The 135,044-nt window shown below is 39.3% G+C and overlaps 1 protein-coding gene across 6 annotated transcripts; it reads left to right on the forward strand.

Annotated features, from left to right (window-relative positions):
- Positions 1-42,140: 42,140 nt before the first annotated feature.
- Positions 42,141-100,523, forward strand: LOC139478805 (uncharacterized). 6 transcript variants are annotated; one of them, XM_071261440.1, is made up of 4 exons: positions 42,141-42,495; positions 64,843-65,009; positions 96,492-96,912; positions 99,448-100,523. In XM_071261440.1, the coding sequence occupies exons 3-4, from the start codon at positions 96,799-96,801 to the stop codon at positions 100,396-100,398; spliced, it is 1,065 nt and encodes a 354-aa protein (XP_071117541.1). In that variant the 5' UTR covers positions 42,141-42,495; positions 64,843-65,009; positions 96,492-96,798; the 3' UTR covers positions 100,399-100,523. The 6 variants fall into 6 exon arrangements, with proteins under 6 accessions (XP_071117541.1, XP_071117542.1, XP_071117544.1 ...); XM_071261441.1 differs by lacking the exon at positions 42,141-42,495 and having other exon boundaries at positions 64,790-65,009; XM_071261443.1 differs by lacking the exons at positions 42,141-42,495; positions 64,843-65,009 and adding an exon at positions 75,076-75,095.
- The last annotated feature ends 34,521 nt before the right edge of the window (positions 100,524-135,044 follow it).

Genomic DNA, 135,044 nt, shown 5'->3' on the forward strand with positions numbered 1-135,044 from the left:
CACAAAATCAATGGTGTATAATTTCCTGGACAATTAATATATCGTCTTCTATGACAACTTCTCTGTCAAGGGCATTGCCCTGAATTGCGGCTGAGGTTCCGGTGTGCATGTTGACAAATATGACAACATTCAGCCAGCGTTGTAAACAGCATACAATTGTCATTTTAATGAATAAAACTTGTCTGTAATGCATGTTGTTATTAAATTTTTTGTTTAACGTGTTTTGTCCCGTGGGAATTGAGGGACAGAATCGCGTTGGGTAGTCAAGCTTGTCGTAAACGCTACTTTGGCGATGGTTCTTAATTGTCACACCTACTGTTGAATGCGTTTTGGGTATCGCGTAGAAAACTGACGTCGTTCATGCGACAGCTTTAGTGTAAAATCGGACCCCGATGTTCTCACTGTCAGTTTTTCCAGATGTGGATACAGAAAGATTATGTAAGTTTTCTAATATCTATTGAGGACGAATACCATGTTTACCTGCTTGTCCATTCTGCCCCATAATAAGGAAGAAATACATACGTATGTATTTCAAAAATGAGCCAAATATGATTAAATTACAATGTTTGTAAAAGAGTAAAGATAACTATCAAGTAGTGATGATACAAGGTGTTCGCGAAAAGGTAAGCGTTTGCTGCCCTACCGATGGACAAATTATGGACTTATTCATATACCACGCAATGTTGTACAGAAAAAATCTGTAAATAATGGTTAAAAATGTATGTAACACCTCTGTATCATGTGTAGTAGGGGACTCCGGCCTTAAAGTGAGTGAGTGTGTGAGTGGGCATCCCTTTAGCAATATTCCATCAATATAACGGCGGGGAACACCAGGAATGGGCTTCACACATTGTGGGGAATCGAGCCCAGGTCTTCGGCGTGACAAGCGAACACTTTAACCACTAGGCTACCCCATCGCCCCGAGGCCTTTGAGTGCTTGAATAAGATTGATTGAATACTTACTACAGGTCGTGCACTGTGGTACGGTATATGGCTATATGTCTTTATACATTAGCCTTAAACCCCCACTAATGGTGATAAATGCTGTAATATGTATAGGTGAGGTAAACATTGGATGACTTGACTTAGAAATTAAGTACATATATGTCTGTTCCTCTACGCGTTCCCAATCCGTTGTTGAACCGAGTAACATTTCCTATAAGAACTGCGTCTGTAATAGTTCAGAAGAGCAGTGTTTATACGAAAAGCACTGCTGGTGTCTAGCACTTATCTGACAACTATCCTGAGTAACAGGATGAGTTTGGGTGCATCGTAAGATTCATGCAAGAAAGAAGACCTCTAAACGCTTGCGAGTTACTCTGGAAATTATCACGAAATAGGAGTTTCTTTTATCATAATTTTAAGAATGTGTGCATTTTGTGGTGATTTTCGAAAAGTTTTTTTTTTAAATTTGACGCATCACTGACACAAATCCTGACCCTTGTTGTTTTAGGTAAACATTTGATATGCCTTTACATGTGTTTGTAACGGGTACCACGTGTGAGGCAGCATATGCTCACCTCCTCTCAAATACCTGGCATCATCACTAATGATGATTCAAAAACACATTCTCATGACATAGTCATGAACATGTACGGACCATACATACATGTACTTAATTTCTACTTCAACTCATCTTTTTTTACCTCTCATATATATTACAGCATTTACCATCAGTAGGGGGTATTTCTAAACAAATGTTTAAAGACTTACATCTACCCTGATTCAGTGCACGGCTAGTGTTAAGTATTCAATCAATCAATCTTATTCAAACACTTAAAGGCCAGGGTCCATATTCGTTCAGTCATATTCCTAACCATACATTTTAACGATTTTTCACAGAGTTGTTTAACAACATTACGTGGTATGTGAATTGTCCATCGGTGGGGCAGCACGCGTTCACCTTTTCGCGAACACCTGTTAACATCACTATTTGATAGTGATTCATAAAAGAAAACCGTGCTCATGATATATTCTGAATCGTACAATAGACTCTCCACATGTCTACCATAAAACTGTTTGGGAGCTTTACTGAGGCGTTGAATGCTGTAAGCCTGATCAACAACATTTGAGCAAGAGTCGAAGCTCTTGAAAATCTTCGTGGAGAGAGCAATCTCGATACAGATGACAACTGAAGTTTTAAAGTCACCCCTCTTGTCATACACTTACAGTCTGGTTGATGCTGTTTGGTTTCACTGGTCGCTTTCATTTCTAGTTCAGGTGTGTTAATCAGTAGGAACTTGATGTCTGATGTCTGGTGTCTGATGTCTGATGTCTGGTGTCTGATGTCTGATGTCTGGTGTCTGATGTCTGATATCTGATGTCTGATGTCTGGTGTCTGATGTGTGATATTGGTGTATGTGGCAGGAGTTGACTTTGTTGTTTCCGATCTTTCTGACATTCACAAATATACTGTTTATGTAAAATGAAACTTTGTAATTCACAGTATTTGGATGGCAAATCTTATTCTCTTTGTATCATGCACATATATTTCAATTCCTGAAGGGAAAACTTAATGTAGCTATCATAAACAATTAACGTTAATGTGTGCATGTTTGAAGTCACTCAGTATACTTGCCAAAGAAAATCAGTGATTACATATAAATGTGTTTTGCTACTGTTGATAATTTAAGCTTATTTTCTTTGTGTTGTGATAATAATAGGCTAACAGTGAAATCCCGACAGACAGGACCCCGAGAATCAGGAAACCTCTTCATACAGATCAGGAGTGAGTTGGTGGGTTGGGCTTTGCGACGCATTGATCACACATACTAGGAAGTAACTCAATATTCGTTTGCCTGGGAAAGCGCTCATGCTGACAACTCTTTCAATTCGGATTAAAGAGGTTTCAATGTATATGCCATTTGAACTTGCGACAGACATAGGGTATCTAATTTTATTATAATTATCTCGTTAATAAAGCCTGGAGGTAATATTATATTGGTTTAGACATATAATATAATTTTGGTGTTTTGTGACTGGTGGTGTCAGCATCAGGGTTAGTGGTGATACTGATGATGCTGATGTGATAGAGGTCGGTCGTCGTATGTGGTCAATTATCCGAGTGCTATCCACCCGTATGGGCCACCTGATCCTCATTTCGGGTGTCTTTTACGACAACAGTGGAGCTCTAGGGGCCAAATCTACCCCGGAATCCCCACGGGGTGGGACATTAGAGCAAAGATTTATGACAGAGATTAGCATCAATAGAAAGAACTCCACGCCTAGCATATTTCGTCCTTCTAGTGCACCATCAATCACCCTATATTCAGTGTGGGGTCGTATTCAAAAGCCACAAAAGGAAACTGTTTTCAAACAACTCCTGATGTTTAACTATAATAATTACAGATGTATTCATTTATGGTTACGGAATGCCAAATATGTTGTGTAACGAAAACGACATAAAAAAAATTTAGATTCGGAAAGCGAAATAAAAAATATACTATTAGACTAATCACATCCAATCAACATGAATGTCAGTTCACCGAACTCATTGCGCATATATTCCTACTCAGCAGTAACTCATATCAATTACAGCAAAGCACCTAAACACAATATCAACACACTGTGTGTAAGGGAATATGACGTGTTAAAATCAAACATTCATAAAAAAACCTCATTACCCCCAGTGCATGTGGTTTACACACAGCTGATAAAACATTTCAGGTTATAGCCTGATGAAATTAATATTGTTTACATAACTTTCCACCTGAAAAGCATGATGAATATTTCAAGTATTTTTTTTTATAAAAGGTTTCTGTTAGATAGATGAAGACGTTTCCCATGCTCAACAGGGAAGGCATAATGTCTAAAGAGGTAATTCCTATTTTCATTATAATACCATGAAATCACAAGAGGAATAATTCGAGTTATTCCTTTATAAAAAGTCGGATTAACAGCAAAGTGTTCTCCAGTGGAGCATGGATATTGTTAGCTTTATGATAATAGCAACATGATACAAGAGTCAACCACTATAATTTATGGGTTTGTGAGGATAATGACTTAATAATGCGGTGGAAGGGAATAAAACTACCTATCAGTTGATCTACAGGGGAATGTGACTGCATGGATGTTCCCATCGATGTCTTGTGAACCCCGTCAACAGGAGAAAGAAAAGCTCTTTTCAATGACATAACATTAATGGTTAGGGATGTATCTAAACATAACAAACGTTGAAGAGACATGGGCGTGTATTATTCCGGGTGGTAGCTTCGTGAATATTTTGTATGCCTGCTCACCATGCATGTAAGGAATTTCCAAAGTGTATTATACAGAATCCTCTGCGATCCGCTCAATTGCCTCATGTGTGTGGCTGTGGAGTATTTTAGAGCTGTGAACCAAATGGCTTGTGTGTATGTGTTCAGATACACATTAAGATATTCGAAAACCTTTATTATCTACAATGCTATGACTTCTTTTGTAGCCCGTCTGCAGTTATAGGTACAGACAATGGATGGCTGACTTTCTATAAATAGTTCAGTGTGCTTGTGAACAAAAAGCTTGCGGTGTGCCTCATGTCTAGCTTAGGCGTAAACATAATATAGTGTACAAGTGACTTTTCTCTCCTGCGATTCGATACCATAACGAAATCTCACGGTCTCTCTGAAAGGATTCATAGGTTTGTGAAAAATGATAGCCCATACAGACACACAATGAATAGAAAAGAAAGTAAGATTTTTTAAATGTTGTTAAGGATGTAATTCCAGTGCGTGTTTACTTACAGGTCCTACATTGTATATTCACATTCATACATGTACCTTGTCTAGGTCTCAGTCTGGGAATGGGTTGCTCAATCGCCTAAGGTACTGCAACACGAGGTGAAGAGTTGCGTCCCCTAGTCGTGCCAGAATATGATGAAAAATGGTTCGAATCTCAGATTCACCCAGATTGTGATTTTTTATTTGTAAATATCATGCCCGTGATCGTGGGTTTTACAAAAGTGTTACATGTCTAGAACAGGCCATGGTCATAGTCTCAGTTAAATTTCGTTTTCAGCAACCCATACCTGTCGTAAGCATCTTCCCGAGGCAAGGGAGTTAACTGACTATAAAAGTCCAGTTTCCACCCTTGCCGAACTAGGCTGGTATTATGGAGTTACAATTTGGCTGGACTAACGAGTCTATGCATAGTCCAATCAAAATCGCCCACTGAAATCGAAATCCGGTTCGTAAACTGTCATGCAGATTTCTATCGATTGCAGGATTTGCACAGCATATGCTCCGCCAATGCGTTGTCAACAAATATTTTCCAAATCCTTTCAAGTTTTTAATCAAGGTGCTTAAGTGATTTGATGCACTTCGCGATGTAAGACCTGTTTTCTCACAAAATAAATCCTGATTGTCGATCAGATCGCCTTGACTGGGCGCCGCCATTTTGTTTGAATCAAATGCATGTGATACGAGAGGTGGAATCTTATGGGTCCATAGGAACGGCATAGAAGGGACTTAACTCAAAACAGCCACTGGTGGTGCTATGATCGAGCCCAGGAATTCCAGCCTAGTTCGGCAAGGGTGGAAACTGGACTTTTAAAGTCAGTTAACTCCCTTGCCTCGGGAAGATGGCCGTAAGGGGCAACAAACGGGTATCGGGTAGCTGGTATCGATGGTCATGAGGTGAGTTAATAGATTTATTAATATTATTAGTATTATGTACAGATTAAAATGAAACAAGGCAGCAAAGAGGGTTTGGGTGATCCTGGCACAGTCAGCCGGGTTAGGCTTGGGACGCTAGCGTGACATTTCGAAAGCGAGGTCCGCATATTTGCCATATTATTCATGAATCTTGGATTTACCAAAAAGGACAAGGTCAGATGTGTTGGCCTGGTTCAGTCTGAGGCTGTATACGGGCCTATTCCAAAGAATATTGTATTTATCAGTTTTCATGACACCCTCTACATATCCTGGATCGTACCATAGATGTACCTCTGTGTCAAAACCACAAGCATGGCGAAGACGGTAATATAAGGATCGAACCACGGCATCGTGTCACTTAGAGACTGTTTGTGCAAAAGCTGGGCATCCACTTACAATGTGTTGCATTGTCTGCATAAACTACATTAATTTTGACATATTGATTCTCAACACACCATACATGAACTTGATTATAAACTCGCTTGGTTGACACTCATTTCTTCTTCTTCTTACACTGTCAGTGGATAGGTAAAAGTATATGTGATAGTAGTAGTTTGTTTGTTGTTTAACGCAGCACTCAGCAATAATCCAGCTATGTGACGGCAGTCTGTAAGTAATCGAGTCTTGACCAGACAATTGAGTCATTGTCATTATGAGCATAAGTCTGTGCAATTGGGATACGGTAACATGCATCAACCAATTCAGCGAGCCTGACCACACGATCCCGTTAGGACTTTTAGGACAAACATGGATTGCTGAAGACCAATTCAAATCCGGAGAGCATGAATATCAACAGCGTTTATATATGTGTATTTACTGGCGCATTGACAAGAATAAGCTCAATATTTATGCTATAAATATTTCATTATTCGAAATCAAGGAAAATCAATTAAAAGAATTTAATGTTTCATTTTATAGTAGCATCACAATCGGTGCATAAACATAATTTATATATATCGTTTGTTTTAAAAAAAGTTGATACACATGTACACCTGGAGGACATTTGCATATATGACGTATCAGTGACCAAAAGTATGTCCGATGCAATTCCATATTTTGACTTGAACCTGCCTTAAATTAGGTGAAAAATAAAATTTCCTTTTTTATATGTTTGAGATTCATAAACATATGCTTTGTACACTGGGAATCGTACGAAGGACTCTGCTTTTATTTACAAGTCTAGGATACACTCCCTTTATTTTTTTATCAAACCGAACTTGAGGACAATGCAGCTTTAATTCACCAAGCACAGTATCACATTTATGTTAAGCCATTTGAAAGCCATAACAAATAAATTTATGATTTGGTCTGTAATTCCTGTTTCGATAGTACAATGGTATCTTCTAACAGCAAATCCGGTCTCTTACACAAATAAAGGCTGTTGAATATCGTCAGATGGACCTACAGTCATTTCACGAGGGCAATGACAATAAATGCCAATCAAACAGATCCCACTGAAAACTTTAGACACCCATCTTATCAAACCGCTTTATGTAAGATTGTAATGAGATTTTATCTGAAATAACCAACTCCTCTTAAAGCACCTTCAAGTTTCTTAGGTAGTTTTCCCAAAAGCCATAAGCCATAAGGGATTTAGAAAATGACAACCAGAGACGAAAAGTAACAATCATGAAAGTCAACACCAGTCTGAATCACACCCAGGGAATAACACTCAGAGAAGAATATCTAATTTCCTAAATCTGGTCAAAATCCGTGGCTGTAAGGAGGTGAATGCGTTCAAACTCCGTGTTGAGGAGAATGACATGTTTTGGACCCGTCTAGCGGTAATGATAGGGTTCCTTTATACCTGCGCTCAGGAAATAACACCTTACAGTGGCCTTGCTCTTTGGCGAAAAGAGGATCAAAACACTGATTTAAAACAACGGCCATAAACGTCCATCTTTAATCGGTTTGAAGCAACTGTAACCGGAAATTAATCTCCTCCCTGACAGTCATGTGACCTCGGTCTCACGTGGTACCCCGTTAGCGTAATATTGCAGTAATTTGATGAAACTTCTAATCTCGGGCGTGATGCATTTTGGATGATACACTCTGTTTTGTATGATTCAACATTGTGTAAGATATTCAGTTAAATAATGGGCTTTTTGAAATGCACTTTCATGATTTCTAAAGGACCAAGACAAGGAGGAGACTTGTTAAGAATGACTGTAATTGTACTCCACGTCAGTCAGTATGCAATGGTGACATATATCATTTTTAAAAGTAATTTTATCTGAATGAGTTAAGTTTAACGCCGCCTTGGTTTTAAGTTACAGTATTTTAGTTTTATGTGTATCACAGTGTGTCAGCTTGATGTGGGAGGAAAGCCGGACGTGATGCAGGTCTTAGGCATTTACCACTTCGGTGAAACCCACGAGCAATGGTGAAAGCAATGGACATGCGTATGGTGCTGCCAAACATTGCAACAAATCAGGGCAAACATGGATTCGAACCTACGATGAAATATAACTTGTTGGCACGCCAAAGGAACTCAACCCTGCATAGCGAATTTCCACTGTATCCCCGTCAACACTTAAACACAGATATATAGGAATGTAATGCTTGCCACATCGTGTGGTGCTGCAAAACCTTGAAACCTTATCAGTGCGAACTGTCACAGCTGATGGACGCAACTCTTTATACCGAATTGTGGCGCGTTAGACTCGGCTACATTTCCTATGCATTTAACACAATGTACAAACACTCTTTTTTTCTCCTTTTAACTCCCCTAACCCCGTGGGGACCCGGGTTAGAATACATGTTGGCCCACAGCATCTCTTTATTGCAATTACAATGGAGAAGGAGGGAACTAAATTGGATGTTGTGGTCAGGCTCGAGGAGTTGTTGATCGCTTCATCGAACCTCGACAAGCAAGCAAGCAAGCAAGCAAACAAACAAACAAACAAACAAACAAACAAACAAACAAACAAAAAAGCAAGCAGGCAAGCAAGCAAGCAAGCAAACCAACAAACAAATAAACAAACTTGCCAGAATGTTTTAACACTGCAGAGAGCATCCCGAAAAATAAAGTAAATAGTTATTACATTATATAATTAGTTATTAATGTTAAATATGTTATAATTTTGTTTATGTAATGATGCTTACATGTATGATCTATGTAAAACTATTCACCGTGTTAACACATTCCAATTCAGATCATTATAACATGCAGAAGAAAAATTCAAACAATTAAAAAATATTTTAAAAGGTTTTAAAATGTGGGTGCGTACGTTGCAATTACTTGCCAAATCGTATCGTAAACTGTATACCTTTCATGGCTAGTTGATGTATGTAAAATATCCGTATCGCTTAAACTACGTCACACAAACATATCCTTGTCATTTATACCGAAGCATGCTTGGCATTTTGTTTCACGTGAAAGACCCATTCATTGTACCACACACATACATCTCATGTGAGATTTAACTTGTGTTTACGGGACCTAACCCACGTCGGGTGTAGAGTCTATATCATATGCACTTTGTTGGATCTCAACCTGATGTTGCACCTTTGAGGTCTGACCCAATCCCTTAATATAAAGGTCCTGTCATTGCCGCAGACACTGGGGGTACGATTAGACCGAGGACGTCGATGTGCTGTTATCCATCACTTCAGTCTGGGGAATGTACATCGTGTGAAATGTACAAGCCTCGGTAGCTTGTACATTACACATGGGAGTTGGTATTCTTTGGTGGTGGTGGTCACATGTGTTATATAACGTCCCATCTGTTGTTATTGATGAAAACAGCCCGGAAAGGGGTGAACAACTTCTCCCAAGGGCCAAGTACTTGAAGACGTACTCTTACGTCCATGATATGAGAATGCAAGCATCGGTAGATGGTTTCAAAGGAAAGAATACATTTATTTTCAAAATGCCTGCCAGTGTATATCTTGCACGTGTGAATAACAGATGCAGCGCAGTCACACACCTTGTTTCTTTTGCTGAACTCGTTTCTTCTTGTGTTTTGCATACTCACTGAAGTTGGATCACCGACACATATCATGAATGAATTTAAGTACAGATGCAGGTAACATATGATGCAAGTATGTGTTTTATATTCAAATAGGCTCGGGGTGGGGTGGCAGGGGGAAGGGTGTGTGTTTATTGGACACATGGGGTGGGGGTGTGGGGGGTGTGTGTGTGTTGGGGTCGGAGGGGGGAGGGGGGGGGGGGGGGGGGCAGAGGTCTTAGCCACCGCAAGTCGCGTTTTGCGTACTTTAGGGGTGCCAGATACCTATGATCATGGGTTCGAATCCCGGTTCTTTGGTTGTATACTCCCCAGGGAGCTGAGAATGCTGTTGGAGTGCACACTGCCATGTTGACCGGAGTAATAATACAATTTGCGTTGAGCATATGTACAAGGCAATGGTTATCTCACACTGAAAAGTGACATATCGATAAAAATATGATTAATGATTTTAAGAAGAGAATATCTATTGCATTACGAAATCTAATGTTACTGTGATCTCACGTGACAAGTACGTTATTCTATTCGCATATGACAATTTAATATGACAGAAGATATCGTCTGTCTGTCTGTCTGTATGACTGTCGTTATTGATAAAAATCATACATTGAGATTGATTTGGATCGTTAACCCACATACGGGATTTTACTGGCTGTGTATTACATTTGGAATAGTTTTGACTGCAGAATATAACGCGATTCACACATTTTTATATTAAACATGATGGTGTTCTTCAAAAGATACTCATAAGTTAAGAATATGTTCCTCATCGATATACACTTGGACGCTAACATCATCTCTACTTCAGGGATTCCGGGGTAGAATTGGTTCCCTGTAACGTCGACTAAAATAGATCGCGTGGTAAATATATAACGCCAACGCCAGATAATAACCAATCTCGATTATCAGACCAAACAGGTTCCATTGGGCGTGAAAGCTGAAATAGCAGTGAAAATTATATGAATGGATCACTGAAATATATGATATGAGTGAGTATGGTTTTACGCCGCTGGTATCAATATTCTAGCAATATCACTACTGGGGACACCGGTTAATGGGTTTCACACATTGTACCCATGTGGGGAATCGAACCCGGGCTTTCGACATGACGAGTCAACGCTTTAACCACTAGGCTACACCACCGCCCCGAAATAAATAAGAAACGTAATAAACCGGAATGTTGCTGAGTGCGCTATTAACCCCAATTACTCACTCACTAAAATATTTACTGGTGAAGTAAAGATTCCCCTCATATACTAATATACAAACATGTAATCTCACTTCATTGCGGACTCTTTGCCACCATGCACACAATGTTCTATATGCCCCGCAAGAGCTTTACATTCCCATTCATTCATTGATGACATTAAGCCCCTCAGTGAACAACAACGCGCCGTGTCTGGTAAACAAATAACGGTGAAATGAACATGCCTCCTACATCCTACTCATGCACTGCGTACAAGACCAGTACAAGCGGAAGCCTTTGTTCTCTTATGCCATGCTACAACGTCCCCACTGTCAAACTCCGCACTCAAGCTCTATAATAGGAAAAGAGCCCTCTTCCGTATTGTCAGAGGTCATGGATGAGGTGTCACACAATGGACAATATCGCCCACGGCTGAATCAGCGTACCGCTGTTGTCTGTCCTTAATCCACGCTGACAGGACATGCTGACCAGGTTATGGCAATGTCAAGGACCAAAAGGTCATTTATTACCCATAGGCTAAGGAATAACCGAGTTAATAAAAATCGTGTGTGTACAAGTGCAACTATCACTCCATGCGCAACATTGTATTCTTTACGTTAACCGGACGGCATTGTCGACGTCATTTGTGACGTAAGGACGAAATAACGTCACACTAGACAAGGCGTTATAGCTGAAGAAATTGTGGTTATCTAAAGGGAAACTCAAAGGGCCTAAGAAATAAATGGGTTACCGTAGAAAAGAAAGTTTAACACTTTTATGTGTGTCATACTGAATTTAGGATTGCATCCATGACCCTCGCTCTCGCTCTCGTTTCGTAAAATCAGAATGACATACATTCTCGTATAATAATATCTATTTCTTCACCCTTCTTCATGATTAGAGTAAGTGAGTAAGTTAGTTAGTTGGGCTAACATCTGCTTTGAAAAGTAGTTCAGTTATATCGCAGCGTGCCCGATCGAAGTGATGCAGGTCTAAGACGTTTACCACTTCAGTGAAACCCACGTGCATGGATATGGTGCTGACAAATCTAGAAACATTGGTGCGAACCAGGATTAATAACCACCAGTCATAGGTTTCTAGCGTGCCCAAGAGACGCAACTCTGCACAGCAAATGTCGGCGCCTTAGACGTGCCACTCGTGCCCCCATGACCAGAAACTGTGCTATTAATTTCGAAATTATCATGGACACAATCATTATGAAATATAGGCGATGAAAACATTTCGATAATCATAAAATCATTGTACGACCCTGTCGACACAGTATATCATAGCATGTGTGAATGAATTGCTTTCAAATAGTGCTGATACCAGGTGTTGGCTGGCGTATCCTACTAAAAGACGACATTCACACTGGTCAGCTTCGTTACCTTTGATGCACATACGTGTATTGTGTTAATGTGGCTAAAATTAAATTGAGTACAACGCCGTTTTCAAGATTGATGCACTTATACGAGTATATCCACGATCGACGTGAATGTACGTGTATGTGCGTGCGTGCGTGCGTGCGTGCGTGTTTGCGCTCGCGGGCGTGTGTATGTGACTGCTTGTATTTGTCCTGACTAAGATCGGTTTTGTAGTGCTAGCCCACTGAAATAAATACCATGCCGTAGTTAACAGCGCCTGGCAGTGTAACAAGTACAATCTTTTAACTGTTTTGTTATTACGCGATCAGGGATCGATCCACCGAACTTCGTCTCTCCAGTAGACCTCGGAGACGGTCTACCTACCACATGTTAAGTACATCGCGTCTTTATGTATGCAAAGTATCAATAAATTGCGTGATATTCATAAGAAAATAGACAGTTCAAAACGTATGAATTTTCATAATTAATTTTACATTTGGCCTCAATAATGTTTACAGCCAATGTTTACAGTTTACTACACGTTCTTTCTTCCAATACATATTTATGAAGTTGGTGTATTATTATTCATTATGAAATTGTAGTATATAGCTGTTTTACCATGTTGATGATTGATATACTTAGTATATATAATATTATACTGTCTGAAATGCTTTAAAACAGATGAATGCATGTTCACATGGCTCTTCACGTGAAATGTTTTTTTAATCAGCTTGGCTTTTACATTTGTGAAGAACATATACCCACTACCTGTATACATCATGTTACTGTGGCTGGATAGTATTGCCCGTACATAGGGAACACCACCATACAACTAGGCATTTGGTTGTAATTGAAATACTCACATTGACTAATGTAATCGTGTGAGGCTAAATGACTAATGTCACTGAAGACGGTATGCTGCCGGGCGCACTGTGGCCAGCAATTCATCAAAGGAAACTGTACAGTTGCAAGAGAACATGATACGCAATATGACTCACAGACGATTTAGTATTTATATCATGTTTCAACAACCACAAGACATTGCTTGAATGGTGACTTTACTTGAGACCCAGTGACTTTTTGTGCATTTATTTGAATTTCAAATTGGAGAGTTTCTGTTGGCTTTCAACCTTTTGTAGGTTTGTATAGTTTTGGACTTTTGGTAAATTTACCTACCTGTTTACGATGAGACATAACGGTTTATCAAAACAAGTATACGGATTGAGCGGCGTCTGACAATAACATATGAATGTCGGACAATCAACCAAACATGTCTGTAGATGCAGCGTGAATGTCCATACCTACACACATGTAACCCAAACTTTATATCATGACAAAGAAAGTAAAAAGTAGCGGGTGTGTATCATTATTGTCACTTCGAATTTTCTCTCGCCACAATCGTTACATAGCTTAAATACTATACAAGACGTCATTAAACCCCACTCACGAACTCATGACCATCGACTAAATGCTATTTGTGTGAGTTCTTGCTGGCTCCGTCTCGCTGGAAAAAATGTGCTGGCCATTAGGCCAAATGCTTTAATAACACTGGCAATTCGTTGAATGATGTTAAAATGTATGCCATCATACTCCTGCAAATCCAAGAAATGAGTTTGCTGACCCATGAGTTTCCTAAAAAAGTGTTTCGTGATTCCTTGCTTTATAATATCCATTACAAACAGCCTGTTGTACTTTGTAAATAGTCTTGACAGAGACGGGATACAGCGAGAGAGTTTCTCGACAAACGGGTTGGCAGAATTAAAAATGAAAGTGTTGATTATAATTGACGAGGAAAGTAGTTTCTATAATTTGACACAACTGTAGATCAAGTGGTGACATTCAAATATGTTGCAGTGGCAAACACAGGCTGTCATATCACCCACGTCATATCCTGTAATCCCCTGTCCCTAAGCCTTTAGACAACAGGTCACCGACCCCCTTTACATGGATTTATCCTTAAATAAATGGTCTCGGATACAGAGGGATCAGAAACCCATTTCAAACCATGTTAACTCGCCACGTAGTTGTTTTAACAAGCACACTTATTTTAAAAGTCTCCTTTCCCAGTTGACCTTGTAGCAGTATTTCATGTCCCTCTGCACTCGGTGTCATGATTATAGAAAACATTATATTACTTTTAACATGCCATGCTGGTTTGCATTTATGAAATATTAACACTCCAGATTTCTGACATTTATCAAATTGCATAGGGCACGGGCCAATGAACTTGCATTGTATCATTTTAAAAAGATATGCATATCTTGATGATTCTCTTCCTGTATAAGGGGGTGACCAAGTCGTCTAAGGCGCCGCAATTCGTTGTGCAGAGTTGTGTCCCTAGGGGCAGGCCAGAAACCGTTCATCGTGGGTTCGAATCCCGGGTCTTCCCGATCATGTTTCTCTGTTTGTCAGCACTATAGTCGTGCTCATGGGTTTAGCCAAGGTGGTAAACGTCTAAGACCTGCATCATGATCACGTCGGTTCTTCCTCCCACATTTAGCAGACATGCCGTGATATAGGTGGAATACTGTTTAAAGTGTCCCCCTTCATGTTTTTTGTATAACGTTTGAAAACTCTTCAATTAAATATTACTGATTGTCGAGGTTAATCTATACCTTTATTGTATAGGACTACTAGACCGTTTTGAACGTTGTATTGATTGTGTGATTAATTGTAGAGGAGCTGTTTTTGTGTGGTTTAAAACGATATTTAACGTTATGGCTGTTCAAGGCAATTTTGCGTTTGCATTATTGTCATAATTGGGCGTCATGTTGTTATTGACGAAGGTACTTATTTGACGTGTATGTGCATTGTTTTTCAATACAATATCATGTTATTAAATGTGCAGATCACCTGTCGTGGTCTCAGTCGTCAACTTCATATACATTGTAAGTCCCTGTGAGCCTTTCTGCCAAGAGAAATTTTGTTGTGAGCTTTTGAAAACTACTTTGATAAGAACCACTGATAAGTTCAATTTGGAAAGAAATATTGTTACATGTTAATGATTTGTTATGACGAATCTTTTTTTTTGGCCTAAAACACCCAAATGATAATCAGTCAAATTCTTGGCTCATTTTTTAGTTTTGGCATTATAGCGAGGGAGTATAATATATGAGTCATGGCTTATACAAGACGGCCTTTCCAGTTGGGGTGACAATGATAACATTGCATTATAGCGTGGGGAGTTAATGTATCAGCTCAGTGGCTTATTATGGGGCAATCAGAGCATGATAGTGTTTCCATGAACGTGTACGTGACAAAGTTGGAACAGAGTGTCGGCTGAGCTCTTGTATCAGACAAAATCAAATTAGTTTTTGCCTCTTTAGCTTTGAAATTAAAGGCTGCGATGGTGTCATGTAAATCATGAAATATTCTTTTCCCTATTTTGACTACACCATATGTTTCCGTGTTTTATTCAGGGGAACATTTGGCCTGCCTTTGCATGTGTTTGTGATTTGCCATCGGTGGGTCAAGTTACGCTTACCTTTTCGAGAACACCTCGTATCACCATTATTTGATAATGATATAGTGATTTATAAACAAATTCTTATTGTATAGTCGGAATCGTACAATGAACTTTCCAGTGGAACTACCTTATGATTATGAAACGGCTTTTGTCGCTTTTATAATTTTTACTTGCAGTTGACGTCCTCTGGGCCGTCCATAAAGGCGTTCACAATTTTCCCCCTTCCATTCACGTCATCAGATGGCCTGTCAGCCCGTGGGCACTGGGTCTTTCTAGAAATAATAAATGACTTCATTCACAGTCCTACATATTTTCACCGACACGCACATATTACGGCCCATGGACATCCGAATGCCGACCTTGACCCTTACTGGTGAGGTTCACACGCACTTTTGGTAAGGAAAGACATTCACCCGTGTAGCGAAACAAGTTTGGTTGTTGTTTAACTCCGCACTCGGCAATATTCTAGCTACATGGCGGCGGTCTGAAAATATTCGAATCTGGACCATACAATCCAGTAATTGACATCATGAGCATGGATCTATCTACTCAATTGGGATACGATATGCATCAACTAAGTCTACGAGCCTGACCACCCGATCCCGTTAGTCGCCTCTTACGACAAGTATGGGTTGCTGAAGACCAATTCTTACTCGGATCTTCACGGATAGCGACACAGATGCAGACACCGTTCATACAGAATGCATTTTAGGATTGTGTTACGTCCATGCTCTCCCCTTTGGCGGGGGTTCCAATTGGAATAACTGTGACATCGGAGATTTCAGACGTTCGTGCATATATATGTTTGGAGAATAAATGACACGTACTTCCTGATGACTTCCTATAGCCTGGTAGCTTTCTTTTTCATGGATTTCACGGATGTGTTCCATGACAGAGCCGTTAAGTATCCGAAAGCGAAAACGCCTTAGTGAATGAGTGATGAAGATGGTTTTACACCACTTTTAGCAATATTCCATCCATGCTGTACCCCTGCTGCGACCCGTATATTCTGCTTGACGACGTGCGTGCGAACACCTTAATCACTAAACAACCACACTACGTCTGAGATCCTCAGTAATAATCAAATAGATATGATAATTTAATATACATCAGAGTGTTTCTGAAATATAAACTAAATTTGTAATAAATTTAGTTACATTTTATATTATCATTCAAAGGAAACATTACCAACTTGTGGTTTACTTAATTTGGTGTAGATGTTTTAAATGGACAGGGTCTATTGTTGGTAGCATTGCATGAACATGTTCTGATGTGACTAATAGCAACCATCATGCAAGCTACATCCACGTGTATCTTCCCATCTGTTACGTGTGAGTCACGCAAACAAGTGTTAATAAATCAAGCGTTTAACTGTTAGTAGGCTTAAACTTATGGAAATGTATATATGGCATTTGCAGCCTGCTCCAGTATTATATTGCCCCTTTTGGTTGTAAAAGTCGAGCTCGTTATCAATGAGAAATACTTTGAACATAAAACACGTATTGTGTCCAAATTCCCGTTAATTCTAAATCCTTGTTTCACGTATGAGTGAATGTGCAGTTAGGTTTAAAAATATGAAAGCCTTACCCGGGGAATATGCACTCCTTGCAATAAGGAATATAAATCGGGTAAGCCGTTTTGTGGTCCACGCTATTGGACACGATGACACACCGAAGCAGCCAGTTCCCTGTAGTGTGATAGGAGGGTAGTGTGTGTCGGGGGTTGGTGTGTGTCGTGTGTGAGTGAGTGAGTGAGTGAGTGAGTGTGTGTGTGTGTGTGTGTGTGTGTGTGTGTGTGAGTGAGTGAGTGTGTGTGTGTGTGTGTGTGTGTGAGTGAGTGAGTGAGTGAATGTGTGTGTGTGTGTGTGTGTGTGTGACATCTAAGAGGAGGTCCTGAAAAGTGTTACATATAAGTGTCAGTCAGCAAAATATGATACAACCCTAAGACCAATTCAGTCACACACCCATCATCCGCCATTTATGCAACTTTACAAACATATTGTAGTTGGTCGGTTACAGTAACTATATATTTAAGACAGACATGCACAGTGCAATGCAATTGTGAAGGTGATCGTCGTGCACGTTAACATAGGATGTCACGCACATGAATACAATCTGGATTGGGAATATCTCCTTACGGAACATTATCTGGATTCATTCAGTGACTCAACATGACTCTCACGACAATCATGACACGCCGTGGCAGATACATTAACGTGTACCACGTGAGGACGCCAAACAATGACCATCAGTCCTATGAGGTCTTATGGTACAACACGAAAAGAACATGAAATGTTCACGACATTGAAATCCTAGTATTTACTTTCATCACCTGTTATGTCGAATGACCCCTCAAACAAGCTTATTGCAGCCATGTGCAGTTATGTGCAACCATGTGGTCCGTACGTGCTGCTTCCAAACAAGAACTTTCAGTAGAATGGCTCTGAGAAAACTTTTTTTTAAGGTGAGGTGAGGTGAAATTGGGTTTAACGTCGCGATTTCATGGCGATGTGCAATGTGCAACCTCCCTAAGAAGGGGGTAAACCCGTGGGTTATCAAGTGGTAATACATAATGTCAGAGTACGAGGACACGAGGAATTCCCACTTTTCTTCATCATCCAGTTTGAAGAAACCTTGGTTCTGGATAATATTGTCAAGGCTTCTCTAGTATACCCGACATGGAGAATTAAAATAAGATAAACATATCACTATATCATTTCACTATTTCAATTAATTATTTGGTAGTCTCAATCATAACGTATGGTCAAACATGATTAAGCTTAAATGAGCTATTATTGCCCTAAACAGAATGTCATGAAGGTGATAACATGGGGGGATTTTTCTGGAATCAGAAAAAGAGGCCCTTGCTTTGAAATTGACTAGAAAACAGATGGGGCTGGGAATGGCTCACAACTTAATATCCAGGTATGGTCACGGGTGGCCCAGTCGTGTAAGGCACCGCAATTCGATGTGCTGAGTTGCGTCCCTTGGGAACGCTAGAAACCAATGATCGTGGGTTCGAATCCCCGATCATGTGTCTCGGTTTGTCAGCACCATACCCGTCTTCGTGGGTTTCATCAAAGTGGTAAACGTCTGAGGCCTGCATCACTTCGGGCTTTCCTCCCATATTAAGCTCACACGGCGTGACATATACCAGATAGTATTCACAGAGGCGTTAGACCCAACTCACTCACTCACTAATATACATGTGATTAACAGTTGTTTGCAGTCAGCCTGATCAACCCTTCTCGTCGTACTCCGTCTTCACGGTATGCATCTAGTCGTTCCTGTCGTTTGTAAATTTAAATGATTTTAGCCACACATAAACAAATGAATATAAAAAGTGGCAAATCAGATACAAGCAACATCAATGTGTCATGGTGATAATACTATCAACTGTAGTAATATTCCCTCACATTTGACACATTTGTTTGTTATAAACATGTACATGTGCGTTTGCATTTTCATAATCCACATTGCATGTGGCTAATATCTTACGAAATAACATAAACTAGCATGCGCACCAATACCGTCGCCCCTAACGCCTCTGGTATTCCCATCTTTGCATGCTTCGTGCGAACAGTTGTCATACTGGCGCTAATCGTACTATAACAAGCAAATATCACCAGCACTATCATCCACGCTGGGCATCGGCCGCCATAACATTTCTTCCTATGCTTCAAGCGTCATCCGACAATGATAAGGCCAACAGGATAGTACTTATGACATACCTGTGCGACATATACCTGAGTCTTTCCCTTAATCCGATAAATACTTCCAACTGACCCCGCCCATTTAGTTTCCCAAACTTGGAAAGAGGGGTCAACATTCTTCCCAATACAGTCTCCGTCGAGAAAAAAAACCCAACACAGTGCTCCTGCATGTATTTGTCGATGTTCTTTGCGGGGTGACGAAGACATCTAGGAAAAAAAGTACTCAAGCAGGATTAACAAGCATTTGGTTCAACTTAGACTACAAACCACAAGCTAGCGGAGTACAGACGAAGGTATGCAAACATACCTACACCTGTCTATTGAAATGTGTTTGGTTGTACACCCCGGAGGGGACTTTGCATTGCAGATTCACTTCAGACGATGCCCATACGAGTATTATTTTCACCTCGAGTCGGTACTGAATTCATTATTACGTTGATTGACGCACTGTTCTGAATATACATCCTCGCTATATCAAGTTAATATAGATAAAGTAAACGTACTAACATTATTTTTCGCATGCCCAGCAACAACGCCCTGGGAACATAAACGTCATTTCTGTGTGTGTGGAAGAGAAAGATCAGACCAATACTGTATCATGTACACATTCTTATGGGTTATAAGGACATGCTTACGCCTTTCTTGAACACCTGGTGTTATTGGTGATTTCGGTGATTCATTCATATTATTGTCACCGTTATGTTGCTTTTTACGCAAACGGAATTTGTTTCGTCGGGTAGTCGAGACTGGTTATTTTCTGACGTTTTACATTTATACACATGGGGAATTGCCTCAACCATGACACACATTTTGCAAGCAGACAAAGTGACATTTGGGAGATTTGCGACAAGTGCACCTAAGTCTTAATGTATTTATACCTGTTCGCATGTATCTGAATCTAAATACGGTGTACGTGAGTAGAAACAGTGGCATGTGACAAGGAGAATGACACCAGCATGCGAGTTGGTATAAAAACAATGCGTGCTTGAATTAAGACTGTGTGTAAACAGGAGTAAGGCGGTATTCCTGTTTGGATGCAAGACAGCGTGTGAACATGAATTATATTATAAAATGCGTGGATTGGCATACAAGATAATATGTAAAAAGAAAAAATATCACCATGTTTATTCAGTAATGCAAGACCGTTAATGTGTGAATATGATATAACACCACGCTTAAAGGAATACACGAAGGCACGTGAACACGTTATTCGTGTATAGGAATTCGAGACAATATGTGAATAAAAAAATGACACTATGCTTTACACTGTTTGCGAAGAAGCATATAACAAGAATGTGTAAATAAAAACTATACAAGTCGGTGTGAGTGAGTGAGTGAGTTGGTTTTAACGCTGCTTTTAACAGTATTCCAGTTATATCGCGGCGTGTCAGCTTAATGTGCGAGGAAAGCCCAAAGTGATGCAGGTCTCAGACGTTTACCACTTCGGTGAAACCCACGAGCAGGGGTATGGTGCTGACAAACCTAGAAACATAATCGGGGCGAACCGGGATTCGAACCCAAAATCATAGGTTTCTGGCGTGCCCAAGGGACGCAACTCTGAATCGCGGCGCCTAAGACGCCTGGGCCACCCGTGCCCCCACAAGTCGGTGTGAATACTTCTAATGCGTGGAGAGACATGTAACACTAATACCAGGATAGGAATATAACACTAATGCCAGGATAAGCAGTGGGTGAATAGACGCACACTAATGCGTGGATAGAATACATACAACACTAATTCGTGGATAGGCATATAACACTAATGCCAGGATAAGCATACAACACTAATACGAGGATAGGCATATAACACTGATGCGTGGATAGGCATACAACACTAATGCGTGGATAGGCATATAACACTAATGCCTCTATAGGCATGTAACCCAAATGCCAGGATAGGCATATAACACTAATGCCAGGATAAGCATACAACACTAATACGAGGATAGGCATATAACACTTATGCGTGGATAGGCATATAACACTAATGCGTGGATGTGCATATAACACTAATGCGTGGATAGGCATATAACACTACTGCGAGGATAGGCATATAACACTAATTTGTGGATAGGCATATAACACTAATGTGTGGATAGGCATATAACCCAAAGGCGAGACTAGGCACATAACACTAATGCGTAGATAGGAATACAAGACAGTATGTGAACAGGCATATATCGCACCAAAGTGTGAATAGGAATACAAGTTGGCGTGTGAACAGGCACACAATTCCAATAAATTGTTGACAGGGATAAAATAACGTGTACGAATAGGTACATACAAGGCAACGCTATTGAAATGTTTGGAATACAAGAGAGTGGGTGAATAGACGCACACTAATGCGTTGATAGGCATATAACACTAATGCCTCTATAGGCATGTAACCCAAATGCCAGGATAGGCATATAACACTAATGCCAGGATAAGCATACAACACTAATACGAGGATAGGCATATAACACTTATGCGTGGATAGGCATATAACACTAATGCGTGGATAGGCATATAACACTCATGCGTGGATAGGCATATAACACTACTGCGAGGATATGCATATAACACTTATTTGTGGATAGGCATATAACACTAATGCGTGGATAGGCATATAACCCAAAGGCGAGACTAGGCATATAACACTAATGCGTAGATAGGAATACAAGACAGTATGTGAACAGGCATATATCGCACCAATGTGTGGATATAGGAATACAAGTTGGCGTGTGAATAGGCACACAGTTCCAATAAATTGTTGACAGGGATAAAATAACGCGTACGAATAGGTCCATACAAGGCAACGCTATTGAAATGTTTGGAATACAAGACAGAGGGTGAATAGACGCACACTAATGCGAGGATAGAATATAACACTAATTCGTGGATAGGCATGAAATACTAATGCATCTTTATGTATGTAACACCAATGCAAGGATAGACATATAACACTAATGCTTTTAATAGGCATATAACACTTATGCGTGGATAGACATATAACACTGATGCGTGGATAGGCATATAACACTAATTTGTGGATAGCCATATAACACTAATGCGTGGAAAGGCATATAACACTTATGTGTGGATAGGCATATAACACCAATGCGTAGATAGGAATACAAGACATTGTGTGAACAGGCATATATCGCACCAATGTGTGGATATAGGAATACAGATCGGCGTGTGAATAGGCACATAACATTGATGGGTGGAGTACAAGTAGTTAGGTGAATAGGCACACAATACCAATGCATTGTTGACAGGGATATAAGAGTGTGTATGAATAGGTACAAACAAGGTAACACTATTGAAATGTTTGGCATAAAAGTCAATGTGTGAATAGACGCACATCGCTTAGGCATGAATAGGAGAAGGTTCATGGAAGGCACATAGTGTAACACTTGTGCATTGTTGGGAATACAAGTCAATGTTTGTAAAGGCATATGGAACTAATGCGTCGATAGCAATACAAGACGTTGTGTGAACGGGCAATACAATATAATTATACTAATGCACTGACAGGAAAAACAAGTCGGGATGAGAATAGAGATGTAACATTAATGTGCAAACAATTAGTATCATAGATTGACATGTGCTAAAGGAATAATTGAGAGAACAATGTTTATGTCGCTATTAACAGGATTCCAGGTTTATCAAGACGAGCTTTACATAATGGAGACTTGAAAACAGGGACCCATTATTAACATACGGAGAACGGTCTTCGAATTCCAAATACATGTACGATGGAATGCAAACCTTCAGGCCTCAACAAGTTTGCCGTTGGCTAAACTGTATAGAGCAGTTACTTGATAAGTGTGGATTAACCGAAGTATGTATCGCGCCTCATTTTTTTCCATAACGAATGGATTGCCATAAATGTCGAAAACGGCTAAAGGACATATTTTATCAAACACGGAGAAGCGATATAAATCCGAAGGGTAATCACTATCAATTTGTTAAAGAACTTCCAACTCTCAGCAAATATTTACTGTGCCCAAGGGAGATTTATTACCCAAGATACATAACTACTAATCATAATTTACCTGGTGAAACATGTTGTTGGCATGGAATCCTAGAGAACAAAGGACGTGTTCATTATGTAAATCATCAGCTATTGCCGACGAATTCAGATATATATTTCGTTTTGGGGTACTTAAAGTAGAAAGAAATCTGTACAAATCTAAAAAAATACTAATTAAATACTACAAAACATGCTATCTTACCAACGCCATATTTTATAGATTCATTTAAAAGAAAGGAAAAATGAAAGTCTTTACCCAAATATGTTTCCAACATATGCCTGAAAATTAAGATTAAGAAGTAATAGTCTATGCTCGAAGATATTGCAAACAGGTTTTGGCTACAGAAAAGATCATGTCGTCATTTGATAAAAGTAGGGCAAGAGGTTGACTTGTCGGTGATACATTTAAACCGGGCCGTATTACACTTCCGTGAAATATTGTCACGTAAAACTGAATATAAAGGACATCTTGAGCCTCATCTTCTGCACATATAACTCAAAACAGGACAGTACGTTCATAGTGATTTCGTTTGGATTAACAAGTTTCCAGTCACGGGTTAGCAGTAACATTTTTTAGCAGACGTTTACCAAGGTAACCATCTCGAATCGGAGTTTCCGGGTTAACATTGTCCAGTCTAGCGCGGTTATGATTATACATTTTGATTTGTTCGCGGAGTAGAATAACTCTCACTGAGAAGGAAAGATCATTCTTAGAACATACTCAGGTATTGATCTAACACGATTCTTGTGCCTCGGCAATCGTACCAACTGTAACCGACTATAAGCCTCTCTACAGCTCACCGGGAAACTATTTCTGTGATGAGTAAACACCGAAAAAGTGAAATACATCTTTAAATCAATTCTTCCTACTGTTCTTCGGGCTACTGTCACTGTTGGACTCTTTGTGTAATGCTCCAAGCATTTCTGTCGCGATTCAATGTGCGCTTGTCGATAGAGCATAAATCAATCACACATAATGTCAATAACCTTGAATGTGCATTCAGAGTCTAGGAGTAGTTGTGTATAATGCTAAGCGTTGTTACCATTACACTCGCAGCAGGATACTTATTAGACTAAATACCCATCCAGACAGTTTGCAGGTGCCCGATGTATGATACACTCAGACCAGTGTTCACTGGAAGACACACCTCATCTGTTTAAAAAAGCCTAACCTTTTGACAATTGCTTCAGACTTTACAAACATACGCCCTAGACAGTTTGTCAGTGAAGTGAATTGCAGTTAGAGATGTCATATAGTCTTCTGGTAGAATGGTGTATTTGTCAAACTGAACTAAAACATGAACAAATGAAGTAAACATCTTCGTGAAGGTGGAAATAGCAAACTAAGCAGAAGAGTTTTCCAATCGAGTCTCACGATGCTAAGTAGGTCGGTCATGATGGAGAAACAGAGGAGGCCAGCTTCATCATTCATGGATACTGATTCACGCCCAGGGAGTACGATCCCTGATGGGCATGAAGGATTAACGCTCACTTGTCTCAGCAGCTTCCCTTTTCTTTTGTCCTGGGAGAGGCTAAAAAAACACTATAAACATCCTGTTATGGTTTGTCTTGTTTCGAATGACATCAGATGTAAATTTGGATTTTCGATTGGATTATATCAGATTTAATTCGAGATTTTTCGTCTGAATGACATCAGATTTAAACAGAGAACTTTCAAGGATATCGACCGATGCATATGTATATCGCTTTCAGTCTATGATGTAGTATTGCGTTGTTACATTATATAACTGTTTGGCACCGTCCCAATATTTTTTCAGCATGAGCCTCAGACCTGCGTTGTAGTTTATAATGATGAATTTGTTCAGCAAACGTAGCATATTATTACAACGCGGTAATGTTGGTGGTGACGACAATGCGTGGACGTACGCACAAGCAAGAATCTTGAGTGACTTATGGGGACGGATAATGAGACTTATTTGAAGCGACCAAGGTGTAGAGGATGATGATAAATTAGCACCGATAACACCATGTCATTACCACCACAGACGACTTGCTAAATAAAACATCACTGATGCACGCAAATTGCTACTTGGGTTGTGTGTGCGGGATCGCAACACAAAGCCGACTTTCTTGGCTATGGTTTACCGGCACCTGATATTCTTACAGTCGACTGAACGACAGGGGATAGAAAACTGTGACCTGAGAGGGGATATATTTCATCTTAGAAACAGTTTCAATGAAGAAGTTTGTTGCGTCGGCATACCATGCATACACCAGCCAAGCTCCACTGCACAGATATGTTACCCTTCTTACTGCATTGGGTAAGGACTCAACTTTCTAGGCGCCTTAAGAAGAACGTAAGCAACAAAGGGAGTGGGAAAAAAGCTGTAATCATCGTCCTATAACAACCATACTTGTAATCCTTCAATTTGAAAAAATCTATTTCCCATCCTTAGTACGTTGTAGAAATTACTATCGTCAAATCCTGCAACGTGACAGCACACTGTATGAGGATAATGAAGCACATCTTATGATTATGCATAAATAAAAAACATGCCCCTTTTCTGAAGCCATTTTCACAAGAATGTAACATTTCCAGGTGTCACGTAGTAGGGTCCCGCAAGGTTAACGTCGTCGCGTTGTAACTGTACGTGGACGTTAATGTCGTAAATAATTTCTGAATAAAGATAACACAAGGTTTATTCACATGTAACAGGATTAAGAACTGAGTAGCGGTTGAGTCTGAATACATTTTGTATTTATCAGGTAATAAACAAGGAACGCCCTCGGTGTTCGTTGAGGCACTGCACTGCGCTGATATACAGTCTAATGACGGGGATATTGCGTGGACATGAGTGTCAAAAGGTGTGATTTGAAACATCATTATTACACTCTTTTACCTGACATTGTGTTATTTTCAACACCTACTTCGGTGTTCTATTCAAACGTATTCATCCTTTCCTTTCCATAAAGATGTTAGGGTTATTACTTAACGTGTATGTAGCATGTGAAATAAACATGGTAAACAGGTTATGCAAAAAGTGTAATAAGAAACTGCAAGATGAGCATAATTGTATATTGCTGTATATTATCCAATCCTGACCCTCGAAATAAGATGCACTGGAGGTGCAGTTATATTTAGGTTCATCCTATATGCAATTACCCTTGGTCTACTGCAAGGATCCCATTTCATCCCCTTTATATTATATTTCACAGGGGGTATTCTTTAACAGTCTCGTACAGGATACCTCTCGCTAACTTTCCGGTCGAATGGCGTCTGTTTTGCAGTCTCCTTCCTAATCTGTGTACAAATTAAAAGTTGAGACGATCGTTTTACGCTAACCATTCACACCTCGATGACACCTTTCATTGTCATTAGGAGAAGCATGCATCACTGCATTCCTCACGTGTCTGTTTTTCATTTTATTATTTCCTGTTTGTAGTCCTTTTGTTATTTAATATCTCGAAAAGGATTAGAGGAAATTGCATGAATTTTAACACGTAGGTAAGAGAATGGAGGCAGAATACATTTCTCCACGGTGACTCGGTACATAATTCGCTTGTTCCTTCGCAGAGGATGCGTGGTATTCCAATTGAAAACAAGAGTGTACGTCGGGCAAGCCTGTCTTTTCATCCCACATCCAACTTGATAACTAAGAGATCGGTAACTGAAAGTTAACGAAAACGTTATGGATAAACTTCGGTTGACTTTCGTGTAGCTTCGATGACAATTACAACAAAAAACGGAGGATCATAATGGTTAATAGTGTCGTGTTTGTAAAGACTTCTGTATCGTATTAGTGTCAGGACAACGTGCTATTCCGTTCTCAAATAAAAAAGAATAGACATGCATCAGATATCAATGGACGCGTTTCAATAACGTCGGCAAAGACAAATGGAATGTGGTAAAACTGTGAGGTCTCCGTTTCAGGACAGACGCAAATTAGTTGACATTTTGACCTTGGATTGAGAAATGTTAATGAACGTAGGACTCGCTTTTGTGATAAATCGGCCAAAGTAGCAAAGGTGAAGATCAAAGAATACCGCCATAGTTTTTACCTGGGCTTACCTGAGCTTTATAACGCCTCAAATATACCACATGATCAAGATATCATCTGACACGTCTGCGTGTTTCAAGGTGTGTGGTTTCTCTGCAAGGTAGCCCACACATACACCTATATGAAGGATACAGCTTATGGCCGGTATAGTTGTCAAGTGTTAACGAAGACAAATATAATTCATGATCTTCAGAATGTTTACTCTTGTAGGCCACGACCTAATTCAGTTTACAGAGACAAACACCCGCGCACCAGAGACCAGAGGACTTCTGTCCGTGATTAGAGGTCTCCACTTAACTTGAGAGGCTATGAATGCATGGTGTTTGCTCTTTCGGACAGCTATTGAGTGTCTGGTGGCGATCCGTGCTCCCAAACTCGTTGAGGCTATTTTCTGGAAATCGAGTGTCAATTACTTAGATTTTAAGATCACATGTCATTGCCGTGATGTTTTTTGCCTATTGTGAAAATCATGAGAACCATTGTACAGAGATATTTATACCAATTAGGCCTCGAATGGACATGCTCCTTCATGGATACCTTTCATTTTTTCCTAATTGCAGTCGTTCTTCAACCTACGAGCACGTGATGGTATCTCGAGAACAGTAGTGCTTGGTTTGGGGGCTATGCGTTTTACCTGTGTCATGGTCACTTGGAGTCACACTGAGCCCAAGACACTTTGTAAGTATTAGTTCTGAGAGCAGCTACGTACGAAGTCAGCGTTATTATCAAAGGGTCGTACACTAAAATGTGATGTCAGTACTTCATCTTGATATAAACTCAGAATTACCGGTACATCACATATTTAACAACATTTTCAATGATATATTCTCAAAAAATGAATATCATATTCATCGTGATGGCACATGTGTACTTAGTTGTTGACACATTTTAGAATATAACCTGTGCGGTATGTTATCCTATATTATGGACTTAAAATACACACAAAAATATACAAGTGATGAAAGTATGACTAAGGTGTCGTTATAACGACTGTGATGTCAAGGCCTTCTAGAAAATCATGTTTTTAAGGCCGTTACGAAATGGGTGATGTCCCGAATATCCTTATCAAACATATGATGAGTTGAAATCACTTGCTTGAAATGTTGTGTGAATGTACTAGACGTCATTACATTTGTCCAAAAGGAGTTGATCATCCGCAATATCAGATGAATAGTTTATAATATTTTGTTGTCTTCAAAGTTTCCCCGCTACAAGTCATATCTTCCAAAATGGATGGCATATGTGTTCCTTATAACAATAAATTTAATGTACCCTTTCATTTACTTTCAACTTCCGCTCTCTACCAGGCAAATACGTGTCGTGATGGCTTTTGGGAAAGCATGTTGGCTTTCTCCAAGAAAATAGAATTGACCTTCTTGGCCACCAGCAAACATTGCCCATCGATCATATAAGAAACATAAGCTTGAGCAATCCCATAGCGATGACCTATGCATACCTCTGCATGGGACCAACGGGTTGCTACTTGCTTCATAATTGCATAAATATTATTTCTATTTATTCCAAACCATTAACGTGTCAGATTGAATATTTAGAGCGTACTTGAAATTTGACCAACGGAGACTAGGACATAGAAAAGAACGCTATACAAATAAACCAAATTTTCACGGATTTAGTGACAAAAATGCTCGTTGAAGTACCTGCGGTATGGCTGACCAAGCGAACATTGTCCAGAGGGCAGTGGCCAAATGGGATATGTTTGAGGTTAATTATTTCGCCTTTTTGTTCAGGACATTCCTGAAGCCGTTAAGCGCTCAGGTCCACACCACATAAAGCAGTAGTGGGATATTCGTGTTGACGGGTATTTTGTTCATGTGATCATAATGAAGGCTTTAGTCAAATTGATTCGCTCTTGATGGTGATTATGACTATATGTTTGGTCTGGCATACCTTACCTGAGAACACATTGATATGTTTAATCTACTTAGGCCTTCGCAGGTTTTTAAAGCCTGAAGGTCACTTGTATCTACTGTGACCACAGTCAATGACATGGTTGGTCGAGTAGCTATTATACATGTCATAGATTTAAGACTCATTCGTGACGGCTTTAGGCATTTAGGTGTCATGATTGGCGAGTGTTTATTTACCTGGAGACTGAAGGGGCTGTTTGGGGGCGATACCGTCCATTATCTATACAACCATGGCTATTTTGGGGCAAACACATTTTTCGCATTTTTTCGCTATTGTGAGAGTTTATTATCCTTGTTACCCTCTAACATAAGCAACGGGGGCTGTCTGTTCTCGGGTCTTGATATACATAAGTATGTTCGGGCTAAAAAGGCATTTAAATTAGCGCACACAGACAAACCTTAATTAAACATTATAACATTGAAAAATAAAAACGTCAGCATCTAGGAATCTTATGTTCGTATGCTCGCCATGAAAACACGTTTACAATCGTCTTTCCCGACAAATTCCTAAATTAAAAATAATACCATATTCTAAAATTTTAAAAATAAATATCTAGGGACCTCATATTCGTAATAACAATAGGACAGTAAAATGTGAAAACTAAATAAAATAACGAATTGTTGAAGCAGTTAAGATACTAAATGTTCAACGCTCGTGTGGACACATATGCAAGGATTACTCAGAATTATTTTTTTGAAAATTATTGCTTCAAAAATAAGGGTCTGTGATGGAGGATAGCTTTAAAAACGTTCTGAAACGGATCGTGAAGCCTAGCCTTAAAAGTACATTTCACGCGTGGAAACACATGAAAAAAACAACTCAAGAGGAAAGGCTGAAAAAAGCGCTTTCAGAAAAAAATAACAAATTGTGTTTCTTAGAAAGCTTAGATTAATGTTTTGGGTGTAACATAACACACAACAAGTGCAGGAGAAATGGTGGTTTTAACAGCTGCACGTTCAGGTGTCTCTCCGGTGACCCACCTGTCTCACATAACACACAAAGTAGACAGGATGTTAGTCAAGGTGATGGCACTGTTGGCTGTAATACACCACATATATCAGCATCTGGTTTAAAAACAAGGAATGGGACTGTGTCCAGAACATCAAATAGGGCTGTAGTAAACCGACAGCTAATTTTGGCTGGGTCAGCTTAGCTTAGAACTACACCTATTCCTGATTATGCCACTTCGTGACACATGCGCTTGAGTGGACATTACTGTCTTTAATCATCAAAGCTTTAATAAATAAATCGGTACGTTATTATTCGCTAAGCGTTATGGGTCGATTTCCAAGTCAATATACCAGCAGGCCTTCGTATGTTAAAAACGGTTATACTTATTCTACTGTAAATAAAACCATGTTCATAATCAAAAGAGATTTATTATATCTGATGAAAGCATTGTACGATTCCGACTAGCAAATAGTGATGTTTCCAGATGTTGCTATAAAGGTTAGCGTTTCCTGCCCAAGGTATGTCAATTTGACACCTGAAAACATCCCACGTGAACATATAGTACACGTGCATCGGACATAATCTGTATCACTGATGCCACATTTCTTCATATTTGAGGTACGACTATTGTTATAAACGTGATATTTGATTAATCGACGAAAGGTGATTAAGGAATATCGTATCAAATGGAACGTATGAACATTTCTAGGACAGATTTAAACATTGCCAATTGTGGGGAAATAAGTGTTTGTCCATTATTGCCCTCGCTGACATGTGTTCCGTAATAACTCTCTGTTTGATTGTATGATTATATTGTACGAAATGATAATTATGATACTCATATGATACAGTGGAGTATGTCTAGATAACGCTGAGTGCATTCGTGTGTAATGTTTCTATGAAGACCCTGATCCTGTGTGAATGTAGACCTCAATGGATGTGTACTTGATACCGTGATCATCAATATAACTAGCGTGGCAGTGCGGTGTAACATTTACCATGAGCCATGACGACAGGCTACTCTCCCTTGACTAAATTTACCAGATGATGAACACGCCTTGTCGTGAGTTCTAATGTGCGTTCCTAACATATTGCTGATGTTGAAACTTGGGTGATAACACAGAAACGTCCACGAACTATCATGTCATTGTTCCTTGACAACACCCTTCAGAGAGCGAAGCAGAACGCAATAAACAGAATCAGTGGACATCAATGCCCTCGCGACGTGATAGAGATTTATATCAAGATGAACACTATTGCTATGTTAATTCCACTATTTTAGAGACTATGATAAGACCAATCTTGTATCTCTTGAACGCTGTCAATAAAAAGTCTTCTCGTGGGCCCATTTTCACCAAAAGAGTTGGCCATCTAATATCCATATTTGTTTGCCTTTGTTATTCGTTGACCCCCCGCATTCATGACACCTTATCATACCGCCTTTCCACAAGGTTATAAAACTTGTTTCGCCTCTTCTGTGTTGGGGATGTTTTAGTGATGGCTGACCTGTCAAAGATGAGGAGGACAATCTTCAAATGAAGTCAAGTGTGTAAGGCACACGAGTGTGTTTCAAAACCATTCAAGATATACAGGGATTTGCAAACACTTAACTCCATCACGAGTCATGCCATTCAAAAGTGCCAGGCCTGATGTATCTGCTATAGTTGTGTTTTGATGACAGTTTTGTTTAAACTACCATATCAAAGCAGACTCAGTCAATAGGACTTAAATTTTTCCTATTTGTTTTGCAACAATATTATTCGACAGGTGTCCCTATGATCATAATGACAAAGGAAATGCACTTTAACGATTATAAACCCAGGGCAAAAGAAAGTATAACACTGAGTTGATTTTATCACTTATTTGATTTTCAATTGAAAATATGTTAGCGATATTACATCCAAACATTAAACCGCACATGCGCATAGTGAGCACTCAAAGAATACTTCTACATGCTTCTGTTTAAAAAAAAAATGTTTTTCGCATAATACACAACTGTTGAGGGGCACAAATGTACAGCATTTCAAATATGGTAGGGGCCATGTGGTTACAAAGTCATCATTAAACCAATTTAGCTTTACACAACATTACCCAGACACACATTATCTTTTGCGAACTGTTGCAGGAATGAGTGATGGCTGAATAGACATGGTCCAATTTAACAACAGTTCGTTCAGTTTTCAATTACATGAACCCCCACCCCCACCCCCCAAAAAAAACAAAACAAAACAACAAAAATAAAACAAAAAAACGCGATATAAATTCTTTTGCCCCTCAGTTTATGTACTTATTGTGTTCTGTACAATTGTGTCCCTACATCATAACACTTTCGAGGCGATAATACTATTTAGTAGAATCATTAAACTTGTGATACCCATTAAATTTTGTTCATATCTGCTTATCACATAACCTTAAGGCGTTAGTATTAAAATGTGTGAGACTTCAAAAAACGCACAAAACGTGTCATGTTTTTGCACTAGTCATCATGTATACTACATCAACAAATCTTCATTGTGTGTTTCATTTGTATTTGGTTCATCTGTTGATTCAAAATATAAGAGACAATATAATTTAAGAAGTAAGCTACTTCAATATGTATTCTCTGTGACAGTGTTTAATTGGTAGGTCCTGTCATTTTCTGTCCCAAGATAAAATATTTCATACTAAGTATATGAGACAAACATATTCTTAAATCTGTTTCAGTTGGAGGTGGTATCTCTTTCTAATTTACATGATTTTTCTGTGTCTCGATGTCACAAGAACATCAAAGTTACGTCGGATTAACCATAGTTGGACACAAACAGAGAACTGATATAGATCTTGGTCACAAGAATTTCGGTTTTACATAGTCTTTGACAAAACATAACATAATGGAGTCCGGTTCAACGAGGTTTTACTGAATAGGGTTATAACGTACAGCAATGAGAAAGTAGAAACATTAGGATTAAATGGGTTGTTTATCACAACACACTCACGGTTCCCTTGTTTTTATTACGACCTTCGTTCGGAAGCCTATGCTTGATTACGTTCAATGGACCTAATAGTTCTGAAGGAGGTTCCTCTGACTGGGTTTAACAATTGCAGTACTTTCAGAACACTGATCATGGTCCTTGTGTCACGCAAGAGACTAATGCTAGCGTTGAACACAAACTCTCCAAATCGATTGATAAATGATCGTATTTGGAACCTAGTATCCGTGGAACCTTTCTAGAATCTCGCCTGTAGATTAGTTTGAAGTACAATGCATATACTCCACGTGAAGCATCAATTAAAACCTTCATGTTGGAATGGGAAGTTATTGCCATTAACAAAAGCTCGCATATTGAAACAAGAAAATATGTTGAAATTACAATGAATTTTGAAATATGTACATCAATGCTACAATTGACAATGGGCGAAATGAATACCAATGATTAAATATAAGACGGCAAACCCAGAGAATTACAAGGTTCGATTATCCGACGAAACATAATTAATTGGGCATAACAAGCCAAATAGCGATGACAATTATGATATTATGTTATGTTTTGAATGACTCACTGAAAATCAGTGATGACACCAGCTGTTCGCGCATGTCTCACCGTCGGTATTTACTGATTGTGATTCATTTATGACTGTATCAACAATACCGAAACTACATTGCTTTTCTTTGATGACAACGAGCTGTCGTCTTCCTATAATATTAACACGAAATCGCCTTCTTCCTTTATTCACAGACATGATCATTCGACGTAATTTACTTTAATAAAAACACAACAGCACGAGCATTATCCTACCCATTCCATGTTTGACTGTGCTCTAAAGACACGTGCTTATTGAGCACGCATCCATAACTCACACAATTGTGAACAGAAGGTGTCTCTCATTTCCTAGCACACTAAACCAGACATTCCTGTAGCTACAGATGCTTATCTCGCTTTTAAACACGTGAAGTCAAGTGACATGATGTGACGCAATATATTACAGTGTTCAATGTGCAACGTACCGGATGGTATATAGCCTGTCACACCGTATCACTCTACAGTCACAGTTGAAATCAGATATGGGTGGAGTTAGCCTCTCTGTGTTTGAATTGACGTTGAGAACATAACATTCTTATTTGTATATACACGTGTCTGGGTTAAAGTGGCTAATGTTCAGTTTTATTATATGGTCTGCTATCTTGCTGTGCAAGTTGTTGAAGTGTCTTTTACAATAATTGGATACGGTTGGATTACCGTATTGGTTCTGACTCACACGCCTGGATGGCTTTCTTGAAACTGACATTTTGCAAAATGGGGTATGTAATATGAATGTAGAACTTTAAGTCAAGTAGGATAACTGTGGCATACATTACCAAGGTGGGTGTTTAGTGGTTATTTCACTCTGAAAATGTATATTTATAAAACAGTAGATATGTTATATCCGTCATAATATTTCTCAGTGAAAGTGTTTCCGTCATGTCATACATGAACTTAGAATCTGTCGAATATATTTTGATTCTCATTTTGTAAGATAATATTATAATGATTGAATTATATCGAGGCAACCCTTTATCATAAATAGGAATGTTGTACTTTGGTGGTCATCGTAACAGTAAGTTCAATATAATCATTTGGTAATGTAATCTTGCGATTGCAGGTTGGATCTTTCCATTCATCCTAAAAAGTATGATTTTGACCGAAGTATAGTAGGATGCATTTAAACAGTGTGATATAATTGAATTTGGAATTTCAACGATACCTGTCTATGATATGAGTGAGTGGGTGGTTTTTGAGTAAGTTAGTGAGTGAGTGAGTGCCTTTAACACAGTTTTGAGCAATTATATCATGTCGTGTCATCTTAATGTTGGAAGAAAAATCCAACTGACAAACGATTAATCATAATTAGGCAAATCCGGGATTCAAATCCACAATCATTGGATTATCCGACGGCTAATGAATCTAATCAGTTTCTTTGACCAATTGACGTACATGAAGTACATTATTAACAATATGTCATTTTGCATACAGAGCGTTTGTTTTTTGTACTCATCGTATCCAGGATGGTATATCTGAGGATATCTGATTGTCTTTGGCAGCAAACGCTCATAAAATGTTGAGTGTCATGGTGCCCTACTCCCACGGCAGCGCGTAAATTAGATTGACCTCCCTCAGTTGTTTGCAGTCCAAGCTCCGTTCCAGCACTTTGTTGTGCTCCCGGTATAGAGAGCACCGCTGTCAGGAGCTTGTTCACAAACGTTGTTTCCTTCCGGGAAGTACCAAACTATACCTCCTCCCAGAAACTTCGGGAGGTAAGAGTTTCTGGAAAGACGGCTGTACCTATATAATAAGGGCGTGGCTAGGGCGATTCGAGGCTTAACTACTTGCCCAGTTCGGAATGGATACCTTTCTGAAAGCGCCGATGTTTTTGCCTGCTTAAAACACTGTTTCCTTTATTCAAGAACGGAGCACATGCCTCACACATGACATTCGACAGTGACAGATTCCATCCATTTGTGAGTGCACTGACTGATGTAATATAGGCTGTTATTTATTACTGCCCTCAGATATTTGACCGTTTGTGTTGACCTTTCGATTGTAAACCTAACCCTGTGCGTTTCAATATATTTTGTTAATTATTCTTCTGTGGTTATTACACAAGTTAGTTCTATACTGATTTTGGGGGATAGCCTTCACGTTTCAACATGGGAGTCAACTCGTAACAATTAATGTGTATATTGTCCATTTCTGCTAAACAGCTCAGCTCACAGATAGGGGTGGCCATGTAAGAAGCCGCTGATGTGATAAGAATTACTACACTACATTTGAAGGGATTAAGGGGATAGTAGAGATACAAACCCAAAGGAATGCAGACATGATAGGAACGTCAACAGTTGACAGGAATGCGTTCGATATGAAGCAATGACCTGACACATGATGACCCCGGTAATGAGACTGAATGCGTGGGGTCTACGACGCTACAGCTCTGTGTGCAGTAATGTGTCATTATACTTCTGGACTTGCTTGTTCTGGGTTCGAATCTCCAGTTCACTTCGATTATGATTCTCCTCGAGTCAGCACTCCTGCTTGACAACGGTTTCAGTATTTATACTAAAACGCTGTTTTAAAAATACATTAAACGAGTTGTTGTCCATTAATTGTGACTACTTTTGGACAATACGAATGGAAGTCATCTGCTGTGTCAACCATTTTTGTAACCATGGGCACCCCTCCAACTTTCACTATTTAGTGGAGTTTGACTGACTATAACACACAACGTTTAACGCTCAAATACGAGTATATTCTGACTAAATACGTTAATGTGCGTTTACGTCATTGCGAGTACGCGTTCATTCATGGGTGTACTTCATTCGACACATGTTAACCAATGACCTAAGCCGATCTTCGCCTTCAAGATATGAACTCGGAGACTCGGATTACGATCGATGTGGTCAGGTACCTACAGATTTGGGGATTTGTTCGATCTAAAAGTTCGTTTGTGCAGATTAGTACGTCTGCGTCAAAACAATCAAATATATACATGTACCTATGCTTGGCACCATTTACACAGGCAATTTAGTGGCTCAAAGTTGGATATCAGTTATCTCAGAAACCATAGGGTAATGGAACAATAAAAACGTTTATAAAAAAAACCCAAAACCATAGGGTAACAATTTCATTTTCCGAAGTAAGCAGGACTTCGATAGTTTCCATAGGTTGATACACATCGAGAAAGATGATGAGAGTACAGATCAGGTGAATGTAGTTCTGCTTTAAGAGGTTTCATGGTGTTTGACCAAACAATCAAACAAACGTACAAGAGCTCAACTTTTGAGTAATGTCGCCATGAAGGATAACTATAACAATGGATATACGTTTACACTAAACTGCCTTTCAAAAGAATATACACTTGAACATTACAAACGTTTTCAAAACGTTACTAGGCTGAAAACAGTCACCGAAACACTGAAAAACTAGAGTTCCAAAACATAACAATGACAGCATCAACTACATCACCAACGAATAACCATTTCTTGTTTATTTCAGTTTTCGACACCATCAAACATGGATGTATGCTTTCATTTGCCTGGCAGTTTATCATGGATGGGGCGTCAGTTTTAAATTAATGTAGCATGTCGGAAAAGAACTGGAACTCATCACGATTTGAATTCAGACTTTGGCTCAATAGATAAGAATCTGATATCATAATTCTTCGTTAAAAATGTCTCGAGCTATGCCCCATACAGGTTAGTTGACATATGGCTTACATAGACGTCACACGGCGAAACATTAAACATTACAATAAAGGTTATTGCGTATGTCACAACTAGAGCAAAGGTCCAATAAACTATGAATGTTTATCAGAAGAACCTTGTATCCTGTATTTAACTATATCAGTTATTATTATGGTGATAACAATCAGGATCGAAAATGCGGTCATGAGAATAGACAAAATATGCATCGATTCAATTCACAAATGGTGCTATTTTAGGGTATGTAAGAAACAGATTACTACACCCATGCCTGTCATATGCCATTTATCGTACAGCGTGTTGTTTCAAAACGTATCCAACTCGTTGCCGCTTGTAAGATACGTTTTGTAACAACTCGTTGCAAGATAAATGTACCTGGGAGACACAAGTGTAGTAATCTCTTTATCACTCAAGTGAAACTTCGTTACTTCAACTCCTTTTAAGTCGACATGATCGTGATACCAACACACTGCCTGTCTCGAACCACGACTTACTCTCTATATATTCCACTTTCTCGAGGACTTCAAGTTGACAAGGTTTCTCTGTATACGAATATACTCCTTTCGTTGAAGGTATTGTATACCTTTCATCGACAAAACTTGAAATGCTCCTGACTTTGTCTAAGAATAAGGTTATTGTTTTTACGATCCCGCAATACCCATTACTATTTAATCAATATCAGAGTAGAATTTGTTTTACGTCTTTGTATAACTAACGATCAATACCTGCCAATTAGATCTGGTAGCATAGTATTTAATTGAATATCCATTTGACTTTACGGTATAAGCTAGTACTGAAAATCCTACAAACACGAGAGCAGTATTTTTATCTAAAATATCAATAACGCTTTGTTTGTTATTAATATGAATGCACATTTTCATTGGTCGAGAAGGAAGTCATGATGCGTTTATGTACACATTTATCGTCGTTTGTCCTTTTTGCTTTGTCATGCTTTTGAAATATCTTCAAAGAACTATGAATTTGTGATATCTGAAACAATTTTATGATTTACCCATATCGAATTCTTGGTAGCAATATGCACTTTATTGATTGATATCATTTACTGATTTTGATATTTAGTTTTTAAGATATGAAATACATAACACAACTGTCACGAGTGACATCATCCGGCTTATCGCATGCTACTCCACAAAGCAGATTCCACAATATCTGTGCATTATCAAGAAGATGATTTATAATGAAAACTAGACAACATCAAAGAACATTAATGAAAAACTCTAAAACAGTAAAGTGTGGACACAGACGTAGGTGCATTCGACCGAAGCACGAGAAATTCATTTATGAATTACTCTAAAAAAATCGTCTGTCATAATATGAACTTAGGTCATCACCACGGAGTAGCCAATCACGGACCTGGAATTCGATCTCGCACATATGGTTGCTACCAATTATCTTAATTAGGTTTCTCACCGACAGGTTTGTAAAAAATCGTCTTCACCACCAGAGCAAGCGGGCTTTAACAAACCGAATTATAGTGATATCTGTTTCGCATTACCGTTTCGTTCAAAATCACAAATAGATTGTGAATGCCCGCCAAAGGTAAAAGCAAATCTCTACTAATCTCTTGAATACCTTATGGATCATTGATGACCTGCTTACCAGGCAATACCAAAACGTATCTCAATAATAGGGATCTATAAAGTTGATAAAATGCTCCCGCGATCTTCTGTTTCAAACCTCACTGGCTGCTCCATCCAATTAACGTCACATTTCCAGTGGGAAGAAGGCTCCTTTAAATCCTAATTAAACATTTCGTCGACACTAACATCATAACCAACAAAGAAGCAATCCCCTTGTCAAATTATTAGAGTGGGAGGGAATTCAGGTTATAATATATTACTGGCGTATCCAAGTCGCAAAAGAATGGCTGGATTTAGGCTTATATAGCCAAGTAAATGAGTCTTATAGTCATGTCAAGACCACAAGAAGAAGACTATGGGGAAATGTTATGTTAACATTTGTAATTAGAAACATACCTGTAGGGGGTAAACCTTGTGGGTTAACAGGATTTTAAAGGGTGGAGTAGGTTATAGTTGTGGGTGTGAATGGCTGATTGAAATGTAACTATGTTCTACATAAGGTATTTAGGCTATACAAAGGTCGGGATCATTCCTATCCCTCTACATACTTTCTCCCTGTGCACCCTCCTACCTGTAAGTATGAACCTACTAATCTACATATATATGTAGACCTCGTTTCATAAAGCTCTCTAACGCTATGACCTTGGTATCTTTTATACTTTCACACATGCTTAAGACATCCCTAGTCCTAAGAGCATTTTGATAACGGGCCTCCTTAGGCTAAAGTAAGCTTCTGTGCATGCATTTACAAACAGGTTCTACGTATTCAGTGACGTTGCACGGTCTTCGTTCGTATTTACGATGGTTCCATCCATGCGGTTGTTCGAGATGAAGGTATGCGCAAACCGCCTTCTAACGTCTTCTCGTACCTCCATGCATCGTATTACATATTGTTCAGATATGTACGTGCCTAAAGAAAATGTTTTGTGCGTACATACCACATACATGCTTTTATTTGCCTGTCATTTACACGTACATGAATGCATATACTGAATTAATAAATATAAACTAACAACAACCTACCGCAGGTTAGTGATCATATTGCGAGATTAACGCGAAAACACCGCAGTACTACCGCGATAATGATGTGATAGTATCATCGCCATATCGCGCTGCCTTCGCGGACATTCCGCAAACAAAGAACGAGTTAAGTTTAACGTTGTTTTACATCCCGAGCCTCGAGGCGATGCAGTTCTTACTTGTTTATAACTTTGTTGGAACCTACGAGCATGGATATAGTGCTCACAAACCAAGAAATATGATCAGGACGGATCTGAGATTCGAACCCACGATCATGTTTATGTTGCATGCTTAGACGTAGAGCGAATTGCGGCGCCTTAGACGACGGGCCACCTGTGCCCCACGCAAACAAAGTAGCCGTGAGCAATATGTACGTACGCATAACCCCATATAAACATCTACATACCTGCATTCGCTCTCCTATTCAATTAAGCATGTACACAAATGTGGCAACATATATAGATGAATTGTACATGTATTTCAAATATATTCCCAATTGTACATCCTAAATATGTCAGGGGAACATGTACTACTCATTTTATAGGGGAACATCAGTGAACTACATTTATTATTTTCATTGTAACTTGAATAATGTTTGTATGTAACACAGCAGTACTTATTTAGATCGCATTTAATTCCAGGATCTGTATAATAAATCAACCATTGTGGGTGAGTGTGATTAATGTAAACATGGAAAAATAATGGTGAATGCATAGCGAACAACATTTCAAAATATAACAAATAATGCGAAAGGCAGACATTTTGCACTCGCCGAGTTTCTGATTCCATCATTATAAATCTTGACCCAGATATCAGCAGTTCAGGTGGTGCACCCCATATATGAAATAAACATGAATATACTGAAGAATGTCAAAACATGACGATTATGATGTCAGCGGTAAAGAAATGTATTCCTCCTATTTGACATCTAACTTCACTGACGTCAGAACACCACGAAACAACCTACTGACACATCCAGGGTACAAGCACAGAAACATATCCGTTCTTCTTAAGGCAAGTAATGATTTCACTGAACAGTACCCTCACATGCACCGAGGAAAGGTTACCTCGAATTACAAAAAAAATAAGGATTCAAATCCACGTCAGTATGCAAAGACATCACGCCTAGGAATTTGTCTACTTTACTTATAAGTGAACGCCGCACTTAATTTTACCTTCATAAACATATCTATTTAAAGACTTTGTGACTGCACCCATAATTTTCCTACGCCCTTACGATGGTGTTCGTGTTCTGCATACTTAGAATTTTGGCACGTTCTATGAAGTTTTCACACAAGGGACTCCCCAAGCATTGAAATGGGTATTTCGTGATGTGTACGCGAGCTAAGATGGTGGCTTGGTGTTATTAGTAAAATGATAGTTCTGCAGAGCGCTTGCTCCTTTTGACCGGAGGATTGAGTTACGTTACATGCAACCTAATAAAGGACTGCAGTGGAGAGTAGGTGCACATACATTCGTTTGCCTAGCCTTCCTACTCCATATAACCTTCAAATCAAACGTCAGGTGCCAATCATTACCCTCTCCATTCAGTGTCTTTTCCAAGAGGCCCCTTTACCCGTTTTAATGAAGTGGCAACATGATGGGAAAGGACAACTACGTTGGTTTATACAAAGGAGTTAATCCAAGTATTTCACAACTGTTTAGTCTGTAAAGACGCTAGGAGGTACAGAGTATACGCTAGTGCTGAGTGTATGCCCTGTTTGAAAGACGCGACCGAGTGCTAGAGGAGGTCTGACATGAATATAACTAACTGTCCGAGTTTAATATTACAAGCTGTACACAGGTGAAAGGATCGATTGCACGGTAAAGTTATCCGTGTGTTCACATACAACATCTTACGCGTTGACATTCACAAACGGGACGGACTATTGCACCCGTACGCTTGTAAAGATCGTTCAATATTTGTACGTCACCGAGGCAGGATTTCCTTAGTCCAGCCTTCCCGATAAAGGTAACTGGCAGACCTTCAACCTGCCGCCCGACCCAGCCAGGCTGCGACGTACAGGTCGCCCGGGCCATGAAGGCACAGTACGTTGAGATCTAGCGCCTGCTACATCTTATAGGGACGCTCCGACGGTGAAGCGACTTCCATGCGGTGGGAATATTCAATCTCGGATGATCGGAAGCGATTTGGCGGCCACTGCATCTTCAAATCGAGTCACTTCCCCAGGCGAACAGGACAGAGAAATTGAAGTCGGTGAAATATTTTGCCGTGAACTTCAAAGAAAATCCACCCAAGTCAAAGGAGTAATCGTGTTATTCTTCTGCACCTGTGCTTAGCAGATCCCCGCTGGTAGCAGACCTGGCAAAAGAAATTTCATTAATTCCATGCCAACTGTCTAAGGATACCATTTGTTGACTAGTGTGTGAGGAGCTCCCATGGCGCAAGCTGTGTAGGTGAGTTTACAACTTGTGAATCTACTACTATGTTATTGTAAAATTCACGATGTCTCTTCCCGCGTTGTTGTTACGTTCAAGTACTCGTGTATTCAAGTAGAAAGAATGAAATTTAAATCTTTCATGTAATGATTGATTATAATTTTACTTAAACATATATAAATAAATATCATACAGCGTGTAATTTCGGGATAAGGATATAACCTACTTCCTGGTTTGATGCAATCGTTTTGTGTTTACGGAATTCGAAATCCCACTTCCATTACAAGAACAATATCTGAAGCTCAATATGATCAATCCCACAACGGTCGTGGTTAAGACAACAAAACCTTCATGCATATTTTATCCGATACACAGGGCTCAGACACGGGACATTGTTTGGAAAACTGATCGAAAATATTTGAACACCTATCGACCTGTCAGGACTGTGTTATTCAACTATAAATTAGAGCGAATTACCGCGAGGCGTACTTGATAGGCCGCGGACGATTACGCTGCACCATAAACGTTTATCATCTGACGGTGTTGGTAAAGTTTATTTCATACTTACTCTTGAGACTTATCTGTCACAGCTTAACGCAATCTGACTACGCGCTCTTTGTTTTATGTGCTAGGAGTACAACAGGTCAAAGTTCAAATGTCACATGTGTGTAAGTTTAAAACGATATTCAATAGCATAATGACCCACACGAGTTGCTGCTTTTAAATCAACATTCACACCATACGGGTGTCAATTGATAATATTGATATATAACTATTCTGATACGAGGACAACTTTACGACCAAAATGTACCCATTTTACAACGAATCCCAACGATAATGTCCTTTCCGTATCCTTAAAGTCAAACAAGGGAGTGAACGGTAAGGGGGACGTTTATGTCAAAATGTTTGTGCCATATGTTCGTCCGCAGAAAACGTATTCCTCAAGAGTCTCGTCATTTCACTTGGCGTTGTACTTGTAACCTTTTATGTATTTCTTTTTATATTTGCCAAAGGACATGTGGCACATTAGTAACTCTAGGTGTTCGAATAACGTACGTGTTACGCTGACATGTGACGGTTCTAAGAGCAGTTGACACAACAACCTACATAGAGCTGTTGAGATGTAAATCACTTCTTGAGAAAGCATTACAAAGCACTTGTCAACATTAGAGTGTAATACTACGAAGGCATGACTAGGAATTCAACTCAAACACACACGAGGGTTATATACCAAACACTCTTTGGCCATGTTTATACCAGTTGCACACCGACAAAAAACTAAAATCCAGTTGTTAACACCACATGCATTATATAAAAATATATCCTCATTTGTATATCACACATTGGTATAGAGTCGAATATCATGTGTAAATAATGCAATGTTATTGCAGCCTTAAAAAGTGAGTTTCGTCACGGGGCAAGGTATTTACTAGCTGTGCAGACAGGTTTATATTTCATGAGGATTATGTTCATGTTTTACTTTTCAAATTCATCCAATGTTCGCATAAAGTGTACGTGAAAAACGATGTGCAGCTCCATATGCCGTGTGTGTGTTTGGCTATCGTTGACATTTGACATTGTAAATGTCCCAGTGTTCCTGACATAGGAAACAATACAAGGAAGTATGTGACCTAACTATCGCTTCCTGTTGCAAGGTTTAACCCCATTTGTAATATTCTAACAATTATAAATTAGACGAGACAAAGTACCCAATGAGACATCCCCAGCTTGCTTCGTACTTGATGTGCTTCGTACATGTGCTTGTCTGACACATATACTGGCTGACATCGGATATTCTCCTATAAAAGCATGATACATGTCCCTTGCCTTCATTAATCGTGGTGGCCTCATGGCGTTTTCCTTGCTTGCATGAAAGGGACATTGTTCTGAGATATACATATGATATCACACTCCTATTTAGCATTAACAACATCAGTCCTTATATACGAATTCGTTCTGATGATCTCTGTATTGGATCATACAAGGGTATCTTCTCTGACCGTATGTTTTACTGTAATTGCTCAATATAGCAGACTATATACTTGAAACATATTTCAGTTCTTTTCTAGATTCGCCCTGAGTTTTTGTAAGGTTTTATCAGCACCATATCCGTTTTCGTGGGTTCATGAAAGTAGTAAACATCTAAGAATGACATCACTTAGGGCTTTCCTCACACATCAAGCTGTACTTCGGCATATGACCGAAATACTGTTCAAATCGGCGTTAAAAGTAACTCACTCACTCTAAGCTTTGAAATGTGCCGAACATGGGTTCATTGGTATTGGCGTTGGTCGAACAATGACAAGGCATATAAAAACACACAAGTTATCATCTGATTACATTTGTCCAAAAGGTGACGTTCAACGGATATGCATTTGTACAATACAAAAAATACCGACACACTTGGAAGGTACCAACAATAACTTTGACACCAAATTACAAACCAACACGTTATTCTCAACACTGTTATCTCGATTTTGGTGTTTAGACTGACGTTAACCCTGCGTTAATCATTTGTGCCGATATATCCATATATTCAACACCGTTTAGGGCGGTGGGATAGATGAGTGCTACAAGCGTTCGTTCGCCACTTAGAATGTGGGTTCGATTCCCATCGTGGGCGAAAGATAATTCTAGTTTCCCCGGTGCTTCTATATTTCTAAAAATGGCATGAAACCATATTCAAGCATTCACTACAACCAAGTCATATGCAGTAAACTACGTTTATAACGAACAAGCTTATAACAAACTGACGGATATCACGAACTTATTTTTTGGGCCCGGCCATTTGCTATATATATATGCTGTATATATACTTATAACGTACTACGGTTATAAGGAACTAAAATTAGCGGTCCCTTTGAGTTCGTTATAACCGTAGTTTACTATATAGGGAATTTCGACGAATAAAAAGCCTTAATGCAACCCCTGATTAGTGGTTACAAAGGTAACTGTTTATGTAAACAGCAAATTTAAACTATCCACGCTGTCGGGTAAGATGACAAGGAATCTTACCACCAAGGCTGACACCCCGAGTCACCTCTTATGATTTGCATAAGTTCTTAGGAACCTGTCTTGATCCGGAATCCAGAGATGGTTATCCACAGCATTGACTGTGGTAGTTAACTCCAAACACCGCCTATGTCGATCCACGGTACCTCGTTACCATAAACCCCATTCGGACAATTACACTCCATCATAATTTGATATGTTTGGTCCCGGTGTCCCCAGCCGTGATTTTGCTGAAATATTGCCCAGAGCGGCGTAAAACCAAGCTCACTCACTCACTCATTCACTGGTGTAGTAAATATGGTCAGATAATTGATTCTTAACAAAATAATATTGCCATGATTCAATGGGGATCATCTACATTTGCGCTTAATACACACGCAGTTATTAAAACAACTATATTCAAATCTCTGTGTGCTGTTTGCATGTGTGACACGATGAATGTATGACAGCACATCTACTGCCGTAAATACCCCAAGGCCTTGAAAGCGTTAAACATTCATTTTTAATTTCACGTTTGAATTCAGCCTTAAGGACACATATCTCAACCACAGTCAACAGGTGCAACGAATAACATAGTCAAACTCATGTTTCGTTGGCTATTTAAACTTAATAACGCAATTCTATTGTCCTGAATATGCTTGACTAGATTCCCAAAATTAACGAACCGCATTCATAAAATATTTACATTATTTTCTTCTTCTGTAATTATCTACAAACCAGCGGGCCGGAATATTTAAATCGAGGAGGGGGCATACGACGGAAACAACCTCCTCTCACCCACTTTTGAAATGTCTTTGTGTGTGCGCCCATGCTTCAAAAACATTAAATATGAAGGCGCGCATAAAGAATGAAAACAGATTTCTTGATGTACTGTATCAATGCACACGTAAATAAATAAATGAAACCTGCGACTTCAAGTAACTTAATTCTGGCGTGCTCACGTGGAAATATGAAAATGGTTTGTCAATCCAGATCACGTTTTGACGGGATATGTTATTTATAAGAACCCCCTTTTCAATTTCCGACATGCGTACTGGTGTTTTAATATTTCATTGGCCATGCACCCTTTGTTACGAGCAGTTTTAAAGCGATTATGTATGTTTTTTAACCACATGAAGACTTAGTGTAGTGCCGTGTGTCATCTTCATCTTCATGACCGCGATAGATGATAAAAAGCGTAATGCATAGATGACTTTACATTGTTATATACAGATAAGGAGGAGCCTGATTTTTTATTGCTGTGTCAACCACTCATCACATATAACAAGGCTTAGGTAGCTAGGCAGATGAATACCGTTGACCCACGGAGAGAAGACTCACACATCTTTCCTTATTACAGTCCACCTTTGCGTGGTTTGACGATGCAAACTTGGAGGTCGGTATTGTTTACTAACTAATCTGGTGGCTGTAGTATATCGCATAGAGGCGTCATATATACACATTGCGCATGTAGATTATACTATCAATATCTTTGCCATCACACCTGACTACTATTGAAGTTCTCGCGAGGTGTGCATGATAGCCCGCCGGCCGTGTTGTATTAACCAGATTTGGCAGATAAAGTACTGCTGATGCTTGCACTATTTGGACAGACTTAAGCGCTGGGCCTTGTGATAATGGGACATTGGCCTCTTACATACCAATATTCATCCAGACTGTATTTGCAGACTGTCAATATTTCAAACTGTCATATTCATTGGTTTGTAAATCTATGTACATTAAATATATTATAAAAATGAAACCATGTCAATGTACTCTTCAGTGGGTATTAAGATTGCTAAGAGGCATTGTGTAAACATTTTGTTTGTTTGTTGATTAACGCCGCACTCCAGCCATATCCAGCCATATGGAGCCGGTCTGTAAATAATCATGTGTGACCAGACAATTCAGTGATTGACATCATGAGCATCGGTCTACGCAATAGGGATACGATGACATGCATCAACCAAGACGACGAGTCTAACCACCTGATCCCGTTAGTCGCCTACTATGACAAGCATGGGTTTTTGAAAAGCAGTTTTAATCCCAGCGTTCACGGGGGATTTTTGTCTCTTGAGTAAAAAATGTTTTTTGTAGTTATAATACCAATACATGTACAGTCCATATACAACAAGTATCAAAGTCAGGCTATAGGAGTGAGTGAGTAAGTGAGTATGGTTTTACGCCGCTTAGCAATGTTCCAGCAATATCAAGTTAGGGGACACAGAAATGGCCTCACACAACGTATACATATGGAGAATCGAAGACGGGTCTTTGGTGTGACGAGCGAACGTGTTAACCACTTGGCTACCCCACCGCCCCCTTTTCCTTAGGTGGCATATACTAAATAAAGTTATGTAAAGTTAATGCGAAGAATAAAAAAGAAATACCCACCTTCAGATAACCTTAGCTTTCTCACAATGCACAGCAGCATCAAACACCAGACCTTATGCAATAAGGTGTTTGCTAACATGTCCCATATGTAATTTTAATTCTTGAGTGATGGGTGTATTGCTTGTATAGTTTTGCCATTAATGATATTCTTACACCACATGTTATTTCCGCTAAGTCACGGAAGTGAGATATGTGAGTGTCTCAAGAATGGTATGCAACCCTATTGTGCAGTGTTAACCACGAGGGACAAGATCAGAGAACAACAGCGTGCATTTTACGACCCTACCTGTTCGCTATCAAGACATCTGTAATAATTTTGTTAATGTTCTCGAATACCTGACATGCTCTTAAAGTATACCAGTGGTTTGTGGAAAGAAAAACATCAAATACCAGCCAACAGCTCATGTATAAACCTTTTAGGAACAAATTATGGACACTTTAATATGACATCATTGCTTTGGATCCATTGGGGCGTCGTTTTATACTACTGTTAAATGGCACGATTTCTTTCAGAAATTGTTGTTTAATAGACAGAATACACATAAACTGTGATAAAATATGACAAATTAAACCACACATTTTACCGATTGTTATCGTGTCGTCCATATGTAAGCCCCCCTAATCTCGGGCTTAAGGCGTGACTTTGACCATAAGGTAAGAAATCCAGGGTTAATTCATGGTTGTGTCATGGGGCTATTAAATTACAGATGTATGGTTTGAAATCAAGGTATATATCACTGCACAGACTATTTTTGCGTTGTCATGCTTCGTACATTGATGTACAACCATGCGTTATTTTGATCATGAAAAAGCAGACTTGATAATGATCCTCGTCAGTAATTACACTGTCAAGAAGGTTACCACCGATCACAAGAGCTGTTGACGACAGGATGGTAATGAGGCTATTTCACATATGTGTGTTGTATTCGTTTGAGATGATGTCATATGTGAGCTTATGTAAGTATGGGTGCTGAATAGTTTCATTGTTTATACGGCGGGTACAATACATCAGGCTAAATCGTGCTAAATGGGATCATTAGTCTGAGACCGTTAGTCTGATCTCGTTAGTTTTTTGTTTGTTGTTCATGTTAACGCCACACTCAGCAATATTCCAGCTATATGACGGTGGTAAGGTCCATGATAGTCTTCACCTGGTTCTTCTGGATCTCTTTTCTCCGGACCTTTGTAGCCTAGGTCTTCGTTAATCAGCATGTTCATATTCTGGCGACCTTTTGTCTTGATTCGTTAGTCTGGATCTCGTTAAACCAGACCTTTTTAGTTTGAAGACCTTCAGTCTGGAACTCCTTAGCTGGTGTCTCGCTATACCAGAGACAATTAATATGGACCGTGGGATTCCGGACCTCACAAAACTAGAGACAGTAGCCACATCTCCTTAGACCTAACGCTAAACCAGAGACCGCTATTCTGGACCTCATTAATCTGTCTCCTTTTTAGATCAAGCTTGTAAGACCAGGGCCCCCTTGCACAAAGCGATCTTAGCGCTAAGATGATCTTAACTCCCATACTTTAACATAGGCCTACAATAGTCGTAGCGCTAAGATCGCTTTGTGCAAGTCTGGAAGACTGTGACCTGGGCCATCATGCCCTCAATATGGAACCGTGTTAGTTGCGATCTTGTAATTGTGGAGCTCGTTTGTATGAATCTCGCTTGTCCGCATCTCAAGTTTATGAGTCAAGGACATTGTTGTTCAAATCAATCCCCTAAAAACGGCACCTCGTTAATCAGATCCCGCATGCTAGGCATACACGTTTCAAGCCTACTTTAATGATGCATGTAAAGAAGAACTCCCAAATTTTGTTTCGAAATGTTGTATGTGACATCCTGTAATTTGCTACCTTGCTAGCATTAGCATCATGCGTGTATACCAATCAGTTTAAGTTTTCTAGTGGTATTGGCGTTGGAATAACCAGTGGAATTTTATAAGGACAAGTATATTGGTATCAGTTATTTGTACACCTGGTTATAGTGTCTTATTCCTTGAGTCATTGATGTTGTCAACAGTCTTAGCGAATCTCAGTCTACGTTGAAGCTTTAATTACTGACAACTAGGTGCATATTAGGGACCAGTTTGGTGGAATACGAATTTGTCAGTGTTAGTGTTAGTATTTCGTTGATGCTTAGTGCCAGAGTAAGTGTCATTCTAGTGAATTCAACACATTTCCCCTGACCACTACCAGTTCAATGTCAACTAAAGGTTTCTTCTGTATTATCCATCTGCATATAGTAAGTGAAAACCTAACGTCAGAATTGAGTCAGGACCAGGTAAACCAGTGACTGAACTCATGAACCATCGGGGCAAACAATCAATCCTGTCATCAAGCCAGACCACCGTTTCTCATTTAAGTCGGCTCTATCGATATGCTGTCGGTCGGGTAGCCTAGTGGTTAAAGCGTTCGCTCGTCACGCCGACATGGGTACAATGTGTGAAGCCCATTTCTGGTATCCCCCGCCGTGATATTGCTGTAACATTGCTATAAGCGGCGTAAAACCATACTCACTTACACACTCTAACGATATGCATGGGGTAATTGGAAATATTCTGCCCCGGAATTCCCATAGCGGATAATCATTATAGGACATATATTTAAGAGCAAATAACATCATATGCTAATAGTTTAGGTTTTGCGACGAGAGTGGATGGTAGTGCTCTAGAACTGAACCAAACTAAACTGATAGATCAAAAACATTGGTTACAGCACTGACATTATCCAGTGATTCTGGTACCAGCGCACTGTGACCTTCCTTTGACAGTAATTGCGCTTGCTGAACGATGAACCGTATTGACCTAAAGGTACACACGTCACATTCCTGGAGCTTTCAAAAACAAAGAAATAGATCTATGCTGAGGTCCCCTGTAGCGCTGATAGCGCAAAAAGGTTAACGTCTTAATCTGTTATCCATATCCAAGATTTGATAACCATTTGCTTATTGGGACAAAGGTAAACATACAGTGTGTCTTTAACACAGAAAGGGCATTGAACTTCACACGATGACAAAGCATGACGTGTTCAAACCTTGTCATGCACTCGAGAATGAAGTCTGACTCACACACTGATTAGAAAATAATTAAAAGAAAGAGCCTTTCAGAAATGTTGTAATCCTCTGAAATAACACTCCTTTCACAATACGGCTTCATACCGCCTCTAGGAATGATCAAATACAGCATTGGAGGAACAACGACATGCTTTATTTAACACTGTCATTGTCGTCATCTCAACATAATTAGCCTGGTTTAAAACAGTGATACTCTATGAAACAACGTGAATAATTAAGAGTGTAATGTACTTTATAACAATTGTCATGTTGTATTTAGCTTGTCGCCGAACAGATGGCTTTCTAGCTAAGGACACTACTCGGTGGTCACTTAGTTTGTAATTATACCCTTTATGATACATACAATGTATGCCTGCTTCAAAGTAACTGTTACAACAAACATGCTGTAACGCTTACTTTAAAATGCAACGCATGATTCAAGTTTCATACCTTTGACTACTTTTACTGTTTCAAACATGCTCATTGAGATTTTTGAAACATTTTAGATTATGAATCATGTTATTTAAGGACACAGTCAGCTTGTTGCGCCTATGTTACTTACACAAAGCTAACAAATAATGCGTTTTGATATGTGTTTAAGCAAACATGCCATCAATTAAATTATCCTCCTGATATTAATAAAAATCCAAGGAGTCCCATTTATTTTTAATAATAGATCTATTAAAACGAATTCACATGTAGTACAAATGTATGACACCACAGGTAGTATGTACTCTTCAGATGGGAAATACTTTGATGTTTATGATGAATGAAGTCTTGCAACACAGGCATGACAGGTAAGAGCAGACCTATTATTTAACCTGTCTAGTACATTCCCCTGTGCCCCAAACTAACTAATATCCTTGAAAGGTAGCCAAAGGGCATCAGGATGACCAGCAACTTTTGAGTCTCTACTGACCCAACAGCATTCCAGATGTTCGTCCAATTTTCCCAGATGACCTACGCAGGTGTAAGGAGGGTCTGCGACAAGGGCAACCCATTAGGGGTGTCTTTTTATACCACAGACCAGCGGTGTAAATAGACATTTACTTTTGAACTTTTCCTTGGAGATTCTATTCTTAGCCAGAAGCCACCTTATCTAGAAGTGGCGGAATGTCGTAGCAGGTCTAACACTGGAGTACACAAGTGAATTTTCATCGTAAAGTTTTCACAGTTTGTCGGCAAAAACACCATCTAGAAGACCCTATACACGTTAAACTACATTGTAACATGTGAACCTAAGTCCTAAACACTTAACATGTTGCTGTCTGCATTTTCCTGTCCGCCTTTAAAAACCTTCGGGTGTCACATGTGATAACCTACGGATTCCCAAAGCAAATTTATAGCATGGCCTTTGTTCCCTTCACGTAACTTTGCGGCCGGCTTTACCTAACCGAGTACCGCTAGCTAGGTCTAATTAGTTCAGATGACAAATCGGCGGCTGAGGTAGGATGGTATTGAGTTTAAGTCCCAGTTGGGTACTCACGATCAATTCTCACATATGTGTCACAACAGTGGGATGTGGTTTAGTTTATGTTTGCTCCGTGGTGGGTTAATTAATAGTATACGGGCTGATATGAATACAGGCAATAATTGACAGATTCACAGTCTTTTATATCACATAACTAATTCATGACCTTAACATCTAGCGTCAGATAAACATTATTTTCAGTCCCACTGGTGAAAAGGCGCTACCTGATGTATACTGGTGTAAAAGATAACCCCTTATAACATAACTGTGTCAATATTCTAGCAGGGTTTTCGCGATGAGACATGTTTAAACCTTATGAGTGCAATTTGTGTATTCTGCCAGTGGAACATGAGAGGAGGATATATGTTCAATATCAATAGAGAGAGGACGTTATCAAATCATTGGAAACCTTTGTTACGTAGAATCCTAAATTGATATTATCTATATAATTATTTATTTCAATACAAATGTTATATTAAAACGTCACACCATTATTTATACTAATACTCGTACCTCTATCACAAGAAAAGAAACAATGTAACGAAATAGAAGTGAGAAATCCAAGGAGCCACTCAAACAAACCACTGTTCAAGTTAAACTGAAGACACTGGGTGTTCGAGAAACTGGTCAGTATGTACCACAAGGAATGTAACTCATTCTGGAGTACCAGAAACCTATGATTGTGGGATCGAATCCCGGTTCGCCCCGATTATGTTTCTAGGTTTGTCAGCTCCATACCCGTGCTCGTGGGTTTCACCGAAGTGGTAAACGTCTGAGACCTGCATCACTTCGAGCTTTCCTCCACATTAAGCTGACACGCCACGATATAACTGGAATACTGTTAAAAGCGGCGTTAAACCCAACTCACTCACTCACTCACTCAATCTGGAGCAAAGTGAGCCATTGCATAAGGTTAATTTGCCGGGCGTGTCCGGTGAATTGTGATGAAAAAACTGGTTCTCATGACTAGCAAGAGGTAGGAAACGACAATGCTGTTCTCCAGGTACCCAGATACAAATGTCATGGGAAAGTATCTGTCAATTAGAACAGACACAGTGCACACGTCAGGACTCACAAGACGTTTTCAGGAGATGCAGCAAGTCCAGCGAACAAGTTCTATTTGGGGGTAGAACGTGAACCCCTAGTCCCCAACCCTGAGAATATATAATGGTCCCTCCCTTCAAAGTGACAAAACCCTTTCCATAATCAAATAAATGTCTCCTAAAAGCAGAAACGAATTATCCCAAAATGACCTCTTCCTTGACAAGTTTTACGTCTATTTAACTGACAGATCCACAAGTAGTCTAAGAAGGAAAATAAAATGAAGATAAAATAAATTTTATGCATTTCGGGCATATACAAAGACGATTATTCAGAGGGTTCATCTAAGAGCGGCTTAATACTTTTGCCTTGAAGGTTCTTTAACCACATATTACTCATACAGAACAAGTATCCAATTTTTATATTGACTATATATAGATAATATGTTGTGTCTGTACAGTGATATGCTTGAGGGACATTGTGAAGAATGTAAATGTTTCGTGGCCCAGAGATCCAGAAGATTCGTAAGACCTGTTACTCATAAAGAGCATGTAATTCGACGTTGATGAACATGACGGTACGCCGTCCTTATGTTAATGCAGACTGTCGTGAAGGAAATATTAAGGCACATTCATACATAAGGGCCATCATGTCTATCAACTGTTTTTTGGGTTGACAACAACCACTCGGTGTGTCAGGTAAAACTTGTCCAAAACATGACACACCATTGCTTTACGCGCTCTGCGATACTAGGGCATAAAATAACATGCAGGAGACTTACTACCACATGCCAAACATCACAAATTTCTACAAATTAAGGTGGCAGACACTTAATCATAACCCCGTGTCATATGCGGTATTAGTATATCACTGCTGTGGCTTGAATGGCGTGTAGCCCACCTACAGTTCGAGCTATATGTATCATGCTCTCATCGATTCCCGTACGGACCTGAGCAGGTTTCTGCAATGCCCTACAGCCTAGGTGTTAAGGAATGCACAAAGACGGCTTATTTTTATTCCACAGCAGGTATTTATGAAATATGACAAACTACCTTTATATGATGATAATAGGTCACGAATATGAAAGCAAGATCACGTCAGGGTTACGTTGCTCGTGTATAGATGCTTGAGGTGTTTCTATGTTTAGTTAAATCTCTTCACGGAAAAATGTTGGCCATGAGCAATGTTTGCATTGGAATAAAGTGCATCAGATTGATCTGATCCGTGGGCTCACTATCTGCATGGTATGTACAAGTGCTCACAAACAGGACGTTTGCTAATTCAATTAGCAGCATCCGGAATTATTCATCTTAAAAAAGGGCGGTGGGTGACTCTTTGTGGTTAAGAATTTGGCTCGTGACCGAAGATCCGGGTTTGAGTCTTCACAATGTTTGAAGCTTATGTCCGGAGCTTCCTAGTGTGATTTAGTTAGGATACGTAGTGACAAAACATATTCTCTTAACAAATGATTTAAGTACTTAGGGGGATATTGGAACTTCATTCATTCATTCATATCAGCTATTAGAGTAGACAATTGGGTTGTCAGTACATTTTGACGTCACTCAATGACGTCATGATGTTACATTCACTTATGAGATGTATTAACCCACATCGCCAGAGCATTTGTTACGATATGCTGAAATTGCTTGGGTGTATACCCTATAACTGAATCACTTCTGGATAAGAGGTCAAGTAAAGCGAGCCAAGCTTATTATTTAAGTAATTTTAGAAATCGTTGTGAATCATACCCTATAATGCTGAATTTACCCTATCTTACCCTTTATTTTTCGATACCATAGTTATTATGTTATAATATTATATATTAATACACTGATCAGCGCTGTGTGGTATGCAACAGGGTTTTATTTCCAACTCGTTATGAACTTTCATAATTATAAAACTTGTCAGCCTCCGTGCTCGTGTGTTTCACCGAAGTGGTAAACGTCTGAGACCTGAATTACTTCGGGCTCTCCTCCCACATTAGGCTGTCACGCCGCGATATAACTGGAATACTGTTAAAAGTGGCGTTAAACCCATCTCACTCACTCACTCCTGTGGTATACGGACCGACATTCGCAGTTGTAGAGCAGTAACACTTTAAATAAGAAGGAAGCTTTGCTCACAGCAGCCACACCAACCTGACTGCTGCCGTGGCCTCGTTAACGGGTCCGTGATAGCTACGTTACTTGGTGTTTTAGTATTTATATAAACCTATGCGGGTTCAAAAAGAGCATTTGTTTACATCGGAATGCATGTTAAGAAAGGGAGTATAAAAATTCACCGAAACAGTGAAAGGGAGACATTTCGAGTTTCGGCCTGTGATCTTTCAGATAGAGGGAGGAATACTAGCTTGCCTTAACTGTTTTCATCTTAAACATGAAGAGAATTCGAATAAATATTTTCCTTAGATGTGTCTTCGTCACACATGTGTGACTATGTGAATATACCTCTTGAAATATATTTAAACATACACCTTGTCAACAAACACACGATTTTCGCTGATGCACCTGCGATCTAGCTATGGGCATCTTGAATCCCTTTCGTGCTTTCTATCGTCATAAACACGTGTTCAGTTTTACAATTATCTAGTTGAATTTGTCTGTTCTCATTGTAAGTACGGCAGATGTGCTATATACCGTAGGTAAGTATTCTACACCCAGTGACATCTATAAGGACGGAACGTACCCATAAATAAAAGAGGAACAAGAAGAGCTCCTTGTTGTATACAAAGCAGACTGTAGACTATTTAATGTGATATACGGTCATTATCCGATAGTCTGTTAACTTTTAACACTTTACCGTGGGATAAATCAACTTTTTGAAACTGTCTACCATGTCCTTCCTGTATTTCTCAACATCCTGGTAAGCCTTAAGACAATGAACCATGGGCATAATATGAGAATCTAATTCATGTTTTATGGAGACATAATTATCAATCTAATGACGCAGGGATTAATCATAGGATCGGTTTGTGATGCCTTTATAAAAAAAAATTAAGCATAAGTTAGAAGGCGTCACTCACATACAAGGTGTATGCTGGTACCACTGGGGATTGTGTGTGATCACGAAGACAATTTCTTGTTTCCTAAACACATAATTCATTTGCTCAGCCATACTGGCCCCGGTAAGCCCGTTTCAATCTATCATTTATTTTGCGACTTGTCTTTATAAGTGACTGTCTTGTCAAATTAGATGCATCGTTGCTAATTTCGTACATTGGTTGTGTATTTTGTTACGTTACCTCAGATTACAGGTGTTGTTTATCAACATAACAACACGTGTCTCAATAGTTGCTCTTAAATCTTACCTTGTCGCCATATGGCTAAAAATAATGCAAATAATTACCCCATTCACTTAAATATCTTTATCGCACTTAAACAAAGTCAGAATAGTTACAGACAGCTTAAAATGAGTCGTATTCAAGGAACTAACTATGAAATCAACCATGAGCCTTGTACAGAACCTGATAATCATGTGAGTTTTCCTATCATGAGTGTGCACATGGAATCAATATATACTAATATGTATATATTCTCTCGGTCGGGCTAGTATCAAGGCATTGTTACCACAGACCACCAAATGTTTGCCATTATAGATTTCTCTTGGTGGGAAATTGTAACACCAGTGACACCTGTAAGAAATAATCATGAACGTATGGTATCGGACACCATCATATTGATTTGTTAAAACTGAAATGCATAAAAATTATGTTAGTGTTTCATGTTATTATAAGATTGAAAGTAATAAATAGGTAAGTTTGTTCAAATGAATCAAGACTGATTGTGACGTCTTTGTTATAAGTAGTTTGGTTTTATCTAAACGAAAAACATATCCATATACGCCTTTTTATTTACACGTGGTATCTTGATAACAACGTTCACGGGGAATTTCTTGCTGACAAAGAATTCAGAACACATTAGCTTCAATTGCCAAACCTTATTAGATAATTTTTTTATTACATTCTGCACATAAATCAACAAGGAAAGTCATCAATGCTGTCCATCTACCCAGTTACCCGGAGTAAATTCTGCCCTTAAATCAATCTTGAATGTTATCATTCCTTCCATCTACAGGGGATGCATTATGTCCTTAAATCGACCCGGCGCGAATTATGCCCGGAATGTTATCAATCCTTAAATCTACCCTGGTACATTCCGTCTTTAAATCTACCCTGGACACATCTCGTCATTAAATCTACCCGTGATGCAGTCCGTCCTTAAATCTACCCTTGATGCATTCCGTCCTTAAATCTACCCTGGATGCATTCCATCCTTATATCTACCCGGGATGCATTCCATCCTTAAATCTACCCGAGTTGCATGTCGTCCGGAATGTTATCATGCCTTAAGTCTACCCTGGATGCATTCCGTCCTTAAATCTACCCGGGATGCATTCCTGTTCTTAGGTCTACCCTGGATGCATTCCGTCCTTAAATCTACCCTGGTTGCATTCTGTCCTTAAATCTGCCCTGGTGCATTCCATCCATAAATCTACCCAGGATGCATTCCATCCTCAAGTCTACCCTGGATGCATTCCGTCCTTAAATCTATCCGGGTTGCATTCCGTCCGAAATGTTATCATGCCTCAAGTCTACCCTGGATGCATTCCATCCTTAAATCTACCCGGGTTGCATGTCGTCCGGAATGTTATAATGCCTTAAATCGACCCTGGATGCATTCCGTCCTTAAATCTCTCCGGAATGCATTCCATCCTTAAATCTATCCGGGATGCATCCCATCCTTAAATCTACCCGGGATGCATTCCTGTTCTTAGGTCTACCCTGGATGCATTCCGTCCTTAAATCTACCCTGGTTGCATTCCGTCCTTAAATCTACCCTGGATGCATTCCATCCTTAAATCTACCCAGGATGCATTCCATCCTTAAGTCTACCCGGGGTGCATTGTGTCCGGAATGTTATCATGCCTCAAGTCTACCCTGGATGCATTCCGTCTTCAAGTCTACCCAGGATGCATTCCATCCTCAAGTCTACCCTGGATGCATTCCGTCCTTAAATCAACCTGTGGTGCATTCCTGTTCTGAAGTCTACCCTTAAATCATAGTAGAAAGGCGTTGCTATTAAACACCATGGTATTCATGACCATTTGGTCAGAGTCACTGTAAATAGATGTATAAGTTAAATCGTCTCTTGCAATGTAAATTTGTACATCTGTGAATGACAAATTATCGGTATATATACAAATTCAGGTCACAGGGAGTCATCTGTATATCCACTGATAATGCGAATATTTGTTTGGATGTTTCGAGTGTGTCGACACTCGAGTCCGTTTTCAAGTGTCACTATACAAGAACAGAAATATTGCCAACACGGTTTGGTACGGATTTTATCCACTTGTTAACAAATGGGTACTATGTTTGCGTGCTTCATCGGCTCAAAGGACGTCTGTATCTATGCCCTGCACACTACAAACAGAGAAAGTTTAACATTGCTTACACTTTCACGGTGAAAAATGTATGTAGTATAGCATAGCGTTTGCCATTAAATGTCATATCGATGTGTCATTTTATTTACTCAACACAAAGACTTTAAATACAGTACACGAACTAATTAATAACAATCCGTTTTTAATACAGCAGGCAAAACATTAAAAAAAACACAACATTTTAAATATAGGAGACGCACCATACAATAACACATTGAACAATGAATGTCAAATGGTTCTAAATATGTACCACACTAATCACTTAAGGGATTGTGATGTTTCAATGCCTTTGAGGCTTTCATATGTCTCAGTGAACTTCATTTCCGCATAGAAAAATAATAACGATTTATCGTAAAAGGACTCAAATAAGATATTCAATAGCTTGTATGTCGATGTCATTCTATTTGAATCCTTTGTGTCCCAAAATTGTCTTTTATGACATTTTCATAATAGATTTCTAAAAGCAGTTTCATCTTTACGTTGCTGCTGGAAGTATTTTGAGACATATTCGATTTCCATCAAATTGATAAAAGTTATGCCCTTAACTTGTAGGAGGTAAAATGAAGAATGTCTACGAACAGCTGATTTATACTTGGTTATTTAGGTAGTGTTAAAACAATTAAAATACATATGTGGCACACTACTCAACAGAAGTTAAGGACAACTCCATTCTTCCATATTACTAATATACTATTATTAGTTAATATGTCATGGCACAAGTAGTGCGAGTTTAGTGATAAGGAAGAATGGGATGGTGCTTAATTTCTTTGGAGCAGTATATGAGATACGACACGCATATTACCAATGGTCACATGCTCATGGGCAGGAGGCGTCACACAATATTATGACGCAATATACCTCTAGGATTGTCCCTTTACATAATACAAGCATTTGAAATCTCGCAATTGATGAAACGTCATGTTCTGTGCCAGTTGTATGAAGGCGTAGGAGTAAAAAGTGCCAATTCATTCTAGGATAATAAAGATTCATATTTCTGGAAACATACAACTAAGAATAGATCTACTACCAAAGAACTCCCTTTTGGAATTTTACCACGCCTATATTAACGCACCATAATGATTTGAGAGGTGAATAAAACCCCTATATTTACTGTTGACTGAATAAGCAAAATAACCTTACACTCAGGTCCGTGCAGGTGGTTTGAGGTAAAGATATCTTCAATGAAAGTACCAAAGAAAGGGGTATTTAGGGGAAATACCTTTAAAGGAGTGGAAGTGAAAATAGTACAATGGTGTATATTCAGTATCTTTCAACCAGTCCATTATATACACATATGCGACTGGGCGTTACTGTCAGGCCATTATATGTCAAGCGGTTTTGACTAATGATACAGCAAACGTATAAAAGATCCAAGGCAAAAAGCCCTCAGGTTAAATAAAGGAAGTTACACCTTCGTTGGAATCAACGTCAACAATTGGGAAGTCAGGACAAACTTTCACGTATCTACGTCACAGATCTAAAGCTGACCAATCAAAATGACACAAATGTGGATTTTTCCATACAATATTCCCACGTCTTTTTAACAAGCTTGGCGCTACAGTGATCGTTGTTTCAACAAGCGAGTTGTCCTCACAGGTCTTTTGTCACATTCCAATAGGGTGGATTATTCTATGCATAATAAATACAAATGTGGATTGGCTATATGCGTATTTGTCGGGCTCATTTAAGTGTCCTGTTCTTTGTCGTTTCATTTATTCTGTGATCTGTCATCCATCTGACGATGTTGGTTTAACATCCTATCTACATGCATACGAAGGTAAGGCAATCGTTTCAACTTATCATTGTCTATGGTGACGTGTCAGCATCTGTGACTGTCTTGTCATGTTAGATGTATTGTTGCTAATTGTATGCATTGGTTGTAGATATCATTTGATTGACGTTACCTTAACTGACATGTGTTGCATACGGATGTTTATCAACACAATAAACACGTGTCTAATGACACAGCATTTGACAGATTATCGACCACATAAATTGCTCTAAAGAACATAATACTATAAAGTATAAGTAATTGGCTCGTAATGGACTTTGATGTATGCTTATACAAAAAATAACAAAGATTTAATCCTATACTTCTTTAAATCAAATATGAAATCAGCTGTATGTTTAGGCAAAGATCCGTGTTATCTGGAAAACCATATGCTTTTCTTCTTACTTGAGTGAACATGTGTCATCTTGAGACAACTACACAAGACGAACTACAATGAAAATGTCAAATAACAGTCTTTGATATTCACCTGATATGTTATTAGATATACAATCGTGTGGATTTAGGCTGTGTCCCTTTATGAATGAATATACACAAAGGTATCTTATCACAAAATTTTCAGGAATGCTTCAGGAATGTGTGTTTAGATCACTAAAGCATAGCATGTTCGCATGTATATCAGATGTTCATTTCACAGAGAAACAAATCAGATATTCCTAGAGTCATAGCCGAGATAGACATCTTGTCAAGTTTCGTCAGCGTTACATAGGACCATTTAACCCCGTGACATCTATCACACAATCTTGGGTCATAAATTCGGTCACATGCTAAGTGATATGCATTATTGCCTATCAATTGTACATCGATAGTTTTGTAGGCGGGTTTACTGTAGCCTAGTCACATGTCAATGAAATGCAAAAACACTTGTCGATAGCTGTCGTGATAGAGTCATCAAATATGAGTATTGTATGTTTATCTTATCAGCTATTAGGATAACTATACGATAAAGACACGCCAAGGGCTTGTCTGACGGTTATCAGCTACTTCAGAAAACGCAATGTAATTATATGTCTATTGCTGAAATTAGTGTATGGGCTTAGTGATACGTAGCTAACGCGTGCGTGTCATTCGCAATACTTGACGCTAACAGCTGAAATCGACATGCAACATACAACCTGGAAGGATATCCTGATAACTGAGACACTGCCGCAACGTCATACACGTATATAACTGTCCTTTATTGACAGCACGGATGATGTAACGTAAGTTATGCAACTATTTTCGTTATATTATTTGGAAATCATTGTGGAGGGATAACGTTACTCTCCTGAGCACAAAATACGAAAAGTAGATAAATATCCCCGATACATTGTGATTCAATTCATCACAACATAAACAGCCCTACTTCAAGATCAGAAAAGTATAAACGTAAGAATGGTTGAGTTAGTGATCGAGTGACTGGTTGGATGAGTGATCGAATGAGGTTGAGTGAGTGGTTGAGTGAAAAGTTGAGCGAGTGGTTGAGTAAGTGATCGAGTTAGTGATCGAGTGATTGGTTGGATGAGTGATCGAATGAGGTTGAGTGATTGGTTGAGTGAAAAGTTGAGCGAGTGGTTGAGTAAGTGATCGAGTTAGTGATCGAGTGATTGGTTGGATGAGTGATCGAATGAGGTTGAGTGAGTGGTTGAGTGAGAAGTTGAGCGAGTGGTTGAGTGAATGATGAGTGGTTGACTGGATGATAGAGTGAGTGATTGACTGAGTGAGTGGTCGAGTGGTTGACTGAGTGATTGGTTGAGTGAGTGGTTGGATGAGTGTTTGAAAAAATGTTTGAGAGGGTGTTTGAGAGGGTGTTTGAGTGGATGGTTGAGTGAGTTGTTAAGTGAGTGGTTGAATGAATGGTTGCGTGAGTGGTTGTTTGATTGGTTGAGTGAGTGGTTGAGTGAGTTTGGTTTAACGCCGCTTTGAACAGAACACAGGTAAGCATGGTATTTTCGTCACACACACAAACACACAAACATAACTGGTGATAGAATAGTTCTCTGTGCACTTGATCTATATCTCTATAGAATATTCAATATGTACAGTTCACATAACCAAAGACGTATGTAGATATACGTCTTTGACATTGCAGACAGGTATTGCATGCGCTGTGGGTGACGTACACAATGCGCGATGGGGTGAGATAATACAGTCTAGCAGTCACTTACGAGGGAGATGTGAATAGGAAATCACGATGTATAAAAAACAGACGATGAACTTTATTTAGTAATATCATATTATACCAGTATCCATGGCATCTAGAATGGAAAGTACTCGCATATTCGTGGTCCTGTGAATTATGGCTGATATGTCAATGTCCTTATATTGGATTACCAGATCCTTCCGCATAGTTGACAATGCTTGGCATTCAAGGATACCAAGCTGTAACGTGTATGGATCGTACGCTGTATTTGTGTTTTATTCAGGACGCGGGGTGACATACGGCCGGTTGTCAGTTCCATCCATGTACCGTGAATCACTCGAGTTTCTACGTTGATATTTCAAGTGGCATTTGTAGAATAAGAACCCTCCTTACGATGCCTCCACTCTGGGAAGAGTTATCTATTTCCGCATTATTTGTTGGAAATAGTTCCTGGAATGCTGTAATGGTCTCGTGGTATATGTCAGTCTGTGACTGATGTTCCTGGATATGCCGTTAATGTTTATGAAATGCTCTGCAACAATCAGCCATTTAATTCCTCCATTCAATCTTTTCGCCAGCCCTTAATACACCAGTAACATTGACGTTTCACATTTGCACTAACAACCATCAATCTAACCAGCCACTTAACAACGGCACAGGTGGCACAGTCGTCTAATGAGCTGTGCAGAGTTGCATCCCTTTGGTGTGCCAGAATCTTATGAACGTGGAATTCGAATCCCAGATTCACGATGATTATGTTGTTTTCGTTGTCAAACCATGCCCATGCTCGTGGATTTCACCAAAGTAGTAAACGTCTTGCATCAGCTCGGGCTTTACTCCCACATTTAGCTGACCCGTCATGCAATAACAGAAATACTGTTAGAAGCGGTATTAAACCCAACTTACTCACTATCTCAGATCTAGGTCTGTGTTATATGCTATGATAGGATTCAATAGCAGTCCAAGACAGACATTAAGTTTAAGTCTCGACTTTTGATGTCATCTAATAGTCCATAATGTCAATGCTATCAATTTGTCACAGAACACAATTATACTGGCGCATCTGAAACATACGGATCTTCAACTGAGGTTTATGTATACTTATGTTACTTGCAATAGAACTAAACCAGTAGTTATGGTTCAAACGTGTGGTTACAGCTTTTACTATAAATTATATCGTGTAATTCATACAATCTATACTATCAGTCCACCATAGATCATGATCATATCAAACATATTAAACATAAATGTCATTTTCGTATCTTTGTATCTTTGAGTCCAATAATACAGTCACCCGTGGAGAGTCACGGTGTGCGACCAAGGTTTTACATAACGTCAGCAATACTTCAGTCATATATCGCTGGGGCACCGAGAATGCGTTCTGTGTACCCATGCCGGGATTCGAACCTTGGTTTTAGGTGTGATGAGCGAACGACATATAGGCCACCGAAGGTTCACAGACCTACACTTCCTTTTCTTTGTATTGACGTCATGGCGGCTGCAGAGACGCATCGCGATCACGATCACGAATCAAATGAATTCTATGTAACATTACAAGAAAGATTTAGAGAACAAACTAAGAGATTTAGCACTTACTGAGAGCACAATGCACCAAATGTCTTGCTTGGTTCGTCAGGAACTAGACATCCAGTCTTAAACCAGCAGGTGGCATTCCATCTGCAAAATTTCACTTTCATTTTCCGATTTACTCGCTTTCTTTTCATTTCAATATTTATTCATCAATACAAAGCCATTCTCCTGCACGAGTGATGTTGGAGATTGACAATGGGTTAATTTTCAAGCCGAGGTCCCCCGACACGCGATGGTACCGTCAGTCAGGGGTTGACATTTCACACAATGTACGACGCTCGGATTCTCACACCATAGCGGACAGCTAACCAAACCTGCCCTCAATGATCAGGCAAATTAGTTGCATCGACCAATTGTGTCGTCACAGGGCTATCATGCGCCCCGTTTACAGATTCTCTGCGCTAGTCGTCGGAATGAGACTAACTTTGACAACACAAGGCGTTCATTCTTCCTTCTCTTTTCTACAACAGGTTTGTTTATAGATGGGAAGTCCAGCTACATACGGCCTTAGCCTAATACGTGGATCATCGCCCAGAGGATAACGAGGTACCCCATGTATCTCGACAGAAAGGGACGGCGTTTAATCTCCTGGCAAAAAATCTTGGATATACCCATCAGCGACTTTCAAGAGATAAGGGTAAGACATGTTTTGTTTGTTTGTAAACATTTCATAAAATCAATTATGATAATTTCATATTAATGATATTTTCATTAAACGTCTTTATTACACAAATGAAGCACCTTTTGTTGTAGTCTGGATGTACCACTGCTTGATAATGCAATATATTTATCATGTTAAATTGAATTAATACATACAACGTGTCCTTTTAACAAATGAATATTTAAAAAAATCAAAACATTTCATCCTGACGTTCAGTGTATGTAATCTATCTGTCCAAGTTTCATGATATGGTAAGCCCAAACCAACCAGTGCGAAATGTTTTCTTGTAAAATAATAACACATGATACGAGTATCACTAAGTGTATATGCTCTTAAGCCCCAGCCCTTCTCTAAACATTAAACATATTTCTCTCTGTCATGAATTATTGCAAATATTTTCGTAACAATACAGCTCCATTTGAAAGGCTATTCAAGTCATTAAACACATAGCATACGCCTGGTCCTTTCTTCTACAATATCATAACATAATAAACAAAGCCGAAGCCCTTAACGGTATTTGTGTCACTACGCGTATCCATGTTAAATTATACCTACCCTCAATGTGCTGAGCATATGCCTATCTTCAGCGAGTCTCTATTGCGAAAGTTAACCTCTGTTCAACGTACAACCCTCATGCACTCAATGTTCAACGTATGGCTGATATGTTACTGGAGGAGGGTACATGAATTCTGCCTATCAAGTTTGCAACTGAGTTTTTGCCCAATGTTCACCCCGAGTATGGAACGGAATGGCACAAGTGTCTAAGATCATGACCCTTGTATGAATCTGTAGACATGAAAAACTCCAGCGTTTGTATTTCAATAAGCGCCCCGCCATCGAAAGATATGTACTAGTATGTACGTTTGTAAAGACAGAAATAACTATAGTTGAAAGGCGAGCGACGATCGATCAATGTGGTTACTTTCATAAGTGTTTGACAGTCAATATTGAGGGAGTAGTGTGGCCCGACATTCCTAAGAATGGCTTAATTTAGTCTACTTACGTCACTTGTTGAAAACACGTTTTGCACGTGCGTATGGTTCACAGTGGTGGGTGGAGTTCTATGGCTTTAATCTCTCACCTGTAAATGAATTCCAGGGTCTTTTACTTTTCAACACAAGAATGCAAGACGCTATTGAGAGCAATAATTTGAATTCTTGTTTATAACAACATATTTGGGGTATCTATGAAGGCAGACTCGATAGTCGGTCCTCAACATGCCACGACAAATAGCTTGTTTGTAATAAACCCGTTCAAATGCTTTGATCGAAGTGAAATACTCTAAACACCCAAGTCATTTGTCACGACTCATGTTGAACCCCTTTTCTGAACAAAAAACGCAATAAACTTGACGTTAGTGTGTGGAGAAATTGTGCGATATGCAAACAATAAGATCGTATTTGCCTTGTTGGTGCCATGACACTTTGCTCATGTCTTGAAACTCATTATTAGCGATACCGCCACAGTGGTCTAGTGGACAGTGCGTTTACCCGGAGAACGGAAGATCGGTGGTTCAATCCCCGGCCGCGTCATACCAAAACGTTAAAAGATGACTGTCTGACGCTCGGCATTAAAAAAGGACTGGTCGGCTTGGAGTCAGCATACTGTGTCTGAGTGGGGCATCCATTTCATACTGCAGCATGGTATATTAGCGGGCTAGCACTATAAGACTGGCATAAGTCCGCCCTGGTACAAGCAAACGCATACACACACAAGCACGCACGCCGCTATATAAATGCAATAATCTTGGACGCGACGTTACGCCCCAATCCACCTCATCCATAATTAACGCAAAGTATCCATATTCTGATGTTTTGTTTAATCCTATGTACTATTTGACTTTAATATACGACAGTTTGCATACGAATGTTAGACAAACATCAGACGCCATAGGTTATTTTGATTTGATACTACATTTGATGTAGGTTATGAATAAGCGGAATATTTGGTCTGACATTCGTATGCCATACCAAGTTTCATCCGATAGCATTAACCCATGTAGAAATATTACCAAACGAGCTCCCGTGTAATACCCATTTTATGAAAGGAGTGTATAGTTTTATTAAATGGGTATTACACGGGAGCGAGTTCAGAATTTCATTTATTTCTTGCCGTTTATAACTTATTAAGAATGTCACTGTCGTGCGTGAATGGGCAGACAGATACGCGATCCACAGCATAATCCAGTTGAGTTTAAGAGAATAATACTTCAAACAGGTCAAACGTTGATACTTTTTAATTTCATATAATACAAGGCCTACCTTTAGAATGCAGGGGTCCGTTTCGTAAACGCTATCGTAGCGCTAAGGTTATCCATAGCTCCCATTAAATAGACGTACGAGCGTCGTTGTGCTACGACCACCTTGTGGAATGGGGCCCTACATCACAAAGTTTACAATCTCGCCAGAATGCCCCTATGACGTATTTTGTTGAATTGTGTTGCAATATCCACCGGCGAAACAATGCAATGTGACGTCAGCCTGCTGGGGTCATCAAGTGTGCATAAGCTCCTCTCAGTGATCTATCACCTCAACACGCAATGTCGTTGAATAAGACCAGGGATGTTGAGAGTTTTCAATATTTGTTCGTGAAACTTGTTCTCGCAGTACATTAGCACGCGCTTTGGTATTACACAATGTGTATTACAGCTGTATGTTTATTAAACATGTGATCTCCTCACCGGAAACTAATAAATGACGTTATAAACCAAGTTTCATCCGATAGAATTAACCCATGTATTTTGTCTAAAATGATGCTTCTACCCTTTTAAAAAAACATAACATAAGCACGAGTAGAAACCCAAGGTCATACAAAAAGCAAAAATATGATTTATCGATATCTATGAAATAAACTGTATATTGTGAGAGAGTATGGTTTCACTCCGTTTTAGCTCTATTCCAGCGATATCAACATGGGCTTCACACATTATCCCTTGTTGGGAATCGAACCCGGGTCTTCGGCGTGACGAGCGAACGCCGATACCACTATGCTACCCTCCGCCCCTTTAGCATAGAAGTGCATTGATGCATATATGAATCAGAATCATAATTATTAAACCAAAAATGACAATGCTACATGTCTGGTACGTATGAGATGAATGCAATGTACAAATCTTGATTTGAAAGGATAGCGATAGCACACGCAGACATTAAAGTACATGTTTATATCAAGCTAACTAGGGTGCTGTTGACAGTGTCGTAATCGATTTTGTAGAGTATAAAACTAATTATCTCCATCGCCTATTCCGTATTAGACTGATTTATTGACTAACTTGTTATTTACACAATCAGACCTCGATAATATTCATGGACTGTGTGATTTATCGGAATTGAGTCATAAGGTAACGTTTTGTATTATGACAAGAAACGCTGATAAATTGCCTTGAATTTCCTTAGATGGCAAATTTCATCGATACAGCCTTCTGGATGGCATTTGGCTATTGTATGTACTGTATTTAATAACTTCGTTTCGTTTTTGTTATGCTGTATCATCATTGTTAGCCAAAATGTCGTGCAACCATGCGGCAAAGTCAGACCCATTAAGGGGCATATGACCACAGAGGGTTCGTCTTGTGAAGTTTATGATCAACTATGAATAATCAACCTGTTATCAAAATTGGTTATGAATAATATCAATAATGATTGTCACATGTTTAATGCCATCCTATGCATAATAGAGTATATGGGCAATAAACGTATGTGTTGTCAAATAATTAATTTCTTGTTCACATACAAATCGATCGTCCGTACTCAGAAACGTGTCCTTGAATAAAACCTGTGTATAAAATATCATTCATTTCTGCAACTACTTTTGTCGTTGTTGATAACTAAACGTTTGAAATAAGAAAGTTCCATATTTTCCGTTGTCATAGATAAAACCGTTACTCACTTGTCACAAAACCGTTACTCACTTGTCACAAAACCGTTACTCTCTTGTCACAAAACCGTTACTCACTTGTCACAAAACCGTTACTCACTTCAAATTCACCCACTGAGAAATAAATGAAATATTCGCCAAAATATTGAACTCTTGCAGTGGAACCAAAGCCTTTTTGATTGATATTTTTACCATTCCTTCATTTATTATTTAAAAAGTACTCAAGCGGGGGGTAACGTAATGTAATTTTCGAATCTTTCACGCTTTCAGTTTCAAGATTGTATGTGATTTTTGTGGATGAAGCGAATTGTTATCTTAACAATCAAAACATTCACGGTCATTGAATGTGAATGAAATTACTTTGGTCAGAATTGCAGAAAAGTTAGTCAGGTCATGCTAATCTATGATTAATGTGCATAGACAATGTTTGCACGGTCGAAATGCAGTGGGAAACGCGAAGTCTGTTAAACAGCGTTCTCTACGAACCAATAGGACATATCCAAGGTAACGTTGGGGCAATGGGGTAGCCTAGTGGTGAAAGCGTTAGCTCGTCACGCCGAAGACCCGGGTTCGATTCCCGACATGGGTAAATTGTGTCAAGCCCATTTCTGGTGTCCCCCGCCGTTATATTGCTGGAATATTGCTAAAAGCGGCGTAAAAGCATACTCACTCACCCAAGGTAACGTAAAGGGTACCACCGGGATGTCGTTTTGGATGTCCTCTTGTGAAACAGTAGCACAGGGTATACAAATGAAAATAGAGTGATACAGACGAACCACTGTTCAAAGCGGCATTAACTCACTACCTCACCTCTGCTAAAGCTGTGTCAAACGTTAGTATAACTCGTCACGTATGTCGATGTAAAAGCTGCAATAAAACGAACAAACAGTATCATTACGTCACTCAACTGCAGGAAAACAGGTGCCTGTCGTTCACGCTTCATTACATAACCATCGTGTGTGGTAATTTCAACGCTTCGGAAAGACGTATTTCGTGTTCACATTTTCAAAGCAGGTACAAGCATTTCCTGTGTTTAATCCCAGCAACTGTACATAGGGTGTGGTTGGTGGCAACTTTTATTCGTTTTATACCTCTTGTACAAGGTACTGAAATTGAAAATATGCAAACATCGTGTCATTGCGTAATTATTGTTAAAATATGAATACGTTGTGCCTTTCATTGTACGTCACAAACATTCCTTGTATAATGAACGAAAATCATTGTCGGGTCTCTATTGTATTCTCCTAATTGAATATAGCCTGTTGCGACCAGTGTTGGAGCAATATTATAGTCATCGTACCGATGGGGTTGAAACGCTAAGGGGGACCCAGTTGCTCTGTACATTCCAGTGAAACATCCTCTTATGGCCACCAACATCGGACAGAAAGGACCCTTGACATCAATCTTTTAACTTTCACTGCTCTTATCTTCCAACCATGTAAGTGCATTTACCTAACGCGCACAAATCCTCGTTGTAGAAATGGGCCAACGATTTTCAAGAGGCTCGTTTTTTCAGGCAACGTCGCTTTTTGAAGTTTGAGAAGACGTTCCTTTGAAGTAGAATGTCGTACTACGGGTGTAGGCAACTCCGCAAAGGGCGAGTCTCATAGACAAGGAGCGAATTCTTCCATCAATGGTTTCGTTTTGTCGTTTCTCACAGCAAAAACAATGTCGAGGTGAATATTTAAGACGTAAAATTATCCTCCCGAAATGCCGTCGACAATTAAGTTTGATCTCAATGGATGTGAAACTATACTTAAGGCTCACCTGTCGACTTCTTTGCTGGAAAGATTAAAGACTTGTTCAATAGATGAGTACTTGATTTAGTCGAGAGGTGACTTGTGTTTACGCAGAGATTTCAAGTGGCTTCATTTTTTCCTATCCCGTCATTTAGCCGCCACTAGAAATTCTTTAGTCACTTGTCCATTTTATGGTTTTTGATTCAAAGGGATATATGCAATCTATGGAGCAGAACACGCCTTGCAAATAGAGGAGGTATGTATACGGTAAGTTATACAATATATATCTTTGCACAAGACTTTCGCGACGCACACGAAAACATGTAACAAGATATACTATAAATTGAGCAAAAAATCGTGTTTATGTGTATCGTTGTAAACGATCAAAATTTTTAACATTTTATTCAGAGTACTCTGGTGAGTGCCCTTAAGAAATACCTGAGATGTCTCTGGAGGCTGACTCGCTGTTTTCTTTTCTCATTTCAAATTGATTGCTTAAACCACGACATCGACTTCTCTGTGTCTCTGTAGGCAGATTTTATTACAGTTCTTGACGGTGATGTAGTATAGTAATTATGGGTCCTGGCAGGGGAAGAATTAATAACATCAGAAGTTGAAAAGTGATAATCCGCTCTGCTTAAGGTGTATATTATTTTACAAACTGATGTTCGTACTTTGATTGTTTCTCTACGTCAAATTACATCATATTTAGCTTTAATTGCTATCTGATTTTAAGAATTGTTATGTTGTCCTTGGCAATGAATGCAACACATCGTTTCTTACATTTTGACGAAACTATACGTACCAATCACATTTCAAGGGATTAACCTCAGGAGATAAATGTAATATGTTTCATTCATTTTAAGTTAATGTTCTGTGCACCTTTTTTCTTTGAACTAGTGTGTGGTATTTCCAGCATGTGTCTGTATGTCGTTGGCAAACCGGTTTCTGTTACTTCTGTATCCGTTAAAGGACATACTTGTGGTGTGACTGCAACGTACTGAGGTGGTGAACCACTTCATCATGATAACGTGTGAATTATTTTACTACATTACTAACATCACATGACGTAAGGATTCAAATGGGAATAACAGATCATAACTTAAATAAGTCCAGAAGCTAATCAATATTATATGGATTATGATATATTATTTTCCAATGCAATTCTAATTCTAATAAATGCCATAAAAAAATCGACACGTGCTTAATACACCCATATGACACCACTTTTTTCAATCATTCTGTCACAAAATGTAATTTGCTTTTTAACTCACCGAAAAGTCATATGAGTAGTGTGTCAGTCGTCTTAAGCCCGTCTTCCTTCGAAAATATTTTCTCCTCAGCAAGCACTGGACCTATGAAACTGAAATTTCACATACTTGTTCCCACCAATGATGACGTACTAATTTGTTGAAGAGACTCCATCCCACCACGGCAGCCATATTGAAAAACCTCTTTATGACCATTTCTAAGCCATTTATGCAAAATTGTTTGCTCTTTGCATTACCTGACACAGTTAACTAAAATATTTGAGTAGCAATACTGACAGCAACTTTTTATAAGTGTCTGTCTCTGTTTGGAAATTTAGACATATGCAGGTGAGCTACAGTGTCATGGCACTATTTGTATCAGGTTGATAAGACTCTTTGACAGGGCCGATAATGTGACGTCACTCCAGCACCCGTGCTATCAACCACTGGTTTGCCTGACCGAGATTTGAATATTTACAGGCCGTTGTGATATATCTGGAACATTGTTGACTACAGCTTTAAAAACAACAACAAACACTACAAAGTCTCTTGACAAGAGGTTTCGAATTTCCAAAAATAACATCACTTTAAAAGCTTTTGAACAAATTCTATCGTATATTGCCATAGCGGGTTGCTAGTTCTTGTTCTGATGTTTTCATGGACCACATAGAACATATTTCCTGACGGTGACCCCCCCCTCCTGTCTCTGGGGTACGCAACACAGACAGCTAAAACGGAAGTGGCAGACCCCTAAATGCCAGCACACACGAATCAATGTGTGTTTAAATTGTGAGACTCATCGCTGTACATGAACACCGGCAAACGAGATCTCACTTCCTCTACGAAAGTGACAGCATAACAAAATAAACAGCAAAAACACAGATCACAGAACCTCTACCTTTGAACTCAACATACACGTACCAACACAGAACATGCATCATTAATCCTACAATATCCGCCCACCCGTTTATACAAGAATTCAAAAACAGTATAATAGTAGAATAGAAACACCAACAGCCAGTAAAAATCTTTCTGTTTAATCTTCTTGGCATGTTAGTTTAATTATTCTCCATATTTGCCAAAGGCATACCGCCATCCGTCCAGTAACGTTCTCTAAATACTTAATCGGTAGATCAATTTGCATTATGCTAAATTCCAACCCCAAATACACCACGGTTTATTTGACCCAGATTTAATACATTAAGCGTAATGTAGAATTAGGCTTTCAGTCATTAGGATGAAAAGATATTTTTAAAATACCGGGTATACCAATCCTTACCTGGATTTAGAAAAAATAACATTATCTTACGAATGCAAATATCAGGTGTATATATTTAGCAAATAACAGGCATAAAGGCGCGTGCTGTTGAAGCTTGTTTTTAATGCACTGAAACCCCGCTGTGTAAACTGGACCTCATGCGTCTAATGCAGCTGACGGGTGTACCTAATCCAATGTTTGTAACTCAATATTATAAAAAGTGATTTCGTGATCTCAAATATGATAAGCGGAGAAGGGAATATGTGACGTCGCAACATGGAGCCGCGAACATGTTGCGCATGTCCTTCAGGTACCTCCCCAAATTAGCCACAAATTGAACGTTTTCTTAGGCATGAAGTCCTTGTGGCGTTAAGATCCGCGACATTTTGGTCATGTCAAAGATTAAATTTTATTACTTTGTACACGTTTTACTGGTTTTATATGTTTTTCCTTGATACATTCTTGAGTAGTCTGTCATGACTGGGTTCATATTACAAAGTGCTGACATACATTGATTCATTCTTACACTGAAGAACCTATCCTTTATGTGATATTGTTTCACGATCTATAGCTACTGTGGCTTTGTACGCGAGTGTGAACCGACTGTTTGTGTGTCCCCAAATAACTAAGACATACATCATAAGAACACTTATTCCATTATGTGAATATACAGGCCTGCATTTTGTATGCATATTTGTTCCTTTAAGCATTAATTGGAATTCACTTTCTTGTCGAAGTAAGTAAACTTAACGCATTCTTACAAATTTACGATGGTGTGCGAAATATTGTTTTATTAAACATGTTTTATTGAAGCAAATGCATTGCATTAATCTTTGTGTTCGTCTTTGTGTAAAACCAATCTTTTCCTACTCTGTTCTGGTAAAGTGCGCTTGAAAATAGTCTGCAAGAATTTTATTAAACCTAACTTCAAAGAACGAAACAAATTTATTTTGTATGTACAGCCGTTTCATCTTAACATACAGAGCACCTAAGTCATAACATCATCAGCGGAACCCTTTTCTTAAGTAATTCAAAAACACAGTGATTGTTTATTTTCGGTCAACCTGAGGTCTCCTTTATAAATATACATATCAGCAGAAGCGAAAGATCTGTGTTGAAAAGTTAAAAAGAAAAAAGACCAAAGGGTCTGTCTGATAATACGCGTGTTTTAAAGGATTCTCATTGGCAACTTTAAAAGGATGAAAAAATATATATTTCATTTTAGAGAATAGAGGATACTGGGGGGTCTCCAAGCGAGAAATGTGCGATTGTTAGTAGTGTAACTAGAGGCATGATGGTTTATACAATGGCAAAGTGCATCAAGCAAGTACATTGATTCAACATGGAATGCTGGCCTAGTTCTCGCCAATACATGTTGTAGCATCAATGCAGGACGCGGTACGTGTATACAGCGTGGCCCTTTGCCATATAGGCCTGTTACATGAGCCCGAAGGGTGAACGATTACACCTATTGTATTGTGGCACAGTCCCCTTCTGCTGCCTTGGCAATGCAGTAAATCTCTACAGGAATTTAGAAATCAACAAATGCCGTTACAGGCGAGGAAACTACTCTGTTTATAAGATTTACATCTCATTGTGAACAGAGTATGAGATTAAATCCTTTAATTCATGGACGGGAACTTTGCACGTGGTGTCCCGGAATTAAACCTTGAAGAAGAAAATAGACGAATGGGCCATTTGGAGATGTTATATGGTTTCAAGCCTGATCTAACGAAATTGCCAAGGTCAATGTTTGAAGTCGTCTTGGGGGCATTGTCTGACAATGCCTCAAATACTCTTTAGATTCAATTGGTTCATGACGTAGGTACTTTACATGGAATTCTTGCTCTGTACGTACAGACATACTTGAGAGGGAAATAGTTCCAGATGAAGATGGACATTCTTGATATAAGGGATTCTGTGTGAAATGACTCCTCTTGTGAGCTTCAGTGGTTTTAGCTTTTAACAGATTCACATGTTTATATGTATCTTATATATTATCCATCTAATGCCTATGCGTGTTGCATGAACTAAAAATAAGACAAAGGATCATACCGCTATCATTCTATACACAAGTTCAACCCATATGAACCAAGTTTTCGTTAATGACCTTCAAGATATTTCGCTCTTTTGAAAGATTGGGCTAAATATTTGAAAGGTGCTTTTCTGTAATTAACTCCATCCCTTTAAGCTATCGTTGTGGAAACTGACAAATTCAGCAAATAGTTTTGCCTACTTTGAAAATGTCACAGGCGACGTATCACGTGACCTGTTTGCACCTGAAGACGCATGCGTAATCATCCAGAAAACGTAATCGTTCATCCCCACGGGGTACGTTTATTTTAGCCTTCTTGTTGCTATCCTTGCTATGGCTATTATGTTAAAATGTGAAGCCCTTTATAGCCAGGGCTATGCCACGTGTCAGCAGAGTCTATTTTCGGATAATTGCTCGTGTGACCCTCGGGGCGTAATTGTTGTCTACAAGAAGACCATCTTAAATCACACAGCTGTTTGATAACACAAGAATTTTAGAACGATTTTGTTACTTGTTGATGTAAAGCATTCATTACAAATGTAGACTTGTGATTACCCATGCCAGGTGAAGTGTGTTCTGCTGATGAAGTTGCATGTAATTGTCATGTTTTCAAATACCTCCACACTCCGGGCAATCTTTCATTCGTATTTTAGATTATATAAGTAAATATCAATACCAAGATGAATTACTGAGGTATATTCGTTTAACTAAAGTGCCGGGCAAGACAAAGTAAATTTATATGTTTGATGGTGGCTAAATATGAAACAAACAAGAAATTGTCATTCGATGGTGATGTATATATTTCATACGGGTATCATAGTTGTGTTTTTGGACATTTCTTTTGCTGTGTTTAGGCGACTGTTTTCAGCCTAGTAGCATTTCTGTAAATCTAATACAATTCACAAATATATACTTTCTTTTACCGGCAGTTTATTTTGAAAAACAGCAAACTATTGCATCTAGTAAGCTCGCACGTGTTGTGTATTTGACATTGAGCCCCCTATCCGTGCCCTCTTTTTCAGCAAAGGGGTAACCGTTTTTGAACTGGGACACTTAAGGTTTCCTACAGTGTGAAGCTGTGTAAAAACGCCGTGATAAAACTGAAATATATTTCGAAGCGGCGTGAAATCTAAATCACTCACAATTTCTCGTACTACACACTACTCTTCTGATACCTGTCATATATCGATTGTAAATGATCATTTCATAATTCACTGTTCATGATCATAAAACACTAAATAACAGACCTGTTACCACATAATCTCTTACCGCGTTCAGTATCGTATGGTAATACTCTGTGTGAACAACGACTGATATTATTATTTGGTAAACAGCACATATAAATATCTGCATGGATCAAATTTGTTTTCGTACGCAACGTTTAATAGTCCATTACATTGAATGCACAGTTCTAAAGCATGATGACAAGGGTTGCCCCTCTCACAAAGGATATAATCTTTCCATGACATATTTCCAATACATACTTGGAGGGACTGTTCGTTCTTATTTGTTGTCTGCGTGATGCTGCATTAAACAGTCTCGTAAATCTAGGCTCTGTACCGAGCTCAGCTGGCACCTTCTGTACTAGGTGATTCGAATTCCACGAATACCTATGGAAATTAATTCAGTTTCAGTATGATTCCACATGCTTATTTTACAATGAAGCAGCTGATCGTTTGGTGTCGGTTTTTGACATTCTTGTGGTTTCGGTGTTGGGGGATATGTTTTGAAGATTGATGACAAATTCCAGCTGTCAAAGCTCAATGTACTATTCAATAGCTGCTATTGGATTGAGCCTGTGGTCAGTTGGCTAAACCTACTATCATTTACCATTGGTGTTTGTCGCGTGTTGTGCTTAGATACCCCTTGGACAATCCAACCGACGTACGAATGTGGCACCTGCACAATAAGCTGTGACACGGTGAATTCTCCGCCAATGGCCATTATCAAAATCATCTAAATCTAGTTTATTTATATGAATTATATACATATAGATGCAGGCCTTTCAAAACCGCACACCGCATTCCTTTCACTGAGGGGCCCTCTTTGGGTTTTAGATCTCGTTAAAGGCAAAATGGTCTTCCTCGGGTATATCAGGGTGGCTGTTTCGACGTTGGTAGCGCCTTGGACTGTTTTGACTTCGTGATCGGACATTGTAAAGGTATTATAGGTGTTTAGGTGTACTGATTGGTCTTATCTGTGGTGTACGATTGGTAGGTTTCACGTACACACAACGCGGGTATGTATCGCAAGGATGAACAGATCATATCACAGGCAGACACAAAACATCAGGTTAGAACGCCAATGTAGGCGCTTTGATACACATCTTTCAAGAATGAAACAGCCTAAATATATAGATATATCATATGTCCAATATTAAAGCATGCAAATTGACACATGTTGTGTATTCAAACTTTAAACACGACATTGTAAGGAAGTGCATTTGCATGAAAAAAAAGATGAATAGTTCACCGTCAACACCCATATGTGTACAAGAAAATGCTGATATTTAACGAGATATCAAGACAATTCTAAAATATCAGGCATAACTTTGAATTTAGATTCATATTTTATATTCTTGACATTCCTAAGCTCTGTGATTACATTTATCGGTTTCTTCTGCTTCGTCCAACGGAACCTAAAAACATATATTACTCCAGACTTAGATAAAACTATTAAAACATGAATACCTGATGATATATAATTAGAAACACCTCAATAGGGCCCCCTAGTTGGTTTGCATGAGCGTATTTTGCCGTCGTCAATAGCGCGAGTTAAAGCTGTTTCCCATCGACTTCAGCTATTGTAAGGGCCTCGCAGAGGTTCACCTCTTGTCGAAGGCACCTATTGGAGTTACGAGTTGCGGACCTGCCCAGCATACTAAGTAGCTACTACTATAAGCGCGCGCTTCAGCTTTTCAATGAGAGATTTTCTACATTGCAATTTGTCACGGTATAAAGCTTGAATTTATTTACTCACACAATGCCATATCCAGGTGAATTTTTAACGCTAATTGCGTTCCCGGGAAAGCTGGAATACTTGCCGTTGCCCGCGGGTTAAGACACATGCTTCTTCACGCACTGTTGGTAGAGAGTGCTCCGGTCTATACGCACTGTTCTTAAGGTGAAGGATGTTCTCGTCTAAGCATGGGCATATTGGATGCTTGCTAGCCCAACAACGTGCTGACTTTGCTAATTTTCGTCATACGCATAAGGATCCTATCATATTTTGAAATTCATCAAACACGTTCCATATTTCATTAATTCTTTAGTAAGGTTGCTTTTTGGGGGGGGGGGGGGGGGGGGGGCAAATGTGCAAAGAATCGTTTCTGGATATATAATCTTGCCAGAGACGAACTGGCGATTATATCTGTTTTTGTATAACTTTAAGCGGGAGGCCAGCAGTGACAGCTGTAGACGTAAACCACTATGTTGAAACCCAGGAGTAAGGGAATGGTGCTGACGATCACAGGATTATGATCAGGACGAATCTCTCTATGAAATGGTACTGGAAAGAACATGATGTTCGTTAGGTATAGATTGTAAGCAATGAAACAAACGGTGAGGTGAAATGGGTTAAACGTCTCGTTCAAGATTATTGCGCTTACATAGCGACGTGCATGCACGTGTGTGGGTGCACGCGTTCGCGCGTGTTAGCGTGCGTGCGTTTGTGTACGGGTATGTGGCTCTTTGTATTAGTCCGGACTTAAGCCGGTTTCATAGTAGTAACCTATTGAGATACCAGACCACTGTTTAACATGGATGCCCCATTCAGAGACAATCCTTGTTTTACACCATTAATGCCGAACGCAAGGCAGGGTAACACTTCAATATTTTAACGTATTTTGGTATGACGCGACCAGGGATCGAAACCGACCTTCCGCTCTCCTGGCAGACTCTCTAGTTACTAAGCTAAAACAGGCCTACAATACTGCAATGTACCTGTAGCAACGAAATGAGGTGATGTGAGGTGAACTGGGGTTTAACGTCGCGTCCAAGATTATTGCACTTATATAGAGACGTGCATGCACGTGTGTGTGTGTGTGTGTGTGTGTGTGTGTGTGTGTGTGTGTGTGTGTGTGTGTGTGTGTGTGTGTGTGTGTGTGTGTGTGTGTGTGTGTGTGTGCTTTCACTAGTCCGGACTGAGCCCACTGAGATACCATGCCACAGTTTAACATGAATACCCCACTCAGACTCAGCATACTGACTCCGAGCCGACCAGCCCTTGTTTTAGCCCCTTAATGCCGAGCGCTGGACAGGGTAACAACAAATACAACCTTTTAACGTTTTTTAGTATCGAACCCCGGACCTACCGTTCTCCGGGCTGGCGCTCAACCACTGGACCACGGAGGCGGCCCCAGTTACGAAATGAAACGCCTTTGCAAAACAAAACTGAAATGAGTTTCAGCAATATATGACAGACACGCATATCCTTACAACATACATTTAATTACAATATATCCCTATTCGTTATAGTAGGGAACTAGAAACGTATGTCCCATCTGATACAATCTGGAGAAAGAAAGGTCCTAGAGTCATATTAAGGTATTATGGTTCGTTTAACCTCCGCCATACAAATCAAAGGTTACGTTCGTCGTTTCCTTTAATGTCAATTTCAGCTATTTATTCTCGTTTATTTCTAAATGTGAACTGATTTGACTGCGACTGATTGAAATTAATGAGATTGAAATGTACAATGAAGCGTTAAATGACACAAAGAGAGACATATATGTCAATGACGTTGTGCGGAACTATACATGCCCCATTCTCAAATGTCAAAGGTTATGTCCGTAATCAGGTGTATTGCCCAGGTCAGGTCAAAGGTTAAACTCAAGAATGCGGAATTCGTTAAGCCCCCACGACTGTGTACTTTGTTGAACAAAATTCCTACACATTTAGCTGTAAGATGAAACGATTAGTTGTTTGACAATTAGGAGAATAGGAATAATACAGAGTCGTGAAGTGGAATGGTATGAGCTGTTCTATGGAGGCTTGGAAAGGAATGGAACTTTCACATATTAGATACTTTTGTATGAAGTAATGTGTGATGTGTTGCCATGGTGATTACATGAATAGCGCATGAATATGTATTGTGTCTTTGCATAATGACACAAACACTTTACACATATAATCCATGTTTACTAACATAAACTGCTAATATTATGAGTTAGGTGTGAGCTTTTGTTAAGATAATGCGTAGAGGATATTAATAATTATGTCATACGAAATCAAACCTGTATACAGAGAGTGAACTAAAGTATTCTACATGTATCATGTTGAATTTCATGGTGGCGCCTGGTCCTGTTCACAACGCTCAGATCGCAAGTCAGGTGAGGTTGATCAACGTCGGGCGCGGAGAGTAGTTGGATGGGTAAACGTGTTCGGCCCGTTTGCTCCTGTGGCGTCTCCTTGGGCTAGTGACTTTCTCGAAATATAACCACCCAGCAGTGAATGGGTAACCGGTAGGATGAGATGGTACCGTGACTGTTAACCTTCTAGCATCTCAGAAGGCAGCTCAGGTGTATACTCCCCAGCGAGATGACGCCCTACAAATATGCACAATATTATCATTAAGTTATTAATATATAATAGATAGACGCTATACATAACATGACACTTTAAATATTTATACTTATGCTATCAAGGACATAAAGTATGAATAATTGTGATTTGTCCTTCAATATGTTGATGTCAAATGAACATTGTGCATAAAATAACACCAAACATACTTTCTCACACGGCCATTCTGAAGCATTATCAAGACAAGCGATTATGTTTGTCTCTCGAAATACTTGCATAAGCCCATTTCTATCTATATACTGTCGGTATACTTTCAGTTTTATACATGTAATATAAGACTAACCCTCATGTGTATAAATATGTTGGATATCACTGGTATACGTCTATAAATGAATGCATGGCTTGAATCTTTGAAGAGACCCGTCTGCAGCATACGAGACAACGCTCTCTCAGCCCTCTCAAGAATGTTATATGTAATATCACAAGATGACGTTTATTTAACATTTCTTTTTAAGGGTGTTCGTTGGATATGGTAATATCAACCGCAGCATTCGATTGTGATCGACCCTATATTACCCAAAATACTCGCCATGAGGCACACGTAAACATATCTAATTATAAAACAACTTTCCCTCGAATCCTGAATTGACATGGCCAATCTGGTAACTTCAGAGTAGTCTGGGATAGTATGAAACGGCGAGAGCCATGATATCATAGCTATCAGAGTCGTCGGTGTTTGCTTTTTCTTCTATCTCAAGTAGCGTAGGATCAATAACATTAGGATGATGCCATAGCATATCCCGGGCTTGTTTAGCAATCACTGCAATTTGTCTCGCTCGTCTGTACCAAGATAGCCCCAAGATCTGTCATAAAATTTACACATATTTCAGTTGTCGTTATTTATTTTACCGTCTCGCTAGCCCGTCTGTCTCCGTTTCATTAGATAACATTGACATACCACAATGAAAATTAAATCATGGCCATGAATTTCCCTGAAGTTTCAAACCCTGACTTTTGATATTACAAGAAGCGGGTCCTATTTGCACCAGCTTACATAACACTGAGCCTAAGGTTAGACACACTTCTTTCGTCCAGACAGTATGGAGATGAGTGATCCTTACCGCCGAGATTCAACAAATGATAATCCAAATCCAATATTTTTACCATTCTAATAGGGAAGTATGTTGATGATAGGATTAGATTGGAAAGGTAAGATTGTCCTGTCCATATTTGGCATGCTGCGTAGACCAATACGGACGACAGTTCTTCATTCATACTCCATTAATTGCAAGAAAATGGAATCCTTGCCTTATTCGAGCTCTTTAAGATTAAAAGAGTCTCCTAGGGCTGAAATGCCCGTCGTTTTGTCAAGATCTCAAAGTCACGATTCTAGGGTGAGTTCGTCTGGCCTGTATTAAAGGGAAGGGGATTCAGTGCTTTAATTAAGTGGTTAAGAGGTTGGTACTTTGGGCGAAGGTTTCATGTCAATATGACTGAATCGATTTGGACGATAAGCCCGAAAGTCACATTGAAGTATCCCCCAGACATTGAAGAAGAAGATATAGTGATCCAGACCTTAGTGAATGAATGACGGACTCCGTTTCGTTGATGAGGGTAGACGTGTGTCAGATCGGGAATTTCCATAATGATTAAAGGGACTGAGTTAAAATTTATGACATTGCGCTTTGTGTTCCATTGTAATTAGGATTTCACTAACCTCTTTTTGTAGGTTGTAGGCCATAATATTGGTGTGCAGTTTTATTGTTTCTGTTTGAACATTGTCGTGTCGTCCACCAAATATGTCTGCTTCTGTTCGGAGGTACGTGTTGTTGGTTGGTTGTTTAACGCCGCAGTCAGCAATATTCCAGCTATATGACGGCGATCTGTAAATAATCGGGTCTGGACCAGACCATTCAGTGATTGATATCATGAGCATCGATCCTCGCAATGTGGGATCGATGACATGCATCAACCAAGTCAGCGAGCCTGACCACCCGATCCCGTTAGTCGCCTTTTACGACAAGCATAGTCGCGTTTTACGGCAAGCATTGGTTGCTGGAGATCTATTCTACCCCCGATCTTTATGGGTCGGAGGTACGTGTGACCCAGTGGGTTCGTCTATTGGTCAACTTACCTCCCTTAGTTGTGTCAGGATCTCATGGGTTGGATATGCGAATACCAGATGGTTCTTGGTCAGGCAAAACAATACTTGTGCATATTGGTTCATATCACCAAATGCAAACGTCCTCTTCTGTGCTTACTTCGGGCTTCCTTCCCACTTTAAACTCATGAATAAAATAATTTTGAAGCGCCGGATAATCCATCTTGCGCATATGTAAAGCTGAATTAGATTAGCAGTAGAGAACCATGTTTCAAGACAGGTGACGAGGACATCAAATAATCTTGTCTTTTTTCTCCAAGTTTAAAGAAAAGGTGTCCTTGTTAGCTCAAACGTTAACTTACTCAGTCGTAACAAACACTGTATACCTCAATCGTCAGGTACATGTTCCTTCCCGACAAATGTGTCTCTATACATCACAAGTAGGCTTTCGTGGCCACTGATTGAAATCATACACCTCACTTCCAAATATTTGATGAGCTGATACTGGTGATGCGTCGTGAAAGTCATATTCCTTGAGGATTGCTGAGGTGTTTGTGGACAATACAGGTGGATTATACGCTACCTGCTCAGGCATAATAATCACCACAATTACTATTGGGTAACGTGATAGGACAGTTTTTCCTCTTCCTGACCTCTGCTCATACACCACCTGAGAGACTATGTGGGTTATTTCGAAGTGATCGCGTATCCTTGTGCTATAAGGTAAACCATTTTAGATAAGACGTCTAAAAAGAATATCTCTTCAATCAAAATTGTAAATGTTAACCGATCTGTTTACTGTTTATAAATGATTCCAAAAAACGATGTAAATATTTGATACTCTTCAATTACTGTACAAAGTGGTATTCTTCATAATGGTGTTAAATAGGATAGGAAATTGAAGAAAGGTTTCATAGTGTGTGCGATATTCCAACAGTAAAATACTGCACACTACTACAGTGTCACCTCCCTCACACGCCGTATTAAAGGAGCACTAAGCTGCATAATCACCGTATGAATAATACACGTGCTTTCGTACCAGATTATATATCATATGATAAGAGAAGGAATAAATCCTTTCATTCGTATCAAACTGAACGGCTGCCAGTGCCATAAAACTTGAATGTACACATAATGATACATTCGTTGTCCTTTCATTCCGGCATAGCGGGCATAACTTATGCTTTTTTATTGCAATTATCAATGCTACTGTGCATGTAAACAGTTTTGTGTATATGCTGTATGAAAGGAATAGCAACACTTCATGCAGCTTTATGAGTTTACCATTCTCCTTCCCTTAGGGTCACTCAGGTACATAATCTTATAGTTGATACTGAGATGTCAAAATATAGTTGTTAGTGCCTATTCACTACAATAGGGTACATAAAAAATCACATAATTAAGTGTATGTGTCCCTGCTGATCACTGCCCTGTTATGAAAACATCCCATTCAATGTGTTTTCATGTTAATGCTTCACTTGGTTGTTATTGTTACTGGAGAAGTTTGCTCTTGTTGTCTCAGTGTTTATGCACGTGTGTGTAGTGCAGGGTGATCTTTCATGACGTTTGGTTTTAAGCAAAAAAACCACCACAAAAATCAAAAACAAAAAAGCTGAATATATTGTATTGATAAATAACGAATTAAACAAACGAATATATAGCCATAGCTCCCACGAATATCATCCTTGGACAACATCCATTGTTAGTTCACAGCAGTAGACCTAATTTTCAGGTATCATTCTAACATTCACATCCGATAACATCTGGGTCTAGGGCCCTCGTCTACGTTATCTCTATCGTGACAGGAAACGTGATTGAGATGACTTGACATTATCTATGTCTAATGATTCAGCAAAGACAAATCATATAAACTATTCCGTAATTCTGCAAGGTCTTAATTATATTATGTGTCGCTGGGGCATATATTAATACTAAAAGTCATAATTATAGCTGTGAATGTTCTGACGAATGTTTTGATATATTGTACTGAAAAAGAGAAGAATGAAATATTCAGTGATAATTTGACATATAATCTGACAACCTGACTTGAATTATTATTTTATTCATATATATCGCGGCTATTGCACAAACCGTGCTTGTTGAGGCGTTTTATGACAGCCTACACCCAAGTTTTGACATAATTTGTTTACATGCTGTGGAAAAAGACATATTTCCTACAATGGCATATTGTCCTGACTGAAATTCCTTATGAATACCTCCTGTATGATTTATATATATTCTAGGTAAATTAGGACCCCGGCAGAAATATGTTTTCAAATATTTGAAAGTAAAGTCAAATACCTGACCAGTTTGCACTTTGCATGCAGGTACAATTTTACACATAGAGTGATAACTAGATCATTTTTGACACGTCAAAATCGTAATGAATTTGCCCTGGGCCTCTAAAGTTGCATTTCGAAACTACTCAATGCAACGGTGGTAGATTTTTATTGAATTTCCTTAGACTCTAATATGGGTCAGTGTTTAATGACGTGAAGAAGCCAGTTTTCCCCGCCTGTCTTGGTGACGTTAAATCACATCCCATTTGTAAGGTTTTGAAAGATGTGCCTTGGTCCAACTGCTCGAGTGCTTCCCAGCCTTTGGCGTAAAGAGAAGTGTCGCGACAAATGTTTATTTAGTTATTCAACCCCTGGAACTTATTCATGACACAAGTGTTAAGAGAAACCTCTTTTCGATCGTTTTAACCTCTGTGATAGCATATATGAAATTGGAAGACAAATACTTTCACGCTGAATGCACAAGCATAAACGAAACATCTCATCTTACCATGCCTACCTATTTTAGAAGTCAAGAGGCACATTTAGTGCACTGTCTTTGGATCATCTAAAGGTTGTGACTTTGCCTTAAATAGTCCCCTATTTCGGTTCTTATCAAGCTTAATAACAAGACATGCTTGTGCTCGTTATGAAGGTGAGAACTGAGGTGCCTTCCAAAGCTGTTTGTGGTAACAACAATATTGTCACGATCATTTATTCATGACCATGGCGTCTAAGATTTATGATCTTCGACAAATTGCATGGAATACTCTTTGGTTTACTTGTGTAAGGAAACCCCGGAGAATGCTACCATTAACGGATTTTTTGATATTCAATATGTCTTCAATGAAGGATTTATTTGTGTTTTACGCTTAGATTTCAATAGCCACTTTATGAACAATGCAGTCTGAAAATGATATATGGCTTGAAGTTGGCACTGTGGTTGTTATTGTTTATATATTTAGGATGCCTTAAGCATATTATATTCGTATAAAACATGTTTTTTTGGTCTGTGTATTCATGTCAGTTCGTATAGGTTAGGTGTCGTTAATATGACATTCATGTGTTTAGTGTTGTCTATATGTTAAACATGTGTCCGAGTCAATGCAAGCCCTTTGCTAACACAATGGTAGTGACAAGCTTTGCCCTTACATGGTATATCTAATGAACAGGGAGCACTCAATGAACTAATGTATATGTGATTTAAAACACATCACATGTACAAAGTCGTCATTGTATCAAAGGATTAGATAAAAAAAACCCTTCTCAAGCAGCTGCATATTCAAAATGACAGACCAAGACCATTATGTTTTATATACAAAATGCATTTGCCAATATCGGTTATGAACTGTACATTAACTATGTATGTAGGATTGGTTTAAGGGTATGTCCAACCACGATGTATGTACATTTCTCTCCCATGTTGTACATAGCCCACATAACATCTTATCAGCAGTAATTGATAGACAATTCTCTCTGGTGATAGCCCTAACGCTCGTGTTGTATTGCCAGAAGACCAGTGTCATTATCAACTGAGTGATTGCATTTAGCAGTGTCTCGCTTCAGCTCCATTCCTCGGTGTTGTGAACAGGGGGAGATATACTGGACTGATAGCTATACTATTGTTGACTGTAGGGCCGTGGCCTTGTCTGGACAGTGTTTACCTGATGTGGGGTTAGTATGCTGTTTTCATGTATATGTGGTACAAAATATCATGTTTGTGATAGACTTACACGTGTATCTATGTACGGTCAGCTGATATGTGGTCAACGAGATGTCTGCCGACCTGATCTGTATCATATTTGTTACCGTCAAATGCAATGTTTGAAGGTTAGATTTAGTATGCTTTTAGTGTCGAGTTATTTCATGCCTGGTTAGGTCTTCACGCCACCAGTCAACTCGTATGTGACCTCAATTTGCTGACATTGTGTACTGAAGTTTACTATGAAGTCAAATGTAAGCAATACGTAGTTTTAGATATAAAGCAGCTGAACGTGTATGCCATACATTTTGACTTCAAGTGGGGCTTTGATGATGTCAACATTGAAATTGGTAACCTGGGGGTAAGGGTGTCACCTCGTTTGAAATGTATTTTAGGTGGTGTTGGGAAACAATTGGATCAATTACTCTTCTGCCTACACATTCCTTTTTCACTAACAAACTTGTCTTTTTTCGGGAAACACTAACGATCCCTATAACGCCTATCTGGCTTCTGAGCCAAACACCATTGCCCTGTTTGGACACATTATATTGCTGTTTTACAGTTTGGACAGAAACGGATACTCCGACATGAGGGCGGAATGTAGATACGTATCAGGGGTTATAATGATGATGATTTCGATGTATACGATGGTGATGGTAGAGTAGATGATGATGATGATGATGATGATGTCGATGTTGACGATGTTGACGATGTTGATTGTAGAGATGATGATGACCATGATGATAACTGATGATTATGATGATAGTGATGATAACGACGATGAGAAAATGATAATTATGATGACGATGGCCACTCTTTTGTCACTGAACGATACAGCATTTTATTTTAAAGAGCTAATCTGTATTTGTCTGGGGGCAGACAAGTATGAATTGTTAGCAACAGTGTATACCGACAAAATAAACATGTTATGTTAACGGTAACGACGTGTGTTGGTGAGCGATGAATTTGTAGGCATGCCATAATAATATATCATACCGCAACGTAGCATTATGTCACAATCTTTGACCGTACCTGTCACGTAGATTGCCGTTACTGGGTCACATTACAAACCGCGTACAATAATGTATTTCACCGGTATCCATTCTATAAGTACCCGTCTCCCGTACCCTCCCGACCTACGTCCGGTCAGGGTCATGTCAACATTTACTATGAGGCACTCTTTATATCATAAATATACCTTTTAATAAGCAGAATCCATCTCTTCTAAATAGCCTCAGTCAATCTATCTTGAAATCAATTACTCGAGACAGCGTGCTATGCTGTACCAAAGTTGCAACAGAGACATGTCAATATTGAATTATATGTCAATAGCACGGTTCAATTAGTAAAATATGTTATTGAAGTGGGATCATGTCAAAGCACGACACGCAAGTTGAACCATATTGAAATGCTTATGGTTGGTTACGTTCCCGCCATGTCATGGTTGATAGAAGTAAACTAATGGCTACTATTATACAATGTCTATAAATTTTTATGAGATACTGAATTCTGACGAAGGGTTGTGTTTAGGTATTGGGAAATATTGTTCAATCTTTGAAATGTTAATCCAAGGTTTAAATAAATGGTTACTGGTTACGAATTTAAAACCTTGCATATGTCCCAGTTTCACATTTGTATGCTCACTTCCACCCCTGATACGTTCACATTTGCACGAGGGAGCACAGACCATGACAAGTTTCACGTTTAGTTAATTTCTAACCGTTACAAGGGGTTCAGTTCCAACCATGACGGGTTTCACATTTACATTACTGGATTCATTTCTAACCATAACAGGTTTCACATTTTCATGACAGATGGTTCATTTCTGACCGTTACAAGGGGCCCAGTCCCAACCATGACAGGTTTCACATTTGTATGACGGGGTTCAATTCTAACCATGACAGATTTCACATTTGTACGGGGGAGTTCACTTCTAGCAATGGCAGCTTTCAAATGTGCACATGGCGATAATGTTTCGAAACAATGCAATGTTTAGTCATAAAATGATGTAATGATGGTCTGAGAAGCAAACCTATGTCCAAACTGAACAAACGATATGATTGTAATCCTTGAAGTCAAGCCGTCTTGATTTATATCATAGTTTCATAAGGTTATGTTTAATATGGCAATGACCATTTCGAAATGGATTCATGCATGGACATTTGAACATAAGGTATGTCTTTACAGAAACGTCACACATCGACATCCTTACCACTGATGCTATGATTAGCGTAAGTCTACATAATGTGTATCATGTTTTCTGATGATATGATAAAGGAACAAGGTAAATGGCCATTTTGCAAGATATACAAACAAATTACTAATTAGAATATGCCGATATGAATGGTGTCGCGTATATACAATTGAAACTTTCAACACATCGTTGTGTTTTAATATATTTAAGCAGATTTGCATGGGTTGTATGATGATCCCACATTAATACATAGTATATTTCAGTGGACATTGACAAAGTAAATGCTGACGTGTGTGGTTTAAATCATGAAGTGATGGTGTACCAAAATCAATGTTTAAGCAATGTCGCATTTTCATTTTGACACAACTGTTTGAGGTTATGTACTATTTCAGTTCATTATGACATAAACCTTTTAATGATCATCTTGTCAACCCTGTCATTGTAAATCATCTTTACAAACTGATGGGGTTGTTTATGTTTTTCTTGGTGATAAGTGACAAGGTCGTGGTTCTCTCTGTGTGCCGCATAACGACATGCCGTGATTGTTGTTCGTATCACTTTAAGAACACCATATATATGCAGACACTGTCGGAAATATCGCTTGGAATGTATGGCTTTAGACCTACTGTAGCGTGGTTATTACATATATATCTAATAGTATGCATCTTCATCATTTCTTAAAAAAACACGTCATATACACGAGTGGAGAAATAACCCAGGGTATATTTGATACAGTGTTATTTAGGTGTAGGTCGACTGACTGTGTTGGCAAAGATTTTTCCATGCAAAGTTATAATTGATACAGAGAGCAATTATTTTGGGTGACATTAAAAATGTAAAGAATGGTGTTACTGTCATGAATTAGCTGTGGGTTGCATAAGTAGTTAAACAGAATCATTTTCACTGTTTCCTGTGAGGTTTGTCAGAGAGAGTCACAAGGTGACATTTCCACACTTTGACGACTCAGTGGCTAAAATGATGTCTGACTTCAATTACCGATACCTATTTTGACCACATTTTCTCGTGTTTCTCTATGTTAACACTTGCCCTTCCATGTGTTTGTTAAGGGTGCCATCAATGGGGCAGGGTACGCTCACAGTTTCTCTTACATCTGTTATTATCACTCCTTGATTGTAATTCATGATCATAAACATTTTTTTGTGCTGTGGACGGAATGGTACAATGGATTTCCTGTGACATAGAAACGGTTTTAAAGCTTTTATTTAATTATTTTTTATTATTTTGTGTGTGTGCATTATCCGGAAACATATTCAGGATGATATTTGGTTGGTGAATCACATACTAAGAAATGTAATGATCATATGTCAGGTCCGGGTGGTAGGCCATTTAAGTACAGTCCTATTTCAGATTCCTTAACCGTTGTACAAATCCCCACTCTGTGTTCAGGGACTGATGTGATGCTAAGCGTCAATGTCCAGTGCAAGCGAAGGCCACAGTTTAGCTGTTATGACATTTCAAATAAAGTAGGAAGCTTTAAAATGGATCCCTTGTGTTGACCCTTGGTCGTTAGCAGACATTGATTGACACAAAGTTACATGGGCAACTGACTCTTAATCCATTGTAATTCATAGAACATTCGCTGAGAGACTTAACGTTACTTTGCTGACGTTCGGTTAACAGCCTGGGTAATACCATTAGTAATCGCTTGAAGATCGGGCAGATTTACGAGGCCACAGAGCGTGGCTGGGAATTAATTGACTTAAATTTTATTGCTTTTTATGATCATTATCACATAACATCTTGTAAAGATACTGATATCATCGCACAATACCCTGTTCGAATTTCGGACATACATGATGTCTATATCCACGCCATGGCATGGCTATAACATAATTTTCTTTGGAGAGACTTTTGTTTCAAGTGAGATTGGCCGCGGATGATGTCGACTTATCTTTTATAACAGTGTCAGTTGTCTTTCGTCAGATCTTAAATCTAATTTAATCTTTCCCATTACATAGATGAATTTAAAATAACTGTCATTGTTTCTCTTTCAACAAATGTCAATGTCTTTTGGTTGTTGTTTTTAAAAAAAACGTGCTATAAGCAGATGACATTCCACCAGATTATGTACGTCTAGTGAAGAATATACATCTCATAGGTTTCTTAATAGCGTTCGTGTCATTCATGCCTAACGGCGACCTTGACCCTAACTTAATATTCTCGTCAAGTACACAATGGGTGTATTCGGACGGGACACATGGTGAGCGTACGGTGTTATGAAAAAGATGTGATATGACATCTTTTCTTAAAAAAAATGAATAAAAAATAATTACATGCTTCAAGCTGAAGAAAATGATATTATAAAGCCCGAATTGAATTGAACTACACAAGTGACGGGATGAAAATGAGGGGAGATAACTCTAAGTATCCTAATTTGATAAGAAATGTTAATAACATGAATACGGGTACTACACGCCGAGAGCACCACTTGAAAGAGACCGTCGTATCCTTGGTTGTAATATAAGAACGTAAGTGTCACATTAGTTTGAAAATATGATTGTTAGCATCATAATACACTCTTACAGTGTTGAAGTGAAGGGACAAAACATTTGGTATAAAGGCGCTTCTCCGCTGCTCTTTGCGAGAACAAACCACGCCGGTTAAACACTATCTCTTCACCTGTCATTTTGATATGAAAGTTATTTGTTGCGTCAGTGAGGTCACCCACCCATGACCACTAACATTACACACACACACAAAACCACACAGTAGTAACAATTGCGCCAGAACGCAGAATTCAAACCCCTCCGCCCCAGTGACTGCCGTGGTATGTCAGCAATTCCGAACCATAAGATGTCGCATAGTGGCTTTGCGGTCTCGAACACAGACATTTATACAATTAACATGACAATGGGTGATCCTCGTCTTATCACTGGAGACAAGATTCGCAATACATACACGATAATGCAGACTTTTATAGACTGCGAACTATGATAGACATTTTGCAGTGGAGCAGCACAACCGAGAGTCGTGTATGTGAAGTGAGTTGGTTATGTAACGTTGAATTACTTCGAGGAGATAGGTGACTAAAAAGCTGGGACAAACAACATCGAGTAATGTTTACAAGGATATAAATCTACATGTGTACAAAAACGGACTTTGGGTGTGGCCTCATAGCAGAGCTGTCCTGATAGCAGACCTGCTTTAGCACATGGGCGGCTGTTTTTTTTCCGAATCATCTTTATTGCCAAGGACCGGGTGGTCAGCGGCAATGCAGTTGCCTTCACAACTGGACTCAAAATGGGAACTAAAATGGACAAGAGTACCCCGGGTATTTGAGGGAGAAACCAAGCCTTGAATCTATACCCAGATGGCCACAAGCTGGGCAGAATGGTGGATTTCAGCAACAGTAAATGGAGCAGAACTGCCACTATAGGATGATACCTTCTGCCGCTTGCGGTCCCTACACTAAGTCGCACCCCGATTTATACACTGTGGTGTGGATAAGTGAAGGCAGTAGGCAGGTAGCTGCGTTACGCTGAGATAGCACACAGAGCAACGGTCCGATTTTACCTGTGATTTTTGAATGCAATTTGCGAACGGAGTACCGTCCGCGTGGAGTGCATGTGACAAGTGTCTTGTGATGGATTTCATGTTATGTCAATCACCTGGATGTATTATTTTGTTCATTTCATGGATTTATTTGCCGGTTGAGAAACTACTACCGCTGTCATTGGCGACAGGGGGCTAGCATGCGGGGTATAGAGATTTCATTAACGTTGTCGAGTGGGGATTATACGATTGTTTCAAGTGGATTCTAAATGTGTTCTGTCAAGAATAAGGTATGTTTGTTTTCATTTCGGTTCATATTTCTGTCTATTTCATGTTACGAATATGACAGGTGACATCTTCTGTCACGTTCTGTTTTTCGAGTATGTGGTTTTATGATGTAAGCTGTGCAGATAGCTGGGAAATTTACATAAATTACTGAGACACTATTGTCAGTATTCCCATGGTTCACACCCATCATGTGTTTTCTTTATACAGTATTTGATTGACATGTATTTCAAAGTAAGAGACTGATAGGTATGTAGTGGTGTATCTTTCACATGATTTCTGAAGTTAGAAATAGAACTTGTTTACAAATATGTTATATAATTTCAGCATCATGTTGACATAAATTTGAAAACTAATCCATAGTGAATATAAGCATAGACTCTTTGAACTCAAACCTGTTCATGAAAATTCGCTGGTTATGTGATTGGGTATTGACATCAGCTTATTTACGTTTTAAAAAACGTCGTTGTGAATCACCCACGCCTCCTTGACAAACACGGTAATAGGAGACTGGCCATATGAAGTATTTGCTGTAAACCACGCTAGGCATTATCCTACATAGCGAATAGCATGAGATTTAAAAAAATGTAAAATATGATTTTCAACAATGACAGCTGTGGCTGGCAAATAGTCAAATATTTTAAGCATGGGAATCTCACGTAATGAAAATATGACATCTAAGTCAAAACATGTCTGACGAGGACAGTGAGATGAATATATATTTGAAATGTACACCTCAGCGCAATGTACACGATATACACACTGACAGTTTGGCACGTGAGCGGTTGTCCACGTGCTACGCATTAAGCGATCCAAGCGTTCACACGTTGCTTAAAGAGTTGATTAATGATCAATCAGTAGAGTTGAGTGTCCTGGCATTGTTCAATAAGTGTCCCTCGGTCCCGTCACTTGACACTGTGTTGTTTTAGAGAGGGTATTAGTAATTGGGCTGATGGCAACGTCATTAGTGCTGTTTGTTAGTGACTTAGTAATTACATCAAGAAAGTTACATATACTCGTCTCGATAATGGAGATAACAAGTTTGTCACGATCTGTACCACTGTGCTGCATCCAGGTTAGTTTTTCATTTTGTAGTTCTGCTTATTCAGTGTTTGAACATAGACCACGTAGAGTTGCAGTTTATGTTAATTTGGAACCGAATGCAAAACCTACCAAGTCACGGACATGCTTAATACAGCTTGTACCTAAAATCAACATCATGACCTTGGAATGAAATGTATTTTTAATCCAGATTACACATAACGCGGAACAGAATATACACATCAAAATATTATATTTGTTTGTGAGTATTAACAATGCGATTATGAAGTGGTTCATTTAAGAAACAGGGACACATAATCATTGTAGCTATTAATTAGGATACGACGCTTCATGCCAGTGCTCTATTCTACCCTTCGTTACACAGCGCACTAGATCTGTGATCGCATTGTGCAGGGTCACACGCTTTTCGCCCCTGAAATACCTGCCCCTTTAAATCTGACGAGGCGGCTGTAGGGAAGTGTCTATTATCGCCCAACCGCTTGTACTTTAGGATCAATCGTCGACGACATGGGCCGCATTTTCGTCGTGGATTGTTGTCATCCTGCGCATCGATATATATACTCAGCGTCATACTAACATATAGTTATGGCGGTAGGAATTGTGGTTTGTACATGTTATGAGATTGTATGTATAAAAGCTGACATGGTTGGGCGTGGGCTTAAGGTGTTGCTTTTTACATAACCATAACATGTTGACTTTCATAGGATTGTATCTGCTGGTTGTAAGGGATTGTTTCTATTTAGGAATTTATCAATTTTTCTTTTGTATTTCTTTAACATAGTATATCCTATCATTACATTACTGCACATACATAATAATAAACACTATTTCCGCTTAAACACTCATTACAGAGTATAATAAATAATCTGATCTACTCTCAGAGTAGAATTGTTATGTCTACATAATGCATGGCTGTTACATGTTTATACAAATACAAGATTTTTTTTCATATATTATTTCCACGCCAAGTTGGTCATCTTAGTACCATAATCATTCATTAGTGAACAGATATGGTAAACAAAGCACGCATCCTGCACATATGTTAATCTATAACTGACTAAAGGCACCACACAAAAGCAATTAATGAGGAAAATGAAATGAATCCTTCTCAGCATTATTGCGCCGCTAGGAAGTAGGTTGTTCTACCAACAGACACGGACAGCTAAGAGTTAGCGAAGCGTCGTAAAAGCGTTATGAAACCTCCAACACTAAACCATTTTCTTCCTGTTCGTCCTACAATCAAAATGATCTTATAAGATTCAGTGGTTATGCTCCGCTTGTCTGAGAATATTAATCAATATTAAGGATCTGCATCTGATAAATAACAAATCAGTTTTGTTTATGATTCCCACATTATAATACACTCGGCCAGAGAACGAGTTTGGATCTTACACAGTACATAGCTAGACCACATTAATACTTGCTATTTTCAAAAATGAAATGAACCGAATCAACAAAGAGTCATGTTTTTTTTATGGATTAAAAAAAAAATCATTTGAGAGGTACCCATATGAAGGTCGTTTAACGTTCTCATTGATTATCCATTCTATACCAGTTCTGAAGGCAGAACGGTATTTGACATTATCATATCAACCTCCATAAGTTCCAGTCTGAACACGACATCCATGTATCTGGTTACCCATTGATATATCAGTGAACAATGTCCTCACATCAACCTAATTATCCATAACATATTAATGTATCAATATGAGATTGTATTCCAGTCAGTCATCGATATTTCACAATCGATTCTCGCCTAGTACAATACTTGATGGATATAAACTCCATTGTGATTATTTTCTACTTCTGACCCGATTTTACCATTTCAATTAAGGTCGGTTACAGTACAGTAATTTGCTTTTCACGTGGAAGCGATGGATATAAATTACAATATCAATATGTTAATTATTTCCCTACCGATGAAGCTGATCTACCGAACTATTTAAGACATTGCTTTACTCTAACGTAGAGGGTAAGATTTCTTCGATCGCTGACGATGTATTCTGTAAGTTGTCTCACATACGGTACTGAACTGTATTCAACCCTCAACTCCAAATCCTTTGCCTAATAGTGTTATTTGTCGATCAGCTATCAATTGCTTTGTCGAATTTTATTAATGCGATCAAACCCTTTGCTCGATCACGAACTGGGCTTTTTATGCTCCGAACGGTGTAATGCAGTTTCAAGAGGACCTATATCTGAGGAAAGTCATCTGACAATTGTCAGTTCCATTCATGGGATGAGGGTAAACGAACCCGTTCCACTTCTCCACCATGCCGTATCAGCTCCACGACCGACACCGATTCCAGTTTACAAATAAGACCAGTAATGTTATTCGTTTAGGTGTTGTCTACAACACTAACAGTCAGATCCGTGGTCACCGGTGCACATTGGTCCAATAGCTCTCCGCAGTAGTCCTAAACATTTCAATTTAACACATTCCAAAAGCTGGGCGAATTTGCCATCCCGTCTACATATAATAAGTTGATTTGGACATGACGTAAATTAATTTACTATACTGTGTCTGGCAGTCCTAGTTTAGTCGTGGGGCCAGAAAGGTTCGATCACGTATTGGTTACAGTAACACGGCGATGAACATACGCAACACTCCCACACGTCAAATCTGATGGATTCTATTCCTTTTACAGTGATCGGGGCACTGGCATACATCACCACGAGCACTAGAGTGCAGAGTTGTGAAGCTCCTGTACTGGACCAAACGTTCATCGCCGTTGGCACCAATCAAGAATCTCCTCAACTTGAACCACCAAGACTTTCCACTTGTGGTCCGAGGAAAACTTTCAGATAAGACAAGCGAATGTGACATTCTTGGAAACTTTTTGACTTATAACTGGTACCATGTTTTCTCCCTGATCGTGATTCGGGAATGGATTTTGCCGACGCTGATGCTAGAAGACCACCTCACAAAACACCTTGTGTGTCTTCCTAACTGTCATGAGACGAAGCCCTGAGCCCACCTTCATTGGTTTACTGTCTCACATAATTCCTTCTACTTTCCCTCATGTCCAATCTGCAAGGAAAGGCAACCGACCACACGTTTCAAATCAGGTTTGTACGTTTTCGTCATTGCCATTACGGACATGGAGACTTTAAACTTGTGTTTTCACTTTATCACCCAAACATTCAAAATAGTATCTTTCTGGAGTATTTTACAATGTTGCCATGGTAGAAAAAAATATTGTACGCTTTTGTTCTATGAGAGTCAATATTAAGAATATAATACACGTACTTTGCCTATCATGCCCCAAGATGCGAGATCTTGAGACAACACTTTCAAAATGTTTTTGAACTTTGTCGCTGTCATGAGGTGATTTTTTTCCTAAACCTTTAGTTTATTAACATTTTGAACATAATTGTATACCATACATTTTACTATCGTAGTCAGTTAAAACGGATATGAAATTTCCTCATGAGAAGTTTTCTTTGTACATAAACTAGAGCTATCCTTGTTCACGCGAACAAAACAGTAATATGATTTTCATAATAACGAGACATAAAGAAACAGCAAATAATCTTTTTATTAAATTCTTCCCTTTGATCAATATTTACTTCCGTAGCACTAAAACTGATGAATAAAATACACGTCTAAATGAAATCTTGATGAAGGAATGCGTGTTTTACAAAGAGTTCCTTAGAGCTGGAACTGTTTAAAAGTTTCTGTACGTGTAGCGAAACTTCCCTCTGAGAGCCCAACAAGTGGTCAGCTTCCTAAACGCAATAGTGTATTCAGATCAATACCGCCCGAGATATTTTTAGATATATCGTCAAACTTGTATATTTTTGCTGTGCTCAGCACGCTGAGGCTGGCATAATCGAAAGCCTCGATTGGGAATTTAAAACTTGAAACACTGAGACTTTTAAGAAGTTTTGTTGTATTTACGTCATTATGGATTATGATAACCTTAGAATTTTAGGTGTCTGGTGTTCAAAATGAGAGGATACTTTGACAGCGCACTTCACTTGTCCTTAATGTTGACCAGAAAGACTTTCTGTGACTGTCGTGTTAACTATGATCACATGGGTAGGTAAATGTTTCTATTGAAGGGTCAGAAACATCTTCCTGGAATAATTTGTTAACATTCAGACGTTGGCCCGTTTTCTTAATTGTGTGATTTACCACAGCCTTCGTTTATTTAATATTGTTATATATGGGTAAGATACTATCGCAATTTATCATGGCTTCATTAAAAGTTCATATGCAATGTTCGCGTTGTATGTATTGCCAAATAACGTGAGAATCGACAATGGTCAGTCAGAAACCAAAGTGTCTACGTGAGTGCACCAAATGACTCGCAAATGAAAGGACGTTTCAATGCAAGAATGTGAGACTAAATTAGTCATGGAATTCACAAAGAGCGTCTGGGAGAGTTGTTTCTGGTTTAAGTGCGAGGTGGACATTGATGAAATGTAGATATCATAATCGATTTCATCTTGGAGGAGTCAAATGAATACAGATATATCACTATCACCGGCTGATTACTGTTTGGAGTCTGGAAATGCCGTGAACCCGCATGTCGGACTGTAAATGTATATCTGTTGTTAGGGAATGTAACGCCATTATATCATTAACATGAACAGTTTCCAGGAACGAAATGATAACTGCGAAGTAATAATTGAAACACATGCTGTTTAACTGTTACATGTTCAAGTGTAAGGCGACCAACGGGATCGGGTGGTCAGGCTCGCTGACTTGGTTGAGACATGTCATCGATCCCAATTGCGTTGAACGATGCTCACCATGTCAACCACTGGATTGTCTGGTCCAGACTCAATTATTTCACAGACCACCGTCATATAGCTGGAATATTGCTGAGTGCTGCGTTAAACAACAAACAAACACATCATGTCTTATTCGTACAAAGTAAATAAATATTTCAATTATTAAAAAAAACAATATTAACAGTTGGTGCCATTTGAAGTTATCTACCCTGATTGATATCTATTTTAGTTTACATTGTAAATGATTTGAGTGTAATTAATTGGGTGTGCTTATACACAACATCAGTGTTAAAGGACATAAGCATTCAAAATGGAAGGCACATACCAAGATGGAGCTTTGATACCATGTAGTAAGGGGTTTGATATGGAAAATAATATGTTAAACTTACCGTATTGTCATATATGGATGAAAATCAAAATGGGTGATTTTGATCAGGTATCTGTGTTTGCTTGTGAAAAACTAAGATTGACATAAGGACTTGGGTGGTATCTCTGACGATGATGTTTTTAACACCTCCAGTGGACGATGTATATATATAAATATCATTCGCGTGAGACTCACATAGAAGAGGGTATCATTATCACAACGTCTTTCTCAAACGTGTGTTTAACGGCATATCGATGCGTTGCCGAATACATTTTTATATTGCAGAGCGTTATTCGCTTAACGTATGTATATATGGCCTTACTGTGTTTTTATTCTCTTTCATTTCTCTTTTATTTTTCGAATCTGTTCAAGGTTGAATGTTTTTTTCTTGAGACATTCTAATTTCAAATTTGTTTATCCTGAGTTCATTTCGCGATGCTTTCTATTATCGATGATGCATTATGACATGGCCTTGACTTTCTGTTCTTCTGTTGCAGGTTCGTCTTCCAGTAAAGAAGCGTCTTCTTTGTGCCATCGTGTTTCTTTTGCTCCTTGTGAGTTCGTGTGTTGCATACCCAAATCCTAGAATAGAAGCCCCGAAGGGGAAAACGCCAGGAGCTATGTATTATAGGACAGCTAATTGTAGACCTTTAACAGATGAACAGCTTCAGAAGAGAATGGGCTCATCGTTTGATGGCTCGAGAATGGGATCCGATTTAGAATCTTTAAGACTTGCCGATAGTGCTGACCGAGTCCAGGAGGATGGTTATAGTGATGAAGAGGACTTAGATGAATTTCAAGGAGACGATCCATCTGCTGATATTGAAGATGATGTGATTTATGGTGAGAATGAAGACGTTGACGAAGAGGATGAATATATTGAAAATAAACACGAGGATGCTAAGGAACGCACCTATGAAGATAAAGCACAAGTGTTCAGTTACATGAGACGCAAGAGAGGTGTATCGGACGATGAGTTGTCACATCGAGGTCCCCACTTGACAAAAAGGGGCTCGCTAAGCGATTTTGGTACACTCCATCTGAAACTAGCGCTTAGTGGACGTAGAAACAAAGGACATAGATCTCATGACGCTAGGAGCAGAAAGCAATTGAAGAAAGAACTCCGTGATAAAGTGAAAAAATCAAACAAAGACCCTCCATGGGAATGCAAAATGAAACATGAATATAAAAAGATGAAGGAAGGGATCTTCCCTCCATATGTCACCGACGCAAAGTGTGTCACGGACAAGTGCTTTTTTAGAATCTATAACTGTGTCCCTAAAAAATACAAGATTCGTTTATTGATGAGGGACCCGGATAGATGTAACCCTTTACCTCTCATAGGGACAAACACCACTTACGAGGAGAAGTGGTACTTCACATACCAGTTTGTGACTGTTGCGTGTAACTGTGAAAGAAGGAAAGCGAAGAAGCGGAAGCGACATTAGTGCATTATTAGTTCTACAGTCTTATCTCCAGTCGACAAACCCTACGTCATGGCTGCTGGGTGCTTGAGTTGAAAAACTGTTCTTTTTTGAGATAATGTAATTCAGCTACCCGTTGTAAATCTTATTTATACAATACATAAAATCGTTTCAAATTGTTTTTCCTGAATGTTTTCTTTCTTTGACATTGTATTAGGGAGTTGCGACTTGCAAAGTTAGGATCTGATTTATATGACATAATGAGATTTTGAAAAATGCTGGTTGTTGGCTTTTAAGACGACGACAACTTGATCAATACGGTTGTCGGGTTGAAAGGTGAACAAAATGATTCTTCGTTTTAGGGCTGTTTTGGAAATATCAGTTTTCACGAGAGGCAATGTTCTTTTCCATCTGAAAATTCAAATCTACACTGCTATAATGTCGGGTTTCCTGACACTTTGTGGCAGGTGATAGATATATACAATTCTGAGAGAAGAAGAACATAATAGTTTTCGTCAAAATTGCGACCATCCTTTTTCTCAACAATCCTATTTCTGAACAATCCTATTTCCAAGTAAATCATTATAAGATATTGACGACACATAGATAGTAAACCGCGGATGCTACGAGATTGTAAACTGTAACACTCGGCCGTTGCAGTGAACGTCATTGTCGAAGTGAAAAGCGATTTGTGATCTTAACATGGATTATCTGTTACGATATACACAGAGGTTTGTGGATACAGGGTTGGTGAAGGGATGTTTCTAGATCTGATATGTCTCAATGATCTTAGGATACGTACATATGTACGAGGGAACGGGACCGTTCATGGTCGAGTCGTAGTTTGGATGTATCTATCTGTTCGCATTATATCAGGCATGTGGATACGGGAGTGAGGTCAGGTGAGGTGAAATTAGGTTTAACGTCGCGTCCAAGATTATTGCACTAGTATAGCGACGTGTGATACGGGAGTGGTAATGGAACATTCTCATAGCAGATATGCCTGTCTGTTCTTATGATATACTAAAAGTATACATAGGTAGGGGCGCTGGTGGTCCAGTCGACTATGGCGCCACGATTTGCTGTGCTCAGATGCGCCTTAGACGAGTGTCGACCCCCGACCCCTACCCCCGGTACAGATTTGTGTTTTCTACATTAAGTTGGTCAGTCTGGGTACGCAACGCCAAAGCATACCTATCGCGCTTGAACATAGTCATCACTTGCGACATGCAAGTGGACTGAGTGAGTGAGTGAGTTTAGGGCGGTGTTTCACTTATAGCACGGTGTATCTGCTTGGTGTGGGGTTGTGTGTGTCTGTGTAACGGGAGAGACCGAAGTGATGCAGGCCTCGGACGTTTAGTATTTTCATGAAACCCACACGTATGGTGCCTAGTAAGACTACCAGGGGATTTGAACCTTCGAGACCGCCCCCGTGGTCTAGTGATAGAGCGTCTGCGCGGAGAGCGGAAGGTCAGGGGTTCGAGCCCCGGCCGCGTCATACCAAAAGACGTTTAACGATGGTACTTGTTGTTACCCTGCCTGGCGCTCTGCGCTCGGCATTAAGGGGCTAAAACAAGGACTGGTCGGCTCGAAGTCAGTATACTGTGTCTGAATGGTTTATTCATGTTAAACTGTGGCATGGTTTCTCAGTGGTCTAGCACTATGAGGTCGGCGTTAGTTCGGACTCGTACAAGCAGCCCCACATACACACACGTGCATGCACGTCGCTACATAAGTGCACGAACCTTGAACGCGACGGTTAAACACCACTTCACATCATCTCACTTCGAACCCTCGATGATATGTTTCATGTACGCCCATTACACGTAATGTGAATCAAACTGTTACATTTTGCACAAACGATCTATAATCCCCCACGTTGGCGTAAACTGACTTCGCTAAAATGCTCAACTAATTGTACTGTGAGCAGCATTTGTGCCTCCTCACAGGGTGTTCTCTGCCCATCCCCTTACTCAGTTTCGATGTCTCCAGCTGAGTTTCTGAGTAACATTTTGAGCCATTATCACAGCTATATCAAAGATGTCTCTTCAGATACAACATATTTATAACATGGACTTTGACAAAACACACATGGTCCTCGGTCCATGCTATACTGTTTACAGAGATACAGAGATACTGCAAGCTACATTTTTCGCCGAAACATCTCATGCAACACCAGCTGAAGGATTCAGTTTCATATAATATTATTCTTTTAATAAAAACAAATACCTAGTATGCACTCACCTCAAAATGTAGCTCATTAAATATGTTTTGTGAGTACACTGCTGGATGATATACTAATAATGTGATCATCGCCTAGCTGATGAAGTTGCATACATAAGCTGTTTTGATTTCTTTTCTGGAGTACATGTATGTGATGTCCCTGTGACGGGTGATTACTGAGTAAGGTATATATATCAAGGGGGACAAACGCCAAAAGCGACATTCAGGGGCTTGGTAAAATCCCCAAAACATTGACTGGAGAATCCTTCAATCGCACGTACGACGTGCAGATCCTGTGACGGCTAAAGGACGCAAACCGGCAGATCGAACCTGAAAAAGAATGAATGTACACGTCGACGTTCACTAACATGGATATGACGTGTCTTTTCTATTGCATGTCTCTGTCACACATCTACGTTCACTAATATGTATATGACGTGTTTTTTGCATTGTATGCGTCTGTCACATCTACGTTCACAAACATGTATATGGCGTGTCTTTTCTATTGTATGCGTCTGTCACACATCTACGTTCACTTACATGTATATGACGTGTTTTTTGTATTGTATGTGTCTGTCACACATCTACGTTCACAAACACGTATATGGCGTGTCTTTTGTATTGTATGCGTCTATCACATCTACGTTCACTAACATGTATATGACGTGTCTTTTCTATTGTATGTACCTTTCACACATCTACGTTCACTAACATCATAAGACGTGTCTTTTGTATTGCATGTGTCTGCGTTCACTAACATATATATGACGTGTCTTTTGTATTGTATGTGTCTGTCACACATCTACGTTAACTAACATGCATATGACGTGTCTTTTTTATTGTATGTACCTTTCACACATCTACGTTCACTAACATCATAAGACGTGTCTTTTGTATTGCATGTGTCTGCGTTCACTAACATGTATATGACGTGTCTTTTGTATTGTATGTGTCTGTCACGCATCTACGTTCACTAACATGGATATGACGTCACACTGTGTCTTTTGTATTGTATGTCTCTGTCACACATCTACGTTCACTGACATGTATATGACGTCACACGGTGTCTTTTGTATTGTATGTCTCTGTCACACATCTACGTTCACTGACATGTATATGACGTCACAAGGTATCTTTTGTATTGTATGTGTCTATCACACATCTACGTTCACTGACATGTATATGACGTCACACTGTGTCTTTTGTATTGTATGTGTCTGTCACACATCTACTTTCACTAACATGCATATGACGTCACACGGTGTTTTTTGTATTGCATGTCTCTGTCACACATCTACGTTCACTTACATGTATATGACGTGTCTTTTGTATTGTATGTGTCTGTCACACATCTACGTTCACTAACATGTATATGGCGTGTCTTTTGTATTGTATACGTCTGTCACACATCCACGTTCACTAACATGTATATGGCGTGTCTTTTGTATTGCATGTATCTGTCACACATCTACGTTCACTAACATGTATATGACGTGTCTTTTGTATTGTATGTGTCTGTCACACATCTACGTTCACTGACATATATATTGCGTGTCTTTTGTTTTGTATGCGTCTGTCACACATCTACGTTCACTAACATGTATATGACGTGTCTTTTGTATTGTATGTGTCTGTCACACATCTACGTTCACTGACATGTATATTGCGTGTCTTTTGTTTTGTATGCGTCTGTCACACATCTACGTTCACTAACATGTATATGACGTGTCTTTTGTATTGTATGTGTCTGTCACATCTACGTTCACTAACATGTATATGACGTGTCGTTTGTATTGTATGTGTCTGTCACACATCTACGTTCACTAACATGTATATGGCGTGTCTTTTGTATTGTATGTGTCTGTCACACATCTACGTTCACTAACATGTATATGGCGTGTCTTTTGTATTGTATGTGTCTGTCACACATCTACGTTCACTGACATGTATATGACGTGTCTTTTGTATTGTATGTGTCTGTCACACATCTACGTTCACTAACATGTATATGGCGTGTCTTTTGTATTGTATGTGTCTGTCACACATCTACGTTCACTAACATGTATATGGCGTGTCTTTTGTTTTGTATGCGTCTGTCACACATCTACGTTCACTAACATGTATATGACGTGTGTTTCCTATTGTATGTGTCTGTCACACATCTACGTTCACTAACATCATAAGACGTGTATTATGTATTGTATGTGTCTATCACATCTACGTTCACTAACATGTATATGACGTGTCTTTTCTATTGTATGTATCTGTCACACATCTATGTTAACTAACATGCATATGACGTGTCTTTTGTATTGTATGTGTCTGCGTTCACTAACATGTATATGACTTGTATTTTGTATTGTATGTGTCTATCACACATCTACGTTCACTAACATCATAAGACGTGTCTTTGGCATCGTATGTGTCTGTCACACATCTACGTTCACTAACATCATAGGACGTGTCTTTTGTATCGTATGTGTCTGCGTTCACTAACATGTATATGACTTGTATTTTGTATTGTATGTGTCTATCACACATCTACGTTCACTAACATCATAAGACGTGTCTTTGGCATCGTATGTGTCTGTCACACATCTACGTTCACAAACATGTATATGACGTGTCTTTTCTATCGTATGTGTCTGTCACACATCTACGTTCACTAACAGGTAATTAGACGTCACACGGTGTCTTTTGTATTGTATGCGTCTGTCACACATCTACGTTCACTAACATGGATATGACGTGTCATTTCTATTGTATGTGTCTGTCACACATCTACGTTCACTAACATGTATATGACGTGTCTTTTCTATCGTATGTGTCTGTCACACATCTACGTAAACTAACATGGATATGACGTGTCTTTTCTATTGTATGTGTCTTTTCTATTGTATGTGTCTGTCACACATCTACGTTCACTAACATGTATATGACGTCACACGGTGTTGTTTTTTTTATTGCATGCGTCTGTCACACATCTATGTTCACTAACATGTTGATGACGTCACACGGTGTTTTTGTATTGCATGCGTCTGTCACACATCTACGTTCACTAACATGTTAATGACGTCACACGTCACACACACACACACACACACACATACACACACACACACACACACACACAGACGTGCATGCACGTCGCAATATAAGACTTAGTGCAATAATCTTAGACGCGACGTTACTCCCCATTTCAACTTACCTCACATCACAGATACTATTATACTCTTTTAATATTATCTCAATGAAGGATACGGACATCAGAAATCTTTAACATTATGCATATCCGTACACTATGCATTTGTTCACGGTTAAAGAAATGCACCCACCAACCTCAATGTCCACGTTTTGAGTGAGTGTGTGGATGTGGGTGTGACAGGCGTGTCTTAAACTGTGAGTGCTAAACTTGTGAGAATATACAATTATACGTGATCAACTGTGAGTCTAAGGGGGTTGACAACGCTGACGCTCATGATCCACAGTTACGCCGAGAAACAGTATTCCGGCTGCATTCTGCAAAGTGATTAATATCTGTGGCAGACGCCTATCACTATTGGTATCATCTACGTTCGAAATTTGTCATATTCACAAACATTTATTTCGACGCCCCCACAGTATTACTCCCCCGCCGCTGTGTCTATCGGCATCTATGTACATTGAAGATCTGAATCGATTTTCTGACTGAGGTCCTAACATACAAGTAATGAAATTAGGGTCAAAGAACACCAACGGCCAGCGGGAACAACTCGTGTGTTCTTCGTCTGTTACTTGAAGTCACAAGACCGGAACGAGATGGGTACATCCGGGCGATGATGGTCACGTGAGTTATGACGTCATGTACTTGTTCACAGTGTTTGCCGGTTCGGACGGCGCTTCGCCTTCCCTTTAACTCGTGACCCTACGAGAGTTAATATGATATATCTCTTCTAATTGTACAGCCAATATTCACAAGTGCTGCGGGGGTGGTTATATAAACATTAATGGGAAGTGTTAATAATCACCCCGGGGTTGCTCTGTCTGACAGTTGATGGAATTAGAGACATCCGGGTTAAAAGAAAATTTTGACATTGCTGAAAGGACGTTTGAAGGTAATAAACTGGGAACACTAGGCACATCTATATAGGGGATATAGATGTTCCTGTGTATTTTTGTTGGTTCACGTTGTGGTCATATATGTAAAATGGTAGAGGCATACATAGAGTAAATCTAATAACACATGATAGTCTTAAGAGACACTTATACAAGGACCATTGACTGGCTCGCAGGTACGAACATACCATGATTCCTGACGGGTGTTTTGAGGTACAGGGTAGTGTCCCACAAAGCGATCTTAGCGCTACGGCTATCGTAAGCAAGTGTTAAAGTATTGGAGTTACCTTGACCTTAGTGCTAAGATGGCTTCGTGGAACGGGGCCCAGGTGTACAATGACTGTTGACAGAAATGTTCACAAACGCTCATACAACGATTGTGGGTAGACATCTTCTAATACACATATACGATGTCTGTTGAAAGAAGTGTTGAGAAAATCTCACACGGCTATCTCCGTGAACGCTGGGCATGTAATATGTGTTATGTATTTGTAAACTCAACTGACCAAGAGACGACTTTTTACAGAGTGAGTGAGTTGGGTCTAATGCCGCTTTCAACATTATTACAGTTATATCACGGCGTGCCAGCTTAATGTGGGAGGAAAGCCCGAAGTGATGCAGGTCTCAGACGTTTAACACTTTGGTGAAACCCAAGAGCACGAGTATGGTGCTGACAAACCTGGAAACATAATCGGGGCGAACCGGGATCCGAACCCACAATCATAGGTTTCTTGCGTGCCCAAGGTACGCAACTTTGTACAGCGAATCGCGGCGTTTTAAACGACTGGGCTACCCGTGCCCCTCACTTTTGACAGAAGCTTCAGATACATTCAGTAAGATTGCCATTATTTCTTACAGACGTTAAGACATTACAATTCCGTTCCATAAATTCCAAGAACAATTTGTTCCTCTTCTGCTCACAAGGCCGCGAATCACTGCAAATTAGGTGATGCAGCGTGAAGCAATAATTATTCACTCACTCACTGAAATACCGACTTCCACCTCCATCTTGACAAAACATAAAAACTTTGAAGCAAACGTTTTAGGTACGACCGCCTCCGTGCTGTAGAGGAAGATCGTCCGCCCGAAGTGTGGAAGGTCGGGGGTTCGATCCCCGGCCGCGTCATACCAAAAGACGTTAAACTATGGTACTTGTTTTTACCCTGTCTGGCGCTCAGTATTAAAGGGGCAATGATCTAAAGCAATTCCCCGGGACTGGTTGTTGCCTTTGTTATTGTTTTTTTCCAGTGAGTACCCAGATGATAATAGCAGAAACCTAGACTAGTTCGCGACCTGTGCTGCGCAATTCGTAAGCGCATTTGTCACTTTTATTGATAGTATAAGGGCGTATGGTCACATCTATCAACAAAATGAAATACAGTTTTGGAAATAATAAGGAAATGTAGGTATCTTTGTGGGTAGCTTCGGTAATGGTGACGAACTTTTGATAAGTCACTTGCTTGGTAATTGTGCGATTTTCGTTTACACTATTTTGACTTGCAACACAGAGTAAATATTTCTCCCGAGCATTGCTTATTTTATCGTGTTTATATTTTTTACAGTCAAAATGTGCAAAATTTTCACTTAGGAAATTTATTAAAAGCCTGAATATTCAGTTATTTTACAAATTGACTGAAAAATATGTCCATCCGTATTATTATGATAACGAATTCCAAACATTTTTATGTTTAATATCATCACCAAGAGACTGAAAATGTTAGGATTAAAAGTACATTTCTATATTGTTTGGCTTCTAATCCTACATAATAATCTGCTGTGATGTTTATAGGCCCTTTTGATCGTCTTAATCAGTTTTAGTCAATCTGTTAAAGAAATGGACAGATTTTTCAGTCAAAATGACTGAAATATTTACACATTTTATAAACTGCCTGATAGAATCACATTTTACAAATTGACTGTGATATATATACGCTTACAAAGGAAAATACTTGTGAAAACAACGTCTATCGCGCATCGAAGAATTTCCCAACCAAGAGGAACAGGAATGAATCTGTCCAGTGCTACAGCAAATGAAGGAAAACAAAATGCAAATATCATAATTACAACCTACCAAATTTATGTGTATAATTTTAGGCAGCTTCCATGTTCGAGGAATGAATCCGTGAATATCCACACAAAGGAACAATATCCCACACGTCTGCAGCTGTAAAAAGAAACTTATTCGATGTCACTTGTCTCTGTAACAATCAAATATTTACAAAAATATATATCGTTTCGGGATATTATAACCCGTGTACGTGGGTCCTACTTTTTAAGGTCCGAGGACGCCCGGGAACGTCCGGGGGCGTCCGGAAACGTCCGGGAGGTTTCATCAGACGTCCGGGAGTTTAAAAATACAGTGTAGTCAATAAAACAGGTCTTTCTCAGTTTGGTAAGATCGTGAGAATATCAACTGGCGAGGGTCCTACTATTTAACGTCCGAGGACGCCCGGGAACGTCTGGGGGCTTCCGGAAACGTCCGGGAGGTTTCATCAGACGTCCGGGAGTTTAAAAATACATTGCAGTCAATAAAACATGTCTTTCTCAGTTTGGTAAGATCGTGGGAATATCAACTGGCGTACGTGTTTGCCACGTGCAGCGGCCAGAAAATGGAAGTACCAGTAACCGGAATTTTCTGGCCGCTGCACATGGCAAACACGTACGCCAGTTGATATTCCCACGATCTTACCAAACCTTTGTCAGGTATTGTGAGCGTTGCTACCACTAATAATACCTGTAATAAATTCATTAACTGAGCATCAAGTGAATGACGACAAATACACATTTGTAGGGGTTATACCAGAAAACGTGAATGACAACAAGGGAGTAGTAATCGTATTATCAACGCAATCCGAAATCCGAAAATGCTTTCACCGCATGGATACTCTTTTATTACTAAACTATAACTGTTGCCTGTTTCTTTAGGCTGAAGAAATTAATTAACATGCCCCCTTTGTCGAAATCTTTATAGATCACGGTTAAGCAGTGTTCGAAAATGAGTAAAACAATTATTGCCTCCAAGTTTATTTAGCTGTCCTTGCAGACGGTAGCCCAGTCTCTTGTCACGCTGAACGCTGTAAGCCAGATGAAACATCTTTTAGCATGAGTCGTATGAAGAACTTAGCAATCTTTGTAGAAAGATCATGCTCGATTGTACCTCAACAGTTGTGAAATACAGACACCAAAGACAGGCGCTGCTGGGATATTGCTCGACGTAAAGGAAGATTTAATTATTGGAAATTTGAAATTATCCCGTTTGTCCCACGACCCGTGAAGATCCGGGGCAGTATAGGTCTTCAGCAACCCATGCTTGCCGTAAAAGGCGACTATGCTTGTCGTACAAGGCGACCAACGGGATCGGGTGGTCAGGCTCGCTGACTTAGTTGATGCATGTCATCAATCCTAATTGCATGGATCGATGCTCATGATGTTAATCACTGGATTGTCTGGTTCTGACTATTCACAGACCGCCGTCATATAGCTGGCATATTGCTGAGTGCGGCGTAAAACAAGAAAACCAACGAACCAACCAGCCGTTTGTCCCACAGTCTTGTGAATATTTTAGATGGCATCTTTGCTGACAAATAGTCCTGAACTTTTTTAAGAGAGTAGTGACAAATGCCCCACTGACCAAGTGTTGTATTACAATATTTTTCAGAAGAACTTTGATATATTTCCTTTTTTTTCTGTCAAATAGACGGTGTTGTCATGAAATCCAATGTGACGTCATAGCTGTCCAAAGTGACGCCATACATATAGTTCTCGTAGGAGGAGAGCGGTAATGAAAATGACTGATATTCATGTATTTTACTATGTCGACAGACATTGTTAGTTTCTCATGTGCGAGCGTAATAGATTATTTGATGCGCGACAATAAAACATAAGCCCCCCCCCCCCCCCCCCCAACCCCACCCCCATCCCCGAGTAATAGACCCGAAATTATTCACACAAAAAAACACTAAGCGTACATTGTTGCCACCTAATCCCTATTGTACCCCACGTACACTTTAAGCATAGTGAATACAAACTAAAACTGATTTGTAATTATTATGTACTTCGATTATATCTAGAACTGAAGCGAGTCCCCCTTACACGAAGCATAGTGCAACCATGAATAATTTCCAAACGAGGTCCGTTGAATAGGCAAACATATAAAAACCCGAAAAACGTCACATCTGAGTAATACAGTGCACTGATGGAAGAAAAGTAATTATTGACAAACCTAGCAAACATTTGCTATTATATATTGCCATTCATTTGTACATGTATCATTTTAATGATCTTATTTCCAAGTGCCTGGATGAATGATAAGATAATTTCATTTGACGTATATTGATTTGTGGGAATCTTGAAATATTTATGATTGGCAGTAACGTATTGTTTTCAGATTAAAGGTGATGGGTGGATTTTCGTTTGTCAGATTTAGTGAATCAATGTCCTTAATCAAGTTACGGATATCCGCAGCCATTGAATGACGTCAGCGTATGCCGCGGGAAATCCTTGTTCCATCAATAGTTCACATTTATGCTGCTTCATCTCCAGTATCGGTTTTCAAGCTTCTGTCCGTTGTTTCGCACTAAGAGGTGTAAGTGTGTTCACGGAATCAGAATCTGGATTTTGATATGGTCGTCTGGAAGCCATCTTTGATTTCAGTCCAAAGAAAATCCTTCCAAAGAACATCCTTTATTTCTCATGTTTAAAAGGCATGTATTTGTGTTGAGAATGGACAACTTATTTAAATAATCCTTAGCGTGGTCAATCAGTAAGGCCGTTAGTATGATACGATCACCAGGCTGACCAAATCTGACATAATATTTTAATCCATGTGATTCAATGTGTTTTATTGCATGCGCAGGACGCGCATTTCAAATCAGGCGAATTTAAGCAACGCTGGCCGTGGTGAGCAGGTGGATGATTGACCGAACTAGATAAAAACGTTTGTCCTGGCCAGCACTGAAACACGGGTTATAAAACAAGCGGTGTCTCCTTAGGCAAGTAATTTGTTCGAGTAATGCCTCTGTTTACCCAACAATGACTTGGTACTCGGCATGATGAAATGACAAGTGAATGTTAACCCTCCAGCGTCAGCAAGACTGAGTGTTGGTTGGATACTCCCGAAGGAGCTGAGAAACCAGATCCGTTGACCAACGTGTGTAAATGTTTCGCGCTATGAATAAACTTTATTTTGGTTGTGAATACGAGCAGTACATGAATGTCTGTGTTCTTATTCCCCTGTACCAGAAACAAACATGTAAGTATTGTGTTTTCGTAACAATGTCCAAATTTGTCTTAGCATTGTTGTTGCGTGCTTTGTTCAATTATTTATGAAGTTTTAACCGAAATCAATAAAATGTTACGTTGTACCTTTATTTGGTATCCAAGTAGCATTATAGTCGCAATACCTGCTGAAACAAGGATCGGGTGGCTGCAATGAATGACTTGGCTGGTTCAGTGTATCCCTATCTTGATAATAACTACTGGTTATTATACTCTGAGACTCTAAAAAGTCCCCCAAAAGAAAAGCATAGGTGATTCTCTTTATACATAGTCTGCATATTTTTCCTTAAAGTTACTTATTTCACAAACGTTATTTACAGTGTACTCTGATTGGATTACAATGCCCAACGCAACGTTTGGTAATTTATTGACATAATGATTTAAAATGGACGTTTCTAAATTGTCACGAAATAAGCGTGGATTGCTGAATTGGTCACATGTTATTGCTTTCATTTCCCAATGAATGTAAAAAAATAAGCCAAGCCCATTGAAGCGGACTACTTTTATTACTACGGAACGTCGGCGAATCCCAATATTACGTTCGAGGGAATTCCCTTTCTGCTCACGTGTATCGTCATGCACAGGACATTTAGCGAAATTCATGCATATTCATACAACAACCCTTTGAGACCGAAGGCCGAGAAGGAAAGAAACAGCAAACGTGCAGGCTCGCTCACCTGTCCCCCCAAACACACACACACACTTCCACTCGCCTCCGTTCCACAACTTTTCCAGCTGTGTTTGAATCTAGCGGTAACTGACCATGCCATTTGAAACAACCGCCTTCTCCCGGACATATTTGTACCCGCTCGTTACAGTTCTTCTCGCCTTTTACCTTGATTAACAGGTCATATGATTGGCTACTGACTGTGTAGGCGTGTCAAGATATGTGCATAAATCAAACAATCACCTCATTCATATCACACCACATGTATGTATTCCTACATCTGGGATGTTTATCAATCTTGTCATTTTTGTCTGCTTTTATATAATATACAACTATATTTGGTTAAAACTATTGTAGATAAAACATGTTTTCGTTGTCGAATTTAATTATAAGCATTGACTGTGTACAATACACAGCCAATCCTTAATTGCAATAAAATACGTTCCCGCTTTCTTCATCCAAAATGATTTCAGTCTCACTTGCCCATTAATGAATGGTTTTTAAGTTCAATTTGCTGCAGAAACTTCGTTTACTTAAGCCTTGTGAACTTTTCATGAATGAACAAGATGATAGTGAAGACTCTGTGCGATGCAACGCGCATGCGTAGAAGCAATCAGAGTCTCCATTCACAACAAGCGAGGTTCCAGCACATTTCCCATAATTCACTAGCTGCCGTACTCGACGTTGTCAAAGTAGTAATATTTTCGCTTCAACCGTCGAATTTGTCCAATCAGTTTCGGGGACTATTAGTAGCAGCCATGATTGAATTTGACGGCTAATTGGACTTTGGTGTACTAGGCCTATTGATTATGGTATTTCGGTTGGTAGTTTGCTCGATATTGTGAATGAAAGTTTTTCAGGGGTAAAAGCAGCCATTCATTCGTTACTCACAATTCTTGTTCACAAATAACATAAACGTCCAGATACTAAATATGAATCGGGAGTTGAGAAGTCGATATACGTCATTGCTTCAAGTAATTGTCCACCAACTCACTCTATTAGACACAATAGAGACTCGGCTATTTAAAGCCGCCATATTGATTTTGGAAGCGAGCACTCCGAGTAATATTTAAGGGCCGCGCAATCACGGTAATCAAACATTTCTTGGCAGCCGTTAACCTACACTACGAAAACATCCCGTAGACTTGCTTGAGTCAGCAACAAGTTGCACCAGACATCGATATAAGGAAACTTTATCAGCTTCTGGAAACTTTTCGAGAGTCCAATAGATTTTTGTTTAGAGACTGTATGTTTGAAAATTCCTATAAAATGGCGGCGTGAAAAGGGGTGGTGAGGTTGTCATGTGGGTGAAGCGTTCGATCGTCACATCAATCGAAAGAATCCGGTTTCGATTCCCAACATAGATGTAAAGTGTGAAGCTCATTCGTGGTGTTCTCCGCCATAATGGCGACACTATTTGATCCACCTGGCATGCGACAAAATACTGAACGCCGTGTTTCTCTTGCAGAACATACATCATGAAAGAAATGGTAGGTTATTGAACATAAATGTACCATCAACATTATTTCATGGGTAAAAATATTAGCACGCGTTATCAAACATAACTATCCGCATTTTCATATTCTAATAAATAAACATTCAGAACATGTCCGTCTACTTATCTTCAAACACTTGGTTTCAATAAAACTAATCTGTCAGTTGAAAGGTAGATATTAATGAACATGTAATTATTTATCATGTCATGTGTTAATGATGTAAATGAATCTTTGTTTTTCAAATTATATATATATATATATATATATATATATATATATATATATATATATATATATATATATATATATATATATATATATATATATAAATAGTGATGCTATTAGGAACAGCTGGAAACAGTTTTACAATTGTTTGTGCCAGGGAAAGAATTACTGCATTGAGGAGGGTTCGACATAGAAATGTCATGTGTTAATGATGTAAATTAATCTTTGTTTTTCAAATAATATATATATATATATATATATATATATATATATATATATATATATATATATATATATATATATATATATATATATATATATATATATATAATAGAGTCCATTGTACAATTCCGACTTTATCAAAAGTATATGTGTATGAATCAATATAAAATAGTGATGATAACATGTTTTTTGCGAAAGGGTGAGCGTATCCTTCTCCACTGAGGTATCTTCATAAACGCATGCAACGTCAAGTCAAATGTTCACCTGAACAAAACGGTAACATATGCTACAAGTCAAAATAGGGATTTGCCTCGGAATTCAATGATAAGTCAAATTTGTAAATGTCTCTCACGTGTCCATCATTAAACTATTTGAAAGCATCACTAAGGCCTTGAATGTACATTCATATGTGTAAATCTTATACGTCATTGCATGTTACGAGTCTCTGGCGTACATATGAGTCTCATACATATGAGAGAGTACAACAGTCGTCATATGCATGTGAAAAGGTTATTCAATGAAAATGCGCGAGGCACATCTCTACAACTCAAGTAAATTGTATTTTATGGCAAATCAATGAAACCGTTACTAAGATACCAGTTGCCTTTCTACGGTTATGACCTATTTCTGCTCCACATCGATTCTTGAAATACAAATGCGAACTTCCATCTGTATGATATCTGGATTCCATCTGGATTATTAGCTCTTTTGTAGGATATCCGGATCATAACAGCTCCCAAGTACCCACTGCCTGCCGAAGGAGCCGTCTAAAGTGGATGGGTGGTGAGGCACTGTGACATGACTGATTGGGTGTCAACGTACCAAGATGGCGTAGGCACTTGCTCACGCTTTCGATCAACTGGTTCATATTCGAATGTTTAAACAAACATGAATCAGAAATATTGCGTTAAAATATTAACCCTCTCGCTTTTGGTCATGTCATGTTTGAATCGAATCAGTCCTTGATCAATCGACAATGTAATGCAATATCTACATTAAGTCGATCAATGGGGAAAGCCTGGTTAACCTGAACTTTGGTCAGAACGATCTTCTGGTGGTACGTCGCATGTCACGCCGTAGACCCTGCTCAACCTCAACATGCTTACAAAATGTGACCCATCCACTATCATAGTATGACTGGAATATTGCTATATGGTCGAATAATTCATACTAATAAATGTGGGATCACATGGGGCAATGGTTCATTTAGTTATAGAAGACATCGGTCTTTAAGAAAGCGTTAGTAACTTCTTGCCGTGAATGGATAATGCATAAACAATGTCACCTGCTGAAGGAGAAGAACCGCTTATGAATCAGGGACAAGGGTTCTTTGGTACATATTTATGAAACACCCTCAGAAGAAGCATGTACCAAAATATCTGAGGTATTCTTGGGATGTGTATCTAGACAGTTACACGTGTTCGCGTACAAATTATTTCAATTGTGTGCAAACATACTGTGAAGTAGGTTCGTTGCTTGATGCCATGGTGTCAACTTTAGAGGATGATGCTTCTTGTTTGACCACTATTATGAAGTTTGCAGGGGAGTTCAGTTTGGGAAGAGAGTTCGAAGATGATCCAAAATCCGTACGATTTGCCACTTGAGGCCACTAAGGAAAATGTTGATAAACTACATGCTATGATCACGGATGGTCAACGACCCACTCCACGTCATATGTCCAATACATAGGCATTTCTCGTGAGAGAGTTGAGAACATTCTGAGAAATGAGCTGTCAATGACTAAGGTTTCAGCACGCTTCCAAAGCTTCTGATTCCTGATGAACTAACAATCCACGTCCAACGTCTTTAGTGAGTATTTTGGAAGCAGTCTCAACAGTGGACAAATCTAACGTCTCCTCCTCAAAAAGCAAAGTATGTTCGAGCGGTTGGCAAGGTGATAGCTTTGGGTTTCCAAATAAAGTAAACTACGGTTATAACGAACACGCTTATAACGAACTGACGGATATAACGAACTTAATTTGTGTCCCGACTATTTGTTGTAGTTATGCTGTATATATGCATATAACGAACCACGGCTACAACGAACAAAAATTAGTGGTCCCTTAGAGTTCGTTATAACCGTAGTTTACTCCACCAGGACAATGCACCTGTGCACAAATCTTTTGTCACCATGCCTGCAGCGCATGAGACTGTGGCTTTGAACTCTTTGAACATCCTCTGAATTCGCATAAGCTTGTAGAATGCCTGGAAAGCAATATGCAAAATGATGATGACGTCATTTCTGCGGACGAGGACGTCACACCACCAGGAGGAAACCTTCTACACCAGTGGGGGGCGGTCGGGTAGCCTAGTGGTTAAAGCGTTCGCTCGTCACGCCGAAGACCCGGGTTCGATTCCCGACATGGGTACAATGTGTGAAGTCCATTTCTGGTGTCCCCCGCCGTGATATTGCTGGAATATTGCTAAAAGCGGCGTAAAACCATACTCACTCACTCACTCACTACACCAGTGGGATCCAGACATGGCACTGACGGAAATGTTTGGACCTAGGAGTTGACTCCATCAACAGAGTCGATCATAGTTAGGCTCAGAACTTCTCATCCACCCCTCCTGTACAGAAATGGTTACTAAAGATTAGAATCTAATACCCGTAAACTAAAGACATGGCCGTGGTACGATGGCCCTCTTTGGCCGAGAACGAGAACTGGACTTTTTTCATCGTGTTTTAGACTTATAACAGCATTAAATGTAAACGTAAGGCTAAAATAGGTCGGGAAAGTTTTAGAGGTATTCAGAAAACAAACGTCAAGTATTTGTACGTGACCAAGTCCAAGCCAACTTGTTTTCGAATATGTAGATACAGACATGACAAGTAATGCAAGTCAACATACACGTAAACATATGGCAAAACTTACATCTTGGGTCATGGACTTACTCGTAGCAAGAATGGTTAACTTCAATTTTTTTCGCCCACTTTAGCTATTCTTTCTTAATTGATCATGCGAGATCATGCAATTGTTAGAGAGAAAAAAGGCAAGTTGTCAATTCTTTGAAGAAGTCTGATAATTTTCACACCAATATTTGAAAGTTTTCAAAACTTTAAAATATGACATTATCGGTGGGCCAGAAAAGGGTCCTTGTTGATACATTATATACAAATTAGATACAAACGCGCCGACAAACTGCCTGCTATTTGTATCACAAGTACTAAACAGTTTATTGTGGGTGTTGAATCGAATCCGATGATAACACGGCCCAAGTTGCTTCCTCCTTCTCGTCCGGTGCCTACGGCATGAGAGAGTAACAACGTCAAGGTCATTTCAAGTTAGAACCATCGCGTTCCACGCTGACCCAATGAGCGTGCAGGGAGGCAGGTTTTGTTCTTGTTTAACGCTCTCTACGTGCTTCGGGCCTCTTCCTGCACAATATATAATCAGTTACTTCTAAAATCTGATAGAATATGATTTTATTGTCGGCGCTTATCCGCTTTTCCCCCGACTGATTCAGAAAAGCGTAGGCGGGGGGTAGGAGCCACGATTTATAGGATTGAAACTCAGTTGTATTTGACAGCTCAATAACTATCGGAAAACGTTCAGCCGTTCCTAATAAACGATCGATCTCATCGGCTTCAGACAATTCACCATAACCGTAAGAACTGCCTTCAAGTATAATTTTAGACCAGTTTCAATGTACAACATTATGGGTTTTTTGTGTATTAAAGAGCTTCCTCGTTGAAGAAATGATGTGTTGACGTTGCCAAGTATTCCGCCTTGCTTCAACTCACCAACGAATCCGTACAATAATCACAATGAGCGATGAAGTCTTGCTGTTTGCCTTCTCTGATTAAACAGTGTAATGTTTCATGTAGTTCTGCATTTGAGCAAGTTTGTGGGAGTTGGAAGTTTGTATATTATGCCTACGATTGTAATCAACATGGAAAGGTACGACATCTATCGTCAAATACAGGCTAAACCTGACATGAGGTGATGGCATGGAGAATTTATAAAAACAATATTTACTCATGAAAATCTTTCAGCTGACTCATATGTCTACGTTGGCCATCGGAGCCTATTCCAACACGGGAGGGCATGATGATTCACATGTTATTTAAAACTTAGCATTCTCAGTTTATAGAGGTGTAAATTGACCCACAAGAGTCAATCCTACCCCATGGTACTGAGGTACTACATGAGGAATACGCATAATGAATACAAACTTAGGAAATTAGCTTGGAAAAAAAACGAGAAATATTTCTTTGCCGTTTTTTTTGTACCAATACATATTTGTGATTTCAAAATAGACGAGGGTGAAACTCCATTTATCAGCCAAAATCATTCTTCCTTTTTTTTCAGTTTGTAAATTATAACTAGTACCTTGAGTGTAGAAAGTAGAGGTAACCAGCTTCAGTGATGTTATTTGATTGTGACGTCATGGCAACTATTATTCTCCTCGGACATACGACTCGCGAAGATGCGGGTTAGAATTGGTCTTCAGCAACTCACGCTTGTTGTAATAGATGTCGCCGGGTCGTAAACCCAGTCTAGTCACGGTCTTGTGACTGCACCGCTTCTCTCCGGCTTCCGTCACCATTCGCAAAGTTCGGTGGTCGTCGTCCTGTCAACTCATATATGTTTCAAACCTTATTAATGTCTCGAATATGCTTTAGTAACCTTTCGAGCAGTAGTGGGTTTATCTACTACTTGTAAATATTTTTCATGCATTGAATGACCATGTTTATCACCTCAATAATTGTATACGTCTGGTTGTAAATTTGCCGTGTTACCGTTGGGGAGCGTATGTTCAGCGCCTTATTTTATATTTTATCTACCGTTTTGGTTTTATAGTTAGTTGTCTATTCAGGTTTCCGCTATGTTAGGAAGCACTTTGGTAACCTCACCAGGCTGTTGCATGCTCACGGCTGACCAGGACAGGTTGTTCTCTACGACGTCCGTGCACACGTATATAACCCTTGGCAAAATCATGTGGCTTTAGCTCCAGGTCTACTTTTGGTCAGGTCGAAACTTAGATTTCGAGGTGATTGGTTATGGGACAGTTTTATGTCTGGTTACTCTGACTGTACTTAGCAGAACTTGTTAGCTAGCCTTTTATATTTCATACACGTTTTTCTTGTAATCCGTGGATAACCAACTTTCCCGCGACAGTCTTTTTAATGTCAAGTACCCGTTTCCTATTGGGAGTCAAGTTACTCTTTTGGTCATGTACCATTTTAAAATGATCATGAGTCTAGATCAAGAACCCTGTATATTTGGAGGTTTAAAATTTCCTTGACCAGACAAAGTGACTGGCTCTTTACTCTATAAGATTAGTTTGCTGAACAGGCATTTTTTGTCTATTTTATTGTCCAAGAGTCTTTTATTTTAGGGAAAGGCGCTCTGTGTTTATTTCCCGCTATTTAACCCAGCCGAGGTTATTCACCCATCAGAGTGTTGAGTGAATTAACTCTTATGTTTTAATTGTCCAGAGCAGACTAAATCTTGTACTTTATAAACTTACTAAAAGTAAGTACTATATAAGATTATGTAGAAAAGTTAACTTGTACTTTATAAAATTTAAACACTTATATAAGATACGAAAATCAATCTGGGGCATCTTAGCGCGGTCAGCCCTCTCGATTCTCTGGATAACTTCAATAAGCGGTTCGGATGGTCGTAGGGTAGTTCTCGATTGGGTCGGTTGTGAAATCCCTTAAGATCGTGGTTGGTGCGCGGTTCTCTTGTCTTGTGATGGTTCCAAAGATGAAGGGAAAATCTGGTTTCGAAATCAACCCAGTTCATCACTATATAGTCATTGAAGCCCTCAGCACGAGGAACTTCAGGAGGAACTTCATCCATGGCGTCCAACCAGGTGTCTTGTACTTGTCCAAGTGGGAGGTGTGGCAGTGCTGCAGCTCGCCGTATCAATTGCCTCACATGGTAATCTTCTTTGTAAGGAACAGCTAAGCCAAGATCCTGTGTCTTACTCCACACTGCTTGGCCGAAGTGGAAGTAGCAGCCCTTCACTTCAGCAGCTGGGAATTGCAGCTTGTTCAAAGTCGGTCTGGACTATGGCTGGAGAAGGTTCCCGCTGGAGTCTCTCCTGGAACAGTGTCTCTAGCTGACTGAGTCACTGGTATGTGATCATCTGGCGATCTGGTAACAGTGTAAATACCAGAGGATAGTTGACAGTTCTACAACTCATGCATTTGGGTTGTCTCCTCTCTGATCGCTCACAAACTTGACACGTCGGCTTCTTCACGGGGATGGGTATTGTCTGTGATATTCCGTACAGAGTCTCCGACTGTTGTCATTCTCCTTTGCAGGCTTTATTAATGCATCTTCAGTGTTGATAAGTATGTGGGTGGTGCTCTTGTTGTACATGTAACCTTAAAAAAGAACCTGTTGTGTTCCTTGCTGCGATATTACATACTCTACTAACCTTAAACCCGCCATGGTTATGACCCAAGCTTACTTACTTACTTATATTGGAGCTTTAACGTGCGCTTTCCGACTGCAAGCGTATGTCGCACAAGATCCCAAGCTGCTGAAACAAACCCTATGTACCCATGTAACACAATTCAATAATTAGATTAAAACTTAAGTACAGACTGGAGTATAAACCTGACTCTAGTGAAATAAAATACATACATTAACAATTCATTCACCAAAGAGTAGCGTATTGTTTCATATATATTGTGTTGTAAGACATATTAAGCATACATTCAATAGAGATTAGTTGCCTTCTAGTCATTTGCGCTAAAACTCCAGCTTGACAATCAGTATATATACCTTGGTCTCAGTGGTAATCATATGTACTCCAGTTATGACTGGTCCATTACTCAGTAGGTGTTGTTAGGACTGGTCCATTACTCAGTAGGTGTTGTTAGGACTGGTCCATTACTCAGTAGGTGTTGTCTTAATCAATCCCCTCCTGGCCACCTCCCGGGCTGTGTAACAACTGGGAATATAGAAGTGTGTGACAAATGGGACGTGTAACAACTGGGAATATAGATGTGTGTGACAAATGGGACGTGTAACAACTGGGAATATAGAAGTGTGTGACAAATGGGATGTGTAACAACAGGGAATATAGAGGTGTGTGACAAATGGGATGTGTTACAACAGGGAATATAGAAGTGTGTGACAAATGGGAATTGTAACAACTAGGAATATAGAGGTGTGTGACAAATGGGATATGTAACAACAGGGAATATAGAAGTGTGTGACAAATGGGACGTGTAACAACTAGGAATATAGAGGTGTGTGACAAATGGGACGTGTAACAACTGGGAATATAGAAGTGTGTGACAAATGGGACGTGTAACAACTGGGAATATAGAAGTGTGTGACAAATGGGATGTGTAACAACTGGGAATATAGAAGTGTGTGACAAATGGGACGTGTAACAACTGGGAATATAGAAGTGTGTGACAAATGGGATGTGTAACAACTGGGAATATAGAGGTGTGTGACAAATGGGATGTGTTACAACAGGGAATATAGAAGTGTGTGACAAATGGGACGTGTAAAAACTGGGAATATAGAAGTGTGTGACAAATGGGACGTGTAACAACTGGGAATATAGAAGTGTGTGACAAATGGGACGTGTAACAACTGGGACTATAGATTGTGTGACAAATGGGACGTGTAACAACTGGGAATATAGAGGTGTGTGACAAATGGGATATGTAACAACTTGGAATATAGAAGTGTGTGACAAATGGGATGTGTTACAACAGGGAATATAGAAGTGTGTGACAAATGGGACGTGTAAAAACTGGGAATATAGAAGTGTGTGACAAATGGGACGTGTAACAACTGGGAATATAGAGGTGTGTGACAAATGGGACGTGTAACAAATGGGAATATAGAAGTGTGTGACAAATGGGACGTGTAACAAATGGGAATATAGAAGTGTGTGACAAATGGGACGTGTAACTAGTAGGAGATAACCGTCTGTGTGTCTTGTCAATACCTTGTTAAAATGTTGATTTAGCCACTCTGTTTTTATTACTGCTATACGTTTGCTTAGCTACTCAGCTTGTATATTTGCTCTGGTTTAATAATTCAGTGTTCGTGGTCAGTGTAATTTTTGTTATCCTTTTTATTGTCATCTTTGCTTACAATTAGCTGATAGTAATAAACCTGTGAACCTATTACCACGTTTCAATTATTACTTTATGATTGTTTGATGACATCCTGGTCTCTGAGCACAGCTCCGTGACAGAGGATATCAGTAACGGGATAGGGAAGTCAGGGTTGTTGCCTTGTTCAATGGGATGTCATCGTGTCTCTATTGCGTAGATCGATTATCATGATGTCATTCACTGGATTGTTTGGTCCAGATTCGATTATTTACTGACCGCCGTCAAAAAGCGGGAATATTGTGGGGTTAAACAACAAACAAACAAACAAATCCTACGTGCTGTGAATTGCTGCAATGTATTGAATCACAAAGCTTTGCTAACTTCTACTGGCGGCAGTTTTTGATGATAAACGCTGATTTTATTTTATTGTGGTTCTTTGGCCAATCAGCTATCAGGCTTCTAAATTCGGCGTCATATTTTTTGCATATCTAGTCCGTAATGTTGATTTTTGAACTGTACAAACGAAAACCCAGAGAACACAAATATTCCTTTTAGGTGTAGATGCTATGGCGCCCAGAAACGTCAGGATATATGGAATGTCCACATACAGTAAACTACGGTTATAATGAAACCAAATGGATCACTAACTTTAGTTCGTTATAAACGTAGTTCGTAATAAGCATATACACAGCATATATACAGCAAATGGCCGGGACCAAATATATATTCGTTATATTCGTTAGTTTGTTATAAGCGTGTTTGTTATAAACGTAGTATACTGTATACTGTAAAACAGCAAATTAATGCGAGCAGAATATCACATATACCCATATAACTGCGCCGCTGTACTTTCTACTTTCGGAACAGTCGAAAAACAGATATTAGAAATGCTGTTGTGAAGGCTTAGAAACCTAGATGCTGATTGGATGACTGGAAGGTTGACCCAACGCCACCTCTAATGGAGATCGTTTTGGAGCCAAAGAGGTGATTTTAGTAATATTGACGTTTATCGTACCTTGATAGGAGTACGTAAGTCAACATGTTTTTAACCTTTCCCCATGTGACCACGAGGTTGGCTTGAGTGTAAAAATATACATCGAATGATTAAATCTCTCATCACTATGGTTTGTGGAAGGGGCATGCACAAATTACAAGACATATTACTGAATATTCTAGTTTACAATTATGAAATGCTGGACTTCCTCATTGATAATATCAATGTATTTATTATAGGTAAGACAATTTCACAATACAAGTCACACTATTGTCTCGGATAACAATATCTATGGTCACTACGTTTTCTTAATAAAAGCCCCATGAAACAACGAATTAAGGTTTGAATTAATTTTGCGTGGGAAAGTTGACATGTTTGCACTTGGTTCTTCTCTGAGATTGCAAACATTCAAACAAATCCTTCGAGTTCTTTGAGAACCCACATTGGAATAATTCTACTTGTCTCAAATGTTATGTTTTGACATGTGGAATAGTAGTGTACTAAGTTGAAAAAAATAAATGTTTTGACAAAACTGAACACCTATTTTGAGGGGGCATTTAATGGGGCATTCGTTACTATGACACACACATCCAGCCCCCTGAACACTTTAAATATTGGTAAGCATTCACCTTATCAGGTGTTGAACCATTCACTGATGGTCACATTGATTACAAGTCTCTTTATTAATAACTATTTTACTTAACTATTTATTTAACCAGTCACATATCCTCTTAACCAACCATTCGGTCATACATTTAACCCATCATACAATCAAAACGAAACTACAGGCATAAATACAATCAAATATAAAGTGGCTATCTTACATGTTTAATGATGCCGCGCTGATGAATATTACAGCTCTATCACTTTCGCCTGTACATAATCGAGTCTGGACCAGACAATCCAATGATTGACATTATGAGCAACATTATGACACCGTCGATGTTGATGACACGTAAAGAACCAAGTCACCGAATTAGATTACCGAGCCATTTCGTCACATCGAACAAAAAGCATTGCCAGGGACCAATTCTACAAACCATTGCAGGTAACGAATGATGTAACCACGGAAGCACAAATGGAACACTCCCTCAATCAGTTAACCGCCCAAATTGGTTGTCCTTTACATAGGCACTCAACCAATTGTTTTTTTCTGAAACCTCAATCTGACACCTTCAGACATTAATGACTGCATCTTTGTATAGGAGGAGGGGCACTGTGTGTCTCAGTCATAAAACTTAGCAATGATATACGAGGACGTAATCAATTGTAAAATAGTCTTCATAAACTACCCCTTTATTGTTTCGTGGAGGAGACACACCCAGATGATGTTCATACGGGAACCACTGACACACATTTGGGAACAATAAAACAAATGCCTCAACACAATGTCACCAGGAACGGTCTTTGTAAACTGGACTTTGGGACATGACAGTAAGCGGATAAAACTTAAACTCTTCACAATATCATGTGAAATTGAAACCTACAACAGATTAAATTATTTATAAATCTGATTTGGTACGGAACGCCCTGTAACTGATATAGACATGCTAGTTTCCATAGGTCATTTGCAAATGGTTCAGGAGATTTTCACATTCGTCAGCAGTTGTGTCAATGTCGTTCTTTTAAAGAACTTATGCATAGCTTTAATGAAGTCAATGAAGGCTATGTCGCTCAAGAGGTATTTCATAATACGTTTAGTGTATCTAATTACGTTTTATTGATCATAAATGTCATTGTCGGTTGATTTATTGGAATGCTGCTTGGCAGTGTGTCTGAAAGAATTAATATGGACTATACATTTAAATAGAAAAGGTTGGGACTCAGCCTGCGTACGGGAAATCTGAAACAATCTGTGTGTCATATTTGACACTGACGTCAATAGTACAGCAGTGAAGCGGGGGAGATGAGAGAATATTATATGAATTGGCATCAATCTGTACTTCCTAATGTATATCGCCTGACTCCAAAGGGTTAAAAGCTGGTGTCATACAAGAGTCTCTCCTGTTCATCATGTACCTTTATGATAATGTATGTTAAGTTGAAGGCACGATAACGTTTTACTAAGGCCTTGGATTTAGTAATTCGATCAAACAACGTTTGAGCAGAGGTAATAGGGAAATCTTTGAAATCTTGGAGGAAGTAACATACTCGATTGTACTATATTATAAGTTGTGAAATGTTGACACCTAAGGCTGGAACTGATGGAATACTACTTGTCACACAGTCTTGTGGGTAGTTCTTTGTCACTATGAATTTGTATTCATGAATCGAAATATGGAGCAAATGAGGCGTCTCTTTAATTTCTAGCTCAGGTAGGTCAATCGGCGGAAAGGAACTGGCTGTTTGGCACTTATTGAACTGTATCAGATCATCGATGTACAATGCATTTATATTAAACGTCTCGGCCAAATTGACCTGTTTCGATTTTGCCAATTAAGAAGCTGATCAGCAAGGGGGAGAGCACAACTGGTGCCTATCGACATCTATCTTTCAAAAATGACTTATCCCCACATTTTACATAGTTGTTTTCTATGATGTTTGTTTGTTGTTTTACGCCGAAATCAGCAATATTCCCGCTAAATGACGGCGGTCCGTCAATAATCGAGTCTGGACCAGACAATCCAGTGATGGACATCATGAGCATCGATCCACGCAAATGAGATACGATGACATGTATCAACCAATTCAGCGAGCCTGACCACCCGATCCCGTTAGTCGCCTCTTACGACAAGCATAGTCGCCTTTTACGGCAAACATGGGTTGCTGAAGACCTATTCTACCCCGGATCTTCACGGGTCTGTTGTCTATGAGGAAGTCCAGCATTTCACATATTCATTTCGCAGTAAACCTGCTTTCATATGTCACAAATTGTCGTGACCCTTTGAAAATAGAGATGTAACTATATAAATGGTCACCACGTGTAGTGACAAATGCTCCATGAGATAAGGAATGAAGTTTTTCATTACTTTTGCGTGGGATAGTTGACATGTTTGAACTTGGTTCATCTCTGAGATTGCAGTTATTCAAGCAAATCCTTCGAATTTTTTGGAACCCACATTGGGTTAATTCTACTTGTCTCAAAGTCTTCTATGAGTGAGTATGTGAGTGAGTATGGTTTTACGCCACTTTTAGCAATATTCCAGCAATATCACGTCGGGGGACACCAGAAATGGGCTTCACACATTGTACCCATGTCGGGAATCGAACCTGGGTCTTCGGCGTGACGAGTGAACGCTTTAACCACGAAGCTGCCCGGCCGCCCAGAAAGTCTTCTATGACTGTAACTAAGGATTATGCTCAATTTTGAGACAGGGATTTGGTGGTATATTTGCCGAGCCCTGTATTACATGTCAAGCTAAAAGTTGATTGTCACTGATGCTTGGTTTGGGCAGATTTTCTCCTCAGATAATATACTAATTTTACATGTGGAATTATTTGATAAGTGACTTATTCAAGTTCTTTGATCAACTGTAGTGATGCTTACATTTATACAAGGGCCGGTCAAAACTTTCTTAGCTTGACTAACTTGGGCCAAAACAAGTGAACTAGGCAATGTTCATTGCAATTGTGTTTGGTCCGTTGAGGCCGCTTGTATATTAGTGACAGCCAGTTGAACGTCATTGGGCTTCAAATGGACACAGAAATGGAACAGAACGAGTACTCAGTAGTCATCAAGATTTTGACTTGAGAAAAGTACTCCCCAAAATAATCATGTCACAATAATAAGTGACATAAGTGCCCTAGCCATTCCACTGTTAAAAGTTGGGCAGCTATGTTTAAGGCTGGGAGAACAAGCCTTGGTGATGGAAGTAGATCTGGACGTCCCTCAACTTCCATCAGCGAAGATTCAATCAAGGAGATTTACTTACTATTGCTGAACTTTAGGAAGACACAGGTCTAAGCCATGGATCCATGGAAACTATTATGCATGAACACAAGAGATGAATAAGATATCTGCTTGTTGGATGCCAAACCTTCTTAATTCTGATGTTAAGGAAAAAAGAACTGACATTGCCAGAGAAAATTTAGAGCTTATTGAGTAGGTTTTCGTCAAATTCAAGAAGATTAGTGACGGGGGATGAAAAATTGGTATTCCAGTTTGATCGCGAGTTAAAACGTCAATCAATGGAAAGGCACCATTGCACTTCTCCGGCACCAAAGACATTCATGTGGCCACTGTATTCTGGGATGCAAAGGGTGTAATCCTTGTTGATTATTTAAAAAGTGAAAGGACGGTTACCGGTGCCTCCGATGCTGATTTGTTTTATCGCCTGAGAGATTCTATCAAAGTAAAGCAGCGAGGAATGCTGACTGCAGGAGTGCTGACTACGTTTTCAAGACAATGCCTCTTCTCACACTTCTCGACATGCAAAGGCTGCTGTGCGACAATGTGGATTCGAAGAGCATCCCCACCCTCCATACTCGGCAGACCTGGCACCAAGTGATTTCCGTGTGTTTCCTGAACTAAATACCACCTTCATGGAACGCGCTATGACAAAGGCCGTGAATGTTTTTTTGGGCTTCTGAAAACTTCACTATCGATATGAGAAGTGTATTGAAAAGCAGGGAGATTACGTTGAAATATATAATTAAAAACACTTTCATAATTGCTGGTTTTGTTTGTTTGGCTCAGGGTATTTGAGGCCATGTCAAAGAACTACATACGTTTCCTTTAGGGCAGCGGACTTTGGTTAACAGCTGTCCGGGATAAAAGGGATTTATTCCTATTCTGTCTTAACCCACTCAAGAAACTCAACTGGTTCATCTTCTCTACTGGCCCATTTGTTGGCATACACTTTGACAACATCCATTATGAAGGTTGGTAGCAATATGATTAGTCGTGGGAGCCAAAATAAGTGGAATTTACATCATCAGCTACCGACTCAACGCTCTGCAACACCTTCCTTCAACTGATAAACTTATATAAGATGGTGCTCCTTTAGGAAATTAAAATTAGACTGTTGATGATTCCTGAAATGTGAAATACTGTTGAACGTATGGGGAATCCGATTAGTGTCTGAAAATGCTATTTAAGTTTAAAACATCAATTCAAGTGTTGCAATTTTCACATACAGGAATGCGGTCTGTTCTGATGTGGTGAAATCTGTTTCTGGTTTGGCCCAAACGTTTTAGATCAATATTTTGAACGATACTCTCTAGTATACTGTGGACTCTTAATGTTTTGAGACCCATCCATTAAAAGAATTTGCTGGATTCAGGAGATTTCTTTCAATGACACAGACTGTTACCTTGTTCTTAATTTGTCCAGCCCCACTAGTTCCTGAAGGTGAGGCAACATATCTTCCAAATCATTGGTAGCATTTTGCCTTCGTCCTTTCTTGTAACCATGGCTGCAGTGGCATTTTGGAGGTCCCGGAAACGGACTAATACATTGGCTTTGGCTGATCGTTCGTAAGAAATTCTGCCATCGTGTTCCATTTTGTCATTACATCCATATGTCATTACTGTACAGAACAGTCGAATCAAATAATTTTTCTCTTGACATTGTACGATTCCGACTATATCATATACATGTTTTTACGAACCAAATAGTGACGATACCATGCTGCTCACCAGTGGACCCCCGTCGCCTAAACCGCTTTACAGAGTGTTGTATCATTTTCATCGAACAAAAAGTTGTATATTTTTATCAAATTATGTCAAGATTTCTAAGTGAGTTAAACTCGAAACGTCAGTTCCAGAGAATAATCTTTCAAAACTGTTTTCAAGGGCTTAAAAGGCAAATTAGTGATCACAATTATATGAATAGATCACAAACATCGATGACACCAGGTGTTATAGTCGGAAGTATACAATCGAGTCTGCTTTCAGCAGAGATGTCTTATGAATATGGAAATGTATTTCTCGCTTGTATTTTGTTGGCTCAGATTTACACATCGTCATGATTTCTAAGATCTACAAAATATATAACATCAACGCTAGGGAATAAACAGTGTTTATTGTCTGTCGAAACACATTCCCTTATTGGATGAGCGGTCATCCTATCGCATGTCTTCTTTTCATGTTGTCTTATGTCCAACAAGGTACAAAATGAAACTCTCAACAAGATCCCGGTTAAAAAGCACTGTTCACATATATTGCTTAAAACTTCATTTAACACAGTGACTGACTTTTTTCTGATTTTTGTAAGGACACTATACACGCACATCCATGGATGAATGTAACCGAAAACAAGTCGACGCAGCAGAAATGGGAGATGATACATGTTGACATTTTATATTGACATTTCCAGACGTTAGCCATAAAAAAAACAGGTCTCAGGTTTATTGCTTCAGATCGTTTTGTAATGTCATCTTGCCACACTCTTTCTAGAACCCAAATTGATGATCAGTATGGAATATCAGTAGAAGCAAGTCCATCGGTGCTTTGGATATGCATTTAGAAGTTGTTAGAACATGAATACATGGCACTTATTATAATGAATCCTCGGGGTGAATGCTGAGTGCGTATATATACTCACAGACAAAAGCAACGCGAATACCATCATGTTGGTTAATATATAAAGACTTCTTCATATTCAAGAGATGTCCATAGTGGTTGATGATGTGATAATAACACAATGGAGTACACATTGATTTCTTGGTCTCTGTTAATGGCTGGCTTCTTTCCAAAAGACTAATGATGGTATGGAGAATCTTGGTTGTGACCAGGATATATAGTGGTCAGGAGTAACTAATGTTATATTTGTGATAACACTTTCTTAGTAAAGTACAGATTCTAGTACTTTTTTGGGTTGAGACCCGTCCGGGATTCGAACCCACACCTGCCAGGGTGAGGCACCTAATCGCCAGCACACAAAGTCAGCGATCTAACCCACTCAGCCACCGAGGCTTCCACAAAAATGGAAGTCCGACAACTGGTAGTCTAGATCACGTACTTCTAAATGGCATTGTGTATTCATAGTGGTCAGGAGTTTTGATGAGGTGCTCCGAAAGCGCAGATTTCGTGTCAGATATTTCAACAGGGGTCTTGTGTACTGTCATTCTGGTGGCGATGGGGCGTGAAGTCTCTCCAAAGTATTTGTGTCCACAATTGCATGGTATGTAATACACACATACTATAATCAAATCATCCCACTATCGACATCTTGATTGCCTTATTGCTTGTGGCACAACAGCCAGCATCTTGCCATCACTACACCTCCAGTCTACTTAATTGAGTCCTCTCCTGATAATCCCATTGGTTTCAACATTATATTGTTATCTTTGTACCTTTTTGTGTAAACATATCATTTTATATCTATGAACTATCTAAAATCTATGCACTTACTCAGCATTTACCTTATGAAGGAGCAATGAAACGTCATGACAAAAAATACAATAAGTTGCTGTCAATGAACAGGATCATGTATTCAGGTTAAAGGTGCGTAAAAGGCAAAATGAGTGAGTTGGGTTTAGCGCCGCTTTTAACAGTATACCAGTTATATCGCGGCGTGTCAGCTTAATTTGGGGCGAACCGGGATTCGAACCCACAATCCTAGGTTTCTGGCTTGCCCAATGGATGCAACTCTGCACAGCGAATCGCGGCGCCTTTACATGTAATGATGTTATTACTGAAGGCGATGATGCATGTGTACATTACTCGATATATAGGGGACATTCGCGATTGGAAAATCAAAATCACCCCTTTTGGTAGATATGTCATCATTTTATGTTTTCTATGCACAGATTCAGATTGCGCACTGAATATGGTATCTCAACTGTTTCGTTGGCTTCCCACTCCATGAGCTTCAGTTCATGGGTACATCTATATAATGGACGATACATTGTGCGTGCAATGCCATAGTTATCCACCAACCACCAAGTCCATTATTTATTTATCAACTAGAATTAAAAGAGTCCAGTGAACCCGCCCCATGCCTTTCGCAGTTAGATCTATGCATAAATACAGTGACAAAGACCGTGTGACAAGTAGCCGCTTATGTCGTGCCATAACCCAGTAGATCTACTTGAGCTCCTACGAAGATCCGACATGCAATCGCTGCCACCAGTCACACCTTTGGAAGGGGAAGCTGTGGATGAGATTTGGCATTGGTAATTTGACCTAGTTAAACTTCTTGGACAAATTCCCTTATAAAGAAACACCAACAAGGAGGCGGGGGGTGGGTGGGTGTTGCCCATGGAAATGCCTACGTCTTGCCGAAATGTCTTATCACCACATTTTACAAAGGTGTTATATATTAGGAAGTCGAAGTCAAACAACTTCAGGTGACATTTTCTTGCATTGTTGACAAATTTGTCCCGATTTTTTAAAGATAGAGCTGTAACTATATATAACATTCATGCAATTCAATTCAAATTAATTCCACTTATCTCAAATACATTCTGTCAATAGAAAGTCCTTCTTTCTTGTGTTAAGGGTTATGGGCCATCTTTGATACAGGGATTTACTGTACCCAGCAATATATCTCCCATTACATGGGTTTTTACAAGCTTGGAATCCAGAAGGAATGGACATAGAGTCAAGCCAAAAACAGATATTACTGATGCCACTGGACAGGAAGGGAAACATCTTACACTACACATGTAACTGTGCTATTGTATTCGTAAATGTATAAAAAACGCACGCGTTGACGTATTTCCCGTGAAGATCCGGGGTAGAATAGGTTTTCAGCAACCCATGCTTGCCGTAAAAAGGTCGGTTCGCTGACTTTTGGTTGATGCATGTCATCGATCTCAATTGCGTGGATCGATGGTCGTGATGTCACTCACTGGATTGCCTGGTCCAGACTCGTTTATTGACAGACCGCCTTCATATAGCTAGAATTTCGCTGAGTTCGGCTTAAAACAACAAACAACAACGTATTTCCTATAGTTTCTAACGTGCGGCGATATTCCATTGATCAAGTCAGGTTTTAATGACGTGATAACATAGTGTAAAGAACAGGTTTTAAAATGGGAGTGAATTTATTCCCTTTTAGTTAATATTAGATATAAAACTATTTTTTACTCTTAATATACTCGACGACACCGATTCACGACAGCTAGTGTTAGCGTTGCGCAGCGAACGCAAAACTGTAACTTAAATTTTGTGAATGATACTTGATGGAATACAAGTTATGTATTTGCGAAACAAAAACATGAGTTTTGTGTAAAGGAAAATATTCTCGCCCATGGGCCAAGCCTTTTTCTCGCCCATGGGCGAACTATTTCAATATCGCTATAAAATCGTTGAATTAAGTTAAAATGAGTTAAATTTTGTGTATGATACTTGATGGAATACAAGTTAAGTATTTGCGAAACAAAGACATTAGTTTTGAGTAAAGAAAAATATTTTCGCCCATGGGCGAGATGGTGTAAATATTGAGTTTTTGAACTTATTTTTTCATTTTTTCTTCCTTAGTATGTTCCCATGAAAACAGCATGCTTATTTGTATAAATACCTTTGACCGAGACTGGGAATAGACCGTAGAGTTTCTGGACTTTTGGGTTTCCAGAATTAAAATGGGACGTGTTATTAGCAGACATCCTTATTTCACTACTGGTACTTTTACATAACATGTATCAGAAAACAATAATTTCATAACTGATATACATTTATTTCATTCGATAAATAAATCATGTGCACTGCATATTGATGTTTCCATAGTGGTATGACCATAGTGTCAGCATGTATTCGACAGCTAATACTTATCGCCCTGTGAACCACATGCGCAATGTTATATTGAATGGTGAAAGATATAACTAATGACACATTAACGATATATTGAAATTCCTCGGGGAGGAAACTCTCTATACTACAGTCCCTCTTGTATAAGGAACTCGTTAACTATAGATCCAAATTTCAATGGGAATAAATCCAATTATAATGATTGCAGTTTATAGATAACAAACGAATATGTGTTGCAAGGGGAATCTCCCACGAACGCAGCCGCGATAATAAGCATGGTCTACATGATAAAAGTAATTGAAAATTAGAAATGACTTCATGGTGGTTTGATATCTAAGGTCAAATATTCTGTCGATATAATCCAGCCCCCGCCGCCCACACAAATACACCGGGGGTCGTCTCAAACCATGAAAGCATGTTTTTAGAAAAGAGAATTGAAGCTGTTCAAACATTTTATTTAACATCTACGTTCTCAAATAAATATTTCGTTGAGGTGGGGCAGCATAATTGTTTAAGTATTTGTCAAGGCCCAGAGCCCGATCCTCACATTGGTACAATATGTGAAACCCAATTGCGTCGTCCCATCAGCGTGGCATAGAGCCACGATCGGATCAGAGCATCTCGTAGTCACTCATGTAAAAATAAGTTGGGTTTCAGACAGTGAGTGGGCTCATGAGTACGCGGCCGGTTTTCTTCTTTGCTCCTTATACCGCCGTGTACATGTGCAGGGTTGTCGAGTCTCTGTGATGTGGTCCGTTGTTTCTTTTATATAATTGAAAATAGTTATCATGACCAACTGACCAACTTTAAAACGTAATGGTGACGTGACGCTATTGTTGCAATTGATTCTGATCCAGGAAGTCACTGGTTCTTCTGACATGTATTTTAAACAAGCAAACCTGACGCAACTATGCAAAATCTTACCGAAACTATACGTCAACCATAACATGGTTTAATTCAGAGAAAACACTGGAATCTGCAGAATCAATGGATTCTTATGATTTCTCCCTAACAACGTTCCACCAAAACAAAACCAATACCATTTTCACAATGGCCCAGTGGTTTAAAACTGTGTAAAGTTGCATCCATTAACCATGATGCCTCTGGTCCTATGTTCGAATCTCAGAGTCGCCACGATTATGTACCCCGGTCTATAAGCACACTACTTGTAGCTGTGGAATCCATCAAAATGGTCTACGACGTGGGTCACTTTGATATAACGTAAATACTGTACAAAGCGATGTTAACTCATGTCCTCACCTGCAAGTGAATCCACTGTGTTCCAAACTAACTACGAATGCTGGGAGCCGTAATGATGCAGGGTATAACTGATCACCGGCAACCCATGCTTGTCGTGAGAGTCGACTAACGGGATCGGGTGGTCGGGCACGCTGACTTAGTTGATGCTTGTCTTCGTATCCCAGTTGTGGAGATGGATGTTCATCTAAATTATTCACAGACAGCTGGAATATTGCGGCGTTAAAAAAACGAGCGCTGCAAAAACATTATATGGAATGATAAACTAATACACTCTAAAGAGTGAGAGAGTGAGTATAGTTTTACGCCGCTTTTAGCAATCTTCCAGCCATTTTACGGCGGGGGACACCAGAAATGGGCTTCACGCGTTGTACCCATGTCGGCAATCGAACCCGGGTCTCGGGCGTGACGAGCGAACGCTTAAACCACTAGGCTAACCGACGCCCCTACACTCTGAAGAACAGATATTTAGGTAAACACATGATACATTCATACTGAAAGCATTTAATATGATATGATAGATACTGATCTTAACGT

The sequence above is a fragment of the Haliotis cracherodii genome, unplaced genomic scaffold (genome assembly GCF_022045235.1).
Source record: "Haliotis cracherodii isolate W230 unplaced genomic scaffold, xgHalCrac1.p SCAF_4, whole genome shotgun sequence".
NCBI lineage: Eukaryota > Metazoa > Mollusca > Gastropoda > Lepetellida > Haliotidae > Haliotis > Haliotis cracherodii.

What these genes read in the sequence shown, in the direction of transcription:
- LOC139478805 (XM_071261440.1), top strand. Translation starts at nt 96,799, where the DNA reads ATGAGACGAAGCCCTGAGCCCACCTTCATTGGTTTACTGTCTCACATA. An exon ending in GACCACACGTTTCAAATCAG is followed by an intron (nt 96,913 to 99,447) that starts GTTTGTACGTTT and finishes CTTCTGTTGCAG; the next exon opens with GTTCGTCTTCCAGTAAAGAA.